The sequence below is a fragment of the Numida meleagris genome, chromosome 2 (genome assembly GCF_002078875.1).
Source record: "Numida meleagris isolate 19003 breed g44 Domestic line chromosome 2, NumMel1.0, whole genome shotgun sequence".
Lineage (NCBI taxonomy): Eukaryota > Metazoa > Chordata > Aves > Galliformes > Numididae > Numida > Numida meleagris.
In genome coordinates, this window is record NC_034410.1 from 139120661 (window position 1) to 139264839 (window position 144179).

Sequence of the window (144179 nt, forward strand, 5' to 3'; positions counted from 1 at the left end):
AGATTCCTGCCAATTTCATTACGGTTCGCTCCTTCCTAAAGAAGCAGCCAAGGAGGTTTGCTCCTGAGATCTGCATCCCTGCTGGCAGTCCCACACCCGCTGAGGCACCAAGCCCCTTCAGCCAGCAGCAAGCCACGTGCTCTTACATTAAACAACAGACATTGCTGTTTTCCCCACTGTTCATTCAGTGAAATATAGCAGAAGCTCTGTTCTAACAGGTTTAACAACATGTTTGCACATTTATTAAGCAAATAACACCTCTTGATGTTATGAGAAGGTTCTGGAATTAGAAACTGCCTTGACAAGAAGCACTTGACCCATGGTGGTTACTGCAGGCTGCACCAGTGCACAAGGACTGTGCACTTCATTTTCAACTGTTTTTATGTTTTAATAGTTTTATTTTTCATAGGCAAAAGAAGTACCAAAGCATTTATTTTCCTTCCCTCTCCTTTTAATTCTTCTTTCTTTGGTGGAATGACAAAAAAGGGGGAATTTTGTCACAGTCTGCCTCTTCTCCCCTGCTTATGTTTTTCCAAAGTGACAAAGGGGGAACTGAAGCCGAATTCACAAAAACCTGCACCTCTTTTTAATCAGTTCTGCTCAAAATAGAGTATAATCAATAAAAGGTACTAAGGAAAACAGCTTTCTCATAAAGATATTCTCATGGTGTGAGCATAGCTGCCGGTTCCATCATTTGCTGTATGTGGAAATTCCAGATAATATTGAGATACTAGTTGAATTATACACCACATATACAATTAAATGCTGCTGTACGAGTAAAATGCTGATATCTGAATTTTTGAGCCAAAAATTACAGGTCTCCAGGCTGGCAACTGTGCTGAAAGGGCCACATTAGGATATATTGGATGTCACAAGGATGTCATCAGGCTTGAGTTGCTCTCACTTTGCCACCAATGTTTTCCTCAGCTTCCTTTCTAAAAACTGGTGAAAAAGATGTCTCCTCAGTATGTTGTCATTGATTTCTGGCAGGAAATTTATAGAGTCATAGAATCACAGAATCCTTAGAGTTGGAAGGGACCCTTAAAGGCCATCTATTGCAATGCCCCTGCAATGAACAGGGAAACTTACAGCTAGTGCAGGTTGCGCAGGGGCAGGTTGCCCAGCCTGACCTTGAATGTCTCCAGGGCTGGGGCATCCATTGCCTCTCTGGGAAACCTGTTCCAGTGCCTCACCACATTCACTGCAAAAGACTTTTTCCTTATATCCATATAAATGACAAACACATCATGTGAACTCATGAATAAACACTATGACAAAGCCTCAGATGATCACAGGGTTGGTTTAGCAATTAGAGAATTCTTAAAAACAGAAATATAAATTTCTCATGATCTGAGCCTTTGGAAGTCATATGAGCAACAATTTTATGCATTTTTTTTTTTTAAGGAATGAAGAGGAGAAATGAAATTAGTGTTAAAAATACTGTAAATCTCTTATTATTACGAGCTGTACATTTAAAAGTATGGATGGGTGCCATTAGACTTGTCATAGAGATGTGAGAGTCAACACTTCTATAAACGGTACAAATTTCACATGCTACAAAGACTGTATATTTGTATACAGCACAGACTGGATATAAGACTATTAACCTAGTGAACTTGAGTACAATCTAGAAAAGGAAAGGCCACAAGAAAAGAAAATATATTTCCAATTCCAATTATAGCTTTTGTTTCAAAATAGTTGATGACCATCATTACTGTCACGGAAGGACTGCAACACTGCCCCTAAGGAGGAACACACTCATGTAGATGTCTCATTTCCCTGCTCAACCCTATTGCTTCACTCTTCTGGAAGGTCACACTCTGGCTCTATGCTCCTAAGAGAGATGCCTTCAGGTCTGCAGGAGGCAGTGGCTGCCCTCATGTCACTCACTTGCCTTCTGTAGGTGTTTGCTGGCTGAAGTGTATATCCTGGCTCATTTGGAAACGCATACCTCTGTTTTATCTGTGCTCTGCTGCATTATCATCAGAAATTTCCAACACTGCGGTGTTCTGTACTCACTGCATGTCTATTTTGGGCTATATAGCACATGCGTGGAAGAAGGCCATACAATTTCATGCATGAATTAAGTCTCCTTCTGGCTGTTTTATACCCCATTCTGCAACCTGCTGTGTTAGCATGTTTGCTGCCGAGCAATACATCAACTCCTTTGGGGGTATATGTCTTCCTTTTCTACCTTTTTTTTGCAGCATACGCTACCCCACTGGCTTCGTGCTTCAGAAGGACATTCCTATATCTCAGGTGCTCAAGAAGTCATGCAGTAGTGTTCATGCAGTGCTTCTCATACAAAGGAGGGATCATACACTTTTCCTCACGTGGCGATCAGATGAGTGAACTGCAGTTTGATCTTTGGTTACTCAGTGACTAAAGGCCAAGGGTTTATAATCTGTTACTAACAGCCTCACACCTTTAAACCACACTTCCTGTTCTCTGGGACCCGGACCACAATGCCACAGCAGTGTCAATAAGGTTTTGGTGGCTTATTGCTTCTGACCCCTCTCCAGTCATCTCCCCTTACAATGGAAGTAGATTCATTTTATATTATACGGATTGGAATTTAGAATAGTTCAGTTGGAAGGGACCTACGAAGGTGATCACTGCCTGACCACGTGAAGTCTAACCAAAAGTAAGTATGTTATTAAGGGCACAATCCAAATGCTTCTTGAACACTGACGGGCTTGAGGCATCCACTACCTCTCCTGGAAGCCTGTTTCAGAGTTTGATCACCCTCACAGTAAATAAGTGTTTCCTAATGAACAGTTTGAAGCCCCCCGATGCAACTTTGTGCAGTTCCCACACATCCTATCATCAGTTACCACTGAGCAGAGACCAGCCTCTCCCTCTCCACTTCTTCTCAGGAACTGAAGAGTTCAGTGGTTATTTAATGAATATTACAAAGTTCAATTTCTTCTTCTGGCCTTGGGCTCCTCACCTAAGTTTCATCTAGGCTTACAAACCTGAGGGCACTTCCAAACATCTGTGTCCAGTTGTGTTTTAGCTTCATCATAACCCAGAGCTAGATCCAATGATGTGCACTAGATGTGCACTAACGCACTCCCCATACATCGCCCCATACCTCCTGCTCAGGGGCACTCTGCCCTGGTCACTCTGTCTCTTATCGTTATGAACTAAGCATCAGGGTTATGTTGATTTTTGGCTTATGTGCTTTATGTTGATTATGTGCTTTATGTTGGTTTGTGCCATCGGTAGGGACTACTTTTCAATTTACACCTTTGAGCCTGAATTTCTCTTGGTGGTGAGCCCGTGGTCTTCCACCAGATTGAAGCCAGAGAGCAGACCAGCACCTTAGTGATGCAGATGATCAGAAACATCAAATGCAAACTTGAGCCCTAAGCCAACACAGAGGCACAAATATGTGTTTGGTTCAATTCTCCATGGACAAATGGGGATTATCATAATTTAGGACCTTACAAGGCATGACTCAGATATGCTACAAGTCACAGGCTGGACAGGTGCTCCAGGAATGGGATTTGTGATGCCTAAGCAGGTATTGTAAGGATGAGATGCTATCTAACACTCCTACCATTATTGCTCTAATGGTCAAATGATTCTTCACTGTGTAGCAAACTAGAGAAAATATATGTAAGGCAGTCTGGATGACATCAGTTTTCCCTCTCTTGCTTCAGCACTTTGTATACATTCAATATGAAAGCTTGGTTTTGTTTCATAAAATGTACAAGAAGTTTTGACAAAAATACATTCTTGTCTGGGGGAGCTCCAAATTAAATGATTTCTAAAATGGGCCTGGAATCAAGACCCAATGCTGTTTGCTGTGTGAAAAAGGAGAAGAATATTAACTTCTGTGGGAGGAGGAGCTGTACCTTAAAAAAAGAAGTTGCTATTGAATGCAAAGCTGGTTTGGAAAGCTCAGATAATTGGAAACACATGTTCCTGGCTGCGGGCATACAGAACATAAACTGCAGAAGAAAAACAATAATAGAGAAGACACAGAGTATTTGAAAATATAGCTAGAGAAGTCAACATTTTACAACTTGTTAACGGCGACTATGCCTGAAATATTGTTTTGCTTTGTTATTAGCCTTAAGACTACAAGAATATCTGTTGACTTTCCGGTGTACACTAACTTTATTATAAAATAGAGATTCCAGGTATGTTGGATGATAGTATTACATAAGGAGAATATTTTAGTGAACTATCTGAGCAAAAATGACTCATAATGATACAGCTGAATATTTTATTTTAAACACAAAATGTGAATTACTTAGCACCTAAAAATAACACGCCCCCCTCTTTTAACTTTCAGTGAACTGTGTTGACGTTGCAGGAGTTACTAACTTTTTCAGTGCAGCAAATCATCCTTTTTCTGTAGCCTGCTAATGCAAATATCTCTTTTCAGGCCAAAGCTTTGCAATCAAAGCACACATAAACCCTCTCACTCCCACACTCCCTTCAGTTTGCAGCTTTTTGTGCTGCCTCACCAAGACGATTCCTTCTTGGGTAGTAAAAGCCACAAGAGGAAGTAAAGGCTGTGAAAATCTGCACTGATGAATGTAGATTGGACCACAGCCATACTGTAAAGGAGAGTAGGCAGGTCAGTTAGAGCTGTGTGAGCAGAGCTGTTACAAACCCATCTCTTCCCCATCCTTGACCACTTAGTTTCTTCCCATCCCTGTTGGTTATATGTTCCTCACTCCTTGTATCATCCCTGATTTTCCCTTGACAGAAGTGAGTTTTGCAGCTCTCAGACAAGTGCCCAGCAAATAGTATGGACCAAAAGTATTTTGGGCAATTTTGGTTGTTATAACCTAGTTTTGGTTACATTTATGCTGATGTTCAAAGATCTGACAAAAGGCACACCTCTGTCTGAAAAGCCATTTTAATGTCAAACTTCAAGTTCTTCTAATGGGTGGAACATGGGGGTGGGGAGAGGGGGTGGAGAGGGAGTTTTCCCTCTAACTTCATCATCTGGAATGACTCAAGCTTTTAAACTTCCATAAAGAAATAACTATTTAAAATAGATCAGCCTGAGACAGACAGCTAATGTAGAAAATGTAACACAAGGAGATGCCATTTAGCAAACTAATTTTCTCTGGATTTTGATATGGTGGAGGCTATTTTAGTAATCAGTACTGCTCCCTGCAAAAATCACTATCCAAAGGCCACTGGAGTCAGCAGGAAACTCTTCCTCAGCTTCTGTGATCTTCAGGTCAGCAAACTGAATCCTCTTAGTTATGTGCTTTTAGTTACATTAATGGGCAAATGACAAATACGGTCGTTGGAGAAAATAGCTTGGTGCATCAAAAGCCAAATCTAGCACTGCATGTCATACATTAGCATAAACTTGAATTTCTCACATTTTATTGCCTCACTTTGCTAACATTACTCAGTTTCTCTTCACTGTGGGCCACCTTAACTGTGTGGTTTAGTGTTTTTTCTTCTGCTAAGCAGCCACATTAATTTTCTCATCTGTGAAAAAAATAAGAAGGCCTTTCAGAGGACAGACAGAAATATATGTTCTATGCTTGGATCTTGAAAATCCTGTGCCATGGCCAGGATTTATTTTATTCCAGTAAGAGCAGAAACTTATTCCCACGCCTACAGGTGTTTTCCAGCTTTTCTGTGATGAACTCCCCATTTCGATAAAGAAATTGCCTCATGGCCACTTATCTTCCGAGTCATCATGTAACATCCCTGTGGCAATTTACACTACACGGAAAACCATACTGAAAAAGTATTTATGCCTCTCTTTAAGCGATCTTTAGAGAAATACGGGTATTGACCTTCTCTTAAAAGTTGACCATGGTTTCTGCTTTCCCTGTTGATCTCATCTCTTCTCCTTCCTTTGGCTCTTTTCCTCCCAGGTGAAGTCAGGACGAAAGCCAGCACGCCACAGAACAGTGAGCTCACCAGTGTGCTGTAGATCACAGCTCAGGAATCTGCATCCCAGTCCTTCTCTGGTGTGAATCTTCCGTGTGACATGCAAAGTGCTAACAGAATCATAGGTTGTATTTAATTACCAAAATAAAAGAAAAGCAAGTGAAAACCTCCAGTGGTTACTTAAGAAAGAGGTTTACAGACAAGCGTCATACCTCTTCCTGATGCATTCTGCTGTATTTTTCCAGGACCATTTGCCTTTTCCTCACAGAAACAACAGGATGGCACTGGGACCTGAACTCTCTGCTCTTTCTGCTGTTCTGGTTGCTGATGCTGCTCTTTCACAGCAGCTGAGTTGGATCCAGATGGAAGTGTGAGTTATCTTTCCTCTGAAGAAGAAACATTAGCAAAACCCCTGACACTTTTATATAATTAAGAAGTTACTTCTGTCATTTCTTGACATGATAGATTGTAGACTATTAACATATCTAATTGCATGTGGAAATACCAAACTGTTTTTTGTTTATATTACAAATTAACATCAACCCCCATTCATTTTAAATAGATGATATCCAACACTTTCATACATTTATGTATGGAATCTGTAAAAAAGGACATTTTTTCTTGGACTTGTAGAGATGGGCATGTTGGAAATTTCAAAACAAAATGATACATAAAGTTGACATTAGCTATGATTGTCCATGAAAATATTTTACTACATGGAAATGTATATAACTTTTGTGAATATTGTTCTTTTCTTACAACAAAGGCAAATCTTTAATGTCTGGGCTATTCTAGAAGGCTTCTTTAGGCCTGTCAGATATCTGGCCCTATGATGCCATGCAGGACAATCTGCGATAAGAAAATAATGTGACAGTGATTAAATGTGGAGCTGTAGTACATGTAGTAACAGCAGGGAATTCCCATTAGCTCTTGTCTATCCCAGCTCCCCAGCTACCTAATGTCAACCTTTGTGGTCAGAATTTTCATATTTATTTATGTTTTCAAGAACTGTTTTTCAATCAGTCCAAATGTACAACTGCATCTTTGGAGTAAAGCAGAAGCTAGAAGTAATCCAGTCAAAGCTTTGTCATTTGAGACATTCTCTCTAATTAAGAGGACTTTCATGAGCTCATAATAATAATTAATAATATGAGGAGAGTTCATCGAAGCATTCCTGATCTAAGAAATGTGACGACAATTTGTAAGAGGGTTACAGAAAACAGGCAAAAGGAAGGAAGCCATGGGTTCCTTAACTTCAGATAACCTATGACTTTAGTGGCTGGTTCCTTATCTGAGCTCTTCCTTCCAAGAAGATCCTGATGCTTAAGTAGGGCTGTGCAACAGGGCATCAGATGAAGGCGTTGTTGACTCCCGAGCACTCCAGGAGGCTGGCCAGCTCCCAAGAATCAGAAGTCTCCCAGTTATTGCGCATGCTGACAACAAAACGCAGCAGAGAAATTTTCCTCTTATATCCACGAGCAGGAGAACACAACACGTGCGTTATCCATGCAAGATGCTGTACCACTTTGAGGGGATTGAATGGAACCATTTATGTAGCAGTTATTCCAACATCAATGAATGCTGGGGTGCAATTTTGCTGGAGGCAAGCGTGCCGAGCAATATCTGATTTTAATGTAAACCAAAGCAGTACTCAGTGCAAGTGAGGTTAGTAGTGTTGTTTCTTCACATCACGCTCATTCTCTGATTAATCCCAGATCATCTGTTGTGTATCCAGAGGCATTTTCCTCATCCATCGGAGCTGCAGTAGCTACTTATTGGTGTTCAGAAAGCCAGATGAAGCCCTGAGAGAACAGGAGCCCACGTGGGAAGTGTGAACCAGAAAGCTGAAATTACAGCAGCTGGATTTTAGCCAGAAACACTAGGGCTAAAAACTGAACTCTGAGAGAGCTGCTGAGACCTTAAGTGGCAGTCATGGGCAGGATGTTTGTTTTCCATCTCCTCCAGGGGACGGCACATCCAACAGCACTTTCCCATCTTTAAGACCAGGCTGAGACTTTTGTTCAGGACTGACTCAGAGGAAAGGGTGCCACTTGATGAATCACTGTGTGACTTCCCTCAGTTTGGGGGTATTCCTTAGAGACCTCAAAGCTCGATCCAGAGCCATCCTGCCTGACGAATGGGAAGGACTCTGATGAACACATGGAGAACGTTGCTGCAGGCCCAGCACTCTGAAAGTGTGCGTGCTGCCCACGGCCTGCTCCAGCAAATGAATACACATATGCATAACTCTACACTTCTGAGGCATAATCCCATTAATTTAAATGGGATTACTCCTGGGCTTAAATTCCTGCAGGATCAGCACTGAGATCTGTGGCTGCAGCTGCTGGTTGCACAATCAATGGTGTAACAACAGCTTTGCTCATTCAGGGAAGGAGTGCTGTTGCTGCCCCACTGTTTTGGACTTGGAGGCTCTTGGCTCTCCCATGTGCTTGAAACTCAGGGATTACTGAGAAGGCCCCACTGGCTTCACATTCCCATTGCTCATATGATCAAATGTGAAACCTCAATTCTAAGGTCTCCCGAATATAAGCTTTGCTTAATCTCCCCTTACCTGCAAAGCTAATTCAAGCCTTCTATGGTTCCTGCCTCTCCAGCAACACCAGGCTTCATGGAGGATTTTTTTTTGTCTGCCACTGTTCATGGATCACCTTAACTGCTTTGATCAGTACAGTACAAGGAACCCTTCCCCCTTGCTTATCTTCTCTAAACAAGCATATTTCCTCCTGCTTAACATCTTTCTGCTAATCTTCTCCATCCTGCTGGAGCAGACTACCACTTAAAAGAAATATTGTCTCTGCTCACCCTTGGGTCATTTTGGTCAGTAGACCCCAGCGGCAGCCCAGGATAAATATATTATCTGCAAGAGGAAAGTTAGTTACAGCTGAAGATGAAAAAGTGCTGCCTTGCAGCATGCATTGATCTTCTTTTCTACATAGTTGCTGATTTTTGTCGGAAATCGCCTGGCTGCTTCTTTTTAAAATGAATCAATAAGTGACTGTTTCTTAATAAATAGCTATATAAATTAATTAATAAATAGCTTACACTTAAGGGCTGATGCACGACATGTATATGTATGTCTAACACAGATTTGGGAGAGGCAGTCTCTGAGGGAAAGTTAATTTCTTTTGTTTTACTGTGTGTATTTAAACATTTTGGTTTTAGGGAAAAAAAAAATCTCCCACTGGAGACCTTTTATGCCAAGTTTGAGCCTGAAGCAAATTTTTACGGCTGAGTTGCAGTAACCCCTTGAATATAGGGGCTTATAATGGAAACTCTGACAAACCCTTAGCTAAAGTGCTTCTAACAGATGTTTCTGTAATGAAAGCTGTGCGGAATAGGCAACAGAGAGCAAACTCTACTTTGTATTTTGCAAAGATTACAAGTGATTGTGCACAATTCATGAAGTGATGGTGGCTTTAACCCAAATCACCACACTCACACTGGGCTGCACACTGGGGATGTGCATAAATTAACAATAATCCTGTTTTGGTAAAGCAGCTAGCTGTTGAATGTAACTTCCCGCCTCTCTTGTATAGATTTGAAAATACAGGTCATTTTGCAGTCCTGAAGGGCAATTCAACCATCTGGTAGCGGTAGTGATGATAAATATGATCTTGTTCATAGTGTCCCAGAGATGGATGCCATCATTGTTCAATTAAACAACTGGTCTGAACAGAAACCAAATGCACTCCTCCATAACTGAGAGGAGTCTTTGCTGTTTTCCCATGCTGTGGCATCTTTGGCAGACTCTGACCTCTTTGTCTCCTTCCCTGGAGGGCAGATGAGTGCAACTGGGTGGCTGTGTTGCACAGTGCTGGCTTGTCTGCAGACAGCATGGGCTCGAGAAGGTTGGGATGCTCTGGGGATGGAAATGGGCAGAGAATAAGACAGCTGTGCACTCACAGCACATTGGTAACCCAGAGACCCAGATGTTTTGGCCCATGGTCACTGAAAAGTTGAAGCCTGGCTAAAAGAGAATTAGTAAAAGAAAAAGAGCTCCAGTCTATAGCTTCTTCAGAATGGGAGGTTTTAATTCTAGAAATGTTACCAGAGTGTGTTTTGGTTTTTGTTCCAGTCTTCCTGCCTGTGCTCATTAAGTGGAGATCAGAGTCACTGGACCATCATCAGAGGGTGTGTTTGATGGTGCTGTGGAGACCTTGGCAGTCAGCTGCAATCCACACAGGGCTCATGGAGCCTTCAGAGGCAGGATGGAAATGACATTTATGTATGTCATAAAAGCATAAATTTGTTCCAATGCCTTCCTCTTTATCACAGTGTTTTGCCAGGCTGAATTCCTTTTGAGCAAATAGCAACAATAATGTGTAATTAGTGTTCTCCTGGTTAATGCTCTATTAATGTGCAGTACTCAGAAAAATGCAGTCCTTGGGACTGTATTTGTAGAATCATCATAGAATCATAGAATGGTTTAGACTGGAGGGGACCTTAATGATCATCTCGTTTCAATCCCCTGCCACAGGCAAGGTTGCCCCCCACCAGCTCAGGCTGCCCAGGGCCCCATCCAACCTGGCATTGAATGCCTCCAGGCATGGGCCATTCTCAACTTCTCTGGGCAACTTGTTCCAGTGCCTCACCACCCTCTGAGTAAAAAATTTCTTCCAAACATCTAGCCTAAATCTCCCCCCTTTTCGTTTAGAGCCATTCCCCCTTGTCCTTCTATCCATCATAGCCTTGCAGGTAGTTTAGAGTAACTGTGTTCCCTGTGTGAAAACTCCACTCTCATCCACATAGAATCATAGAATCATAGAATTAGCTAGGTTGGAAAAGACCTACAAGATCATCCAGTCCAACCATCCACCTACCACCAATAACCCCACTAAACCATGTCTCTCAACACTATATCTAAATGTTTCTTAAAGACCTCCAGGGATGGTGACTCAACCACCTCCCTGGGCAGCCCATTCCAGCGCCTGACCACTCTTTCACAAAAGTAGTGTTTCCTAATGTCCAGCCTAAATCTCCCCTGGCGCAACTTGAAGCCATTCCCCAACGTCCTGTCACTAGTTACAAGAGAGAAGAGGCCGACCCCCAGCTCACTACAACCTCCCTTCAGGTAGTTATAGAGAGCGATAAGGTCCCCCCTGAGCCTCCTCTTCTCCAGACTATCCCGGCTCCCTCAGCCGCTCCTCATAAGGCCTGTGCTCCAGACCCCTCACCAGCTTTGTTGCTCTCCTCTGAACACGCTCCAGGGCCTCAATGTGTTTCTTGCAGTGAGGGGCCCAAAACTGGACACAGTACTCGAGGTGGGGCCTCACCAGGGCTGAGTACAGAGGGACAATGACTTCCCTACTCCTACTGGCAACACTATTTCTGATACAAGCCAGGATGCCATTGGCCTTCTTGGCTACCTGGGCACACTGCTGGCTCATGCTCAGCCGAGCATCAACTAATACCCCCAGGTCCGTTTCCTCTACACAAACTTCCAGCCACTCTGCCCCAAGCCTGTAGCGTTGCCTGGGGTTGTTGCGGCCAAAGTGCAGGACCCGGCACTTGGTCTTGTTGAACCTCATCCCATTGGCTTCAGCCCAGAGATCCAGCCTGTCCAGATCTCTCTGTAGGGCCTCGCTACCCCCAGGCAGATCAACACTTCCTGCCAGCTTGGTGTCGTCTGCAAACTTACTGAGGGTGCTCTCAATGCCCTCATCCAGGTCATCAATAAAGATATTGAAGAGGACAGGCCCCAGCACCGACCCCTGGGGAACACCACTCGTGACCAGTCGCCAGCTGGATTTAACTCCATTCACCACCACTCTCTGGGCCCAGCCCTCCAGCCAGCTCCTTAACTGGCAGAGTGTACCTGTCCAAGCCACGGGCTGCCAGTTTCTCCAGGAGAATACTGTGGGAGACAGTGTCAAAGGCTTTGCTGAAAACCAGGTAGACCACATCAACAGCCTTTCCCTCATCCACCAGACGGGTCACTCGATCATAGAAGGAGATCAGGTTGGTCAAGCAGGACCTGCCCTTCACAAACCCATGCTGGCCGAGCCTGACCCCCTGGTTGTCCTGCAAATGCCATGTGATCTCCCTCAGCACAATCTGCTCCATAACCTTCCCTGGCACCAAGGTCAGGCTGACAGGCCTGTAGTTCCCCGGATCCTCCTTACGACCCTTCTTGTAGATGGGAGTCACATTGGCAAGTCTCTAGTCTTCTGGGACCTCTCCAGTTGACCAGGAACGCCGACAGATGATGGAAAGCGGCTTGGCTATCTCCTCTGCCAGCTCCCTCAGTACTCTCGGGTGGATCTCATCTGGCCCCATGGACTTGTGGCAGTCCAGGTGGAGTAGTAGGTCTCTGAGTGCTTCCTCCTGAATCATGGGGGATTTGTTTCGCTCCCCATCCAAGATTTCCAGGTCAGAGAGTAGAGTGCTCTGAGGACAACTGGTCTGGCTTTTAAAGGCAGACGTAAAAAAGGCATTGAGAACCTCAGCCTTTTCATTGTCCTCAGTGGCCACATTCCCAGCCGCGTCCAGTAAAGAATGGAGATGTACTCTACTCCAATGAATAGAGGCATAAGTACTGAAAAACTGAAATGAAACTGTAGTTAATACATCCTTCAAGCACTACTGGGAGAAACCAGACCCCTAATTACAGAATCTCAAATTGAAGCTGGCAGGGACCTCTGGGTCCACCTGGTCCCATCTGAATCCCTGCTCAAGTAGGGCCACCTAGAGCAGGACCACATTCAGATGGTTTTTGAAGATCTCTAGATTGACTTTATCAGTTCACTTTTGAGGTCATTGTCATGTTACTTCCAGTGCCATGATAATATGAAAGCATGTGCGTTCAGGACTGCTTCCTGGAGTGGGTTCCTCTTTGTCGTTGAATTTGTTGCTGTTGTGGATTCAGAAGCGTTCAAGCTACCTGCCACAATGAAGCTGTTCTAGCCTTTCAGGATGGCTCAGGGCATTAGCATGTTGTTGTCTAAATTAAGATGTCCATTGAATGTACTATCTTGCCACCTGCTATTAATTTCTCAGTTATCCACTCCTTGGATACAGCTTGGCTGCAGCTCTTTACAGTTTTCCTGACTTTCTTTCTCTGCTTTTTGTTTGTCACGGTCCTGACACAGTTTCAAACAATGACCTTCCCAGATGCCACCTTTGGTACATCAGAGCTGAAAGGGTGTAACAGTTGCCCCAGCTTCCCTCAAGCAGAGCACAGCCTGCCCTGGGACAAGGAGGTCGTCGTCATATACTTGCCTCCTCACCATCAGTTTTGTTGTTCTGAGAAGCTCAATGTTTCTACCAGCTATCCCTTATCTTTCTGTGGTGAAGCTATCAAGAAGCAGCAGATAGCTTTTTTTCTGAGTGGAACCAGTAAATTTGTTGTAACATATTCAAAAGTTGGGAATTTACGTTTATCTTAGCTGAGGGACAAATAATACAATTGTAACTGTAAGCAGAGAGGAAAGGAGACCTGGAGAAGTGCAATACAGGAACAGTCTCATGAGAACACTCTCTCAAGCTTACCTTTCATCAGTCACTCTGGCTTAAAGGGATAAATATTTTATACCTTCCTTTACCTACACCACAGCCACCTCAAGTTGCCTCATGGCAACTTTGGCCCTATACTTTTCTATCCTTAACAGACCCCTAATAATCCTACTCTGGAGAATCTGTTTTGATATTTAAGGGAGTTACACTTGGGGGAAATAAATTGTAATGAAGTATTCACTGTTTGGACTTAGGAACCACTGATTTCTGATTTGCCTGCCAAAACTGACTCCCTACAAAATCCTGGACAAAGCACAAGTGTGCATATTTTAGGTGTCAAAAAATCAATAGCTGTTCTGGACTGAAACTTTCACTAGCTCTGTTTCTGTAACTGAATGTCCAGACAGCCAAATTTCATCTCAAATAAGCATTATGGTCAGTAAAACACATGGACAGTATATAAATGCTATAGATACTGTTTTAATGGAAAACACCGAATAGTGTATTCTGCTTATTCTTTAAGAGGATAATAGTAACATCCATCTTGAATGATCACCACGAGGTCAAATATGACCCATGGCAGTGAATGACTTCCACTACATAAATAAATATATTTATTTCATCCAGTGCAATGCTCTCTCTCATAGTCTGTATTTTTGGCATCTATTCCACTGTCTGGCTTCTTGGCAGGAGGCTGTGCAGGTTGTCAGAGGAGATGGAGCAAACTGATACATCCCTTTGCTGCCCATTTGAAATGCTGGCTATCTTCCAGACATTAATCTGTTCCTCTCACTTAGACTCATGTATGAACAATAAATTAGCTAAGAGTGAGCAGTGACGTACTCTGAAACTTTATATGTGTACATATTTAAGAGCATCCATTAAAAGACATTAGAATTCAGGATATATTACTGCATTCAGTCTAAACAAAGGGATACTAAGGTGCAGAGTGGTAGAGAATCATACCCTTTTAGTGCTCAGCCTTTTAGATCATGAAACGTAATGATAGATTTTAATTAGCAACCTCATCTTGGTTTGTGATATCTTTATCTCCAACAATTTATTGTATCAATTCAGTTCATGGTAGAAAAGTGGCTATGAAAGACATGGACCAAGGGTTAATTTCTGCCTGCCTTTAAATCGATGGCAGAACACCCAATGACTTCAAAGAATGAAGACCTCACCTGACTTTTCAGCTGGTGTAAGTTGACATACCTCCATATCCTCCAATAAAATCAACGAAGTCTTGATGATTTATTGCAAGTGAAAATCTGGCCCTTAAGCTATTAAGGCCTATAATTTATAAAGCTATAGTTATGGAACTATAATTCCATCAAGGGTTTCTGGCAATATCATGAACCAGAGTTAAGTGAATTGTGCAAATAAATGTAATGGTCTTGCAGTGCAGTGGAAATACCTCCCTCTTTCTAGTTAAGACTCTTAGCACAAAGATATTAAAATATATTTTATCCACTCACAGCAATAATTGGAAAAAAAGTGTTAGCTGCAGACTTGAGATACCATGGGCACTGAATCAAAACACACATTTTGAAGCAGCCATTCTTAAACTGTGGATGGTCCCCAGCACTGCTGTGAGAACTCCAGGCATAACATCTCCTCTTGAGTCTGATTTGTCTGTTAGTTGTCATTATCTACCAGTTTTGATATAAGGGTTCTAATTTCAAAGCTAAACGCATCCAGATACCACATAGGTGTCTGGACTTCTGTAAGTTTGTGATGTAAAGTAACAACTGTGTGTGCATGAACAGCAGGAGTGCTTGGAGCCCCACAATAAGGAGGGAACAGCATGGGTGTTTTTGAGTTAGGAACACAGACTGTGAATGAAGGAATTGATAGTACGCTCTTCTTTTCTGTCCTCTTTCCCCATCCCAATTGTAAATCTGTATTTGGATAATTAGTCACCCAATTAGACATAGTCATACACAAACAATAAACGTTCTTGCATACTTGAACTAGGCCTGTAAAGCTGTATGTATACCTTCAACTAAAAATCTCACTCTTCTGGTTTCTCTGATGACTTTTAGGTTTCTGAAAATGCAATGAAACCCACAAGTAATTAATCTTCATTAGAAAGACATGTCTGAATCACAACCCTGAATCTGAAAAAGTCTGGGACTTGAAGGAAGAAGGTTCAATTTGGACCACGTGTGATAATTTTGAGGATACACTACTGTTTTGACTAGGAAAGACATACTTTTTCTGACTCAGAAATCAAGGCAAACAAAAGAAGAAATTAAAAAAAAAACCCTCAGAAAAAGAAAAGTTTTGAGTAACACATTGTCCCCTTCACATTCACTCATGTAGCACAGGATTTTTCAAGAAACATGCTCAGCTGTGTACATGAGACATCAGTCCCAGGTCCAGATATTTGTAACATCTAGTGATTGAAAAGTGACTTCAAATATAAATCTGCCTTGTGCCACAGTAAACTTTATTTTCTCTATCTTTGCTCAGTGAGGACCATAAAGAAAATAAATGACAGATTTCCCCTGTGGAAAACTCTGGTTGAATTTAATATTGGTGATACTATGAGGATCTTCAAGGATGAGGGACTGTAAAAAAAGTCAAAACTGCCCTCTGAATTCAGCAGATTTTCTGTGCTATTAAACAGCATTTTATGTGTAATTTCTTGTTAAAATTAAAATGATTAACCTCCCTCCCATTGTTTCATTTCTAATTCTTGTTGAAGTCACTGAAAATGGGGTACATGGTTAAAGTTTATTACCTGCTTAAGCAGTGCTTTGCTGTACCAGGCTTAGGCATGATCCTAAAATTAGAACATTGTTTTTTATTTTCTTCTAGCACAGGTGCTATCACAATATTTCTTCCACGCTGGGATACAGATCATGGTATTCATCCCAGTAGATGTCTCCCAGGATGCAGAAAAAGCCACTGTTGCTTAAGGCTGAAGATGTGCTTTAGAGAGAGAAGAATTGAATCTGGGAATTTGCAATGATACAGCTGAAGAACCAATCCTTGCTAATAATAAAAGAGTTAATCTTAAAAATCTTTTTGGTAGTCTATGCTGAAGGGACCCAAGAATGATAATTAGCTCAAGTTTTTAAATACACCAAACAGTTTTTAATACATGCACATAATTGTGGGGAAATGATTCATAGAGATGCAGGCAGATCTGAAGTGAAAAACATCTCAGAATAACTTGGATGGATGATGGCATACATCAGTTCCTTGTAGGAACAGGAACCTAATAATTGAAACCTCAAATAAGGAAGCCTCTTCTTTATATGGGAATTTTGCCAGAAGGCCAGTGCTTTAGTACGGGCTCGTTGATGAGTTCCTCTTACCACAGTAGACATGACTGCACACTGTACATTACTGTTTACTGTCATACTGTTGGTTTAATTGACTGCAATGTGTCATTTGATTTACTAAGCTACAATGAGGCAAACAGATACTTCACTGAAATATTTTAACATAGCTCTAAATTAGCTCAAGAAGCAAACTCCAGATATAAATTTTCCTAGCATTTGGAATAATTTATTTTCCACCATATGAAGCAATTTGTAAAGTGTGCAGGCTAAGATTGCCCTGGATTCCTGTTCAGCCCACTCTCAGGTCCGGTGTGCGGTGAATGCACAGGCATTTTTCATGTGCAGTGCAAATGGGTAATGTGGGAGGTGAGGGCACAGGGTGGCTTTGGCTCAAGCAAAGATTGCTTTCCCCAGACAAGCAGCCCTACACAATTCTCCAAAACCAGTAGTGTTGCAGAGCTGCTCTTTCAATCACAGAAGTCCTGTAGTCACCTGAATGTACTGAAAACATCTAATCTACATCTTGACTAATAAATTAAATATTGCAAGTGGATTATACCAGGGCTGGCACTTGTCAGCACTGTTATATTGCTAGAAAAGTCCCCAGCAGAGCCCAGGAATTAGCATGGGTCAGCCACCCCTCCCAGTAGGACACCTGGAAGAGGTTACAGTGATTCAGAGGGCCAAATAGAAATCCCAGTCACAAAACACCCTCTCTGTAATCATTTTGATCATTGTCTTTAAAAGAACCTGACACAGGGCCAGGCACAAGAGCAGATAAAGCACATCTTTAATGAGAGTGCTAATGTGAGGCTCCATGCTGGGCTGCAGGCAGCAGCGGGGCCTGAGGCCCAGCACAAAGGCCTCATCGCAGTTCCTGGGGGAAGCCAGGCCTTCTGCTGGTGCAAACCTTGTGGGAGGGCTGGAGGATTACCCAGCCCCACTTGGGCAGGTGCCAGAGGTTGAACAGAACAACCCGAGCAAGCTCACGCTGCATCCCTTGTTTAGTTTTTGTCTCTGCCTTTGGAGGATTAGTGAGGATTTGCCATGCAGAGCTGCACTAGTCTCTCCTGCTTTGTCTGGATGCACACGGTCAGCCCACCCCAGCCAGACCCTCCAGCCTTTCACGTCACCGCCAGCCCCGGCAGAGCAGTATGGATGCTTTCCTACTTTCCTCTTGCTGCAGAAGCCCCTGTGAGGGGATGAGCATGGCCTGGGGGCTGCCCACCTTTGCCCCTTATATATGTGGGGGGTGAACAGCCACCTTGTGTGCCCGTGCTCTGCTCCTGCCCATTCCCAATCGCCTGTTTTCCACCCACTCCAAGGCCATGCTCTAGGTGCTATAGCACTTTTGTTTTTAATTAGGGCTTGATACTAATTGCCTTCAATGAAGTTATTTTCTCACCACAGCTGACCAAAGCCAGAAGACATTAAGTCTATTCCCTAATAAATCATTTCTCCTGCTCCCCAGGGTGGAGACAAAGAGTGAATAGGCAGTAGACACTGCCTTGGCCTAATTGTCTCCTAAAATATGCAGGCAGCTCCCACAGCAGTCATCAGACAGGCACACGTGCAGCTGGGGGGGGGGACCTTGTGTTGGTATTGATGCCCTCATGCTGTGGGACGATTGCCAGCATCCCGCGCCTACTTTAGCTCTGGATGTTGAAGAAGAGGAGGGGGCATCTCCTTAAAAGCAGACAAAAGAAGCCTCCCCTCACCCCCTGCTACAAGACAAAGGCTGGAAATAAATCTTCCCTTCCTACTGACTGGGCAGATTCGGGGAGAGAGATGCAAGCAAGGGAACACTGACACAGTTAAAAAATAAAAAGGATTCTGTGAATCAACACTGGCTTGGCACTGCAGCCTGACAAATCCTACCCTAATCCATGCAAAACCTCCCAAACCAGCCAGTGAAATGCACAGGGAAATTCTGCTGGCCTGAATTTGCCTGCCACCTTTATCATGGATGGCACTACTCCCCCCAGAGCTCCTGATAACCCCCTCCATAGTTCCTGGCCCCAAAAACTGAACTTCATCCTCAAAATTGTGCCTGAACTGAGCCCTCTGCTTCTGTAACACACTGCCTGGCCTCAGGTGATATAATTCATACCAACAGGGAAGACTTGATTCCTGCTTAAATAAGAGACATCATAGAAAAATAGGGCAGAGGGGGACTCAGAGGAGCTGTCTAGCCTCTTTCCATCGCCTCCAGTTAGCATTAGTGAGAACAACCTTCTCCTGGCAGACTTGTGCTCAGGGTCACTCAGGTGTTGCCCCTTGAAGCAGAGACAAGCAAACACCTTTCCTTTTGTCAGCTCATGCAGCTGCCCAGGCTCTCTCTGCTTTCTGGTAAACATATTCTGCATCTCTGAATTACAATGATAATTAATGGAAGCTGAGGGCCAGATCTCCACCTGGGAGGAACTGGCAGGGCTCTGGGCAGGCGTTGGAGATGTATCAGTTCAGACAAGAGCCTGACCATGCTCCTGAAATCAGTGCAAGCTCCTGGAGTCAGCGCGATCCCAGGCTTTGCTCTGGTGTCAGAGGTGCCAAGGAGGAAGACCACAATAGGTGGTCAGCACTACAGCTGATGCAGTGCTCTGCCTTGAATCAGGAGCTGGATTAAGGCAGTGAAATCAAGGAGAGCATTGCTTTTCCCAGACTACCCGATTACAGTGAAAAAAATAGACCTCGTTATTACAGAGACGAAGATTAAACACACACGCACACTCACGAGACACACAAAAGAGAAATATTAAAAGTACCTTCACATTTTCACAACGTTGGTGTTAGATTTCTGATTGTCCTATTTCACAACACTGCAAAGGATCTTATGGGGATTGATGGTTCTGCAGGGCAGAGGCTGTGCCTTTATTTTCTTTGGGAAGTACCTTGAGCGCTGTTGGTTCTTGCTACCAGAGAGAAATAACAAAAATCTGAAGGCATAAGACAAATATACTCCTTCAAGAGTTTCTAATAAAATGATAATGTTGAGCAAGGCTGCCAGTATGTTCTGTGTCCAGATGCACTGCAGCAGAAGGGAAGAATTTAACATGTTTTGAAAATGCCAATTGTCTGTTGCCAAAGATGCTTATGATCCCACTGCCAGCAGGGTAGGCGGCGGGGATTAAGATGTCAGAGGAGACGTCATTCTACCTAGGCAACATTGGTTTCACTGAAGAAGACAATGCAAAGACAGTACTGTTTCCTATAAGGAAGATTCCTTTTTCTCTTGTCTTACATTCTGAGTTCTTCACTGTGGCAAAGCTACTTTTGTAAAAGCCCTTTGTATTCCCTGGGATATATTTAAGGTGATAGTAACCAGGACATAGGATGGAGGTATTTTTCCATCTACAAAAGGGACTTCTGAGGACTTCCATGCCTGTAAGTATCTCCTGGTCCTCCATTGCCACATGGGTGTCTGGGATGGATACTAGAGTTGCCACGTTGCAGGGGGAAAGTAGACCAAGGTCATGTCCAATGTGTGAGTAAGAAAAACATATGGATCTCCAGTGTCCTGGCTCGTGTGCTCAGCATTCACTCAGCCCAAACTGTAAGCAGAGGTTCCACGCAGGCTGGTGAAGCCCCTGTTGTCCTCATCTTCTAGCTGCACTGCTGCATCCTGGGGAAGAGTAATCTCTGTGTTTCGCAGACAGGGTCAAATCCAGCTTGCATGTTTGGCCTTTCTGGAATGTCTCCTGATGATCCTGTTTCCTTCAGACTTTTTCTTTCCCTTATGGCTTTCTCCAGAACATTTGCTATAGGCTGAGCATGAGTTTGGATCCCTAATCTTGTCAGTGCAGATTTCAGAGGCCTTTTTATAACCTCTGCCCAGTTCAGACATTTTAAGCATTTGCTTAAATCCCTGCCCACTGGGCCAGCATTGACCACATGGTTAGCCTGAAATGTGATTAGAAGCCATATTTCAGTGAGAGTTAAGCATATGCTTAAATTCTGCTCTAAATGGATACTTTCTTGAACTGGAGCCTGCATTTTTTTGTATGATCCGTCTTTGCTCCTCCACATACCTTTACTGCAAATTATTCTACAATACACATACGGTTCAGAAAGTATAGCTCTGTGGCTTTTACTCAAAAAGCTCAATTGATACATCACATACTTAACCTCTTGAACAAAGGAGTTAACTTTACAGGATCAATTTACATGCAAGGGCCAAAGCTTTTGGATGGAAACTAGCTGTCATGTGGTGTGCAGTCGAAAGAGCAAACAGCTTATTCATTTTGATAGCACTGGATTCAGAAACAAAACACAGACGGCAGAAAGAGTCTGCCCAGATTTCCAAACATAACGCTTGTGCCTGCAATAAAGCGTATTTATTTAAACCTTCTCTCTGTGCTTGCAGTCAGTTATTAGACTTAACTCCCAATTTCCTCATATTAGATGGTTCAAACTGGCCCTACCGCTCATGCTCTGATGTCCATCGTGTATAGGCAGCTCATACTACAGTGAAAAGGAATAGTATTTCTGTGTGAGCATTGATACCAGTGCTCCAATAGGCATCAAACACTGGACTCATTTGTCAGTGGGACGTTTGTGCAATAATATGTGCCACTCATTGGACCCACAGACTCCCAAGCTTTGAGGATGATTCTCTGAATGGCACTCACACACTCTTCATATAGTTTCTTCACTTTACGTGTTCAATTATCCTTCCTGCATTAATCATTTGCAACTCTAGGCCCTCAGATGTGCTCATTTCACTTTCAATGTAATGAATGCGCAGGCTATTAAGATGATGACTTAAGTCTGTTAGTGCTTGGCCATGCAAACTTAACCCCTGTCGGCAAATACTTGGTCACAGAAATGGCCTCATTAAACTGTTGCTGCTGTCTTCAAGTGCTTGCTCTGTAAAGCTCATGCGGGCTGATCCTGCAGGGACTGATCCAAAACTTACTGAAGGGAGTGGGAGCTCTTCTATCATTTCATTGAGTATGGCATCAGGATTTTAAGGAAAAAAAAAAAAACACATTAAAAGAATGAATTCAACTGCTTTAGACAGAGGTTATTTATAATGTAATATGGCATCATCAGTTGCCTCCAAAATTAATTCAGCAGGACACCTACAATTTTTTGCATGTCCACCTACAGTTGTATCAATTGAATATGGAAAACCAGAAATAAAGTGACATTTGCGGGTTATTTTTTCCTGTTTTCTGAAGATGGATTTAGAGAACATTTCTATCAAATTCCTTTACTGTGTACCCAGTTTTATGTTACTGATTGGTACTGCTCTGTGGCGTTGCATAGGATCAAACTCAGGTATTAAGTCCTGCATTTATGGATGTCCCATTATGTCTGCGTGACTGCAGTGACCAAGGAGTCACAGCTGGGTGAAGCAAACATACGAGCAGCAGAGAGGGAGTGAAAAAAATAGGGAAAACATGTTTTATATCAAAACCAGCCATCTGGGCTCATTGCCTGTCCAGTGGAAATAGGCTGTAAATGGGACAGTACTCAGTCTCTAGACTCTCACTAACCGCGGGGGAATTCTGACCCCACTGGGAATTCCCAATTTAAACTAACAGGCTCAGCACAACTCACAGTGCTGAGATAACTGAGTTTTGGATGTGATTCCTGAGTCAGGCCCTTTACCTACACCTATGGAGCCACTCAGGGCAAGGGCACAAGCTAGACACTCTCCCTGATCAATTATTAATTAGCATGTTCACTTGAAGGGCTTTGATGTGACTCAGCCAGCATTGCCCAAGGTCTAGTGGCACAGTTCTCACAGAGGAGAGCAGGGGCCACCAGGTAACAGGGAGGTGGCCATTCTGGTTATGTGGTGCAGAGCTCAATGGACGTGAGCTACATCACTGTTTGCACTGAAGAACATGTAAATCTTAGAACCATAGAATGGTTTGGGTTGAAAAGATCTTTTTTTTTTGAAAGAATCTTTAAAGATCCTCTAGCCTTACCCCTTTCCATAAGCAGAGACATAATTCACTAGATAAGGTGATCCAAAGTCCCTTCCAACCTGACCTTGAACACTTACAGAAGTGGAGCATCCACGGCTTCTATGGACAGCCTGTTCTATGCCTCACCACCTTCATCGTAAATAATGTCTTCCTTATATCTAAACATACACTTCTGTAGTTTAAAAGAATCACCCCTTGTAGAATATTACAGGCTTTAATAAAAAGTCACTTCTTCACTTCCCATCTTTCCTATCAGCTCCCTTCTATAAAAAGGCTTCTGTACGGTCTCCTAGGAGCCTTCTCTTCTCCTGGATAAAAACCCCCAGCTCTCTCAGCCTTTCTCTGTGTGAGAGGTATTCCAACACTCTGATCATTTCTGTGGCCCTCTGGACCCAAAGTGTCCTGTCTTGTTTTATTTACCAATGCAGATTTTGCCCTTGACCCAGGCATCATTTTTTACATCTAGGTTGTATGACAGCACTGCTTCAAACTGACATGGTAAGTCTAGCTCCTACACTCATGAGCATTAGCAGAAAGGGTGAAGAGACAGACCACAAGGGATGCGTGGGTCCCTTTGTCCATGCCACACTGCTCATTGCTGAGGTCACTGTCTGCCTGCAGAGCCAAAGTACTGGCACTAACAAAGCTCATCACCCCAACAGCCAGTTCAGCTGGTAAGGCAGACCCAGGTCAGGAAATAGGCTTTCTACTTCAGCATTTAAGACATAATGCAATAGGGACAGATTAGTTTTTTTTGGTTCTGCTTTCAACACCAATACTTGCGATCATCACTACTAGATAGAAACCAAATCTAGATGCCTCTTTGCATCTCTTTTCAATGCCAGATGAATGTTTATTCACACCTATAGTTTGTTCCTTTTTGAGGTTTTCTTTCTTGCAGAACAAGAACAAGAAGCTCTGCATGATTTTGGCACAAACCCTACACATCTTGCCCCAGGCCATGTGATGAGTAGGGATGTAAGCATACTCACACAGGTTAGTTCTCAGCACACCTGAGAGTATCCTTGTCACATGCTGCCTGCAGAACTGTTCTCTCTTTCTGGAAAACATGAGGAAGTGGGCATCTAACACTTCACATGTTTGAAAATCCCAAATGCAGTACTCAACACTTCTAGCATCACTTGTAGCAGCATGAGTGTTTGTGAAAGGTCGGATCTTTCAGGACTAGGAAGTGTTCCAGAAGTAGTCAAAAGCAAAATAATAGCTCTAGCTGTGCTGTGTCGAAAGGTGTTGCTAACAGGCAGAGTTCAGACACTGGGCCCTTTGCATGAAGAGCAGCCTTGCTCAGCAAGCTTTGAAATGTTGTAGAAAGTCATGAGGGTTGAACCCGGAAACCACATCTCAAAGCAAGTTTTTCTGGGGCCAAGAATGTATTGGAGAAGTGTTTGGGGTATTGCACAGGTGAGATTTGCTGTAGCAGCTCCATGTGGTTAACATTTGTGCTTGGGGGTGGGAGCTACATGTAACAAGCAGCAAGGGAGGGCTGCTTGTGTGCTTAGCATTCTGTGTGTGACATTATTCCCATACTTTTACTGAAGCACTGCCCCATCTGTCCTCCTCTGGATGGATATAATCTCATGACCTTGTATTACTGAGGGGTGACAGCTTGGGTGCTGGCCCTTCTCCTTGCTCTTTGTCCTCTGCCCCATTCAGCTGGAGATATCTTTATCACCAAGGTCCACTCCATGTAAGTGCACAGAAATAAATACAGCCTGAGCTGGCTGTCCTGCTTTCATATTTGCTTGCATAACTATTTAGAAGTTATCAATATGTTCTGGGCAGATCCACACAGCTTTTGTGATCGAGAAGGAAAAGAAATAGTCTCTGGTCATTAAGTGCTATTTGCACAATCACTATTTGACATAGGCAATCCTGGCAATGAAATATCTGTCTCACTGGCTGCAAAGAGATCACTGAATCAATTATTTGCATTAAGATTTTATTCCTTCCCCTACTAGACATTTGTTCAGCTTGTTTATACTCACACCACATGGCCACAAGCTGTGCAGTTAGTAATAAATGAGGGAATACATTTATCTTTGGAAACTTAGGCCAAGCCAAAAACTTGATCACTTGTTTTTCTAGGAGAATAACACATGTGAGATTTAGTCAGATAAATCCCATTAGCAATAATGGGATTGCCTACGCTAATTGCCCATATAATAAATTCCGGTAACGACAGTTAGGATTTTACAGTATACAGCAGGTTTCTAGAAATGCCAGGAAGTACTGGGGCTTTATATCTCCCTAATGGAGTCTGAGAGGTGGGCTCTGCCTGTTGGACACCAACACCTAAAGCAGCATTTGCTTATCTCCTTCATTATCAGACCATAACCCGGCTGCCACTTCCCTGCCTTAGTGCCAGGCAGTGTCACTCTCAATATTTACAGAGGTATGAAGATTCCTTAAGTAAAGAACAAAAGCACATGTCTTCCAGAAATTCCCACCTGGTCTGCTGAAATTGTGGCCAAACTTAAACCAACCGACTGAGGCTGCCTAGCCATGAGGGGCCACTTTGGCTGACGGAGTTTCTTGCTGGGGCTGATGAAGATTGTTAATTTTTGCAGCACTCCATTTCTGTCTTGCTTTATTGTGTATTTTTGGAGTCAATTCAGGACAGCCAGTACATTTGGGTTTGCTTGCCCTGCCCCAAGGCAGTCTTGCTGGTAGACGAATGGAAGAATCTCGGCAGTTTTGCATGAAACTGCTGACATACATGCTGTGCTTCTGTTGTCCCTCTGCATTTCTCCTGCATTCCCAGCACCAAGCCCTTTTCCCCCTTCCTATCAGGCTCAACTTCCTTATTTACTTCTCTGGCCCCTTCCCATGCAAAAGGATGCATGGAGTAGGTACATGGAAAAAGAGGAGTCCAGTACACGTCAAATGCTGAAGCTTATGTAGGAAAAGCGTTATGCAATTTTCCCTGCCTAAGCTGCTTAAACGTTGTGAGAACAACACATTCCAGTAACTTTTTTGGAAAAAAGCCCTGTGATCAAGAGAGAGCATGATGCTGTTTACACACACAGACCCCGTGTTGTCTCCAAGCTGGTTATTTTGCCGGAGTATGGTTAAACTGAGCCCTCCAGAGCTGATGTGTTGGTAGAGACACACATCTTTCCTCCTTTCCCCCTCTTGTAGCTTAGAGCAGCCAATTTAAAATTTAATTTCCTGAAAGTCACCGTTCTCAGAAGCACTCTGCAGGGTGCCCACTCTACAATGAATCTATTTATATCTCCAGCCTGAGTAAAATGAAGCTACTATTTCAAAATCTATAAGGGTAAGTGGATCCAGTACTCACGTGGACATGCTCCTTTTCTGCTGGGAAGATTTAACACACGGAAACGTTAACAGGATTTACAAAATCCATCTGTTTGCAAAACCAGCATCTCCGCGTGCATTCAGTGCATTCAGATTTGTAAGTCACAGCAGGTGCATAAACTGTGGCTGACTCATGCAGCATGCAGAGAGACTAGTGCTGCTCCCCGTTTCCTCTCACTGACAAAGAGAACGTTTTCACCCCTCGGATCACAGCAAAAAGCTGATTCGAATTTGCCGAGTCAGAAAATTCAGAACTCAAATTGTTTGAATCAGTGGATTCAGTAGGGAAATTTTGAAAGTCGAAGCAGAGCAGTAACATTTCCGCTGGCATTTCAGAGCCCCTTACAGCTAAGGATCTCTAAGCTCCTTATAGATATTGATGAAATAAAGCTGCAGCATTCCCAAGTGCTGGGTAATTTTATTATCCTTTCTGCTAAGAGGAAAATGGAGACATGGAGAAAGTGGCTGGCCTGTGGTTTGTCTGCTCAGCTGCTGGACGAGAAGGCTGCAGGATTTCAGTCCAAACCGCAAGGCAGCATTGTTAGAGGAAAAGCTGTTGTCTCTTTCGGGGAGTGGGGAAAGCGTCTAGAGAGTTCTTCTCCTCCTGGGATAAATGCAACATATTCTGCCATTCTAATGAGAGCACAGGTCTTCTCTCCCCATCCGCTATGGTTCCCAAAGGATCACAACAGTTGGTGCAAGTTTGCTCTGCGCAGTCTCCTCGGAGGGACTGTAACGAGAAGGGACACCTCCCTCAGACCATGCACTTACATAAGGGACAGCTGGCATTTATGTGTACTCAGTTCAGGTGTAGGGTAAAAAGAGCCCTTTCTATCTGTTCAGCACTCCGGAATTGACCGGGGAATTTATCTTTCCAAACTCAAGTATGAAAAGCTCAAGTCTGATGAGGCAGTTTCATTTTGCTGTTTTTCCGTACTGTGTTTTCTTTTCCCTCCATATTTTTCCACTGAGTTTCTTTCAGTGAGTTGCTTTACATGTTGGACTTTGGATGGGTGTCCCATTCCAGGCCCAGCGGAGGAGGGGAAACCCCACTGCTTCAAGCAGTAGAATAAAGAAAAAGTTTAAACTGGCAGAGATATTAGGAAATTATGAAAACAGACAAATCCAGCAATGTATTTCCATTCCCCCTAGATCATTGCTGCCTTTGATTTAAATGGAAATCTAGTGACCTGAATCTCCTCAGAGCAAGGGTCAGTGGTTTCACGGGCAACAGTACTGCAGCATACTCCATCATGTGGGAATCAGTCCCTCCTGTTTGAAATCTGTACCTGAGCTTGTGGGTGGCCTCCCTGCATCACCCGTGGAGAGACAACAATTCCCCAAGCTCTCCTAGATCTGCTGCCTACTTTAGGATGGGTTAGCTACTACCTCCAAGGACGAGTTCCTCTCTTTTTGTTAATACAGGAGACTTACTGATGAGCTAAGAGGCACTTCTCTAGATACTACTTGCCTTCATCACTTTGGATGAATCCCATCCTTCCTTTCCAAATAAATGTCTAGCTAAACAAGGGTCAAAACCTTTATTACAGCCAATAATAGTATGGGTGGGATATGGCTTTTCATAGCTTCATGGCTGCTGCTCATGTGAGTTCTGCAGGCAGGAGATGGGGCTCGGCAGAGGCACTCAGCTTAGTTTAACTCTGCTGCTAGCAGGATTTAAGTTGCAGTGACACAAAGCTCAGAAGCTCATTTACCCTCTCTCTTGGATGCTTTTCGCAGGTCACTGAGATGTTTGCAGTCTGAATGTGGCCTGACAGATACCTTATTAATAGCAGTCTTCTGCATGCTGAGATCCACTACCCTCCTGCATACGCTAACTTACATTGCACCATGCTGGTGTCTGTATTTCCAGTGCTTCTTTACAATAACTTTAGGTGACAATATTGTAATGAAGATTTGTAGAGCTGTCTGTAGCACACAGTTGTTTTTACATCTTCAGTGCTTGTTTATTTTCTTTCTGTTTCTGAGGGTTTCTCGCTGTACTTCCTTTTTCTTTTTTTCTTCTTATTCTGGGAAAGAGATCTGTAAAGAAGGTGAGTCATGAGCCATGCGCACGGAGAATGGTCATGCTCACAGTCTCATTCTGCTTTCCTGTCAGGAGTTTTGAGTCAAGAAAGTGCTTTTGCCTGGAAATGCATCACCAGCATAGCTGGGTCAGCAAGTCTTGAATGGAGAGGCTGCTGAAGTAAGACCAGATCCTTCAGTTGTCAGCTCAAATGGACTGGAAATGACAGACTGCTGAGGCAGTGCCCTTCTACAAAGGGTCTTTGGCCCAACAGACACTCAGTGTTTGCTCCTCAATCTTTTAATTACCATGGACTAGCCCCTGACATCCTCTAGCTCGGGTTCCCTTATCCCTGCCCCATCCCCAGAGGTGTTCAGGGCCAGGTTGGATAGGCCCTGGGCAACCTGATCTAGTAGATGGCAACCCTGCTCACAGCAGTGGGATTGGAACTAGGCAGTCTTTAAGGTCCTTTCAAACCCAAACCATTCTATGATTAAATGATTCCCTGAGTAATTTGCCCTGGTAGCACATCTGACATCCATGCCACAATATGACATGTCCAGACGTCTGGGCTCGTTGTAGTCTAGTGTCATGTGCAGCTCAGAAGAGCAGAAGCAGGTGGTTGTGTTGGGACTATGGAGCAGCACCGGTGCCTTCTACTGTCCCTCTGATCCATGCGTGGAAACTTGGAGGTGAGTGCTTTGTTTGGAACGAGGTTGCTCCACAATTATGTCTCAGTATCTCTCCTGCTCTCAGCACTACCCAGCTTCCTGTTTGAGGTGAAAGGGAGTAGTTCCTGGTTGGGCTGAAGGTGTTGGAGGCCATTCCTCAGGCTGCCCTGTCGCAGTGCAGAATGAACCCAAGGCCCAGAAGGCCTCACAGTGGTCTGCTAGCTGTCACAGGAGAGGCACATGTCTCCAAAGGAGAAAGTAGCCCTTGTTCGGGCTGTGTCCCATCTGATGTGTCTTGACTTGTTTTGAAGAAACTCATTTTCATCTCGCTGTGAGCCTTGCAGTGCTTTGCAAGCTGTGCTTATTTTCTGAAGTAGACAGATGACATATGAAACCAAAATAAAGTAACTGAAAGTCTTCATTTTCTATTGCTGTTTGCTAGATGCAAAATAGCTTTTCCGGGAGGGCACCTCAACATGGTTCTCAGTTGCTGATTTTCCGGGGATGAGGAGGGGAGACATGCAAATGAAAGTTCTGTAGACACTTTCCCCAGCCACCACCACTGTCTGCTGTGCTACCCGTGGAGACCAGCTCTGCCTCTGTGTCCTCTCCCCTCCACACTGCCTGGAAGTACTACAGACTCCTGTGATGCAGAATAACATCTGAGGCCTTGCTCACATCTCAGAGAAACTTGACCTAGTTTCTCTATCAACACGCTTGCATTACCAAGCTTACCTAAGTAGCAGATCAGAGACTGAGCAAGATTTTAAACATTAAGGCTTTTTTTCTTCTGCTCAGAATTAAAATCAAAGAAGCATGTGGCTGACAAACAAAGCCTTATTTCTGTTTGATTTATTCTAAGCTGCCCTAGATATTTTGCACTTCTGTTGAGTGCAGTATTTTTACTGCAGGCTCATGGTAACATTGCAGAAATCCGGGAGAGACTGAGATTTCTGGATGTGCAGTAACTATGAGAAGAAATTAAACAGCGAGGAATATGCCCATGATAATAATAAAATTATTGTGAGGTTCCGTTATGTTGGACTATGCAGAAAGAATTAATGGAATTGACATTTATGTTAGATGCAACTTAATTTTTGATTGTGATGAGGTTACAGGAGGAGAAAATATCTAATCTCAATATAGGATGCCATCCAATTAAAGAGGTTCACATGTGGAGTAGTTTCACTTTCAGCTGCTTGGGCCAAGAACTTACTTTCTTCCAAAATGCCATGCTTAATGGCATTAATAAAACAGTGCATTTTCTGATAATGTCCCAAGGGAGGGAACTGCAGGGCAGTGGGAATAGCAGACCCTGTCTTTATGGAATATTTTGCCCCAAATGTGGCCTTGGACTCTATTTCAAGCAATGAAATTAAATAGTGGCCCATAAAAAGGGGAGTCAAAGAGGAAATCTCCACCTAACAGCTTTATTCTCCTGGAAAAAAAATCTGGTCTTCAAAGGGTAAAGGCTATTTTCCTCAAGGAATTGGTTTTATTACACCAACATAAGGGTAACTTTGATAGCATAGCTATCAGAATGAGAGGATTTGACAAGCAAAGCAGTCCTGAGGTAGATGTAACTCAAGCCTCTTCTCTTACATCAAGACACACTGCAGTGGCCTGGCGAAGATGTTGAATGCGACTGCAATGAACACACAGAGTGTTGCTTAATTTTGGAGATCTTCTCCTCATGTGCAGCCTGGTTTATTTTGGAGTTTGCTGCTGCCAGGAAGTGCTGCAGCAGGGCCATAAGGTTTCTAAGGCAGATGTGGGATGTCTTCATCTAGCATTTTGCTTATCTCATCCACCACCTGGTGTCAGACATGACTTCTGAAGGCTATTGTCTGCAGTATGGTAATATAGAACAGTGTCAGCAGTTATTTTATATGGTGGAGGTTATTTTGCCAGATAAACATTATGACTGAGTTAAGGCACGATGGGTTGTTTTTCTCCATGTTTTTGTGACAAGTCTGCCCAAGGCTATCTGGCCACGCTTCACAGCACTGCAGAAAGAACTTCTCTTTTGCTCACAAATTCATCCAAATGTCCAAGTTCTTCTTGTGTTGTCCTAAGCTAAAATCATTCCCTTTTGTCTTTAAAAGACAAAAAAAAAAAGAAAAAAAAAAGGGCAAGAAGAATTGCCAGTCCCACACATGCATGTGCTCATACTAGGACAGAGAAAGCGCTATTTAATACTCACATGCATTATATTTAACAGCTGCACATTTTTGAAAAACAGGAGTCAGACCAAAATATAGCTCATTGTTTCTAATAAAAAGAATATCAGTCTTGCCAGATGTGCTGTATGTTTTTCTAAATGAACTAGAACAGTGTCCACAGCTGGGTATGATATGGGCTTATGCAATAACATCACTTGTTTTTGCATGCCTGTAAATGGCAAGGCACAGACTGGTGTTTAATAGAAGACAAAAATGATTTTCCTCATGAGAACAGAATGAACCTGATGGAAATAGAGCAAAAGCTATTTGCAGTACTGTTGACTCTACCATGCAGTAGTTAGCCCTTGGATCAAGATACGTTTCTCCAAGCAAAGAAAAACAAGGCTGAAGTATCTTTTAGGATGGCTATTGTCATGTCACACTGCTCAAATGGCACTGAAATACAGAGAACAAACAGAAAATGTAAGATGGAGTTGTGTTTCTGAAGAGGTTTGTTGTTCTGTTCTGTTGCAGTTATGAACACCAAAAACTTTAAGATGCATAGAGTACACTGAAAACAAGGATAGCACATAGGCTTAGAAAAGTATGTGAAGCTGAACAGGCCAGATCTTTCGTCATACCATGAGATGAGCTAGGGAACACCGATGATGTAGGACCAGATCTCCACCAGGTGTAAGCTGTGACACTTGCACTGACCATGCCTTGATCTTCGAGCATTGTAGCTTTTCTAATGCTTTTTGTGCTTGAGCTGTAAGAGACTACAAAGCCTGCCTTAACAATTTTGATGTCACAGAATGGCTGAGTTTGGAAGGCACCTCCGGGTCCATCTGGCCAACCGCTGCTCAAGAAGGGACACCCAAAGCAAGGAGCACAGGACCACATCCAGGCGGCTTTTGGAGTTCTCCAAGTAGGAGACCCCACAGCCTATCTGAGCATCCAGTGCCAGTGCTCAGTACAAAGTGCTTCCTGATGGTCAGACAGAACTTTCTGTGTTCCAGCTTGTTCCCAGTGCCTCTTGTTCTGGAAATGAGAAGGGCCTGGCTCTGTCTTCATTTCAGCCTCCCTCCAGATATTTTTATATATTGATGAGCTCCCACGGAGCCTTTCCCTCTCTAGGCTTAAAAAGTCCCAACTCTCTCAACTTTTTCTCATGATGTCTCTGAGACATGCTTGAGCTCAGTTTGAATCTCACAGTAAGCTGTTGTCCCAACATGAAGAGTAGATGTGTTACTCCTTCCTTGTAACTATTCATGCTCCTGTTTGACATCTTCATTCACTGACAATCTCTGACATCAGGAATTTGCTGGGACTGAAAATAGGAATACTCTAATAGCACATTACCTCTGAAAAGCTAACCAGACTCAATTTCTTTCCTGTCTGAAGTTAGGATTTTCTTAAATGAAGAGGTAAGGAAAAATGTTAGGGTCAAGCAGACAGTTTTTCCTCATTGAGCAGTGTAGCCCCTTGTTGAGCTGCAGAGTAGATGGGTCCTGGAAAAGGGAATGCATTCAGGAGGAGTTCAGGTACTACTGTGCTGTAAACAAACCTCCCTTTTAAACAGCATGTTTCAGTGCTGGCTCTGGATAAACATCATCTTGTTTTAATCAGTGACTTGCATGGCAGCAGCAGCACCCACCGCAATCACTCCAGGTCTTGATCATGACATCATATAAAAATAAATATTTCCTCCCCTTGCTGGTGCAGTGGCTCTAAGTAACTTCACAACTTGAAGATGGATGTATTTAATTCACATATAGCTGTATTTATGGTGTCAATATGCTAATGTAGTTACTATCATCTTTTTTTAAAGCTATTTGCCATAAGGGTAGGCCAGGCAGGCCTGGTCACAGTGATTTCAAAGACAGAGGAGACAAGAACCCTGCTCAGGCAGGAGCTAATTGCTTTCAGGTGGCCTCACTACAGCCTGTCAGGGAGCTCCAGGTCCTAGATCCTTTTCTCACACTGCCTGATTTCTAGGATCAGTGTTTGCATGCTGTGTATGCCTGTGAATGCAGTTTGGTGGATGAAAAAGATAAGCGTGCTGCTTATCAAAGATATGATTGTTCAAAAAAATGGAGTTTTGGAGAGTCATTAGCCCCATCTGGGTAAAAACCAGGTTCAATATTTGGCACGGGTGAGGGTCAGGTGAGTCTTCAGACTGGGAGTTCAGACTCTGCCAAAGAGAAGTGATTTCTCATCAAGGATTTAAATGCCTCTATGTTATCTGAGCTCCTTCGTGTCATCAGAGACATAATTAGCAGCAATCACAGCTAACTCCTCTGTTCTGGTCTCTCGGGGAATTTGGGTGTGTGCTTTTCCTTGCTGTTATATCACAGAGTCATTCCCCACCAGGGCAACTTCAAAGAAGTTTACCAGGAATCACAGCACAGATTTGGAGACCTCAGGGGCCCCCACCCCCAGGGCTTTGCTTTGAATGCTCACATGTACCAGCACAAGGGAAATGCTGCTGCCACAACTGCACGCTGCCAGGGCAGAAGTGAGCTGGACTTTCTCAGGGGAGGAAGAAAATTGGGTTATACAAGAGTTGTCTGTTCTCACTGATGCTGAAGACCATGGAGGTTTCTATTTTCATGTTTTTTCCTGTGCCTCTTCATCATGCTCTGATAGACCAACCTTCAGGTTTGCTGTACCAGGACTACCTTGAGAGATGTTTGAGTCACAGGATGGATGACTCTGCCCTTCACCCACCTTCATGTTTATTGTGCAAGCTGATAAATCAGTATAAGAACATTTTAAATTTGTGTTTGTGTCCTGGAGGCAGGTTTTGAAATGAGTTGCATACACAACTTTCTCTCTAGTAACTTATATATTGTCCAATGCAGAGCAGAATTTAGCCTTAGGTTGTGTATGTTCCTGTTTTATGGCAATGAAAGACAGCAATGAGAAAAGCTACTAATATCTCTTTAGAGCAAATGTTTCATAATTGTAGGCCATGGCAAAATAAAAGTCTCTAAAACAATCAGACTGCATAATCTGAACTGCTCAGAAGTCAGTAGTTGCCAAACATGGAGAGTGAATATCTCCTGCACAATTAGTAGGTTAGTGTGATGGAATGCCCCATCCCTGGAGATGTTCAAGGCCAGGCTAGATGAAACCCTGGGCAGCCTGATCGAGTGCTCGATCTGGTGGCTGGCAGCCCTGCCCATGGCAGGAAGTTGTAGCTAGATGATCTTTGAGGTCCCTTCCAACCCAAGCCATTCCATGATTCTATGATAATCACAAAAGAGGAGACATATTAATTTAGTTTTGCTGCAGATACTGCTCCATAAAGCTTTTCCTACTCTTTTTTTTCTCTAGACAGTTGTCTATTATCTGAGTATTAGCCTAACTTTTCTTATGCATGCCCCCATTCAGTGTGTAATACATTTCTAATACTGTTTTTGGTGTCTATAATTGTTGCTTATTATTTTTTTGTGCAGAAGACCATCCCCTTTTGAACAGTCTTGGTGTGGATCTGTACATATCAAGGATATTTTCTATCTTCTTTAAATATTACTCTTGACAAATATTTAGTCCATAGAAACTCTGTGGGAGAAATAAGTCTATCAAGCTTATGTGCTGAACTTGAAAAGAGAAAATGTGTGGTAATAAAATATGAGAAATAGCCCATGTTGCAGATCAATGTATAGGAATATCCCTGTTGTTCAGGTAAAACAAATGCACGTCGCTTGAACAAGCTACGCATTAAGGTTGATACGTTAAGCATCTTTACAGTGAGTGTATAATTTCTAAAAACTGTAAGGAAGCAAAGTATGAAAAAAAAATTGATGGAAAATGTACAGTGAACAAAATAGAAATCTGCAAGGAAACACAAGCTGAATTATGAAAAAATGTATTGCTTGAGAGGTAATATGTGATAGTGTTGTTAAAGACCAAGCCATAGAATCATAGAAACCTTAGAGTTGGAAGAGACCTTTAAAGGTCAACTAGCCCAACACCCCTGCAATGAACAGGGACATGCACAGCCAGATTAGGTTGCCCAGAACCTTATCCAGCCTCACCTTGAATGTCTCCAGGGATGGAGTTTCCATCACATATCCGGGCAACTTGTTCCAGTGCCTCACCACCCTCACTGTAAAAGACTTTTCCCATATATCCAACATAAATCTACCCTTTTTAAGCTTTAAACTATTTCCCCTTGTTCTATCACCACAGACCCTGCTAAAGAGTCTGCACCTTCTTTCCTATAGTCCCCTTTGGATACTGAAAGGCTGCTATCAGGTCATATTGGAGGCTTCTCTTTTCCAGGCTGAACAGCCCCAGCTCTCTCAGCCTGTCCTCATAGGAGAGGTGTTCCATCCCTTGGATTATTCTTGTGGCCCTTCTCTGGACGTGCTCCAACAGGTCCATGTCTCTCCTGTACTGAGGACTCCACATCTGGACACAGTACTTCAGGTGAGGCCTCACCAGCGCAGAGCAGAGGGGCAGGATCACCTCCCTTACCCTGCTGGCCACGCTTCTTTTGATGCAGCCAAGGATACAGTTGGATTTCTGGGCTGTGAGGGCACATTGCTGGCTCATGTCCAGGTTGCCATCCACCAGTATCCTCAATTCCTTTTTGGCAGGGACAGAGTTAAATGTGTGCAGCTATGCTGTGTTATTATTCTAGTCATAAGCTAGTAATTTTTAATTATTTAGCTTATTAGTTCATTATTTTAAAATGAGTTGGGTAGTTTTATGAAGTCTTGATTTTACACTGTGTACTCTCAGGGCTTTTTTTTCTCTTAGGTACCTTTATGTATTTTTGTAATGAAAAAGTAAATATGGTGTTACAGATGAGGAAAGATGTCTTGGATCCATAAATGACAACTCTCTGAAACTAAGAAAGTCAATAAAATGTTGGGCATCATCAGGAAGGATATTGCAAGCATGGCAAAGAGTCATTTTGCTATTACATTTTTGGTGCTCCTACTCCTGAGTCTTGATTGTGATCATAGTTTCTACATTAAAGGCATCAAAGAGTTAGGGGAACTACTAAGGAAGGCAACCAGTATAACCTGGAGAGGGTGTATTAGGAGGAGGCACTGGGACTTTTCTGTCTAAAGAGAATGCTGAGGGGGAATCGGGTCAGGATTTACAAATGCAGGGAGGTGGTTAGCAGTGTGACTGCAGAACTGATAATGACTACATCCAACAATACTGGAACTAGTGGGCACTCACTGAAATCAGTGTAGGATCATTTAAAAACATATAGAAGAAAAATTGGTTTACATAGAGCGTAGTGAACTTCTGGTGTTGCTGCTATGGAAGACAGTGAAGCAGTCCATGAACAGCTACCAGAGGGGAAGGCACAGATATATGTTTAAACATCTTTATTCCAGTGAGTGTAGAGGCTGGGAAGGTATTAGGGGAAAAATCTACAGACATTATCTGGCTTGTGTGTTCTCCCTAAATAGCATCTCTTACCATCAGTGGTGGAGGAGATGGATTGCAGGTCTGACACATCAGGGTATTTCTAAAGAGCTGATGCTCTTATGCAGAGACAGCTGATTCATTTTGACTTTTGATGATTTTAAATAGAAGCTGAGTAGAGAAGAAAATCGGGCATCTTAAAACAGCATGTTACCTTTTAATAGACATTCTATGTAGTGTACATTTTGTTTTTATTTATTATAGAACTGTAGAGTAACTGGGGTTGGCAGAGACCTCTAGAGGTCTCTCAAAGCAGGGCCAGCTTCAGCGTTGCATCAATGCATCTCCTGTCCGTTTGCTGCACACCTCAAAGAAGTCTGGCTCCATCTTCTCTGTAATGCTCCTCTTAGGAATATAATCATTCAGCAAGCAGTACAAAAGTGATGTAATTTTATTTCCACGTGTATTTCAGCAACAGGCTGTGGCCCTTCATTAATACAAGCTTCCTGTGCATGGACATATACGAGTTCTCCCTTCCTATCTTACTTCTCCATAGGATTTTCCCAGCGGAAGTGTTGAGTGGATAACTCATTTCCCTGGAAAATGCACACTCATTATACAGGAAATTCCTACAGAAACATAAAGAGGAACCTCAGGTCTCAGAACTATTTCCTCTTTTCTCCCAGACTTCTGCTATAAAGGTGGTGAGAAAACAAAGAGTGATTCTGATCTGTTCCAGACCCAGCTCCTCTGTATCTTGGAAATGATGATGAATGTGCACAGTGTGGTTCATAGGATGTGCAGGAGGGAAAACTGCCAAGGAGATTCTTTTAAATAATGCTCTGACAAGGGATAAGTGGAGTAGCACCTTCCGAGGCCTTACCAAGGTATCAGTGCAAACAGGAGCTCAGAGTGGCTGGAGAAAGGGGAACAAGCAAGTAGACCACAGATCTCATCCCTCGAACATAGGACGTGATGAGGGCTGGATTTTGAGTAAAACAGGCAAGAAGAGAAAAGACTTTTTATGTCCTCTCACTGTACAAACACACATATACACTTCTGCAGAAAAAGACCGTATTGTCCAAGGACTGTGGGGAAAAGTGAAAATTACTCTTTTTTGTGGATCTCATTAGACACTGCTGGGCAGTGAGAAGCAAATACCCTAAAATTCTGCTTTCTGTGCTTTCAGGCACTAGGGATATTCTGTAGGAAGCCAGAGCCATGACAGAATCCATATGTTCATCACTGGATGTAGGACACCCTTCACATTTTAGTACTGCTAGACCCATTGGCTGTATAAAACACACACAGATCATTACATAGGGTCCAATTACACAGGAAATTGGAGATGAAAGAACAAAAGCACTGTGGGTAGCTAACCCAGGCAACCACAGTAGAGAGGCAGGATTTGGTGTATTTGGCTTTGTCCCTGGATAAATGGTATTCAGTCTGTTGGTGTGCACAGTGGCCGTACAACCACATGGTTGCCCTTACCAAGCATCCAGATCTCCAGCTCTGTGGAGAAGCGCCACTTGCTGGAGCAGAGGGCAGGATGTTATTGTCAGAATTTCAAGAAACATGGAGTCATTGCAGAAGTGCTGATATTCCTCTCAAGGCAGTTGCTCACAATCATTGCAGAGTGGTGCTACTGGAAGTGATAACACTTAGCACTGACTCAGCACTTCATGCAAATATTGGATAATTTATCTGTGAAATAGCAGGAGATGCTCTTTGCGACTTGCAAACTAGCTTGCAACTAGCCTAACGGACTAGAGTGAAGACTGCTATTTAAAACCACGCTAACTTCCAAATTGTCCCTTGGCAACTAAAGAAAAACCTCCAGAAGTTGCCATGTCCTCGTTCTTTTAGTAGCTCTCTTAATATTCAAATGAAGAGAATCTTTTCCAGAGCTGCTCCTCAGCCTGCTCAGCTTGCAAAAGCTTTGTGGACTTCAAAGGAGCTGCAGTAGTTTATTGTGGCTCTCACTCCAGATATTTTGTAAGAGCAAATACATATTCTAGCTGGAAAACACTTATCTGATAAAGATTATAAGATACTCCAGCTAGTGGAACACTCTAGATTATCTGTTTTTGTAGATTTACCTTCCCTGCTTTGTCCTTTCAGAGTTTAAAACTTGGAAACAAATTTTCTTTTGCTACTGAGTTCATTTTCCAGTTACGAGCACTGACTGCTTTTTTCCCTCCCCCAGCGAAGCTGCATAGAGGATCTGTGGGAGGAAGGAAGTATAGTTTTGTGGTTACAGCTTCTTTTTGGCAGCTGGGATGCCAGGGCTCTGCTGCCGCTCCTGATCCTGGTTTTAATGTGATGTGGAATACATGGTGCAGCTTGCTTTCCAAAGTGCTCTAGGTGTGTCGTGCCACTCCATCTTGCAACTGCATCCACTGACAGGTAAAAAAAAAAAAGATCATCTGATTACCTCCCCAAATGAGCACATCCATGCTGTGAAGGCAAAACATGCAGGGAGGGTAATTATTTGCCCTCATATGGAAATTTGGAGTCTCGTTCTGATAAGTGTGCATCCTCAAGAACTTGAGATTTCATTTCCAGGTGTACAGTCCAGACTGCTTTAGGTCCAGAACCTCTGCATCTGTGGATATGGGTGACTGTTATTGTGCATTTAGAGCAGCTACCCTAAGGAGGAGTGTAGCTGTGGCAGCTCTTGTTTTAGATACTCAGGCTCTTCGCACCATTTGGGTAGGTATGGAAAGCAGGGTCCTTGCGCAGAGCACTCTCAGAAGCCAGCCAGGCTAAGCCTCACCTCTCACTGGTGAGGATAAATCACTTCAGGCATGGGAGTCTCATTCCTGAGCTTCCCTGGGGGAAGTCAGCACTGAGTTACAGCACAGTCTTAGATGAAAGAGGAGGTACTCTGGTCCAGTGGCATGTGAGTGATAATTCACATCATTGTGTCAATTTGTGTCATTTTTTTACAGATGGAAATGAATTCATACAAGAGAGGGTGAAGATGTGCCATCCTGGAAGACTTTGCTGTGATTCTCTTCTGGTTAGCAAGAGACAGAATCTCAAAATCACACCCTTAAACTGGTAATAAGGAAATGGATCATTAGGGAGATTTCTGCTACCTGCCATAGTGACAACTTTTCAAGCTGCTAGAGATTAGTAGGAGGAAAGTTTCTCTTAGGGTTTTGTTTCCTAATATCATACTCTAAAGTTTACTTGCTTTTCAAGCTGTTCGCTAAATATACATTTTCCTCCTGTTTGTCCTCATTACACGTTTGTGGACTTAGAAAGCTCCCCAAACCCTTTTTACGTTCTTTCTTAGGGAGAATATTTAGAGCTTTCAGTAATCTTAAATTAGCCATTTTTGGTCCTTTTTTGTTGCTGTCATTTTCTGAATTTCTCTCTGATTTGTCAGCACTTCCTTTCTCCATTACTTCTTCAATGATATCTAGCTTATACAACAGCCAGAAGACTAATTCAGGAGTTATTGCTCTCTCCCTCTATCACCAAACCCCGAAGTAGAGACACTTTCCCAAAGGATCTCTAATTAAAAAAGCAGAGTAGCAAAGTGCAAAGTGCTACACAGACATTTATAAATGACCCAGAGATTGTAATGACAGCTATTGGTGTGCCTGAGATAAGGTTGCTTAGCTTCATACAAAGAGTGAGCTCTGAAGGTGATAGAGAGAAATGGAGATTATTGATAGTGAAAGAAGGAGAGAAGAGATGGAGATTGGTTGGGTTCATGGTGAGGATGCCAATCTGAATTGACATTTGGGCAATCATAGTGAAGCACAAACAAACCATGTTTTTGGTGGAATGAGTGTAAATGCTACTTAAAAGCAGACCCCAGGATGCTGGTGAGAGACTGGGATGGGCTCAGCTCAGTGAGGTGAGGAGGTGTGGAGACAAGAGAGGCACAAGCATGTTTGCTTGGCTCCTCCTGCTTTCAGTTTGCCTTTTTCTGTAGTGTGTCCAGGATCACAGAAACCCTCTGTCACATGCGGTTCCTCTCCATGTGCTCCCTGCAGGGACAGAGCTGTGTTCCTGGGAGTGGGGTTTGTTTTCGTAGGCTTCCTAATGTCCTTAAACTGGCTGTTTCTTAAACTTCTCCTTTTCTGTTGTTCACTGTTTCTTTAAGAAGAAAGCTATCTCTGTGGTTGCCATGGAAAGCCCTGCATATCTCATGAGACTGAATTGCAGAGTATATAGCACAGCCGCAGAAAAGATCTGGAAATACGCTCGCCAGAGAGCTGCAGTCCTTAGGAGCTTGGCAGCCTTGTAAACAGAGATGTCCCATCTGGGAAAGGGGATTTCTTTTCCTCAGGCAGACGATGTGGGCATGGGGTTGGGATGGTGCCTGGAAATTCTTTGCCTTCACTTAGAGGCAGGGGAGCACTGTGGAGCAGCTTGGGAATGTGGGCACGGCATGGTGCCATTGCTGCTGCGGGCAGTGACCAAGGCCTGGCTTGAAGGTAGGGGGTCTCAGGATTGGAAAATCAAAGCAACCAGGAAATGAAGCAGATCCCAACATGGCTGTAGCTCGGTTTGGATTTGGGTTGTAGGAGGTGGGGCCCATGCTAGGTACTGTCTTGCTCAGTGAACCTGCACATTGCCAGAGACCTGGCTGAAGGTCTGGCCAGGCCAAAGGCCATTCTTGCCATGGAGTCAGACTGGAAATCACCTCCCACTAAACAATCTGCTCCAGAGAATTTGTATTAGCTCTCATGGTTCCTCCTGCCTGCTCAGTGCTTCAGGATGGGGCTCAGCACAGGGAACCTCATCTCGGTGCAGCTCCGTGGGGCCTGGTAGGGCTGGAGTGGGGGTGAGTGGCTGCCTTTGCATCCTGATCCCCTCCACCGGGTGACAACTCCAAAGCACTGGCAACAAAAGTGCACACAAAAAAACATGTACAAGCCCTGCTGCTCTGACCGCCAGCTGAAGAGCTGATTCCCACACCTTCCTCTAATCTAAAAACCACAGTTTCCCCTCACTCCAGCTGCCAACACCTACAAGTTTCCCCACAACTTCCTTAGCACAATGCCATGTTTCATACAGAACTGAAACTTGGAAGTGAAAATCAATTGGGATGAATATTGAATTAAAGATAGTGCATTGATCAGAACATCCCTTTTCTTGTATTTTTTTTTAAAGCCTATTAAAACTACCTCAGTCAATGGCAATATTAAGGGGTCTGGAACAGAGCTGAGGCCAAGCTCTGCTTTAAGACTCCCAAACTGGCTTCTAACTGTGCCAATTTTTTTTTTAAGTGAACATTACTGGCTTATTTTTCCTACCCAGGAGTTAAAGAAAAAATTCAGGGGTAACAAAAAAAAAAAAAAGAGAAGAAGAAAGGCTAAACATTCATCTCTAAGCTATCTCCTTCTGAGACTGGATTCACTAGTGTTTTGGTGTATGTACTCTGCACGGCAAAGAAAATTTAAATTTAATGCACATATTTACACAAGAGAAGTCTGGAGACATCACATAACCCTCCCTAGTTTGTGAAGCTCTTAGAAAATTCCATACAGACAGAGCAGTTGTACAGCCTTCTCTCCTTGCTGTTGTACGGCTGCCTGCAACCATGCTGTGTCACAAATTTTCAAACACTCTCAATCTAAGACCCTTTTTTTTAAAAACAAAAAACAAAATCAAAGCAACAACAACAACAAAAAGCTGTTTTTTCTGAAGGTCTACCAAAAATGGCATTTTCTAAAAATGTTGACTAAATTAGTTCAGCCATGCTGAACTATCTTAGCCGACGTAACCTGGGTGCCCTTCACACAGATGTTATGCCCCTGGAAGCTGTTTGAGATGCCTCTTGTGCCCACTGAAGCATGAACCAGGGCCAAATGAGAGGTCTGAAAAAGAGCAGTTTGCTCAGAAAAAAAATATGACTTCCTACTTCTGCAGCACAGAATGCTTTGCACGCACCAGAAACTCCATCTGCAAAGGAGCAACACACAAACCACCTCTGTAGGGGTGTTAGGAAGTCACTGAAATTACATGGAAATGATGGCAATGTCCCCATTTACTGTTACTACTCCTTTTCTTAAGCCAGCTGCTGAACTCTGCTAGATCCTTTACGCGAACACAAATGTCGCATTGTGGCTTAGCATCTCCTCAGCCCACATCAGTTCCTGCCCCAGCTTTCTCCTGCAGTAGAGCAAGAGGCTGTAGCAAATGCTTTGGTGAAAAACAAACTTCTCATTCCTGAGCTGAGCTGACCAGGCCTTTGTTCTGGCTCTTCTGTCATCTACATCTAGGCCACACGTGCTGGTTTTGGCCCTGAACTCCCTGCAGGTCCTCAGATCTCCAACGTGCCTTACAGACCCCCCGCCTTTGACTCATAATGTCTCCTTGGGAATGGCTGGCCTAGATTCTGAACATGAAAGCACTATTTCATTTACTGCTTGAATGACTCAGTTTCTTCTCTAGACTGAACATTCTACCATTTCTAGAGCCCTAACTTCTTAAGGGCTTTCTCCCACCTTTGGATGTGGATGTTTTCAGCCAGATCTCAGCAGACATGAAAAATTTCTCTGAAAGAGTGGTTGGGCACAGAAATGAGCTGCCCAGGGAGGTGATGGAGTCACCGTCCCTGGAGGTGTCCAAGAACTGTGTAGATGTCGTACCTAGGGACATGGTTTAGTGGGCAATATTGGTGGTAGGTAGTCGGTTGGACTAGATGATGCTGGAGATCTTTTCCAACTTAATGATTCTATGATTCTATGACCTCTCTCCACTGTAATTCCAGGTCATTCTAGGACCAAACCAGTCTGTCAGGCTGCCTCCCACAAGTGCATTTCTATTAAGCTAGCCATAAAGCAGAGTTTTTGTAGGCCTGGGAAGAAGGACAACAAAACTCTTAACATGTTTAGCCTACTTTAACCAGACCCAGCTGTTATGCAACATCTCACCAAAGCGCCCCAGGCCCAGTGTCAAGAGCTGGAAGGTGGGCAGTTGGGCAGAGGGAGCTGGATACTGTGTCCCCTCCAAGGATCATTTACCACTCTCAGCTTTTGGAAAATGAGAACAGAATGAATTTACGATTTACTTTCATTTTCTAATGAGTTTTACTAAGGAAATGCTTTGGATTGACCTTGATAATATGACAGCATTATGAATGAGGCCTGAAAACTGTCTCCAGAAGTGCTTTAAATTTAAGAGGAAACAGAAACCATGCAAATATTTTGAAAACAATATCATTGCATGGTTTGAAAGCTCTTTGAGTGGAAAATCTTTTGTGTTTGAGGCCTTGGCTTTGTCACCACAAAACCATACATAGCAGCTGTAGGTAATGCTACATACAGTGTGAGGCACGGGTTCACCCTTTCAGGTACAGCCTCAGTCTGCAAGCCTTTCCAAATTGAGAATTTTCCTTCCTTCACATTTCAGTCAATCCCCTTCCTGTCTCTACCTGCTGGGCTTGAGGTTACTCAAGGTCATCATATTTACATCAGAAATTTTTCCTGATAGAAGCCTCTGGGTGGCAAGTATTTTTGACCACATTTAAAGCCTTATTCCTGACTTGTGATCATGGTTCAGCTGCTCTCTTCCTTTAGCAGCACTGATAACACCTTGGTAACACCTGCAGAAATTAAAGTCTGACAGCAGCCTTACCAGAAGCACACTGCTTGGTGGAATTCAGCAAAAAAGCTTCATACGTTGTATGCAAAAAAAAAAAGCCATTACTTTTGGCATGAATTTTCACACCAGAAGCCAGTTGCCACTCAAATGCAAATGCAGAAATTGCCAGAACAAACCTAATTGCAGTACTTAGGAGGTGTTTTATATTTTTCTTCCGAACTGGGTCCAGGTGTGTTGAATTGTTTGAGGGAAATTCATGGTATTGGGAAACAGAGAAAGGCTAACTATTTGACTAATAATGCCAGTAACACATTCTGCTGATCATCAATCTCCAGCTTGATGTTTTGCTGTGTTGTTTATACTTTCAGTAGCATTAAACTAAATGAACCACATTGCACATCACAGCTACTTCTGAGATGCTCCCTTCTGCAGTTCCTGGATATGTCACGTACATAAACTAACTGATTATTGTTTAGTAAGGCAGCACCAGTAGGTTAAAAAAAAAAAAGTAAAAGAAAATAAGGTCAGGATTAAACAAAATGTTTCTAAATGCTTAGAATAAATATTTTGATCAACCTAAAGATTTTTAGGATTTTTAATCTAAAAATCATATTTATTATTTTGTCTATTCATTTTGGTCTTTCTATATAATCATTTATAGATAGTTTTCTGAGTTCCTAAACATATTTTAGTAAAAGTAAAGTTTTCTTTTATCACTTATAGCAGTTATTACAAATGGGATAACTGAGTGATGAAGTATCCTGCAAGTGAGAAACCATCCTCCAAAGTTCCCCTCCCATTGCAGTTTCTTCATTGGTAACATGGAAATAACCACAGAATTTTTCATTTGCCAAATACTTCGTAATTTGCCAGCATACACACTGCACACACACGCAGCTCTACTGAAGAACTGGAAAATGCAATTGTTACCAGCAATGCTGGAAGAATAGAGGAAAAGCAGATGGTGTGGGATGGGGAAAAAGCAACAGATAAGAGAAAGGTGGAGGGTAGCTATTTGATGCATTTAGACTGGTATCTCTTGCAGGGGCTGTGCACACACGTGCACTTTTCACAAAACTGAATCAACCAAACCAAACTCATTGAGTCCAACAGCCCGTTCAAGTTTCATTTGCTACCAAAAATGCATTTGTGTGTCTTCCTCGGATGAACTGTTTAGATAGCAAAATCCATTAAAGGACAGTTCCCAACTATTGTGTGATTTTTATCTTTATTTACCTGTGAAATGCTCTACTGGCAGGTGGCAGTCAAGGGAAGTTATCTGCTTGATCTCAGAAGTAACCCTGCACCCTGACAGGCAAAAGAAAAAGAAATAAAAAACCTCTGACATTGAGCCACTGAATATAGAAGCCTGGAAGGAGGAAAATATTGTTATAGACACCAAAGAGCTCCTGCTTCCTCAGACATTAGTTATGGTCTTGGTCATATATTGTTGGCAGGCAGTTTGATCGCAAATAAAAACGTTGGACCTCAGCAGAACAGTGGGTATTTGCCCATTGAGTTTCAGATTATCTTGTTTCCCAAAATTGTTATGTTACCATATGGAACAAAAAGGAAGAAAATTGCAGGGAGAAATGGTTAAAAAGCTTGTTTGAGCAAAGTGGTATCTTCAGCTCTTCTGCTCCTGCTCTGTCCATTAAGCTGCCGGCTGTGTTTCTCTCCTCACCTGGCTGCTCGAGCACGCTAATAGGATGATGCAGAAGTGGCTTTCACTCAGAGCTGCGCCAGTGAGGTGGCACAGTGCCAGCCAACTCAACCCTGGCTTTCATCTGGGAGCTGTCTGGGGAAAATGTGAACAGCAGCCTCGCACCTCACTGCAATGTAGTCCTCAGTCAAAGTAAGCTAAAATTTTGGTGAAGATAATTATTTGCTATTTTGGCATTGGTTCACTTTATCTTTCTAAAGTATTCTCTGTAAAAAATATCAACTCTTTCAAAACCAGAGGCAGAGTTAGGAAAGCACAAAGACCACAGCCCCAGTACTGTTAAGAATCTGCATTAATGTATGACTCAGCAGCACTGATTTTGATTGAGACCAATCACAGAAAAAAATAAACAAACACCATGAGAAAGATTTTCCATTGAATTAACTGAGAACCCACCATGAAGTTCATACTGGCTTTGTGTTTTCATGTTGGGATAAAGCTTGGCTTTGGGATGGCAGAGATCTGTCATCAAGTTAAACAGATGATTACTTGTTCGGGCCTAAAGCTTGTCAGGATGAAGTTAACCCGACCACAGGTTTTTCTGAAGAAATTTTAGACTGTACAGGGATTTTCTGTCAAATGAGTATTTTGCATTACACAGCTGCAGTGGTCTTTATTTTGTGCCAGAATTGTTTTATTGTCAAACCTTGCTTACATTAATTTATGTGCTCTTTGTATTTTTTCTGTGCAATTCACAGAGATTCTGGTTTTCTCTGAAAGCTGAATCAAACTTCTGGTCCAAGTGAACAACATTCCACTTTGCTTGCTCTTATGGTAGTAGCTCTACTTGGTTTGGAAAATGGCTTTGCAAACTCATTAGTTCAGGAGTAGTTGGGTGGTGGAGAATGGCTTGAAAGCAGCCCTGAGGAGAAGGATTTGGGAGTGTCAGCTGATGAAAGACTCAACCTGAGCCGGCAATGTGCACTTGCAGCCCAGAAGGCCAACTGTATCCTGGGTTGCATCAAGAGAAGCGTGACCAGCAGGTCGAGGGAGGTGATTCTGCCCCTCTACTCTGCTCTCATGAGACCCCAGCTGGAGTACTGCATCCAGTTCTGGGGTCCCCAACACAAGAAGGACATGGAGCTGTTGGAGCAGGTCCACAGGAGGGCTACGAAGATGATCAGAGGGCTGGAGCACCTCTCCTATGGGGACAGGCTGAGAGAGCTGGGGCTCTACAGCTTGGAGGAGGCTCTGGGAGACCTTATAGCAGCCTTCTAGTACCTGAAGGGAGCCTACAGGAAACCTGGGGAGAGACTTTTTATAAAGGCATGTAGTGACAGGACAAGGTGAAATGGCTTTAAAATGGAAGAGGGTCAATTTAGACTAGATATTAGGAAGAAATTATTTACTGTGAGGGTGGTGAGACACTGGAACAGACTGCCCAGAGGGGTTGTGAATGCCCCTCCCTGGAAGCATTCAAGGCCAGGCTGGATGGGGCTTTGAGCAACCTGGTCTAGAGGAAGGTGTCCCTGCCTATAGCAGGGGGATTGGAACTAGGTGATCTTAAAGGTCCCTTCCAACCCAAACCATTCTATGATTCTATGATTTGTAGAAGCTGTTTTAGCAACATTAAAGCCTATGATAATCATAGAATCCTAGAATCTTTTGAATCAGAAAGGACCTTCAAAGGTCATCTAATCCAGCTCCCTTACAGTGAACAGGGACACCTACAGGTAGATCAGGTGCTTCCATCACCTCTCTGGGCAACATGTTTCAGTGCCATAATCCTTCCTGTGAAGAAATGGAAGTTTTCAATTGCAAGACTTTCTCTGCTATGTTTCTCTATCATTAAGTCACTTAAAAAGACAAGCAAAATATTGCTTCTAATTTTTCTTAAATACAGTTGGTTCGTTTATCACAACATTTTGCCTTTTCCTCTTGTTTGGTTTTGTTCCATGTCTGTCTTAATTGCGTGGGTTTCTGCATTTCTATGGATTGTCCTTTGACTAGTGCTGTAACAAAAACTCCAGCTCAATCCCTCTTCAAGTATAGCTTCAGATATTTATAATATAAAACAAAGCTTATGTTGTGTGTGCTAGCTACTGCTGCAATTTCTACCCAGTGCTCAAAGTGTTGAGTAGAATCAAAGAATGAAGAAATTCATATTTTTTACTAGATATGCTGTGCTATTCTGTAAACCTCATGCAATGATTTTTATTTATTTATTCTTAAAATTGTATCCCCCAGCATTTATTTTCCTTTTTCACAAGAAAACTCTTTAGGAGAAGGTGAGCAGAAATCCAGCTTGCTCTTCTGTTTCCCCTCAAAGGCCTAACATACCGTGGTATTTCAACAGACGATACCACAGTAACATTTAGCAGGATGTTAAGATCTGGACAAATTAAGAGACCATGTTGTTCTCAATCTGAATCAGTCTTTTTGGTTCCTCACTTCCAAGCAATAGTGAAGGAGCATCACCAAGGATTATTATTAAGCTACAGAGGCTAAGGATGCGCTTCCACCAACGTACAAGTTCAGACAACAGTCCAGACGGAGGTGTTTCCTTAGAGGAAACACGAAGATCCAGGCCATATCTCCAGAAGCCTGCTTTGCTGTCTCCTCACTGGCTGCAGAGGCAACAGCCTGGCCTTGATGCATTATAAAGGAAAGATAGCACATAAAGTAGAAGAAGCTACAGTACTCATGGGAACACAGTGAGATCTTATTGAAGGTGTAAGGAAACCACCATGATGGAGAAATGCACACTTTTGAGACTGGCAGATATTCCTCAGGACACATCTACATGTTGCTTTATTCATTATCTGACAAGTCCTTGAGGCTACTGAATTTCCTCTGCTGCTTACTTGGGGTAGCACAGACTGAGTCAGAATGTTTTGCATTTTTTATCTGTCATGCAGCTTGCCGAAGTATTTGAGAAAATTTTTAAAGAAGAGTTAATGTTCACAGCACTGCTCAGGGGTAGCATCCAGGATGAGAAGACAAGCATGCTGGATAGGAACTGACTTTTCAAAAATAGACTACTATAATTTCATGGCTGGGTAATTTGGATGCCTAGATCCAGAGAAAATCTCAACCTGGATTGCCAGTACGATCATGAAGGATTATTTTCTTCATGGAGAAAAGCACAACTGAGTGGAAGTGGGATCTTACTGACAGGTTCACTCTGGTGACTCCCCACCTGGTGAGTAAAAGCTGTAGCTTTTCCTGCAGAAAGATCTCATTCTTTTCATTGACTCTCAGCAAACTGGTGTGTAATTTAGTTGCTTGAAAACACCTTGTTGAGACCTAGCACCTTCTGGACAGAGGGATCAATGCCTCATGCAGGGCACTGAAAGGGAGAGAAAAATGTTTGTCACTTAGTGTCTCACTTTTTTTTTACCTCTGGGCAATACGTAAAATGTTATTTTAAAAGGAAATGCCAGGAGTGGGGTGATGAAATAACTGCAGATGAGAGAAACAAAAAGTGCTAGGCTCTGGAGTGATCATCTGTAATCTTCCTCCCCACTGCCTTCCACTTACCTCTGTGGCTGCAGGAAACGGGATGCAAAACGTCAAGGGAAGTTAAGAGGCTGAAAGGGCTAAAAACTGGAACATCTCTGGAAATTTCAACAATGTTAAATAAGGCTGAAAACAAGATGTTGACAGAAAATAAATATTCATTTGTCATTCTCCCTAGAAACATTTCTAAAGAGCAGATTTCCCCTTCAGAGGAGAGCAGGAAGCCAAATGTAATTCCCTGTGGAAATCAAAATGAAAAATCCTTCAGATAAGCCTGGAGAACACTGGAGCCAAGTTTTGTAATGTGAAAATCTGGGTTCATAGGTCTATCCTATGGCTGGTTTCTGTAGTGTCATTTGGTTGGACTGTAGGATAAAATCCCAGACCTGCAGAGGTTGGTGGCAAAGCTTCTATTACAGCTGTGCTAAGGACTCCATTCTCATGACAACCCACACAAAACACTGATCCTGTGTAAGCTGTTTCAGAGCACTGTTTGGGGTCCATGGGTGCAGGTGGAGATGTATGGGACTTAGGGGCTCCTGGGGTGGCTGTGGGATTGTGCTTTGTGTGACAGACCAAGTACAGCTGATGTGTGATGGTGTGGGCATGGGAGAAAGGAGTGCTGGAGGAATGGTGGGAATGCAGTCAGTCTTAGAATCATAGAATCATAGAATCATAGAATTAGCTAGGTTGGAAAAGACCTACAAGATCACCTAGTCCAACCATCCACCTACCACCAATAACCCCAGTAAACCATGTCTCTCAACACTATATCTAAACGTTTCTTGAACACCTCCAGGGACGGTGACTCAACCACCTCCCTGGGCAGCCCATTCCAGTGCCTGACCACTCTTTCACAAAAGTAGTGTTTCCTAATGTCCAGCCTAAATCTCCCCTGGCGCAACTTGAAGCCATTCCCCCTCGTCCTGTCACTAGTTACAAGAGAGAAGAGGCTGACCCCCAGCTCACTACAACCTCCCTTCAGGTAGTTATAGAGAGCGATAAGGTCCCCCCTGAGCCTCCTCTTCTCCAGACTGAACAATCCCAGCTCCCTCAGCCACTCCTCATAAGGCCTGTGCTCCAGACCCCTCACCAGCTTCGTCGCCCTCCTCTGAACATGCTCCAGGGCCTCAATGTCTTTCTTGCAGTGAGGGGCCCAAAACTGGACACAGTACTCGAGGTGGGGCCTCACCAGGGCTGAGTACAGCACTGACTTCCCTACTCCTACTGGCAACACTATTTCTGATACAAGCCAGGATGCCATTGGCCTTCTTGGCTACCTGGGCACACTGCCGGCTCATGCTCAGCCGAGCATCAACTAATACCCCCAGGTCTGTTTCCTCCACACAAACTTCCAGCCACTCTGCCCCAAGCCTGTAGTGTTGCCTGGGGTTGTTGTGGCCAAAGTGCAGGACCCGGCACTTGGTCTTGTTGAACCTCATCCCATTGGCTTCAGCCCAGAGATCCAGCCTGTCCAGATCTCTCTGTAGGGCCTCTCTACCCCCAGGCAGATCGACACTTCCTGCCAGCTTGGTGTCGTCTGCAAACTTACTGAGGGTGCTCTCAATGCCCTCATCCAGGTCATCAATAAAGATATTGAAGAGGACAGGCCCCAGCACCAACCCCTGGGGAACACCACTCGTGACCGGTCGCCAGCTGGATTTAACTCCATTCGCCACCACTCTCTGGGCCCGGCCCTCCAGTCTCTCTGGAGAGTCTCAGTCTTGCCATCACAGAGACAGTTGCTCATTGTAAGTGGGCCCTGGTGGGTTTGATTTCTTGAAAGCAACTTGAAAGCAAGTTGTAACCTCAGGATCAGAAATGATGAAGCCTAAATTCCTCTTCTGCCTTGAGGCTTACTGATATTTATTTCTTGATGTTGGTTCAAGCATTAATGAGACATCCCTTCTGTATCCAGCAAAAGCTGAGCTTGCTCTGCAGCATTCTCCTTAGCTGAGTCTCTCACCTCTAATATGGATAACACTCTGGGATGTTTTGCCCCCTTCTAGATTTGGCTGAAATTGCCCTGTCCCTGCCCAGGGACCTCACTGTGGCCTTCAAGAGTTCAAAAGGAGCTTAAAAACAGGAGGGAGAACAACTTCTTGTATGGTCTGATAGTGACAGAAAAAAGGGGAATGGTTTTAAACTGAAAGAGGGGAGATTTATTTTAGATATCAGGAGGAATTTTTTTACTCATAGGATGGTGGGGTGCTGGCACAGGCTGCCCAGAGAAGCTGTGGATGTCCCATCCCTGGGGCCAGGTTGGATGGGGCTCTGGGCAGCCTGATCTGGTGGGTGGCAATCCTTCCCATGGCAGAAGGGTTGGAATTGGATGGTCTGTAAGGTCCTTTCCTACCCAGTCCTATCTGTGATTCTATATGGACACAGACAGTCCAAGAAAAGATGTGTCTGCAGAAAATCCAGTGATAGTCACTAAGCAGAGCTGGCTGTTACCATGCCAAAGCCCACCAGCTCAGACAATTACTCGGGAAAATGCAAGAGAGATAGGTGCTAACTGGAGAACTGATGGATAAACCAGACTGAATACATGGACAAAGGTAGAGAGGATGCAGTAGCAAGGCAGTTCAGGCTGAGGATGGAGTTCTTGGCTGTGGTCCTTTTTCTCACTAATTCTATGCTCTACCTCATCCATCAGGCTGTGACCTCCATGACTCATCCCACTTCTCCTTCAGGTCCAGTAGACCCCAAAACGGACAAACTGAGAAACTGTTTGCGTATCACCAGTGTAAAAGAAGTATATAATCCCACACAGGAGTGAAAAGGGGATGTGCCAGGAGGAAGGGCAGGGTTCTGAAGCTTGAATTTAATGTGTAGAGACAGGAAGACAGAGTCGTGACACTCAGTGAGGGCTTGTGCAGCACATTGGCTTGTTATTTGCTTCTCTGACAGCATGTGAAAAATGGCACAAAAATGACACCACTTGGGGTAGTGCCCTGGTCTGTACTTTGCACTCAGAAAACCTCTTCTTTTTGAGGTTGGGAGAGGGTTGGGAGACCCTGAGAGAGGCTCTTTTTTTCCACATCTGCAGTCCTCGCTGCTTTCTGGAGCAGTGGTGACCAAGTATTCATTTGGATCAGTGGTTTGAAGAGTACAGACCTTGCAATGTGGAGAATAACCTGCCAGAAAAATGACAAAGCTATGGACAACGCAGTGTCTGGGGCAAACTTTTATCCACTGAACTAAGAGAACACATGCAAGACAACCAAAATAACATCCTTTGGCAGGGTGTGACCCAGAAAGACTGAAAATAAAGAGAGAGAGAGACAGAATGAAGACAGAAAATAATAGAGGCATTTTTGAAGACAATCATTAATAGTGACTTTTGATAGTTTTGAGCTGCAGACAAGCTTGTGCCTACATGGCTGGGAGCAGAAACTGCTTTGGGAAGCACACGCAGTCTGGTAGCAGCATCAGAGCCATTTTCCAGTTCATGGTTCTCCTGTTTCCCTGCTGAACACAAGTTCCCCGCAGTGCTCAGTGGCCCCGGGTCATCACTCTGGGAAGTAGGATGGCCAGAAAGAGGAAAGGTTTTTTTTTCTGCCTGGGACAACCAGCATCAGTTTCAGTTCACAGGCTGGTGCTTCTCACTGGGTATCTCACTGAACACCCCAGTCCTGCAATCTGCAAGCAAGCTTCTGGCTATGGAATGAATTTCCTCCCTCGCTCAAGGTTATTCCTCAGCCCTGACTTGCTTCACCATTCACTTACATGGCCAAGTCGGCTGCTGGCTCCTTAATGATCTACATGCAGTCATCCTCCATGAGAAAGAATGGCAGGATCTGGCCCTGTGGGAAAAATAAAACGGCTCCATTTTCTTACCCTTATATCAGCTGTGCTCTTGGTAGCTTCAAAGTCATCTCTCCCGGCCATCATTGCAGTGAATTAACATGTCATGTAGTACTTACTGTTGTGCCTTGGGAGACTGAATTCATAATTGATCGCCATGGAAAGCAAAGCAGAATGGTCTCCTCTTGCATATGCAGGGGCATCAGTTTCATCAGTCAAAGGCCAGGTTCCTCTCATCCTCCAAACAAATGATATTTTTGAGGATAAGAACTCACAGATGTAACCACAAGGGCTAGAAGGAAGGAGTATTTCTTTAACCCCATGGCAGCACAGGCGTGAGGCCAGCTGCTGTTAGCCACCTACATGGAGCAGAGGAGGCAGCACACTAACCACATTGCTATCAGCACCGTCTGCTGATAGGGCAGCAAAAATCAAATCCACACTTCTCTAAGATCCTAAGAGCTGTTTTCATAAGGTTTGTGCCATTTTTTTCATGAGACAACAGTTTGTAAGCCACATCTCTATTTCGGACAGAAGCCAGCCAGTCTCTGCACCACAAGATAAAGCTGTACCTCTGCTCTGTCTGCTGGACACAAGCCTTGTAGTGCTCCAAAGCCAAGCACCACATCTGGCTGCCTCCTCTCTCACGCCACCGTATCTGAAATGAAAGTGCTGCTTTTTTCTTGAAAATAATGTTCTTACCTCAGAAATGTATGTAGGAAGTGCCAGCAGTGGAATAGATCTTGACAAACTAAATTGTTTTCCAAATCACTTTATTGGACAACTTTAATAAGAAATAGCTGTTCCATTGGTAACAGCGATGACCTTTAGCATGAGCACAAGATGGCTGGTGGATGTGTGGTGCAGAGACTCTGGCCACCTGCCCCGCCAGCAGCAAACAAACTGCTGGGCACATCCACACTCTGTCAAAACCAGAAAATTCCTGCGTTAGTCACAGCAGGAAGACAAACAGCAACAACATCAGAGCACGCTGTTGTATCCAAGTGGTTGGTGACTATCACAGGCTTGACAGCCTCCCCGAGCAGAAAGCTGCAGACAGCAACAGTGCAAGCCCAAGACAAGGAGAGCAGATGTTCCTGGCTCCTCCTCAGTCCTTGTTCCCATATGTTCATGAAGTAGATTTTGTAAAGTAGACTAACAGCATATTCTGCTTTACAGAAAATCAGAGTGGAGCAGAGTTCACCGTTTGGGTTAGACATGGCTCTAAGGGTGCACAAGTGAACCACTGACATTTAAAATAATAATAAACTGTAGCTTTAAGCTTCCTTGGGTGAGCATGAGATCCAAGTGGAAAATCACATGTTTGGCTGGTCTGCTTTTACTGAACTGTATTTTTATGTAATCTACTTTTACTTGAATTGTCTGTGCACTTGATGTTATTATGGATCACACCCTGGGGTCATTTGATCAAGAAGTTTCTCAACAAGAACTACTTGATCCTGACTGTCTTTTTCTTTGTGCCCAGCACTTCCATGGCTCTCTGTGGTATTTTTGCAGGATCAAATAGTCTCATTTTGCCTCTTTAACATCAAATAGTGCATGGAGCTGTGATTTTTGAAAAAGCACACAGAGAACCAGTATTTGAACAAGGATGTGCATATTTCTCTCAAGATTAACAGCTTGCAAGACTGAGTTTTGATTTTCTAGGGATTTCGGAACAACAGGAAATATTCCTAGGCAACTTGAAGTCTCTTGTTAAGAAAGCATATTTATTAATTTCTTCGATGCTCAGGAAGTTGCTTCCTCTTATCCATGCTGCTTGAAGTTTCTAGCTTCCTGGTGAACTGTTGTACTGCTCTACAGCTTGGCCCTTCTTCAGAGATTCCCAGGTCCATCTCTGCAGAGAGAGCTGGAGAAGGAGAAATCTCAGCCATGGGGAAAAGGCAGAGAGAAGATCCATCAGCTGCTTCTGGCTTCACACAAAAGTCTTCCACAGCTTGAAGACCTGTTCTCATGACAGACACGCCTGAATGTGATGCTGAAAACCTACAGTGTAGTCTTGCAAATCATGTACTTGAAAGGGTTTCTTCCTTCTAGTACTCTGACTCCATCACTTTAATAAGATTTATATTCCTGTATCAAATATATAATTAGCAGTCGAAAGATAATTTAATAAAATCAATACGCTCTAATGTAGTTCAGGCAATATACAGCCTTTTAGCTGTGTATGGATTTTCTGTCTTATGAATGTTTTATCCCTTGTATTTTCCTTTTGCATAGTTTAATTAAAAAATTAGGAACTTTAAACATTAAAATTTCCTATAGAAGGAAAATCTGTTATTGGTGATAAAAATGGGCTTGTAGTCTTCCAGTATCCGTTTTCTCGTAACACAAGTGGGGAAAAAAAAGCTGTTTTAGTATAAGCAAAAGAAATCATTCATTTAGAAGAGTTGTATCCAAAAAAAAAAAAAAAAGAGAGAGAGAGAGAGAAAAAAAATTCAGAAGGAAAATATGCTGAGAGTGAATGATTTTAGTTGAACAAGTTTTATATATAAATAATATATTTTCACAAACAGGTAAGTATTACATTTTAAATTAAATATTTCAGAGTGACTGAGATGAAGTGACACACTGGATCAAAATCATTTTTTTCCTGTATTTTAGTGACAAGTCCTACCATCCCCCTCCCTTGTTTTTATTGCAATTCAAGATGGGAAGCTTGATTCTGATTGTCACGAAATGAGCAATCCGCTTCTGTGCCCATTTTTTTTCTTTTTCTTACAGTAGAGTCATAGAAATTTGTGTTTACAGTAGACATTTTATCTCACTTAACACATACTAACATATAATTTCATTACAGAAACACATCAGTGTTATTTTAAATGGTGAATAAGCATTCTTAATATTACCCAAATCACAGCATTAAGGTAATGTTGGAGAAACAGAGAAACTTCCTCTCTTAAACTTGCTAAAATCAATAGCAAAGCCTTGGCCATGTTGACCTAGAAGTTAAGAAGATACAACAAAAAGGGTCCATTATGCTTTGAATAAATAAGATTCGGAGTTTTTTTTCCAATTCTAAAGCCAGTTCATATCTGGAACACCTATTCATGCACTGGTGTCTGATTTGTTCAACACCAATGTAAGTGTGGTGAAAATTAAATATTTTAACCTGCTAACCAGGGAACACTGTTGTCCTAATGATTTGTGTTGCAAGACATGAAGTTGGATGTGCATCCATGGGCCAAGCATAGCTCAGGTGAAGGTGAGAGACATACCTTATTCTGATCCAGAGCAGACAGGACAGGGGCCCAAATCTTATGTAGGAACTGACCAGTTCTGGGATGTGTCTGAAGCTGCTGCACACCTAATGTGTTCTTAGGGGCATGGGTTAGTGGGCACTACTAGTGGTAGGTGAATGGTAGGGCCTGAGGATCTTAGACATCTTTTCCAACCTCTATGATTCTATTATTCTAATGGGTGAGGAAACTGAGGTTGGCTTGGGCTCAGCACTTCTTCTTGTTTGTAGGCTCAGGAAGTCATACTGCAGTTTTTCCTCTGGAAAACAAGGCAGTTGCTGGGCATCATCTTGGGAGTGGCAGAAGAATCACCCAAGAACAGAAGACCAAGTTTGTTGGAGGCTTGCTATGATCTCTGAAATATTTGCCTTAAATAGTGGTATTTGAAGAGTGTAAAACATGCTTTCTCTTTCACCCTGGGCATGTGGGGAAGAAACCAGGTCTTCTTGTGCTGACATCCTTCCCTTACTCTTCTCTTAGGTGCTGGAACTTCATCCCTCTCTCCTGTGAGAGACTTTCTAAATCCTACCCTGAACCCATGGATCTGGTGGTTGCTATTTTAAACCTGACCATGGGCCTCATGACATGCTGAAGGGAAAAAAATCCATTTCTGAAAATGAATCTTGTTATTTTCCTAAACTCAGAGGAAATCTGCGGCACAGCTGGTGGTCCTGGAGGAGACTGAAGGAATACTGCTTAATGAGAACCTGGTGGGTTAATTAGTCTGTTGTGTGATGTGGTTAGTCAATAGGAAAGAAACATTTGGAAATTTTAAACAGCATAATCATGATTGACCTTAAGGTAGCGGGCAGCCTAATAAGCAGTTAAATGTGCCTGAGCAATAGGGGATGTTTGAGCAAGAGAGGATTGTGCTGATGTGCCTTGGCACAGTTTGAAGCAGAGAAGCTACAAAAATGAATGCATTACCAGAGGTTTTATCAGCAGAAGAGAGACAGCAGCATTTCCAGCTCAGTACACAGCGTCGCCTTTGTGCACTGACCAACAGAATTTGTGGTTTCATACAGAGATGCAGCACACATTGCAAGAGCTGAGAGGGAATATAGAAAAGAAGAGGAAAACAGGCATATGATCTTCAGGGACTCAGAAGTCCTGAGGTGGTTTCCCTTCCTCCTTTTGTCTCAACGCCCCAGTCATGTGCACCTAGATTGCCTCCTCCAGTGACCCCTCCAACGTGTGCTTTTGCAACCCACACTTCTCCCTTTCGGTACAGGGTTTGACCTCCTGTGTGCGACTGACCCCATGCAGCTCAGTGCAGTCCTCTTTGGAACTCTTCTCACATCTCTCATTTCCTCTGGCTCAGCTGATTGCTGAGCATCTTGCAGCATTTTCTTGGCCTTGGCTATGCGAAGGCTCCAGCTCTCTGCATTACTCTGCTGTTGCTACTGGTTTCATTTCATCTGCTGTTCTGAGTCTGTTGCTATTTCATATAAGCCTGCCAGATCTGCCTGCACGATTGTTCTTTTGTCCAGATGGATGTTTAGCTCAGGCCATTTAGTGCTGATATGGTTTTCCTATTGCTTTCTGTGTACTCAGGAGAAGTAGTTTTGTATTAAAATTCTTCTGGAGTGCTGAGTCACTTGAATTCTGCTACTGTGTCATGTGCTCAACTGTCTGAATACTGGACCTGCTTATGTCATATCTTGCAAAATGTGTTTTCTGTTTCCCCATCGGAGTTTAGACTGAACGGTTTCCAAATTATCCACCTACTAGAAACTGGGAAAATTCTCTCTTGTGATGTAATTCCCATCTTAAAAGTCATTGTTGATCTTTTCCAGGAATCTGCTTGGGATTTTAAAGCTAGGATATTTTTTTGCATGCTTTACTCTTTCTGTATACTGTTGGCACAAGGAGGATTACTCTGTGTGATTAGGATATAATTCCAAATTGCCAATTGTTTGTGCTGTTATCTCATCACATTATATTACTGTGTATAGCAAACTCTTGGTTGCGCTCTGAGGGATGTGTTAATGCTGCTGGTTGAGTTTCCCCTAGTGAGGGACTCAGTGTTCACCAGACCCTCCCTGGGGCTAACCGAGGTGCTCAAGCCCAAAGAAATTCATTATGCACAGCCCTTCCCCAAAAGACTCGTCCTGGTGCAATATTCAGCAAAGAGAACAAATCAAGCTCTGGCTTCACTCATCAGTAATCAGCAGTGACATTTCTTTTGCATTGCTGTTCAGTGTATGTGGGTCGATGCAGCTCCCCAAGTATCAGTAAGGCTTTCAGTGCTATCAGACTGGTGAGTCAGTCTGTGAAAGTTTCAAAAGATGTAATGATCCATCTTCTTTGCAGCCTTGTAACTTCCTTCCTCAGTGACTGCCCTCTGCATTTCTCAAGTCTCATTGGCTGCAGATATCCTATTTATAGCCTAACTTCCTTGTCTTGTGTCTTTGTCCTTCAGAGTGCTTGACCTGCAGTGACTGCTGTCTCTCCCTGAGGATATTTTCTGGCTCTGCTGTACCAGATCAGGGTTTCTCATCCTGCCTCCTGCTGTGTCTTATGCTTGCTGCTATACAGCCCAGGCAGTGCACCCTGTCAGAGTTCTGTGCTGAGGGTTTGTATTCATCTGATGGCTTTAGAATGGCTTTTTGTATGTCACCAACACGCAGCCACATTTCTGGATGTTTAGTATTTGTAGGACAAGCACTGCAGCTGACTTCACTATTTGCATGGAAATGAATCAGATGTTGATCCTGCAGCCTTGTGGTGGGTGTAGTGGTTGTGTGGCTGGCAGCATTCTTCTCCAGGCAATGTGAGGTCACATAAGGCAACCAAATTGACTCTGGTCTCTGCTGTGTGTCTTAAGTAGCTTTTACTTTAATCTGTCTTTCCTGAGTTCGTGTCTGCTGCTGTCTGATCCCCTCCCTTGGATAGATTAGCAGCCTTTCCAGTCTCTCACAATTTTCCAAAATTTGCACCAGATTTTGGCTTATTTCTCCAAGCTTTTGTTTCCTTAATTAAAGATAAACTAAAGAGTAAAACACTTAATTGTGTACTATGTATAGGTGTCTGTGTGTGCAGACGATGTCTAAGATTTCGTCATGATCAGTGAAGATCCAGTCCATATAACCAATGGAACTGAAAGGACTCGGTGACCATCTCTGAGTACCTGTTCTGACGCTGAATGACTGGATGGCAACCTCCACTGCAATATCCATTGCAGTGTAGTGTACTGTCACTGTAGTGACAAAGGAGGGAATGTCGTTGCTTAAAACTAGTCTAGTGCTGTCTGAGACCCCCTAGGAAATCTAAAACATCTTCAGTGGATTGGCCAGCATGACAGAGAGCAGCAAATGGAGACCAGACCAAATACTCCACAGAACCTGGAATGTCACGGTACATGTAATTCTCCATCTGCAGGACTTTAGGCATCGAGCACACAAGCAGACACCTAAATTTATCTATCTTGCTGTCAAAAGGTGTCTTTAGCTGTCTTAAATACCCTTGAATGCCCTGCTTGGCCTCCACTTGTGGATCCTAGGCATCTCAAAGGGTACTCAGTTTTGGCAGCTGCCTCTATCTCATCGTTTGCCAAGTGCCAGAGAGTTATTTTGGCTGATAAATCTGCGACGTATCTCCTCAAACAGTGATATTTGTTTCTGTGGTATGTTGTTTTTTCCTTCTCCCCACTGAGATATTAAAGGAGTTTTCTATGATTTTCTCACTGGTATTCAACAGTCAGCTCTGCATACAGTCATTACCAGCCTTCACTCTTCTCATGCTTGTGCTTCTACATTGTGCCCTAGCATTTTCTTCCTAGAGGTCACATCTGCTCCAGTATTTCTCTGTTTGTTTTGTTTCCATTCTATGGCCAAAAAGACCTCACCTTTTTGCACAGTGTTGCAACTAATAACATTTATGCTCCCATACTTTCAAACACCTATTAGTAGCAGAGCTGTAAGAGTGCAATTCATATTCTGCCGCACGTACTTAGAGATGGTTAGTGATACCTCCCCCAGATTCCTTCTTCTTGCAGTCTGTACTTCATCATTCAAGATTTGAGTACCTTTATGAAGAAGTAAAGTAGAAACATTTTCATGATGTTAAAGGAGAGAGAATCCTGGCAAATGCCCCAATAGTCAAATTCATAAACACTGCTTATCACTGTTGTAATTGTGACTCTAGATTTCATGAAAATGAATACTTCATAATCACAAAACATAGAAAACATAAGAATAAATATATAAGGCTGAATAATTTAGTGTTTTTTATTTTATTTTCAGTAGCCTCAGATGTAACCCTTAATTTCTAAAGCCACTAGATTTAGTCTCTGACATACATTTTGTGTCAAGAACTGCATTAAGACACATAAAAGACAAGGGTTTAGATAGCTCTCTCCAGTTTTTATCTGGTGAATAAAGTCTCTCACCAAAGCCCGGATCTCCAATAGGTGTAAAGTGACTCACAAAAAAAAGGGTCTGAAAGGATTCAGGTAAAGGCAACAGCTCCTCCCAGCCCACTCGTGTATGTTAATTTAAGAAAAGCAAACATTTGCAAGAGAAAGCCATTCAGCTAGAAATGTTGAGAACATGTGTTTTCCTTGTTGTAACACAGCCAAAAGAGACAAACTTCCATTTACACAGTATCACGTTTTGCCAAATTAACAATAAAAGTACTATTAATATTTAATATTTATAAGATACCGTCATCCAGAGGCCAGCCAGGTCTGATCCCTACTGTGTAAGATGTACAGACACTGAAAATGATTTTGATTCTTTTTGTTTATGCTGAGGAGCCATTGTAAAATGCTGTGATCCCATAATGGCTGCCAAGATGTGGGCCCCAGCTCCTCAAGGCTTGGATGCATTTTTAGGGCAATTTGCTTTTATGACTATGAGTTCTTCCTTTGTAACTTTTCGACTTAGTAACAAAAGCTAGGTTTATAGGGGTGAATCAGAAAATTATGGGGTTTGTTTCAAGTACCAGTATTTCAGGTGTTACTACTGGGTAGGGGAAGAGAAAGTTTCTTATGGCTGGGAAAGAGTTGCAGAAGAAAAGATGTATGTATTTTTATGCTTTTACTTGGAAAACTTTAGTACTTTAGTTGGTTTGTTTTTTTTTAATTTGTTTTGTTTTGTTTTTTCTTTTTTTTTTTTTTCTGGGGGGGAGCGGGGCGAGGGGGATAATAGTGGTATCTAAATAGACACGTTTGAGCCTCCAGAGGAGCTGGAACAATTTTTGGTTTATCAAAACCACATAAATTTGATCAAAGGATTTGATAATCACCTAAAATGAAGCTCCCTGAGTATAATTTTAATCCCCTGAATGACCTATCTCCCTCACTTCAGGCATTACAGGGAAGGCTCTGTTTGCCAGTGTATGAACTGTGTCCTTCAGCACAACCACCAGATAAGTATTGATCAGAGTATTACCTCTGCTACCACAGCCACCACCAATTTGCCATCAGACACCTCCCAGATCAGCTTAAATTTTAATGGTTTATCTTTCCACATAAGTATATTTGGTCTGAGGTTCACTCATATACTCACTGACCAGAAAGGTCACACTCAGGCCAGTTGGGTTTGTTGAGTCACCAACTCCACATAGCTGGATAATCCTGAGAGAATATCTCAACCGTTTCTTCAGTGTGATGAGGCATCTCCAGCATCAGTGCATTTCGGCAGAGGGCGTTGCATGAGTGAATTCATCCAGTCCTCCCCAGTGAGAAATATCACATGTGTATCTGTCCCAGCCTGGAGCCTGTAATAATGTAGCTGCCATCTCAAACGCATTCAGGACTCACAGCTCACAGCTAGCATGGGCAGCTACTCCCAGGGGGTTTAGTGAAACTCAAGGCCATGGCTTTGGACAGTCTTTGGTTATATTCAGCTTGGAGAGACAGGAGATTGGATATTCCTATGAAGGACACAGTTTTCTGAGATGAAAATGAACAGTACAGATACAACTGCTTGGAAGTAAAGAATAAAAAAGCTTATTTCATGATGTGTCTGCAACAACTTCAGCTTTTTAGCTTCAAGAAGGAATATGCTTTTGACCCTCCTTATTGTTCCCATTCTCCATACTTTGCTAGGCATCATGGAGCCCTCTCAGAGTGCAACAGATAGATCCCTTACATTGAAAGTAAGGCAAAAGATATGCTCCAGGCCAGCACCTAATATGCTCCGATAATTAAAAACCATCTTGTTCTGAAGATCAAGTTAGAGTTGTTATAAAAACCACACAAAGAATGCAGGATGGCTATTAGGTCCTTAGCACAAACGATTTTCTTCCAATTACGATCTGCAATAGGATAATCTGGTGCTCTTGTTGCACCACCTCACTTGCAAATGTAGACATAGCCAGAAGCTGTGTGTGTCTCTAAGAAGCACACACAAATGTGCAAGCTCATTGCCTCTACATGACAGTTTGTCTTCCAGAACGTCAATGATTTCTCCAGTATTTATGAACCTGGGGATTGTTCTTTGGTGAGTAAATTGCAGTAAGAAGATGTATGTGAAATTTCTATCATTGAGGATCCTTCAAAAAGCTCTCTGAAAACTAGGTGAATATATCTGGAAAATGTTTCTTGGAGCTATATGCATTCTCTGGCACAAGTTAGTAGTAACTTTCAACTTAAAGGCTGTAGGGCTGTAGCATAGAAATCAGGTGATTTTTATTTTTTAATTTTTTCATGAGTGTGAGTTCCAAAATTTTGTTTACTTACAGTAAGATGTGCTTGGATACATATTAAAATAGTGCACCTATTTCCTTTCCTGGAACTCATCCATCTACTTCTCCACCAAATGCAAGATGTCCACTTCCAAATGGACCATTCCTTCCATTCCTGTTCACTAATCAGATCTGCAGCACGCACTAGATAAGGGGTGAGAAACTGACCAAGTTCTAGGCGGTGTAGAATAAAGCAGAATCTTAATTTATGAGTTGCACCAAAATCTGTAAGGAACACAAAAATGACATAAAAAGTGCTCAGAACTGAGTAAATTTTGGTTAAATATTCTGCTCTAAAGTGACATTTCAGAGGACTTAGAGCTGTTTCAATAGCCAGAATTCATTTGTCATTTTTGAAGGAAAAAGGGAGAAAAGAGAATGAGATACTAAATGATAGATTACTTGATTTAAGAGCCACCTGTCCCCTTTCTATCAGTAGTTCATTGGGCGAGGGAATTCATTTAAAATGTAGGAAATAAGGCTTCAGTTTCCTCATCTGCCTGAGGAGATCTGAGCCTAATTTCCCAGGAAGGGCAGACTGTCAGGTATCTCCCAGTGCAGGAGGGAGGCAGAAGAAAGGTTGTTTTATCAATACCTCCAATAGAGTATGTTCTGCTTTGTTTACAATATTGAAATATTCATGAGAGCGATGTCCTGCCTCTCAGCTGCAGAGCCTAAACACCATGATATAGAGTTATTCCCTCTGACTTAATGAATATTTCAATATTTTATATAGAGTGGAACAGCATCAACAGGAAAAGAAAAAAAGAAAACAAAGTATTTCTCAGCAGAAAATTCCCCTGTGCAATAGCTTTAACTTCCTTCTCCAGGTTCAGATCTCTGTGTAAAAAGTAGGAACTGAACCTAAGGCTTCTACCTCCTGACTGCACTCTGTAACCACTGAGTAAAGATGTGGCTGTGGTTGTAGCATTTTTAAAAATATTATTTCCTTTTTTTTTTTTTTCCCTTTAAAAGTGACCAAAAGAGAAATGCATTGTTATGGTTTTTTATTTTTATTTTTATTTTCATTTATTCAAGAAAATCCGTAAGCACTTCATATTAGTTCATTAAGCTTCGGTAGATTTTGTTCCCAAACATGAGAAGCCAGTAATTTGCATGCCGTATGATTTAGAATTGGTACAGAAACGTCAGGGAAGGAATGGCAAATTTGCAGCTGTTTAATGTGAAGATCAAAAAGCACTGGCTTGAAATATGATATTAGCAATTTTGGAATTACCTTCTGATTGTCTCTTGATGATATAAGATCAAATATAGTCCATTTGTGAATGAAAAGCTTTTTTTTCCTCTTTCTGGTAGCTACAGTTCATGGACACAGGGAGCAGACTTTTCAAATATGGACGATTTCTGAACACATTCTTCTCAGAGTATTGCTGCTGTTTTAGCAATGGCTTGTTGAATTTACTTCAAATCTTAGTAGAAAGATCTCTCTCCTGTCCGTGTACAAATGTACCTGAAATTTCAGGCTGCCATGGGTTGTCCTGCCTCTACTGTTTGATCAAAGTCAGCATAAGAGGTTCATAATCTGGTTTATTATGAGCCATATCTTACAGCTTTTATTGCAGTCCCCTTGTTTTTCTACTGTTCTACCTTTTTTTGCTGAGAATGAGTTGTAATTCATGCCAAAAATTGCCCTGCCAGCACTGAGGCTCCTGCTTTATTGCTTTATTAGGTCTTGAGCTACATGATTAGCCTGAGGGATAGATCCACAAATAACAGCTGCTCAGCTGGGGTGTTTCCTTAATCCATGCCTCTCCCTTTCAGAATCAAAGGCATAGAGAGGTAGGAGAAAATTATCTCTGCCCTACAGAGTATTACAGAGCGAGTGGGAAGATGAGCAAATGGGCAGGTCTCTACTGGAAACCTTGCAGAGGCAAAGATGAGACAACTGCACTTCAGTGATGCAACTATTCTCTGTTGACACATTTAATCAAATTAATTTTTTCATCTTCATGCAGCAAACTAAGTTCTAAACTGTCTGGGGCATTGGAACAAGAGAACCCAGAAAGATAGTTATTACCAAGCTGCTGTGTGAGCAGCATGGAAGTGCTGAAGTGTTTTTAGTGCTAATTACTGTGCATAATAAAACATATTTATCCTCTTGTTTAGGATATCCTGTGGATGTGCTGCATTCATCCATTCCCAACTCTCCAATACTTTCCTTCAGATATATATATATTAATATAGGAAATTATAAATGAATGCTAAATATGGAATTTCATTGTGATCTTATTTGCTTTGAGGTAAACACCAATGAGATAACTGACCAAAACCTGAATTGATTAAATCATTCTGGAGTCATTAGTTGCAATAGAATTCTACTTTATATTAACTGAAAACCTGGTTAACTGAAATTAAAATGATACAAATTAAAACAAATGAGAAGAGAATTTGAGTCATTTGTTTATTATTTTAATAGCTGCTGTGATTTTCCGTTAGACTCTCATATGAAATAATTCACTGAATATCGTACAACCAACTAAGTAGAATCTGATGGAAAAAGAAGTCTGGTTCTTAGCTGTAACAAAACAAAGTCCTTTAATACTCAGACCGCTCATCTCATTGCTGTCTGAAAGCTTTAAGATGTGTTTAGGATAAATTTTGAGACAATAGCAACTATTGTTCTTGTTGCAGAAAGATTTTCTGTCAATTTATCTGTCTGACGTTTTGAAATCAGACCCATAGGGTAAGCAGGGCTGTAATAAATGCTGAAATACAGGATCAAAGGGAAGAAAAACGTGTCTCTTAATTCTTGGGCTATTGGACTCATGTGGATACATACCCGGCATGCACACAAGTGTGTTTGTGCATAATTTGAGCTCAAGAGAAGCTTGAGGGAGCTGATGGAAGATGAATGGCTCCTAAGAACAACACGCCCAGTATTTCTTTGTAATTTTAAAGCATCTCTCTCCTCTGAAGAAATTATTACAGTTATTGGTCCTTCATTACTCTAGGGATTTTTTTTGCAAGGATTCAGAATAAAACATGCCACTGCCAATGACATAAATAGTGTTTTATTTCTGCTAGCCATGCAGAACACCACTTCAGGGAGAAGGAAGCAAGATTCTGCTCTTCCTCTTGCCTTGTGGAAAGAATATCTGACTAGTTTCCCATTAAGACTTCACTCTGTACAGCTCTAAAAGTGGTTGAACTGCAGAGGTTCATTTCAAAGAATGGTTTGAAGTTTTGTACGGGTCTACATTAGGCCATACCTTCTATGAGCTAGAAGAGGGCTGGGGAGGAACCAGCGTGGATATGAAAGTCTGAGGTAAGCTTGTAGCATTCATGAAAAATGACAGAAGTTCACATACCTGAAGAAGGCTGTGTGCCCACCATGTTGTCTCCTTTTTATTCTTTAGTCTAATTGATCTAATTGATTTGATAAAGTATATAGCTTCTGCCTGTGAAACTTTTGGTATCACTTGTCTAGAGCCACCTTCATGTTAGATAAAGAGGTTAAGACTTTCTTCCCCAGAAAGTACTCCAGTTTAACCACTGATTGCTATTTTTAACCTTTTATCTATATTTTCTGCAGCTATGCATTGGTTGTCAGTGATTTTTTAATTTTTTTAATTTTTATTTTTTTCTGTGGCCCTGTCTCAGGAGCAAATACAGTGTTTGTCTATTTGTCTTCTGGTGCCCCATTAGTTTGGCTGTCACAGCTTGATGCCTGACTGTGTGTGCAGCAGTTTATGTGCTAATTGCTTCTCCTCTGCATAAAAGGAGAGCTTTAGGTAATGAAGTGCTGCCTCAGAGATGGAAACATTAAGAAGAGCTGAGGTTATGCTATTTTAAGCATTCATAGCTTTGAATTCGAGCACTGAAATAGAAGAGTCTGGCTGTGATGCCCTGAGCCCAGTGTCGACAGCAGGAATTTCGCCATTGTTGTTAACAAGGTTCAAGGCTACTTTGAGAGCTCCAAACAGTCCTTGCTGAATTTCAGATATTTACTCTGTGAGTGTTATTTAAAGATAGATCTGTTTCTATAAGTACTATTTCTTATAGCGAGCACTAACAGAGAGACAGCAGTCATGGAGCTTACAGCGTGCATCACCCTTCTGCCCTGTAGCACCTCCGTGGAGAGCCGTGGGGCTGTATGGGCATATGGTAAGAGATTACCTTCTTCAGTGAGACTGATTCACACCTAACCCTTCAGTGAAATAACACCACAGAGCAGGCTTCTTTAAGCCTTGCACATACATATATATAATTTACAGCTTACAATTATAGCAGAGCATATGGCAATGCAGATGAGCAGTCGAGGCCTGGACCCTTGGGATGAGTGTAGCTGCAGTCCTACCTGAGCGAAACCAATTGACTCGTGCCAGGGATTTCTTTGGTCCCAGGAGTCATCTGCTTCCCTGCTGGGGGGCAGCTGTGTTGGCTGTGTTGAGGTGGCTGCTCAGCAAAGCTGAGCACAACTCTGAGTGCAGACACAGCCAAAAGCATGCTTAGAAATGCAGGGAGCAGCACCAGCATTATCTGCTTTTAAGTGGTGACAGTGGTGCCTAGATACAATTGATCCCAGACTATGTATCTGTTTTTTGCAGTTTTTTTGCAGATTCCTGGCATGAGAGAGAGAAGGAAAACAAGCCTGTTGTCAGGATAGTCACGTTTCCTTGTACTTCTAATCAGCAATTAAGAATATAAAGAGGCAGAAAGACACATCTGCTTGCTCTGTTACTCAATGTGGTACCATCCTGTTTGGTCAAGGAGTAATGTGATAGATCTATGCTACTGATGGGGTACATTCGCACAGGTAATTTACACCTCATAAGTGTATTTGCTCTGATGCTTACCTATCAAAGAAGAATCTGCTTTTGAAAAGGTATGTAGCTTAAACCTGCTATCAGATGTAAAAACCTTGCATGAGTTGTCCAAGTGCCTTTCTTGCTTCTAAGAACTGTCTGTTGACTCAGTTTCTAAGGACACCTTCTAAGTCTGCCGTGGTTTTGATCCTCCAGTTCAGTTTCTTTGTTATCTGTTCAGTCCTGACACAGACATCACTCTCCTGCCAGTATTTAATTCCTGTGCAGTCTGTGGACCATGTTCTCCCACCGCAGAATGTGTTGGGGTGACACCAGCTGTGCCAACCTACCAGCTCTCTTTTCCATCTATTTGCACCCCTGGTCTGAAGGTCTGATTTTCCCCTACCACATGTAAGAGTTAGGAATCACAGAGTCATAGAATTAGAAGTTGGAAGGGACCCGTAAGGATCACTGAGTCCAACTTCTGTCTCCACAAGGACCCTCAGGTCCTTATCCAACACTGTTCTTGGTCTTACTACTGCTTTACTCAGCACAAGTTGCTGGTGAGGTGCACATTAGGGAGGCTGAATTTGAGAAGGGCCATTGTAACCTGGAATTTGTCCTGTTCTTATGTAAATAGCAACTGCTAAATGGTGCTAAGGGACAGAGAGCGGCATTTTCAAAGCAGAAGGTTGGTGCAACTGGAAATCCTATGGAAAAATGGGATTTGTATGGTGGAAGTATCTAACTCCTTTCATAATAAACGGACTTATGAATGACAGATGTGGACAAATAATGAATGCTTCCAATCCAACCAACGATTGAGTGAGCACAAGAAAATAAGGTCACACCTCTGGCTGAATTTTAAACACCATTTAAAACTCAGAGTTCAGTGGTGGAGAAGACCTACTTGATCATTCAGTTCTGCTTGCACTCCTGTTAGACACTTATAATTCTGCAGGCACAACTAAAAGCTGAGATGGGCTTAGAAAAAAAGATGTGAGAATAACTAAAAAGATTTCATGCTTTATCCAAAGTGTTCTATAAAGCTGTTTCACTATGAACGCTTGAACACAAACAGTAAGTGTTAATTGAATTGAATTGAGTGTGAATGCACACATCAGGCTTGTCAGCAGTAATTAGGCCAAAGAGACAACAGTGGGGAATATTAAGTCCAAAGAAAAACTTAATTCATGAGGCACTCAGGGTTGGAATAGTTCTCCGAAGTGTGTAATGTGCTTGGGATTTGAACACATATGGTAAAGTCTTAATACAGAAATTAGAAAAGGAAGTAACCTTTTCTTGCTAGATAATCTACTCAGTCTTCTTGTCAATGTAGAAATACTTCTCTGAGGTGTTCCCTTCAGGGTTAACTTTCTAGAGTTTTATTAGTTCTAATTGTGAGATTTTGTCCTTTCTGTGCAGTGAATAATTAACTCAAGGAACTCCTTGCTGCAGGCTAGCCTTGGAGTAAATCATTTGGTAGCTTCTGTAAAAAGGCTCTGATGCATTTGTTAATAGCATCTGCACCTGCACTATTGGCATATGAAACTGAGACTATCAATCTGCAGTGTCTGGTCTTAAGACAATTTTCTTAATGGTATGCTGGATCTGGATTATAAGGCATTTGTATCAGCATCTGAAGGACCTCTCTGCTCACTTAGAGACAGGAAATCAGGTTTTCTAACCAAGCTAATGTATGAGGCTTTCTAAGGCATCCATCAGCGGTGCAGCTAAACTGTGTCAGTGCAGCAATAAATATGAGTGCAATCATGTTAAGGGATGCACAGTGTGATTAAACTGGCTGCACAATCAGCACAAAGGATGGCCTCAGACCAATCTTGCAGTTGATGGGCCACATCTGCCATGTGCTATGGAAGGAAATTATAGACAGGGATGCTGACACTGGCTGCAAGTGAACTCCTCCCGGCTGCTTGTTGGAGCATCTTGTTGTAGCTAGAGCAAGATGAAGGGCTGCTGTACTGAAACATGGAACTGGATCATTTGTGCTATGAAACTGCTGGCTCTGCTGCTGGCACCCTCATAGCTTAGTTCAAACTGAATCTCTAGTAAGCCTTTCCAGGGCATGTTCATGGAGACAGCATGAGACAGGAGTCATTCTTCATGGGCACTTTGAATGCAGCCACCCTACTCTGCAGTGCAGACATGTTGCTCTCCAAAAGCTACTGAGATGTAGCCCTGGGCACATGTAGCATGCTTATCCAGGTGTGATTTGGGGTGTCCTGTGCCCATTCCTGCAACTTGGGACCAGTGGTCTTGGGTCCAGCCCTTGCACTGCTCCCAATGGGCTCGGGACACCCAGTGGCAGAGCTCATGAAAGGCAGTCTGTGAGGGTTCATAGAAGGATTCTGGATGTGACTGCTGTCAGGACAATTTTGCAGCCCTTGGATTTAGGGTCCTAGGGGGCTGGCTCTTGCCTCGTTGTCTTTTCACAGAGCTTTTCACACTTACTTGCCTGCCTCAGCAATCTTCTTTACCCTTTGTTGTCTCTAAGTTTGTGCCCACACAGCACCCTCTGCCAAAATATTCCTTGTTTTCTGTTTTCTATGCCCTAACCTGAACTGCACCCTCTCCAAAAAGGCTTGAATCCCAATTCCCATACAGAGGAGGATAACTTAATGATAAACCATGTAAAAAAATCATTAAAAATATATGTGGTCTGAATTTTTTTGTGTGTGCATATATGTGTTTATGTACCTAACTTTTTATATATACATTTATTATATCTGCATGTATAGAGAGCAAGGTAAGTATAAACAGAAGGACAAGGCTAATAAAATATTTTAGATGCTTCCGTGGTCAGCCTCTGACAAATTTTATTGTTATCCTAGTGATGCCTCTGTGACAAAGGGAAAGGAAACAGGCAGGAAAACAAGTTGGTGGAGGAACGAGGACCAGATCCAGTTTGCCAGAAGCCAGCTCAGGGCCTTTTGACCAGAGCACGATGTGTGGGCTATTCTTGACCCACATACTGCTGGGTGCTGTAACCACATGAACAATAATAATAATTAAAAAGGGACACATCTATAAGGTGACCTTTTACAATTCATTTCAGATCACTATATCTGAGGTTTCTATTTAATAAAACCCCCTCAGACCTAATGTCATGTAGACTGATGTGTGGGACCAGGAAAAATAGTTATCACTAAAGTGATACTGGGTTAGTAACCCAGACCACCTACACATTATTGAATTGAAAAATGTCCAAGTTCAGTTTTCAAAATGCTTCTCTAAGTGAAGCCTGCATGCCATATGTCTGCAAATGTTGCCTTCTACAGTACGTACAAGGAAATCCAACAGTCTTGGAAAGCTCATATTTCATTTGATGCTGCTGCTGTGTTTATAAGAAACAGAAGAAAAATAATGATCTGATGGCAGAATATGATTTATAGCTTTATGCGTAGGAGTGGGATGAAAACTCTGCCTCCTGGCAGACAGCCCCTTGTCCTGCATCTTTTCAGTTGATTTCAACTCAGTGACAAACTTCTAAAAGGAGCAGAGTTAAAGCTGACTGAGTTTTCAATTAAGGAAGGGCTGGGAAGCAGCCAGATATCTAAAAATGATTTTTGACTGAAGAATCTAGGAGCAGGCTGAAGCATTTCCCTTAGCCTTTTCCACTGCATTTTACTTTACTTCAGCTATACGTTGGTCTTGGTTTAGGATGTATTTGCTGACTTTCTGAAGAGCTGACAGAGATGCAAAGTCTAACCAATATACTAGAGTGGATATTTCACATATGAAAGTGTCACAAAACTTAAAAGAGAGGCAAATACAGGGAATTTGAGTGACAAATAGTGGCAGTACAAGTTCCTAGCACTCACTAGGAGGCCTAGTCTTGAAGCTCCGTCCAGGACTGAGGCCAGTTTACACCAGCTGTATATTACAGAAAATGAAACTGTATGAAAGACAGGATAAGCATCTTCACTACAAGAGATCAAAATCAGATGGGTTTAATTTTCAGTTTCCTAATGGGGAAGATATGAAGGACATCACTTAGCTAAAAGCCCAAGCCTTGCTGACAACACGGTGAAGCTAGTTAAGTGGTTTCAGTTAGAGTGAGAAGTCATTTGCAAGCTCAAGTTTTTAACTTTGAATAAAGTGTAAGATCCAGCACTTTTGATGTTTGGAGGATTCAAATATCTGATGTTCAGAACCGACTGCCCTCAGATCATATTAGTGGTAGCTTAGATGCTTATCTGTTTTTGAATATTGACTGAAGTGATATATAAACATAGGACTTCAGTTTTGGAACGTCTTAAAGAATTTTTAATCTTTATGTAAATGTGGTTTGGCAAAAAATTTTCATAAAATTAAACCCAATGATAACTTTGGATTTTATTTTTTTCATACTTTCCAGCACTGAAGGTGGCTTTGGTAAGTTGATATGGTTTGGCTCTACTCCGACTTCTGACACAGAGGAGAGGGTACTTAATAAAAAATCAGGAACTATTTTCAGATAATATAAAAAAAATTAGCCACACAACTGCCTGTGTAGCAGAGTGCACTGAAAGGTCTTCTACAGAAACTGTGCCAAGTTTGGAGAAGACATAATTTTGTGACTTGGAATCCCAGTTAATGCAATTCCATTTACCTTCTTCTTCACATTCAGGCTCTAAAAGTGGCTCCCACTTGACCATACTCATGAGCAATTATCAGCAAATGAAAAGGATAGATTCTGAGTGTCAGCTGAACTGATCCATCTGTAGGAGATGATGGCATAGTTTCATTCCATCTCAGGATATTCTATGGTTCTATGATTTTACTACTGGTGTTCAAGGGACCTGAAGTCCAAATTCAGCTGTGTATAGTGTGCGAAGTATGAGGCCCTGCACTAAGCTCACACAATACAATAAATATTTAAATATCAGCAGTGACTGAAGGAATCTCAATTCTCAACTCAATTGGATCCTGTTTCATGCTGTCTCTAGCTCTTGGATACGGAGGTGTTCAGATATGACATATGAGTCTTCAGGCAGCCAGAAAAGTTGTCCTATAGACAAACCTCATTCCTGGGCTTGAAGTTTAGAGCAGAGGCTTTGCTTGCTGCTGAATAGGTTTTCTCTTCCTGTTTGTAATTCAAAGACAGAGAAAATCCACAGTGATTCTGTCGATTCTGCTCAGTGACCTGTGGTAACTGGTCTCTAGTAAACAACTACTTAAATCACAGGTGCTGTCAAGATTGACCAACTGACTGTAGATGCAAATAGCTTGAAGACAGATTTGCTACTTTCCAGTACTGTGGTGGTTTCTGCAGGTCAGTGAGGGTGTGTCAGGATGGACAGCATGGGCCAGCCACAGGCTCACTGAGAAGCTGTTTTTACCAGAACAAAACCCTTGCAAAAAGCTGACAGGTATAGAACATCAGAAGGCATTTACCACAAGAGTTGTAAATCTTATTCCCTGTCATCCAAAATCCTCCTACACAGAGATTCCCAAACATGCCAACAAGCAAATCAGGGGCAAAATAAAAGTAACAAGTGAATGTTTAACATTTAATCTATTTTTGATTTGTTGAGAAATGAAAACCATTGTGAACATGTTGCAGCAGACTGTCTGTGAATTTAGTTCTTTGTGTATTTTGTATTTTGTTTCCAAATAAACAGTGTGTCCTTTAATTAACCAGGGTGAGAAACAGAGTCCTGAGGTCAGAGAACTGATAAAATTTGCACAGCTCTGGACTCTTAAATAAGACACAGCTGCTCCTTCTGCCAAAAGCCAACAGGTGATAGTAGTCAAGCCACTTCACATCTCCTCTCTGTCTATGGCACATTTTCCTCTTTAGCATACATACATTTAAGCCATCAGAGGAGTCCTGAGCTGCAAGCACAGCTTTGTATTTATACAGTCACAACAAAAAATAGTGGTTCATTTTGTAACCCCTACTCTGAAGTTACATGCATCCTGGAACAGGCTGCCCAGAAAGGTATCACTATCCCTGGAGGTGTTCAAGAAGCATGTAGATGTGGTACTAAGGAACATTTTTTAGTGGGCAGTATTGATGGTAGGTTGGACTAGATGATCTTGAAGGTCTTTTCCACCCTTAATGATTCTATGAGTCTATGATTCTAGGATTTAATAGAGATCCTTAGTAAGCACAGGACTGTAATAATTATTACCTACTGGACCCTGGCTTGCACACTTTTTGGGGGAAGGGTATTCAGTAATTGCAAAAGGTAAAATGGTGGCCTAAAACAAACTTCGAAGACACTGCTACCAGTAAAATGACAGGATCTGATTATGAGACTCAGTGGCTCAAATGACAGCTATTTTAAATAACTCTGAGAAATGACCAAGAGTGGCCTGAAAATGGAAGAAAAGGGAAATTAAAAAATTTAAAAAAAAATTTAAAAAAAAAAAAAAAAAAGATCTCAAGGTATTTTCTTGCCACTGTCAAAAGTTTTCTCATCCTTTTGGTATAACACAAGACCTATCTGCCCCTGGAGGACTCCAGCATCATCCACTAGCACTGCTGTGTTTCTATAACAAGCTCTCCACCTCCCTCACTTCTCCCTCTCCCAGACTCTCTTTTTCTTCCCAGAGTTTTATAACTCAGCTGTAAGAAATTGCTTCTGGCTGAAAGCTGGCAGCAGAAATCTGATTTCAGGCCAGGAATGATTCCCCCTCCCCTCCTGATTTTCAAAACCTTTTCTTTTGGTCAGATTTAAGCCACAAAAGTGCAGGGTGGAGGGGGAGGGCACAGAAGCTGGCTGGGTCTGGCTGTTTTCACAATGCTTCAGTGGCTCTTTATTTTTCCAGCTGAAATAAAGATGATTTCTGCATAATGTGGCAGGGATATTTTTGTGTATATGTTTGTGTTTATGTGGCAAATGGCTGAGTCATTTCTGTTCAAAAATTATTTTGCTGTGTGAGCTTCTTTCTTTTTTTCTGTCTCGTCTTCATTTTTCTTTGTGCTAACGTTTAAAAGAAAGGTCCAAAATAACACGATCCTTTCTGGGTCAGCAAAAAACTCCTTCACAGATGCTTGTGTGTGCTTCCAGAGTGCTTCTGTAATGTCAGAGCTGAACAGCAAAATGGAAATGACGATACTGGTAGTGTTACAACAGTGGTGGCATTGTAAACAACAAGCATTGTACAACAAGAAGAGCTGCAGAGTCTCAGGCTGATATTCTCCATGAGGTTGCTCAGTGGCTGTTGGTACATTTGAGCCAATTGGCAGCTGCATAGTGAGCACCATGACATAGCCCAAGACCCACTGATTCTGCGCCTTTTGTGCTGATGTTATAGCCAACCCAGCAATATTACAGGAATGCCGCAGATGGTGATCACAAAAGGAGATATAATGCCCAAGGATGACTGCAAAGCCTCTTCCCAAATACCTGTATGTGTGTGCATTAGGGTCCTGCGCTGATCCTCTGCCAAGATCCCAGCAGATGTTTCATCTGCTCAGGGCAAACTGTGACCCCACTATGAAGGCATGCCATCCAGCCCTGGAGTACCTTGGAATACTACTTTTATAAAGGCACTAGAAGGCACTAGTTGTTCAAAACCTTCTCTTACATGGAGGAGGGGATATGAAGTGGATAGTCTCATTCTTCAGGAGCTTCAATTGGCTTCAAGAATGTATGTCCACCTCTGAACCCTGGATTATAAAGCCATATACCCAGTGAAGGACACCAATTAGTAACCAGCCATGAATAATACAGAAATCTGTGATTTCCTCATGAGGTATCAGATAGCAAGTGAAGAGCCCTGTCTTGCCGGGCCTGAGCTTCCGTGTTCCTCAATCAGAGGAGATTCCTCTGCTCACCTGTTGTCCCTGTAGCTGTACTCTGCCACAGGGAGTGGGACTGCTGGGGACAGAGGGCTTTGTGCTCAGCACCACACCCAGTCCCAGCACTGAAATGATCTTTAGTCCCCACGTTAAAAATAGTATGTGGTCATCGAATTAGAGACTGTATCTTAAACTTATATGCCATGGGGCCAATTATGGTTGCCCTGGTAACCAACTTTAATTCTGGTGTTTACAAACTTCAAGCTTCAGAAAGTTTTTTCTTTGTGTTTAACCTCTTGGTCCTTGTTTGCTTGTATCTATGTATTGCCAGATCCTCTGCCTCTAGTCACACCATCCCCATCCTTCCAAACATCCTTGTGGCTTCTTCAAACTCTTTTCCACTCATTTTAACTCCTACCTTCCTGCTACCTTCTCCTCCCTAATGTTTGGGCCTGAAGAAATGGATGGTTCTCATTTCCAGTATTTGGAACCACAAGTATTTGGGGTGAAACCAAAGAGAACAATTTGGTCAACCCCTGCGTCTGCAGCCCAGAGCCTGGCCAGTGTGGATGGAGCTGTGTCTGAATTCAATAGACTCAGCAAGCCTGAGAGTACTGTGTGCAAAAGATTTTTTCATGGAGAGCAGCAGAAAGAACATTCTCACTATTTTAGTGACCTCTGAGTCAAAGTCTCTGTTTCTTGCTGTGAAGGGTACTTCATTTCTTGTGTTCACCACAGTTTAAGGTTTCAAACACTTGATTTAAAGGCACATTTGTATGAAGCCATGTACACAAATTTCCTTCATATGTTTCTTAATGTGTATCTGAAGGAAACTATTCAATTTTTATTTATTTATTTGTTTGTTTGTTTGTTTATTTATTTATTTATTTATTTAGTATATCACCAAGATATCCTGTGGGCATGAAGAATGAATATACAGGACATTCTAGTTCACATGGCTCCCTTTGCAGAATAAGAGCTGTGTGTTGAGTATGCACTCTCCCGTGATATAGGCTCAGGTAGCCACTTAGTGCTCTCTCTTTCTTGCAGAATCACTTCATTACTGCAGTAAAGGTCTCTGCAGTCCTCACTTTTCCAAGAGACAGCCCCTGAAGACATGAGAAAAGAAAAGAAAAGAAGAGATAAGAAAAAAGAAAAGAAAAGAAAAGAAAAGAAAAGAAAAGAAAAGAAAAGAAAAGAAAAGAAAAGAAAAGAAAAGAAAAGAAAAGAGAAAAGAAAAGGAAAGGGAGATGGTTAGATTCTTCTGAGTTTCCTTCTGGTTTCTGAGGCTTTTAAGTTTGACTAAGATTCATGTTTTCCAAGCCTTGTCCTGCAACAGCAAGGTCTGGAAACTTAATTTTCTTCAAGAGAAGGCTGAGATTCTTGTGCAATGCGTGTTTCCAGGAGCTGAGTCTTTAAGAAAAAAAAATAATGAAATACTGTGCAATGTTATAGAAAACATTGAGGTCAGCAAGACTGCAGAAGATATGGTAGGCAGTGGCTCTGTAAGAGCAGTGATGATGAGAGAAGTATGGAGTGTCAGTCTGAATTTGAGCTCTGTGCTTATATTGAGTTTACACCAGATCAGGTCTGTAAAAACGTGACATTTCCTTTTCTCTGTGTATTTAAAAGTGGATTTTTCTTCTCAATCCCACCTAGAAATCCCAACACTATGGGTTTTTTTTATTATTTAAAGAAGAAAAGTCACTAAAGTAGTGGTGCCCTATGTCACTATCTCAGAACTATTCCTCCTCCAAAATTAATTGACATTGGCATGACATTTATTGGATGTGTTTTTAATATTCCTTCCTCCTTTCTTTTTTTCCAGTAGGAGTGGCCAAATCAGCTATCCTCACTCAGCTCATGTGTCTTTGTGGGTGGAAATTTACAGCTTCTGAAGTCGAGCAGGGATGAGGCAGAGAGAGAAGGAGTCAGGATGCAGCTGGAGAATCACATCTTAGTGGCATCTGCTCTGAGCAGTGATGCACAACCAGAGATGTACGCAGATGTGATCTACACTGCCTTGAACCCTACCCCAATGCAGGACAAATTTCCTGGGGGAGGGAGAACATGAGGAAGAAAAAGCAGTAGTTAAATGGGATTTCATCTTTCTGTCGGCAGTGCTCAGTGCAGTGCTTGGTCAGATGGGAGAGGCAGTAATGCTGCACAGTCCCGCAGTTTGTGGTTGCACTCACCCCTACAGCACAGTATGTCTCCATAAACAACTCTTCCCTGGCCTTGATCAAACACTAATTAGTAAAGAGCACTTTAAACCTGCTCCAATGGGCAATAAAATTCTACTTTATTTTTTAATATATTGGATGAAGCAGATTATTTGTATGTTTCGAATAGTATCATATTAGTGACTGTAGATGCTTTTGAGAAAAATTACATTGCATAAAAGCCCCAGAGAATCTCTTCATGACCATTAGGATTTAAATGTGGAAGACAGAAGAAGAAAAAAGAAAAGGACAACAAATAATGGATCGTTATGACTCATGTTGCATCATTTAGGTTTTTTTTAGATGACGCTATCTGTATAAATAATTATTTTATTATTAAATTTGGGCTGACTTATTATGTAAATTTGAGCTTTGAAATTACAAGGCTGGTAGCAGTGTGTAAGAAGAGAAGTGTGTAAAAGGTGAAAAACATTGATAAAAAGACTCATGAGGGAGAATAGAAGGGTTAAGCTATCTCAGAATTAATTTTTTAGACTTATGTTAAACCTCAAGACAGACAAACACACTGGGGATTTACCTGGAAAAAAAAATCTCATTATCAAAAAGGAAAAAAATCCTGCCTGAAGAAAAGTAGCAAGTGAAAAAAGGAATGTATTTTGGGCTTACATGCATGTATGCAAGAAAATAATCCAACTGAAAGTTAGGAATATTGAAATATGGAAGTATTATTTCAGTCTGGATCTATTTCAATATTTTGTATTACCAGTATTTACCCCCTCTGCTTCATTTCTGATTTTAAAGCAGTCTAGCCTCTTTTGCTGAATCTCATTTTGTGTCCTCTATCATTACTGTCTTTATTACTGCCCTGCATGTATTTCCCAAGCTTTGGCCTCCCCCTTGAATCTCAGATTATTTTTTTTTTGAGAAGAGGGACTGTCTTTCATTATTGACTTTACAGACTTGAGCACAACAGATCTCCAGAGGGTTTAATCCCTGAGAAAAATGCTGCCAAATTCTTTGCTGGTGGCCCAGCTCTAATCTCAGTTTTCAGCTTGGGACTTCATTCCTTGTTACAGTTCCAACTTCTGGAACTATCTGAAGGCTTTCCAGGTGTTTTGTGGCCTCAGTGATGCAGAACTGAGGTCAGGCTACAGAAAAATGGAGATGAGAGAAGGGAAAAAGCTGAAAATGAACTAGAGGCTTGAAAAGCTGTACAAGAAGAGTGGGACAAGAGAAAATGGTAGTGCTTTCTCCTGAGACAAGATCATAAGAATCATGGGATCATACAATGGTCTGAACTGGAACTTAAAGCTTGGCTAATTCCAGTCCCCATAATATGGGCAGAAAAACTTTTCACTTGATCAAGTTGTCCAAATCTGCATCCAACCTGGCCTTGAATATTTCCAGGGTTGGAGAAAAATGTTCCTCTCTTTGCTGCTCCCTGTTTAGTAGAGACTACCACCTTAGCACCTTCCAGATCCTCAGCAGCTGCAGCGAGTAATGATAGTAATAATAGTAGTGGTAGTAGTAGCAGCAGTAATAATAGTAATGATAATAATAAGAATAATTTATGTTCTTTTCCACAGAGGCTATCCATCACCAGGTCAACCTGAATAGAGCCTCCCTGTGTTATGTTCTGGGACCCTTCTGTATAGTGTCTTCATAATAGATTGAAGTGCCCCATCCTATCTATCTGTCTCTGTCAACTGAAGGCTGCATCAGTGCTAATATGAAGGTTAAAAGTAAAGAAAGGAGCATTATCACAATTATCATTCCAGGCACGTGGTGTAATTGTGCTGCTGGCTGCAGGCCATGTGGTTCTTGTGGCAGCAAACAGTGCTTTCCCTCAGCAGTCCCAACAGCACTGTTTTCATATGGGCTAGGAAGGTTAGAAAAATCAATTAGCAATATGGGATGTTAACGAAAGCCAAGTCCAAATGTGACTTCAGAAACACTTTTCTGAAAGATTAATGTATCTTTAAAAAACAAATGGACATTTGTATCATTTTTTCAAAGCTGATTGTGTTTGCTGCTCCTACCAGAAAAAAAACAATGTTCTCACTCTGTACAGCAATACTGTTATTTTGCTCCCATACAGTCATGCCCTGGGAATCCAAGAAGTGACAGAAAATGCTGAACTTATTATTATCCAAGAAAAATCACAAAAGCTAGACTAAGTCCATATGACATGGTGTTTAGGGAATGGACAGACACACCAAGTCAGCTGAAGACAGAGGCAGAAATAATGTGTGGCTGCAGGATTTGATTGCCATATACACCGTGATAAGTATGTCTGACCACACTACCAAGTCCCAGGATGAAGAACTGGGTAAGTGGACTGACAAAGCTCAGGTTTCAGAGTTAGATCCACTGCACAGGCAGTAGAAACAGGGACAGGTACCATGGGAAGAGTATAAGGAAGCTGCTAGGCTGTGTAGGGAAGGGGTCAAGAAAGCCAAGGCCTAGCGTGAACTGAACTTGGCTAGGGATGCCAAAAAGAGCAAAAAGAAGAAGAACTGGCTGCAGGATTGAGTTCAGAGAGTGGTGGTCAATGGCTCAATGTTTAGATGGAGATTGGTGATGAGTGGTGTCCCCCAGGGGTCAGTGCTGGGGATGATACCCTTTAATCAGTGACATTGACAGTGACATCAGTGACATTGACAGTGGGGTTGAGTGCACCCTCAGCAAGATTGCTGATGACACCGAGCTGTGGGGTGTTGTCAGCACACCAGAGGGATGGGATGCCATCCAGAGGGACCTAGACAGGCTTGCGCAGTGGGCTCAGGTGAACCTCATGAGGTTCAACAAATCCAAATGCAAGATCTTGCACCTGGGTCAAGGTAACCCCCATTACCAAAACAAGCTGGGGTATGAAAGGATTGAGCGCAACCCTGCCAAAAAAGACCTGATGGTAATGGTAGATGGGAAGCCAGACATGAGCCGGCAATGTGTTCTTGCAGCCCAGACAGCCAACTGTATCCTGGGCTGCATCAAAAGAAGTGTGGCCAGCAGGGCAAGGGAGGTGATCCTGCCCTTCTACTTTGCGCTGGTGAGGCCTCACCTGAAGTACTGTGTCCAGATGTGGAGTCCACAGTACAGAAGAGACACAGACCTGTTGGAGCATGTCCAGAGAAGGGCCACAAGAATGATCCAAGGGATGGAACACCTCTCCTAAGAGGACAGGCTGAGAGAGCTGGGGCTGTTCAGACTGGAGAAGCGAAGGCTCCAAGGTGACCTGATAGTGGCCTTTCAGTATCTAAAGGGGAGCTACAGGAAAGAAGGGGACAGCCTCTTTAGCAGGGTCTGTTGTGACAGAACAAGGGGAAATGGTTTCAAGCTCAAAGAAGGTAGACTGAGGTTAGATGTCTCTTACAGTGAGGGTGGTGAGGCACTGGAACAGGTTGCCCAGTGATGTGGTTGATGCCCCATCCCTGGACACTTTGAAGGTGAGGCTGGATAAGGCCCTGGGCAACCTGATCTAGCTGTGGATGTCCCTGTTCAGGGCAGTGGAATTGGACTAGGTGGCCTTTAAAGGTCCCTTCCAACTCTTAAGAATTCTGTGATTCTATGACTCTATGAATACCAAATTTCTAAGGTTTATTGCCCATCCATAGTGGTACTTGGGGCAAGTTGCCTTCCTTTTAGCAGCCGCTGATAGCAATAGCTGGCAGGGGCATTGTAAAGTTTAATGGCATGCTTCATTATCCTACTGTTAGAGATGTCAAAGATTGTGATGTATTATTAAATTCATTGTTATCTGACGCAGTCTCTAAAAGGTTTAATTTAAATTGCATCTCCGATTGCTTTATTTCTTTCATTCAGTAATGTACAAAGTAAAATATAATCTTGCTGACCACTTGCTCAATTTTAAAGTCGTATATAATATATTTGTTAGATATTCATACTCTTTTCCTCACTGTGTCCTGTTCTCATTGTAAGAAAAATCATTTAGAACAGTGAGTTACTCAAGATGTCCCCTGGGCTCATTTCTTAATTTTCCTACCTAGCTGTATTATTCAATTAGAATTTTACTCTTTAGTAGGTGTTTTATATTTTAATGTGATGGACACTAACAAAACCACACTGGGCAAAATGACAAAAGATGGACAACTGTCTAAGAAAACAGTGCAGCATTTCCAAGGCTGAGATCACAGTAAGTGCACAAACCACATCCACTCCAAAGACATTACTGCCACTTACAGAGCACGCTGTGTGAAAGAAGACAAGAAAAATTGCTGTCCAGTTGAAGTACTTCTTTTGCCTGATGCTTTGCAAAGACAATAGCAAAAAATCAGGTCAATGGTTTCTGTCATTTATTGAACTAGGTGGGAATATTATTTATAGTGAATCAAAGGAAAAAAACTGAGCAGGTCAACCATGGACTCACGAGAATCCAGCCACAACTTTTCAGATCTCATTGTGCTGAGCAAGGACTGAATATACCCACAGAAGAAGAAGGCTTGTTTTCAAATATAGAAATACGTGCTACAATAGAATTAATTTTCATTTGAAATGAGTAAGCATTATCCCAAGCACCTTCTCTGTTTTGAAATCTGACTTTATCATTTTTTGTCTAGAGTCTGGGATCTGTTATTTAAAAAGCGTGGGATTATGGGAGCTAGGTAGCATCTAACTTCAGGTACATCTCCATTCCTCCTCCACACCATTGAGTAGGAAGGGCATGTTGAAGAGCTTGGCTAAAGCATCCAAAGAGTAATTCTGAAGTCTTGAAGAGTACCCTCGAGTACTGGGCTTTTAAATGTGCTTCAGTGAACATAAATTCACTGAATATTTGGCATGCTCTAGAAGAAACTTGCTTTGGGGACAGTTTCATTGGAAGATCATTAACAGTTACCATGAGGAAGAGGTTGAGTATTGTCTTATCTCTCTTTGGAAAGTTTTTTATTTTTTTTTCCCAGAATGATACTTTCCCATTTTCTTTGTCAGGGAATAATAATTAAAAAAAAACAAACAAACAAAAAAAAAACCAAACAGTTTTACATATCTTTGAACTGCTTGATTACCATTATTTAAATAGACCACTGTCTCAAGACTCTTAAAAAGTGCAAAGCCTCTTTCTGTCTCAAAGGCTGGGAAACAATGATTAGGAACACAGCTCATTTCTGTACTGTAGGTCCAACCCTGATAGTTTGTTATAGATGACATTATCCAGGCTGGGTAGAAAGCAGAAACTGTATGTGACAGCTGATTATCTTAACATCATTTGAAGTTAAACTTTTTCTCCTTACTAATCACACATGTATAAAGGAGAGAGCATCAGGCTAGGGAAACAAATGCAACTAAAACTGAAAAAATGAAATCATTATCCCATTTATACTCAGTATGGTACAGATTGTCACTCGGCTTTGGCATCCCTGGTACAATTATGTTTTAGTCAGTTCAGTAAAACAATCATTCTTTTAACTATAGCAAAGAGCAATTTACTGATTATCTGTTTCCTAAAAGCATTGAATACGGAGTATCCTGTTCCATTTCCTGTCAGATATTCACATGCAATTAGATACAGGCTGTGGGAATGTGATGTGAACTGGGTATTTTGTTCTGAAACATGGCACTGTGCCTGCGCTCTTCCCCATCTCCTTGAGCAAAGTTCAAGTGCCAAAATGAAAGGCATGTTTAATGCCAAAGGCGATTCAAGTTCAGGCCAAAAATAATTCCAGACAACTCAATTCTGAATTCTTTTCTTTCTAAATATTTTTTGGGGAAATGGAAATACTGCCGGTGTTTGAGCCTGGGACACTAATAGCAAAACTTCTTGCAAACTATTCAAATGTCAGCCACTATTGTGTACAAAATCCACCATATCACCGTGGAATTTAGAAACGGAAGACAACAGGGCAGCCAGATCTATTGTACGCTTGCAGAGTTTTCCAGAAACTCAACTTTTCTCTTCAAAATATAAGAATTCTGAGAGAATATTCTCTTCCTATAAATTATTTTTGCCCTGCTTCCAGGGAACAAGTTGCTCACATAGATTGTTTCCACTGATATTTGATTTTTAAGACAACCTAGAGAGATTAAATGTGAAGATAAGAAAGTATGGGTTAAATATTGAGTGTGAAATAAAGTATTTAAAAAATCCAATATTCTATATTTAAAGAATCTTGCTTTTCTTGTGTACTGTTGCAGTGTACCCTTGGACCTTTCCTCCTCTATCTTTCCTTGTTATGTAGCTTGTAAGCCTAGTCATTTCAAATGATTTCTGAGGCAAAGCAGATTTATTGCTCACAATGATATTTTGAACCACAGAGTCCAATGGAAATAAAACATGAAGCCATGGACTGTTTTCCCAGCTTCTTCAATGTGTACTTGGATAAGTCCTTCCATCTGAATAGACTTTGAAGACAGAATAGCTCTGGAGACAAAGAAGTGATACGTGATATAGACTGACCATGGTTCACAGAGGCCCTTGGAATTAGAGTCAGAGTTCTGAATTAGATTAAACAGTACTGTGTTGGAGTCATGAAATGGACTGACAAACCAATCTTTTCCCTAGCTGCCTAAGAAAGTTCTTACTGAAGATTGGGTATCTGAAGTTTTCTGAGCAATTTCTTTGTGCAACGGAATATTCAAGCACAAAAGTGTGGGGGGGGGGGGGGGGGGGGAGAGAAAGAAAAAGACTTTTTTTAGCAGGTTCTTCTTTAGCAAGGAGAGGTGGAACATTCTGCATACCTGAATAGACTTTGACTACTGCTTATTATATCTGAAATGCAAGAACAGAAGGAATCCAAAGACTTTGCACCACCTTGACTGCAGTAAGATGTGAAAATGAAAAGTTACAGAACAGTAATGGCGAATTAACTCCTTCTAAGCATTTTGAAGAAATGCCCTGGCAGGCTTCTTGGGAAAGAGAAAATCAGAAAGCTGTGTGGGCTAACCAAAGCAAAACATTAAATGAACTTAACTAGGCCTGAACAGAAGGTATAGAGTCAGCATGCAAAAATGTTTTTGGATTGACTATACTTAACAGAAGCAGAAAGACAAACAGTGCGATTCTACTTGAAGACAGACTGGTCCTGAAAGCAGCACCAGATGGTATACAGTTGAGCAGGGCTGAAGGACAGTGGGGATTTCTACCTTTGCTGACACCAGAAGCATCAGCTTTGGGACCAAATATCTTGCGGTCAGCTGTTGTAAGGACAGCCATTTCCTAAAAAAGACTAGCTCTGAGATTAATGTCATGGGGCTATAGCAGAGATGCCACTCACACTGACACTCCTGAGATGGTTATATCTGCGCTACCTCCTGCAAGAAGCTGTTGAGCTGTTTAACACCATGCTGAGCCTGAGTGAATATGCAGTATTGGAGCAAGTGGGCTCCCATCAACCCCGGTGAAACCAGCCAATTTGTGTGCTGGAACTGCCTTGTCTCTGGCTGGCTAATGTGCATCTCCCTTCTTCTTAGAGACATACTGTCAAAGGGTCTCAGCAGGGAGAGCTGTGAGAAAGCTTTATAAATAATAACACATGAAAGAAAGATAGAAATCTGCTCACAAAAAAAATGGAATAGTGAGCACAAAAAAAAATCATTAAAAATGTATGACTGGAGTAATAAGACTAGCTTTGTTTTGGCATTGGCAGCCTGCAGAAAGAAAAAGGAGGGAGAGAATCATATTACAGAGATGAAAAGCAAGGGAGGCAGAAAAGAGGATTAAATAGATAGCTATACACTTTAGTTTTAAGGATTATCATTGAGAACCATATGAATCTGAGAACATTAAAGATCAGAAATGGCAAATGGGGCAGTTGGATGATGCAGAATTAATTAAGGAAAAAGATAAAGACACAAACTGTACTTCATAGAGAACAGAAAAAGGAGTGTGAAATCTGCTGACTTTGGAGAAATCAGCAGCTGGATCTCCTTGCTAGCACAGAGCCCAGGGAGAAGAGATGTGAGCAGCTGTTTGGAGGCTCTACCTAGACTGTATCACAGTGTTACTGTCAAAATTCAGAGTTTGCAAACTTATTGCAGTCCTTTGGGAAAATGCGTCCCAATGTTTGAGAACTGAGGCCCCCTTCAGGAAGATGCAGCCACCCACATCCCCATCCTGAAGCCCTTCCAGGTGTTGTGCCAGATGTTTTCCCATTGGCACCTCCCTTGCTAGCCTTTCCTTCCTGCTGCAAGGAGGGCTGGGGAACTAGTGAAGGTATTTCCTGATTGCAGTACTTCCTCTGACTTTTTTAAGACAAAAAATCAACCAATTTTTTATGAAACAGAGAAAAAATAAAAATGTTATCCCTATTTCCTAGATGAGAAGGCCCTTAGGATCCTCTAGCCTGACCTTGGGCATACTACAGGCCATGATACACTATCGCTTCTGCACTAAGCACCTTATGTCTCACAGTGCTAATTGGCATTTCTCATTAGCTGTGCTCCTGGGCTTTCTGTCTCTCTTCTGTTTACTTCTGCCTATCAACAGAGCAGAGCAGGCAGACCAATTTTACATGGCACAAAATCGGCTTTGAAGGAATTGGCCAGTAAACCCAGATTATAGCTACCACTGAGAAGTGCCAACTGGTGGCCCCAGGAGAACTCCTTCAGCACAGTCACAATTAGTTTGCCATGCTCCCTGGTGCTTTGAATGGAGCAGGAGATTAGGACTCAAGGCTCCCTGGTAGGTTTGTCTTGCTTCTGTTTCCTATGCAGAAGAGCTCAGAAGCCAGCAGCCTCCCCCTTCTACCTCCCCAGCACCAAGAGCTGAAGTGACCAGACATTGCTGAGAGAAGTGACCTCTGTTCACTTGAGTAAGCTTGTGATAGATGAACCCACGAGACTAAATGGTCTGGAAAATAGTGTCCGTCCTTCACAATTTTTTGCCTCAGAAAAGCATAGCACAGCAGTGCTCTTTTGCTGTCCTCTCTTTCACATAGCTCCATTCATTTCTGAATTTTGTCAGGATGGTAGATGAATATTTTCTTAATTAAGCCAGAGCCAAAATCCAACTTTGTTCTCATGGACTGAGATAAAACTGAACAATTGAGGTTAATAAAACATTACCTTGGTGTGAACTTCAGAAATGAGCTAGCTTGGTTTCAAAATACCTCAGTAATTCTTTGAATGGATTACAGTGTCTTTTAAGAGAGAAAACAAACTAAAATCTGCCTTGGCTAGGTTTTACTCTGTGTGTCATATTTTACAATCCTATATTGAGCCAAAAACCCCAGGTTCACAGTGGTCAGGTTATAGAAAGTAGCTTAAATGTAGATCTGGGAGCTGAAGTTATCATGTGGCTTTGAGTTGACACTGAACTATCTGAAGACTGGGGAGTCAGAAGTACAGCAGAGACCAAAAACTGCAGCAGCAGTGCCTGTTCTTGGATCTGTCCTAACGATGCTTGTCCTACTGCGGAGAGGCTGAATTTAGTAGTTTTCTGCCCAAGTATTCTCAGTGTAAGCTTTTTAGGTCTGACGTGGCTTGAGTGTGTGGAAGTCACTAAAGAATTTATTGTAAAGATATAAAGTCCTAGAGTCTGCACCTGGAGGAAGAAAATCAGGGACAGGCTGTGACGAGTTTCAGGTTTTTAAATACCTAAGAATTACAATGAAAATTCTAACACAGCCAGTATGCAGCATAAATATCACGTGTCTTAAGAAGAGCAGAGTAATTAAGCTCTTCTGTATTCTTGAAACAGAGAAGTAGCATCCTTAGCCTTTCCTTGCAGAGAGCTCTTATGATGCAATGGCACATACACCCTTGTCTGGTTGAGGGACATTCCCGTTCCTGTTCCGTCAGCTGCTGGCACCACTCCCACAGCTCCCCAGTTCACTCCTCTGGTTCTCCCTGGCCAGCATGAGGCACTACATGCATACAGCATCCAGATAGCAGGTTGGCAATATCTAGGAATAAGTGGAGAAGGGAATAATTTGTTGTAAAATAATACAGGTCTGATGCTCCTGTTGAAATCTGGCCCCTGTTTTGCTGCATATGCTAAGGTACCTTTTCAATTTAGAAAAATTATTGCCCAAATAAGAAGGCAGGTAAGTGGTGGAAGACCAAGGTTCAGTTTTGTGTCACAAGTTTGGAAGGGTCAAACCTACTAGTTATTACAGAGCAGGTTTCTGAGCTGGCTTCAAGGCCTCAGAGCACCATGGTAATGCTTTTCTTACAGTTTTCCTCAGTTATTCCACATAAAGGCCCCAGAGCTTTTACAGTCAAAATCAGTAAGTTTCCTTGTTAAGTTTCAGTTTCACTGAAATGACATTTTCTTCCTACAATAAGGAAAAAGAAATAAAAATCAGAACTCCTAATTCTCCTCTGGCTAAAGCGCATTGTGCACTAGGAGCTTGGTTCAGAACCATTTCCTGAAACCCCTCCATCTCTGCTCTGCTCTCTGCTGCGTGACCGCCTGTGAGAAGCATGCTTGTTCTCCAGGAAGTTTTAGCTAAATCAGAGTAGGCATTTTTGAGCCAGGAATATGAAAAATGAGAGGTTTTTCTTTCAGGTTTTTTTTTCTTTTTGGGGGGGGAAGAGAAGGGAAAAAAGGAAGGAATTAAAATTCTGTGTCTCATTTTAGCCTAAATTGAAAAAAAAAGCCCATGTAATCATCACAGTTATTTAATTCCTGACCCAGGAGGCTGGATGATTTATTTTGTTGCAATCTGCAACAAACATTTGGACCTCTGAGAACTTCTCAAATACCCAGTAGTATTTAAAAATAGCTCAGAAGTTGTGGAGTTTGTAATTGCTTCTGAGATTTTTGGTAGAATTTGAACATTCTGCTAGATAAACTGCTTTTAAGCTCTGATTTCCTCAAAGCCTACTAAAATATAAATTTAGAGGACTGTACTTACAGTCTGGTACTGATGCCACCCATGTAAATTTTATTGTCAAGTTTGAGTACAATGAAATGAATCTGTGATTTGTTCTCATACCTGTGAAATAATTGCCAGACATTTAATTGCACAATCTTTGCAGCAATTAATTATTTCATCAGATTTTGCTATAATCAAGAAGGAAGCCAGGGAAGGAAGACTGTCTTGCCTTTTCTGTTACCCTTGGAAATACTGCAATTAGCAGAGACAGAGAGGCTCATGAGTAAATAAAAGTTAACTGATGGTTTCTCATCTGTAAGTATTTATGATTTAAAGGAAGTAAATGATTTAGACCCAAGTGAAAGTCTGCATCATGACAACCTCTGAAATATCTCCATCCAGTGAACGTCCAGCTCTACTCTGAAGTCCAAAGAGATTAACAACTATTTGAACATTATATTGCTTTTACTCTAAACACTTGGCTATATCTCAATAACTTCATCTAACTTCATCTAAGTAAATATTTTTTTCCTTTACAGTACGACTTTTCAGAGAGAAGTAGATAAAGAGACACTCAGTTTACTGAAGGAAAGCCACACGTGGGGATAATAGCTCCCATGACCTTAAACTGTGATTGTTTCCCTTCCAGTGAGCTGTGGTGGAGAGTTATATTCCCAGGTGGGATCCGGGGGCTCCAGGTCTGTCTGCAGTCTGCTCGGAGAGAGACAGAAAGCCTCTCACTTATATTTTGGGTCCAACCAGGTAACAGAGGCACTCATGGAACAGGCATGACATGGCAGCTGGTGGTGTCCTGACACCACCTTCCTCCTTCAGCATCTTGGCCAGTGAAGGACCTGAGGACATGTTTAACATTTTGCTGTTAGAAGAGGAACTTAGAAATGTTCTTGGATGCTTTGCTAATCAGAATTGGATGTCATCGCATGCTTTGTCAAGTTGGGGCCTAAGATCATTTAGTTGTTGTCAACAGGTCACACTATGTACAAACCCTGTGATGGGGACCTGGTCCTTCAAGACTCTGGTCATCATCATTCCCAAATGACTGAAGGAAAGAATACTCAGATTATTCTAGGACTAGAGTTTTAATTTTTCACTTTGTTTCTTAGATGCAGGCAATTCTGTGTAAATGTAATAAAGCATGGGAATATACCATAATGATTGAAAACACAAATATTTAAGATGCTTATACTTTAGAAGTCATTTGTCACAGTAGGGGAGTTACAGTCAATTTTTAAGTCAGTACAGACTGTCTAGAAACTGACAGCATGTTGAGGATAGATGTTCATCTCACATTGCCCCAAACTAATGCCTTAAAGTGAGCTGTTTGCTAGATGAATCTTTTTTATCATCTGTTTGTTTTGACAACATTACTCCTTTCATCTATAAAGCTCCGTCTGCCTGTCCTTTGTTAAATGTACTAGTGGAGAAAATCGATAATCTATTACTCTCCTGATGACTTCTTTGTTACATTAAAAGGAAATGCATACTTACGTGGGTATATATTTAAGGTGGTGTGCACGTTTGAGATTTCAAAACTACCAAGAGCCAATTCAGTGTTGCTTGCACCAAATATGCAACCTTTAATTCACCCACTATATGGTCAATGTAGCAGTGGAACCTTGAAAGTGCGAAATGATAGTGGTGGTAACCAGTGTCTTAATTTGCTTGTGGTGTTCCAAAAGGAGTAATCACTGTGTATTTTTAACAAATGCAGAGGGAGACCTTGCAACATGGGAAAAATCAGAAGGATGAGCCCTCTCTGGGCTCTCAGCTTGGTGCCCACAGCTTGGTGATAGCTAGGCCTTGAGCTGAGAGATGAAGCAGTGGAGTCCCTACAGAGGCCCCAAGTGAATGGGAGCATCCTTGTGCTCTCTATGGCTGTGTCACTTCACATTACTTCCTCTCCTGGTGAGTGGTGACAGATGTATTTCCTGTTTGCATTTACTCTGACCATTTCTCCCAGCAGTTCTTTTCTGTGTATTTAGTTCCATCTGTGTACTGGATTTCAGGAAGCACTTCTGTACTTCTGCAGATGGCAGAGCACTGGCACAGGTTACCCTGAGAGGTTGTGGGGAATCCTCCTGGAGATCTCCAAAAGCCGCCTGAACATGGTCCTGTGCACCCATCTGTGGGTTTCTCTGCTTCAGCAGGGATTGGACCCAGAGGTCCCTGACAACCTCAGCCATTCTGTGCATGCCCAGTTCTGCACAGCTTCTACATTCAGGGCTGTAGTGGGTATTTTCAGTATCCATTAGCAAAGAAAGCATGCATTTTTTTCCATAAAGGCTTTCCTTCCAGTTATTTTCTGTCCTTTCCCTTACTCTTATCAATGCACTTTTTCCCCACAGCTTCCATTCTGATTAAGCAAACCCCAAAGCGCTGCCCCCATCTCAGCTCTATGGAAATGGATGCCTACTGTGCAGCTGCTGATTGGCTTCTTTCTTACATGGTCTCATGACTGGGGGAATGTAAAATGATGCAACTGGAAATTAGATAGGGGAAACAGTTATTGCAGTCTTCAAACTTCTTCCCCTTCAACTCAACCTGCTCTTTCTGAGTCAGCAACAGAGTGATCCTCTCATTCCCAGGGGTGTGTATATATGCATTTATATAAATATATATATATATGCAGACATAGTTTTTCTTGCTCCATTCAGTTCACTGGGCAGCAGGATAAAGAAAATTTTCAGATGTTGTAAATTCTTTTCCTGTGTATTCTTTCCTACATAAGCCAGATACAAAAACAGAGTCTGTGAGGATCATGTTAGAAAAAAAGTCCTGCTTATGCTGCTGTTTGTTACTGTTCCTTGGAGAACCCTGACAGATCATCCACTTGCAAACAATGTTTACTTCAGGGAGAAAAAAATAAAAATTCTCACTGATTATTATCCATAATTAGGTTACTTGACTAACTCTGGGTATGATGAAACATTTCTTGTATTTTTATTTTTTTTTTTAATTTGCTGTTTTTGTCTGCTTAGATGACATTAAGGACATAAAAATGTGGAAATTTACCAGCAAAAAAGTAAGAAGTTCACTCAGCTGGAGACATCAGACATACACCAAAACCAGCAGCTGATATCCCATGCCTCTCACTGAATTCAAATAAATAAGACTTCAACTAATTAATTTAAGGATGTGGATTCATATACTCCCAATGGATGCCTTCCAATGTGTTTCATGTCCTTAACTCTAATTGAGGCCAATACTTACATTTACTGCTGTTTTTGAGATGATCCTCACTATGCCATTCAGATTAGACTCACCTCTGTATTTCATAGAATCATAGAATGGTTTGGGTTGGAAGGGACCTTTAAGATCATCTAGTTCCAACCCCCATACTATAGGCAGGGACACTTCCCTCTAGACCAGGCTGCTCAAAGCCCCATCCAACCTGGCCTTGAATGCTTCCAGGGAGAGGGCATCCACAACCTTGCTGGTATTTGATCTGATTTGATTGACTGAAGAGTTTGTTTTGTTTAAGTGCAGCAGCAATGACATATTGCTTCTCAGTACCTTTTTCTCAACTTGCAGTCTCCAGGCTATCTACAAGGTTGTTGTGTTGGTAGAAGGTAAACCAGACACAGATATGAACATAGACAGAATCACAGAATCACAGAATCTCAGAATGGCTGAGGTTGGCAAGGACATCTGTGTCCATCTGGTCTGACCCTTGCTCAAGCAGGGACACCCAGAGCAGTGTGCCTAGGCCCAAGTCCAGGTAGATTCTCCAAGAAGGAGACTTCACAAACTCTGGTCAATCTGTGCCAGTGCTCAGCTACCTGCTCACTAAGGACACAGGCAATGTCACACAGACACAATTAATGAGACTTGAGGGGACAGACTAAGGCTAAGTCGGGAATAGCTATTCCTTCCAGTGACTATATTTTTAATGAATAAATAATATTTGACCAGAAAAGGAGAAAAGCTTGGCTGAGTCTCAAGTCTTGTTGTTTGGACAATGGTTCAAATTCCTACACCAATAATTACTCAAAGAAAGTGGAAGAACTTTTATAGGAGACACTGAAACACAATCATCTCAGGGCAGAAAATATGCTACTAAACTTCTCAGCCAGGTCCAAGGCTGTGGTCTGGATATGGGTTTGGGTCCTGACCTCAGCAGGTACCCTAACCATAGCATATTGGCTTTTCTGTAAGAAGGATAAACATCTTTTTTTCTCTTTGGCATTTTAACCAGAAATTCTATCTTACCACGGAAGCTTTTCATGTGAAAATTTCATCAAAATTGGCATATTCCCAAGAAAATCTCCATTTCAACAAACTGGCATTTTCCAATGATAAACTGTTTCTGGAAAATATCCAAATAACACTACTACTTGACACCTGTTTCAGTTGCTAAATATTGAATCAAGTAGTTCACATTACCATGGGACACCATAGCATTCTTTGTTGTAAGATATCTGGAAAAAAAGACTGCTATATCAGTGGGGAATTTTTGCTGGGAGTCTCTCTTTTGTACTGCCAATGAGCTCTGAGAGCAGGGTGAAGGCTTAGGAGTCCATTAAATATGAGAGGTTCCCCCTGAATGAAAGACCTCAGTCTTTGATCACTCAAGGCAAAGCATTGGCAACAAAGCCTTCCCAAAGGTGTATCTGTCCTTTTCTGCTCTTACTCCCACATAACCTTTCAGACCTTCACCCACCCCTGTGACAAATTCTACTTCAGAATTTGAACTTGTTTGTGATGATCTGTACTAAGGAATTTGAACTATTTTTAGAAAAAATATTCCAACATATTTCTATGAAACTTTGATCAATCTCAGCTTCACAGAAAGTTCTATCTACACGGATGTAAAAGTTAAGCAATGGATTAGGAACAACTACAGATCTGAAAAGGAGCAAAGTATCCCCATAGGGGGTATCCCAATTGGAGGTGATTGCCAGGATGGAAGAAGGTCAAAGACAGAGTTGCTCCTACCTGGAGTAGGTACTGATGTGAAATCCTGTTTCAGCCTCTGCTTGAAGACTTGATTCAAAACCCAACACTATCCACAGGAATCTGTTTTACTGACCTCAGGAGTTCTCTAAAGTTACTTTGTTTTCTAATCCATCATTACAAGATAAAACCAAGTTATGCTTGCTTTCTGTAGGACAGAAATAGCAAATCTCTGAGGATGTTTTCCTGTTTGCCTCAGAGATCACTAAGATTTCTTAATCAGATGTAAACTTTGACATTCAGATTCATTACTTCTAATTTATGTCTCCAGTGTCTTTAGATAACTAATGATTAAGTGTGATTCATCTCAACTACCTTAGATGCCTGCTTTGGGATGAGATGAAAGGCACCCTAGACATCACTGATTCTGTTGATCACCTCTCCTATGACCATTACACATGAATTCTCTTCCAAGTGTTGGAAGCAGGAAACAACATCTCTTCATGGTCCTGTTAACACTTGTGCCTTGGAGCTCTTAACAACTTCATGACTCAGACAGCATCGCTTCAAGGAGCTGAGGATAGTCTGAAATGCTTATTTTCTGTTTATGCACACATATACACATCGAGCTACTTGAAATATATACATGCAGAAAGTCAGTTTTCTAACTCTCCATTACAAAGGCTGGGCTTCTTGACATTGGTATCCTTTTGAGTCACTTATGTGAATGCTTACTGCTGTTGTATGTTCCACATCTTGTTGGCACAGCTGTGAATGGCCACATTTAGCATAGCGTGGCAGAGAACCGAGTCATCAGGAGTTTTATTCTCTTTTATTGAAGACTTTTTCTCCCCTCAGCACATAGCTACAGCAAGGGCTTTCCAGCAGTCAATCAAAATGTTTACTCAAACCAATAAAGATCTGAGGAGAGAAACATTCTCACTGACATGAAAACATGTGACTAACTCAGGGCAGGTCTGACAAACACATCAAGAAATCATGAGATACATAACTGCAGGAGAACTTGTTTTCTCCTCTCTCCCATTTCAGCAGCTACAAATTAAATGTAAATGGTTATGTTTTTTTCTTTAAAAATCCCATGTGACATGTATTGACTGTATGGCAGTTGGAAGCTAACATTTTCTGTTTGTTCTGTACAGCATATGGAAGATAAGCACTGGCATGGCAGGACCTGGTGCTGTGGAAAGACCCCCTGCTATTTCCAGCTGGTACCCTGGATCAATGTAAATTCATTGACCTCTTTGCCATGCCTGTTAATGTGACTTCTTATGATGAGGGTTCCTATTCACTGAAAATGGGACTCTGCACTTCAAAGTGGCAAATTCTGTAGTTTTAGGATGTCCCACTGAGCAAGAAATAAATGAATGATTCTTCCATAGTTTGTTCTCTTTCTCCCTGCTGGTGAGATAATTACAGTTTTAAATTACTGTTATTACCTTAATGACCTGTTGCTTAGTGAGGAGAATAAGATGAGGAGCTTTACATTGGTACTGGCAAACAGCAAGTGTTCAGTCCACATTAGGTACTGGAGGCTGCAGAGACGTGGTTTGGTCAGTGAGAAAGTCCTTATGCTGGTGGACCTTCACACTTTCTTATTCTCTCAGAATTCTTCAGTGGCAAGTCAAAATTCAGAAGTCTAGACCTTTTATATAATATAAGCCTTTTCTGCTCCACAAGGTTGAAAGCTGAGCAACTCAACTCCTATGTAGGAATGTTACTACAGAAGCCAACATGATTCTGAGATGCTGGTAGAAAGGCTTTACAAAGCCTTGTCAGTATGTGTAAATTTGGGTCAATAGTCAACAGTGAGCCAATAAGGTAAGCCCAGAATAGTGTATCTGCGGAGATCTGTGAGGTAAAAAAAGGTCTTTGTGCCCTCCCCCCTGTTTGGAGGAAAAGTCATGGGAGCGTAGAGTGTATCATAAAAGGTCAGTGGCAAAATTGGGGTTCATGTACAAAAAATTTGAACGTGGCACCTTTCTTAAACCACAGAGAGGTTAGCATTAAGGTTAGTCCTTGGTTTGTGACAGATTTATTTTCCAGCTGTGGCTCATATTCCCAAATGCAATGAACGGTCCCATGGAAATTACCATTTCTTTCTACTGACTATGGAGAGAGGCTGAACAGCTCTACCACAGCCTCTAAACTGCAAGACCAGGTAAGATAGTATTTAATATAACGAGTACTCTAACAGAAGAAGTAGCTTATGGAGAGGGGAACAGGATGTATGTTAACACTTAGTGCCAACTCCAGGCAAAGACCATGCTGCCCCTTTTCAAAGTACACATCACTTTTCACTGTAAGTGCTGATATATAAAAAATGCACTACCCTTGCAGCTCAAATCTCATGACAGCTCCCTGCAATGGTATGTGGATAACAATGCAAGTGCAGGAAAGGCTGGACTCTCTGAGACACCCATAGGCAAGTGCAAAGCTTCTTTCTGCCCGTGATTTTCTGTGGAGAGTCCAAACCAGGATAATGACTGGCTTATTTTCATTTAAGAACCTGTAGCGGTTGAGTCATTGCTAACTGTACTAAGTCTCAACCTGAAGGATGTTTTAAGAAGTATATTGTTATCACTAATTGCTGAAATATCTCAGTCTCAGCAATCTATATATACATACATATATAAAAATATATATATTTCCCTGAGGAGAGACCAAGAGTTAAGCACATGTGGATATTTCTTTGTCACACTGCTTTATTTGTTACTTTATTTTTCTTGTTCTTTCCAAGGTCCTTTGGGAAGGACTGAATGCATTTCCTTGGATATCAAGGCAGAAGCTTGAAAGTATGAGGATAAAATGAAAAACTCTTCATTCAGAGAGTTAGTTCACAGCAAGAATGAGTGGACTACATCCTAAATATATAAATATCAATGAGACCTCTCTAAAATGCCCTGATATGCAGTTGTATGTCATCTATCAAAGGTGTTAAAGAGACAGCTAAAGTGAGAAGAAAAACCCTTAAGTTGAACAAAGTAAAAGTCACAGATCAAACCTTATTAACGCCTGTCACTTACAACACCCACACTGGAGGAAGAAATTAGCACCTCCTGACACAAATCCCACGTGTAAAAAAAGAAATGCACAAGTAATGCACACAAAAAGGTACAAAAAGTGATGAATATTAAAGCAATCACTCAAAAGGAGGATTCATCTCCTGCTCCTAACTACGCATGAAGAAAAAATGAAGTGCCTACAGAGAAATTTTATAGGCAGAAAAGCAGCTGGGTACACTAGGGACCACAGTTAAAGTGTGGAAGCTGTGAAGAACAGATGAAGAAGAACTCAGTTTGATCAAATGTGGATGAATAAATATCAGTGAACTGAGATATAATGAGTACTTAGATGAGTAATGGGGCTAAACACTGATTTAAAATCAGACGCCTGTTTAGAAGGAAACCGGTTCTTTTAAAGTACCAACAAAAAGCAAGGCTGAAGCCAGAACAGTGACATATACCTCTGTGAGAGAAAGCCCCTGCAGTACTCTGGTCAGCTAGAGGTAATGGAGGTAAATAATTTTGACGTCATGAGTTTAAGAGATGTGTGTGTCTGATTTTCTCTCTCCTTCAATACAGGTCAAAAGGACCAGAGTTTGCAATCATGTTGATGGAAATGAAAAGATCAGAGGAGAGCTAGGGAAAAGGAGAATTGTTTGTGTCTAATTTACTGTGAGGTGAGGGAAAACATAGTGATGAGCCATGCAGCTTCATTTCACCACTTTGTCACAGTACTGCAGTGCTAGCATTAATGATGCCTGGTCATCCGTTAACTGTTGGTAGCTCTAAATATAATGCTGCCTCTTGCTAGCAGCAATGATTAAGTCTCTGAAATCCTCCTCCTGTCAGTAGTCCCTGTAAGGATTTTTCTAAGAGCACCCCACCTCTTCTCATCACCCTGTTTTCATGGGCTTTAGCAACCCCAGTGCAAGCACCAATCAATAATATTTAGTTGAGCATGGGTACCTGACATCTGCTGGGGATGATCTTTCCTAGCTTGGTGTGGCTCTGCCTGCTGACAGCCCCTCATCCAGGGCTCCTGGCCACATGTGCCAAGGACAAACGTGTACTTGTGTGCATGTACATATATATGAAGTGAGAGTTGTGACCACACTTCTTGCTGAGGGAATTACAGATGCTACAGCCTACTCACTCTCTCTCTCTTCCCCTCTCCTACTCCTACCCCTTCAGGAGCTAGAAATACACCAGAGACTGCAATAACCTACGCCAGCTGGGACTGGTGCCAAAGAGGCTGTTGGCTGAGAGTAGCTGGAGTCTGCTTCAGCATGGTCTTTCATACCCTTTGCACGACCCTCTGAAGCCCTGGGGGATTAGTGCCCCTCTGAGCCCCATTATACCATCTGTCAAAGAGCTCCCCACACGAGGGAAAGTCTCAGCTGGCCTTGGGAGCTGGAGGCTGGGCAGCACAAAGAGCTCTGTTGACTCCCCAGTGGAGGCTTTTAATTTTCAGGCTTGCTGCCTGCATATCTACAGCGCAAAATGTTGAAAGTGACTACTTCCTGGGATTAGGAATTGAAACAAATAAGTAAACAGAGAAGCAATATTAGCTTGTTCCTGCCCTACTATTAAAAACATTTTTATGACCTGAAAATTATACACCAACTGATTTTGGCAGTGCTCTCTCAACTAATCTGCTCCACACATACATGCATCTGTCTTCTTACTTACAGCATTAGCTGTCACCGTGGGATTCTGTCTTTATTTTCTTCAACAGATTTTTAGTGGGTTCTTCAGCCCCTAAAAATAAATATGCTCTCCTGGGGGACGTGTTTGCCTTCTCAGCTCCCATGTACAGGTTGCTGGATGATGCTTGCTGGCGGTGTGGAGATTTATCTCCCAGAGCTCTGTGCAGACCTGCCATGTGGCAGAAAAGGAGTGAGAGCCAAAGATGAATTATAGAAGTTGCTGTGTATTTGCAACAAGGGGAACACTGTCTTTTCTGGAAATATGAGGACTGATCTTACTTATCCTTTTGCATTTGACACTGAAATGGTCATGTGTTGCTGGTTACAGGGTTTTCTACACTGGGACCCCCCCGACAGCAGGGGTCTTAGGACCAGGTAAACTGAAAAACATGGAGAAAACAAATGGACCTAAGTCACTTTGTGCGTACCTGTCTCAGGCTCATTCCTTTTTGCAGTCATCTTCATATCCCTCTGACTTTGGGCTTGCATAACTCAGAGCACTTAGACACAGGTTACTAGCCCTTCAGCACAAATTGGGCCAAACTTATGCATTTCGGGGATTTATTTTTTTTTTATTTACTAAACATAGAACGTTGACCTTCATGAAGAGCTCTGAATCACTGAATCAGAAAAAAATCTAGGCTGGAAGAGGCTTCTGGAAATCGTTTAGTCCAATCTTTTCTTGAAAGCAGGGCCTTAGATTGGGTTATTTATGGTCTTTCCAAGTGAGGTCTTCAAGATTTCCAGTAAGGAGGATTCCACTGTTTCTTTAGGAAATTTATTTCAATGTTTAATTGTTCTCATTTTTTATATCCAGGTGAAATGTCTCTCAGAGCTTCTTGTGCCCTGCGCCTCTTGTTCTGTCACTGTGCATCTTTGCGAAGAAAGCACCTTGATCTTTACAACTGCCTTTAGATATTGGAAGACTGGGGTGAGATTCCCCTAAGCCTTCCCTTCTTGAGGCTGATCAAGACCATTTCCTTCAGCCTTTCTTCATATGTCAGGTTCTCTAGCCTTCTCATCATCTTGGAAACCTGGGTTCTATCCAGTTTTAAATGGTTCCACTGGCCATTTAATAGCATTGGTCTTCATTTATGTAGTCATCTAAGCACTTAATTGCCATGTTGGGTCAGGCACATTACACTGCCATGCATTAATAAGCTGTGGAAAACACCTATCTCCTCCTTTGCAGAGTCTGAGGCACCTTTGCAACAGTATTGTAATAGGTTTCTTTAGCTGTAGGGCCTGTTCTAAGCCTGCGGAGGATCAGTCTTGTACTCAGGTCTCCGAGGGTGCTGGACTGGTACACAGTCTTCTGTGTTAAGCATGCTTACAGACTCACATGCACAACTGAAGTCTCTTGGAAAGCTGGTTTAACTGATCTGTTTGGAATGCTTAGGCCATATGGTCCTGATTATTTATATAGATAAGTGTGTGTATTTTTCTCTGCCTAAAAATAACCAGACTCAGGGAAGGAAGATGCTTTTGTGTAAATTATTTTAAACAGGAAAGCTGTTAATCCCTTGAGAAAACCCTCGCTAGTGTTGCACGCAGTGCCAGGAAGCCCCTGAGACGTGAGGCGTGGGGCCTGGCTGCTTAGCCACGCTTCTATCATGTCCTTTCACAGCCTTCGTCTGACCACCCCAGCTGCTCCCTCTTGAGCTGGTGCACATTCCTGCAGAACAGCTGATGAAACACAGCTGCAGGGCAACTAAAACTCATGGCCTTCCATGTTGTGGCTTTTTTCTTCCCTCTGTACTCTCAGTTCTCAACAACTACCCTTAAACTCTCACTGACTGTGGCTCTAATGGAGTTGGAAGGCTGAACACTAACGTATGTAACTGCTCACAGTATAAGTTGTGTTGGTGGAGATTTATCCAAACTGCCCAGTAGCCTCGTGCAAAATGAGCAATTGGGTTATATATGGTGAAGGAACTCAGTCCTAAGTTGAGTTGGTCTACCTAAAGTCTAAACTGGGGTCCCTGAATAGGCTTGAAGAATATGCACCAGGCTTCTCTTCTGATCCTTCTCCTTTGTATGCTTTGAGGCTGCTGTGTTAAGCGGGGCACAGTGGTGCCCATGAATTCTTGCAGCCACCGTATTCTAGCTGTCCCATTCTTGGCTGGTTATGCTGCATTTGGGCATAAGCAAGGAAGGCAACCGTGCCATGACTACCTTTTATCTGAGGCTGTTTGTTGTTCTTGGCAGTGAGCTGTCCTAGAAACTGTCCTCCAACCACACCTTTGCCAATGGATGTCATGAGGTTGAAAGCACGAATGCTTGACAAGGTCTCAGATGTGTGAACGTGATGGAAAATTGTGCATACTGTTCACTTTAAGAAAAATAAACAAACAAACTTTTAATCTCTCCTCAGTAACAGCATCCTTCTTTGTGACATTCTTCACAGAGTCGCATTGCTTTTTTGCTGATGTTGAGCAAGAATGCAATTCACAAGATTTATATAGAACTCTCAATAACAAGGACTACATGGCACAATTTGTGACCTTCCTTTATCCCCTTCCATCCCCAATCTCATCCTGTAAAAAAAAGCATTTCTTGAGGGTGAAATTGTGATGGGACCGGCTATTTCTGTCTCTCTGACATTTCTCATTACAGTCTCCCTCATTGCCCTAAACGGTTTGTTTCTGACAACATTACACAAACTCTTCCACTACAGTGGAGGAGAGCTGACATTTAGCTGAGCTTTGCACTGATTATTTGGGTGTAGCAATGCAGTGGATTGTTATTATTAATATTATTATAATTTTCTGGAGTGGCTGTGGGAATATGAAAAATCATCATTCTGAGCCACAGCTTCTCTCCTGTGGTGAATCTTGGCCTGGCACACTGCTGACTCATTCTGTCTCCCCCAGTTTCATGGAAGATCTAAAACCATGTCTCATCCAGGGCTGACACTGTTTCAGTCTGGAAATGCCTCCCCTCTTCATCTTCCTGATATTTCTGTGAAGCAAGGAAATAGAATTATGCCCATGTTGTAGATGAGGTCCTAAACCATAAGCAGACCATATAATTTGCCTTTGGTTCTGCATTGGAAGTCTGTGGGAGGTCAAGAACTTAGCTCAAATTTCCCCCTTGGAATGAAGCAGCTTTACCGCTGGATGACCTCTTCATCTCTACAGCTACCTCCTTCAAGCCTACAGGGACCTCATCCTTTGCTTCTGTTTCTCAATCAGTATTTTCACTGCAAAGCTCAACCTCAGAGGTTTGCTCTGGGCTGCATTACAGAGCACTGAACTGGCACTTGGTTAAAGAGATGACTGCCAAGCAAGCAGGATCTGAATCTGCTCAGCAGCCTGGTAAATGCCAGCCAATTCCCCTGAAACACACCATCTTCTTCCCCTCTTCAGGAGCAGGGAGAGGGAATTAGATGTCCCAAATTGCCTTCAGGTGGCCAGAAGTATGGAATTTTATTTTTGATCAGTGACCAAGTCACAAGAAACAAAATCCACTTGTGTATCCCATCAGAGCTCTGTAAGTTCAGGTCCAGCAGACAAACTGTCCTGCTGTACCACTGTCATATGTACATGCATTACAAATAGTATTACACCAGAAGTTTTGAGATAATCTCAGACTGTCGTTTGATCTACGTTAGAAGATACCAAGAAGTTATGAGTCAAGATCTTCTACTCAAAGAAACCAGACTGACATGGGAAATTGTCCCACTTCTCATTTTCTCTTCCTGTAGAAGGTTCTGTGATTAACTACTGATTGAGTAAAGGTAGTCAGAAAAACAGATTTCTCCCCTGCTGAACAGCTAGACTGTTTTCATGCTAGCTGGCAGAACTGATGTTATAGTTTCAAAACCTCCAAGGATATAAATTAATTATTAGTAACAATGACTTCTAGAGATCCAACACTCGGCCCTGACCCATTTCTCCAACACGAGGACTCTCACTGGAAGATCTCCCAGGTGAGCTTAAAAAAGCCCCAGACAAACCAATCCTTCAGAACAATGTGCTGCAGAGATATATTCAGTGTCACAAGGGGCAAGTGTTACTTCTGTGGTGGTCTGAGAGCCATTTTGGAGCAGAGTGAGGGCCACAAAATCAGTTAAAGACATTCCTTTGAGTTATCTCCTAGTTACGTTCTTCTGCCATAAGCAACAGCTAATTGTCAGAAATCATCCTTTTTTGTAGTTGCAGTTGATTTCAAGGACTAAGAAAAGTAAGGAATTTTCCTTCAGGCGAAGAAAGGTAGCTGTAGATTTACACATGTTTTCTGTGGAAGAACACTAAGTCCGCATGGCTGAATTTGGAAGCATTCTCTATTGTTTTTGGATGTTAAAATAATGAAGTTAAGCTTTCTGTTTCACAAAAAAAATAAAGTCTAATGGAAGGATATCAGTTCACAGATCCAATTTTGGATTTTCTTCTATGTTTTTAGTATTTAAAGAACTTTAAAAGGTAGGTTATCTCCAGCCCAGACAAGATGAAAAAGTCAAAGAAATAATATTCTGCTTCCAACTAGCTAGCAGAAAATTGATCTGCCTTGTTTCAGGTTTGTTCCCAAAACATTCCCCAACTTACTGTGGGTTGCTTTTTACTTTCATGTATTTGGAGACAATTTTCTTTCTTGATTTTCTTTCTTTGTAGAAATGCTAAAGCCTATCAGTAAGTTAAAAAGTAATATGCTGCTGTTTCCAAGCAAGCCTGAGTGACTTTGCTTAAAAACTTCTGTTTAAGGGTTAGTCAACTGCAGAGTTTGTAGGCTGGGATGCAAATAAGCACAGAAAGTCAGATTACAGCTGAATTCAAGTTCTGTAAAATGGAGATTCGAACCAATAGAAGTGTTTCTGTACGTAAGCATTCCAAGGAAAACAGTTTTGATTGGAATTATTCCCTTGCTGGGTTTATAAGCCAACTACTGCATCATTTTGCTGAAAAGAAGAGCCAGATTTGTTAGTTTCCAGTAAGTTTCACAGCCTATTTTCATTTTTTTTTATGTGGAGTGAAATACAGAAAGTAAGTATGGAATGACAAAAATTGAAATGCAAATTAGGTTTTTAAAATTTGCTGTGAGTGACAAAGAAATGTAAATGCACTGAAAAATATGATCTCAGACTGGAACGTTCTTTCTGCTTAACTTCAAACCAGAGAAGAATTTCTGTACTTTCAGATTGTATCTTAAGGCTGATGTTGGCAATGCTCCCCCAGGTGCATAATACAGAGGAGTGTTAATTATTTAACGACGAGTAGAAGCAGTCTGTGGGAATAGTCAGAGTGGGAAATAAACAAAACAAGTGGAAAGAAACAGAGAAACCCAATGTACATAATGAAACATGTAGAGCTCTGTCCTGAAAACAAAACTTCAGGGTTACCATAGCAACAGAAGGCAGGATCACGGCATGGACAGCAGCTCCCTCCTCCATAATGACAACCACTTCCAAGAGGAAGCGAGCTTCTGTGATGAGCTTGGCAGAGGTATTTTGGGGATCCTTTGCCTAGAAGACTGTAATCTGTTCCCTCAGATTCAGATGCCTTCCAGGAGATGCTTGAATATCTCTTCTGGCTCTCACTTGTGTTCTTTGGCAGAGCTTGGACCCTTTCCAGGCAGTGACTGCTTCCTGGAAGAGTACCGTCTATGCCAATCCTGAGGAATGATTTTTCATACCTACTCCAGGCTTAAAGCCAAAATAGGCCATCACAGCATGTAGTTTCTACACTCTGACCACAAATCATACCAGTGCCCTCTCAGACCTCAAGCTCTAGCTTAGACGAATCAGAGAGAACTGGAGAAGATGCGCTTCCAGCAATGCTGCCAGATTGCATCGTGGAAAGAATTGTTTGAGGAGTTGCACCAGGATGTTATTTGTGTATCTACATGAACCTTGATAAAGCCAACTCATTAAATAACATTATAATCTGTTGTAACTCACCGTGATAATGAAGCAATTTTCATTTAAACAATCCTTCAGATTAGTGCTGCTCCTAGTGAAATTACCAGAGGCTGGGTTTTTGTCTTCAGTGGAAGCAAGCTGAGATCTTTGTTGCTTCTCAGACTTTTTATCATACATGCTGGAGCTTTGGAGAATTAAATAATTCATACACCAAATTGAAATAATAAATAATCAGATGGATTATTATAGCTTCTTATAAAGTTCCCCTCATATCCAAGTCTTGGGGTTCAATGCCATAGCATAATAAAGCCAGTGAAACTGTAATTAAACTCTGCTTCCTCAGCCCCTTGAAATTCAGATGGGAAAAATGCAGGAAGGGGAAATGATTCGAATGGTGATGGGAGGGAATGGTAATAACACAGATTCAAAGAGAGGTCATTCTGAAACGCACCTTGGGGAGAGCAGGTGTGGCAATAAATTAACTGCATATACTTCTTCAGTGCTGGGCAAAAGAGACACAGAGGAATTCCAAGGAAGAGTAAATTGCACATGGTAGAGCTTGCCAAGCAATAAACTGCTGATTTAGGGTCCATTCTTGGAGGGGCTCTATGCTCAAAATGTCTGCAGACAACTGAACAAACACGGCCAGACTTGTTCTTGTTCTGCCACCCCTTGCCTATCCTAGTGTCTTTCTGGCATGGTGTACCGATCCATTCTGATTAATGAAAGAGAAGATGCATGTAATGAGTTCTGGATTCATTTCTCCTTCCATATGTACACTGAAATAATTTCACTTTTGTTTAACATAATTAGTAGCTTATGGGTGGGGATTTGACCTCCCATTCCAGAAAATAGCTCTTGGGGAATTGCAGGAGCCTGCCCTCTCCAGATAATTCAGACAGGAAAACATTTTATCCCCTTTCCTCCCTAATTATGGAGGGTAACTCAGGGGACCAAGGTTCTGAGGTACAGTGAAACTCATTCTGCCCTCCTGTGTGTCCTCATCCTGACAGATGGAGAGCACAGAAAACTGATGCTGCAAATATTTAGAAAGTCCTAAGAATGCAGTAGTCTGGTCTGATACATTCACCCCAAACTCAGATAGACAATAATGCACACAAATAGGCTCATTACTGCTCGTTTCATCCACTCCAATGTATTATAAACTAGTATTGAAAATCAGTGTGTGAATTGCATGATTTTGAAAATTATTGTGGAGAAACTCCCAAACAATCAGGAGAAACCTTATCCAGCATCAGTATCAGCTGAACAGAAAGTTTTCTATCCACAGCTTCAAGATTTTGGAAGAAAAGATTTTACTTGCAGAATTTGCTGCAGTTGAATCTGTTTATCACCTCAGACTGTGAAGTTTTGTTGACATTTGTAGGCTCTGAAATTACATGACCTAGATACTGCATCTCCTTTTTCTCATTTCAGAATTCCAGGTTTGAGAAGTATCTCTCTGTGACATTTTAACAATCTGCAATTTACAGAAGAGAACAGGAGACTCAATAGGCACCTTTTGACATTACATTCTTTTCAGCAGGAAGTTTTACTGCACACTCCCCCTTTTGAATCTGCATCCACATGCTGAAAATGTAAGAAATTTTGTTTATGTAGGGATAGTAGGATTGAATCTTTAATGGAAAACGCAGTGCTTTACATCTTCTCTACATTGTTTATGTAGATATCAGAACATACTTTAATATAGGAGTATCTTCTTGGTAACATTTACAAAACACATCTCAGCTGAACTGAGGGAAAAAGTGGGTAATTTAGCTGTCTGTATTTCTGGAAGTCATGATATTTATAGTGAAACAAACTCAGCTCTTGAATACCTAACCTTCTCCATGAGCTACATTTTTCCTTCAGTCTGAAACATCAGTACTTTGCTTCAGTTCTCCTAGAGAGAAATAAATTAACATTTTTTGTCCAGTCTCATTGAAGCATGCAGGCTATGGAAGAAATAAGACCTCTTTAGTTAATAGATTTTATACAGGAGTTAGTGGGAGAAAGATTGATAGCCTCGTTGTCTAGGTACAATTTTAATTCACCAGGAAGGGTTGGTAGAGAAATTAAAGATCAAGATATGCCTTGGATATCTTCTTGAAGAGGAAAGGCCTTCACCTAGAAGGTACTGAAGAGTTATAACGAATAGCTGGTAAAGCTGACTTCCTTGACATGCAGATCCAAGCAATGTCATAGCAAATCGTATCAGAAAAATAGAAGTCATATCAGAAGGACAGGGAGTAAGAAGGAAAAGGAGCAGCTTAGAAAAATGAAAAATGAAATTATGTCTCTATTTGGTTAGATAACAATGAACAGTACATGAGAACAGGAAGACAGGTACAAGAAAAAATGGGAAAGAAAATGAATAACTTCTGTCTGAACTTAAACCAGGCAACCCAAAATATAGATAAGACTTACCAAAAAAGGAGTAAAGTCTTATACAATCGCGCAGGTCTCTTGCAATGAAAAAGTATAACAATCCAGATTCTTTCCAAGAGAAAGAATAGAAGTTTTTATTATCTATCAATGAGATCTTAAGGTAGTGAGTGGCAGTGCCCCAACCGTAATATGTACTGGAACCAGTGACAGCATAGGAAGCCTGATTTCACAGACCCTAGGAGACATTTCAAGTGGGAGGAGAGAGGTCTCTCAATAGCCAAAAAACAAAGTTTTAGGGTAGACAGATGAGCAATATAGGAGGATCCGTTCAGTTCTCTAACTCTAGGAAGGAGTAGGAAAGAAGGAAAAAAGAGATGTAAAAGAGGAGATACTTTATGTCACAGCTCATTTTACCATTATAGGGCCATATGTGAATCCAACCTGTATGGAAATGTGCCCATGAATCATAAAAATTTACTGAGCATGGCGAACAAGAAACAATGAGTTCTAACAACTGTGAATAAAATCTACAAAATTTAAACGATAAGTGGTTGATAGAGAAAGATAAAGAATCAGTAGAATAGGAGCAATTAACAGTCCTACAGACAACAAGAACAAATCTTTTAGGGAAAGTAAAAAGATAAGTTCAGGTATAAGTCATTTACTGAGTACAGATGGTAAAATTAAAAATAGTAAGGTAAAACTATTCAGTAGATATTTCTGTTCTGTATTTGAAGAACAAAAAAAACAAAGAAGAAATCCCACTCCAAGACATGCTGTAGATGGAAAATAATTTTTACTCTCCATAGCAAAAGAAGTTATGAAGCAGCATTTAATACCAAACTTCTTCAAATAAACAAGTCAAGAACATAGTTTACATTTAAGAGTTTAGAAGCGCTGAGGAGAGAACTACTCTGAACCTCTGTAGGTAGTTAAGAACTCATCCTTGTAAATAAGGCAGTGCCAAATCATCAGAGATTCCTATCCTATAGCTGGAAGTAAAGGGGTAAGTCAGAGAAGATCAGCCACCCTGACATCCCTTGTGGAACAGACACTGGGGCACTGAATTTAGGACTCCATCAATGAAGAGTTAGAGCTTAAGAAGTTAACTGACACCAGGGAAAATGGTTTTAATGGAAGTTACATCTTGTTAAACAGGTCTATTATCTCTTTTTGATAAGATTATAGATTTGGATGATTAAGACAACTGTATGGAGGTGGTACCTTCAGATTCCTCCATGGCATTTCACTTAATAGTGCCTGACACTCGATTAAAATCTCACATTAAAAGGAATCAACAATGCACAAAACAGATGGATGAAGATCTGACTCACTGGCAGACCTCGAAATAGAGTTGTTAATGTAGCTGTTCTTGACTGAGGGCTTGTCCAGATATCAGCTCTTTGATACCATACAATATTTTCATTACTGATGTAGTGGATGGTAATAAAAACTTCATGGCTGATGACACTGTGAGGGCTCCACTCTTCCCCTTGTGGAGGGGGGCGGGGGGATAGAGGAGGGGCTGGGGGCTCCCTTGCTCTCCCTGTGCCTCCTTTTGTGCTCTTTTTCCACAGTTTTTTCTGCTTTTATTTATTTATTTATTTATTTGCCTCTGAGGAGGGTCCCTCAGTGTGAGCCTCTGCTCCAAATTCCATCAGCTTGAGGGGCTGGGAGTGATGGCAGCCAACCCCCATACGTACAAAGCTGTTGCCAGGGAGCACAGCTCCCAGGAATGCGGCGAACAGGACAGGCAGCCAGGACGTGGCGTGTCAGTAAGAGCACGATGCGACAGTTTGCGTGGCAGTTCGTGCAGGCAGGGCGAGTGGTGAGGTGTTAGGCAGGCTGCTCCTCTCATCTGGGAACGTGAGGGTGCAGCACACTATGAAAACTTACATGATGATCCTCTGCTGCAACAGCTGGACTGAGGCAGCAACTCAGATGGAGGGGCCAGAACCTTTCTGGGCTGACGTGCACTCAGTTGGACCTCCTGAGGAGAGAAAGAGCTACCCAGGCCTCTGGTTGCAGGGAGCTCCAGAATCTGGAAGTCACTCATGGGTAAGTGGGAGGTGTTGATCTTTTAGAGCAGCTGACCAGGCTGCTAGAGGAAGTCACTAGGCTGAGGTGTACCCAGAAGTTGGAGAGCGACTGATGCCTGGTATCATGCAGTGACATGGGCAGACTGACCGCCCTATCTTAAGCTCCAGCAAGGGGAAGAAGATAAGAAGGCTTCCAGCTTGACAGAGAGCAAACACGTGCAGGATGAGGGAGGCTGGAACCACGTCTCTGCTTCTCAGGGCAGAAAGAGAAGCCCCCCCCTTGTCACTGAAGTCCACCTAGCCAAAAGATACAAAGCTCTGTGGATAGAAAGTACAGATAATGGTTCAGAACTGGAAAGAAGCAACCCCGTTAAGAAAGTCCAACTGAGAAACAGAGTTACAACTGGTGCCACTGATAAAAGGCAAAGGGTCTTAGTAATTGGAGACTCTGTGCTGAGGAGCACTGAGGCACCCATCTTCTGCCAGGATAGCCTCTTTAAAGAGGTTTGCTGCTGGTCAGAGGTCCACATTCATATTATCAGGAAGAGAATATCAGGTATGATAAAGACTACTGTCCACTCCTGGTCTTTCAAGTGGGTTTGCACAAGGCTGCAACTAGGAAATTAAAAAGTAACAAAAAAGACTTTACATCACTTGGGAATATGCTGAATGGATCAGGAGTGCAGATAGTCTTTTCCTCAGTCCTCCTGAACGGAGACTGGGATACTGGAGAAGGAGGAAACAGACTAATTGAATGTCTGCATGGATGGTGTCACACCCAGGGCTTTGCCTTCCATGATCTAGCACACACCTTCAATAAACTGGGAAGCAAAGAGCTGCCCCTGAGAAACAGTCATGAACAGGTTGAGAGTCTGTGAGTTAAAATTAGGGACCAGACCAGTAAAGGTCATGTGGTGGTTGGGGTCTACTCCAGGCCACCTGATCAAGGGGAACCTGTTGACAAGGCCATCTTACTTCAGCTGCAAGAGAGGTCGCACTCACAGGCTCTCATCCTGATAGGGAGCTTCAACCACCCAGATATCAGCGAGCTGCACGTAGTCCAGGAGATTCCTGGAGTCCATTGATGACAATGTTCTGGTTCAGGTATTGGACAGACTCACTAGAGGTGAAGCATTACTAGTTCTGGTGCTCACCAATGAGAAGGAGATCATTAAAGAGGTTAATATCAGAGGCAGCCTGGGCTGCAGCAACCATGCCATGGTCCTACTTGTGTCTATGGAGGCTGTTAAGAACAGATGTCAAATACATCAACAGTTTAGGCAAAGCTAATCCCTCCCTGCAGAAATATGGGCTGAGAGGTTTCTCAGGATCACTTTCACCCTTGTCCTCTATGATACTGTGACATGCAGCTTATAAATTAGAAAGAGGAGATGTTTCCTAGTTGAGGTTAATTAAACATTGGAGCAGCTACCAGCAAAGGTGGTGAACTCAGCCTCCTTTGAAGTCTTTATGAGATTAGTTATCTCTGCTTAACACACACTTAATCCAGCTTTTTGGGAAGGCTGCAATGGCCTGTGCCACTCCATAGGATTCTGCTGGCCTCTGCCCTCTAGCCTTGCACTGCCTTAAACCTGACAGCTAATCTACAGAATGAAAGTATTTCTGTTAACTTTAATCTTTGTTAACCGTAATCTTTGAATTTTCCTCCCTGATCAATTTTTTTCAGGGAGTACCTGGGCATTTCACTGCCTTCTTTGAATTTAGTGTTCATAACTCTAAGGTTAAGGTTAAATCTCTCCATGATGCTTCTTAAATATACAGCAACCACTTCACAAAGTTATCTTTGACACTATGGGCTGGAGGGATTTTCACATCATTCAAAAAACCTGATGGGATTGTATACTGTCCATCTGTATCTTCAGGTTGAGGTTTGGGGCACATCTCAAGTACTCCCCTCTGTCACCCTTGGTACACAACCTCATCCCCATGTCACCTCTGTCTTGGGGCTTCTTGTAAGGCAGCATTTCAGTTTTCTTCCAGCGTGTTTCTGTCCGGGAAAATCTAGTTATCACTACATGATTTAAAGTATTTTGGGCCTCCTGGCAAGAAAAGAATATAATATTAGAATTGAGTCTTCTGTTTTTATCTGAAGGGAGACCAGACCAGGTGCAGACACACGCAGCTCCTCTGTGACCCTACAATGGGCCCCCACAGAGAACCACTCCCAGGGGTTCTGTTTTCCCATTCCTCATACCCATTCCTGCAGTAAGGGCTTCTCTCTGTGATATTAAGAAAAGTCAGCTATCCTTGATAACATTCCAAGAAAATGAGTGTCCTGAAAGGAAATTAATATGCTTTTTCTTTTGAGCAGTCACATAATTACTACAATGCAATCTTGTTTCGATGATGCAGCTTGCTACATTGTTCAATTTTTATGAAGCAAAATGGAAGTAAAATGCATGCTTTTGTTACCTTGCAGGGCCCAACAATCAGAAGTGTGCTTGCAGTCTTGTTCCAAGAAATAATTAACTGCTTTTGGTTTGTTTGGGAATAACTCAATCACAAATCAGTGTTATCTTTGCTCCGAAGAAATTTCTCTTCCTCTTGTGTTTTTTTTTTTTTTTCAAGTGAGATCTCAAACTGTGTCATCCTGTGATAATTCATCTATATAGCAAGGCTGGACTGTAGCACTAAGAGAAGCGTATCATAGAATCATAGAATGGCCTGGGTTGAAAAGGACCTTAAAGATCATTGAGTTTCAAGCCCCCTGCTGTGGGCAGTGTTGCCAACCACTAGACCAGGCTGCATGTGTCATAGAAATGCATGACACATTTAGATAATGTTACAAATCGTGTTGCATAGAATAAATAAAAGCAAAGTGAAACAAAACAAAGCAAAAACCAACAAAATTTGCCCTCTCTGCAAAGACTGTTTTGAACAGTTTCAAAATATGAAATCCTGAAACTGAAATACTCTGTGGGTACCACTATTGAGTTATGGAAACCAGCAGGCTAAGAGGGACCATTCCATTTTTAATACAGTTCCACTTAGTTCTGGCTCATCGAGAAAAAAGCAGAATTACTGCATTATTGTCAATTGTTTGCCTTACTTTTTTTCTGTCCTTGTGTCAGATTTTATCCCTTTGGCAAACAGCAGATACAGCACAGGGCTGATGAGTTAGTCAGGGTTATTTAAAAAGAATAGATGCTGTCAAAGCAGTGTGCATGCTCATTTTGTTTTCAGAATGCATTACTAGCTCTCTAAAAGCAATTTCTGATTTATTACTACAGGAGTAATTATTAGAACTATTGAGAGTTATGGTATCTGATCTCCTGCTGATAATATTTCTATTGCAACCACCTTAAAGAAAACTTAGTTATCAACTATGTCTACTGTATACTACAAAACCTCAGCCTCAGTGATTTCAGTGGGAACAGGGCAGCATCAGTTGATTCCTATTGATTTCAGCAGGATTCTAGAAGCTGCCTAAACAGGAATTAGAAAGCTAAATACTTTGTTAGAACAGGGGCTTAGGGACTAATAAGATGGATTTCTGCTGTAAGCTGGGAGTTCATCGGCAGGAAAAAACAGAGGAGAAGAGACACTCATGCAACAGACAGATAAAAGCTGAGCATGAGCCAAAATGATTCAGCTGTGAGGAAGGCAAAGGCAGTCCTGGAGTGTCTCAGGGAAAGTATTTCCAGCAGGAAAGTGTTAAGTGTGTCTGCATGCTGCACAGTTCTCATCGCCTGTTTGAAAAGAATGATGAGTTCATACTGCAGCAGTGACAGAGAGAGGTCACAGTGGTGACCAGGAGAGGGAGAGTTCACTGTTTGGAAAGAGGCTGAGCTTGGGCTTGTCTGGTCTGGCAAAAGAGGGGTGAGAAAGGATGTGGCTGTCAGCTATAAATACAGCAGCGAGTGAACAACAGAGCAAGATCAGAATGAATTCATTTGAGGGATACAACTGGAAGAACAATTAGGCATAAACTCTTGTGGATAAATCTGGGCTCGAACATAAAATAATATTTCTAACTGACACAGCAGTGAGAGTTTGGGAGACCCTCCAGTAGTGGCAATGAGGACAAACCCCCCTCTGTTTTTATAACATGAAATGGGATCAGCTTATGGAATGAACTCCGTGACTTGTGGCAGCTGGGGATGACACTTGGAGGTCCTACCTGTCCCTTATTCATGTGAGACAGTTAGGATTATTTAAACACAGGATTGCTCAAACACAGGATTGTTCTTCACTTCATGTCAATCAGGCAAGGATTTCCAGTGGGATGTGACAAGAGCCTGAGTCACAACAAAGCCTGCCACCATATCCAGTGTGCCCAGCAGTGAGATCTCCCATTTTTTTCTGGGGTACAGAGTCATCCATAAGCAGGAAAGCTCAGAACTGTAAATAGAGGTCAGTGCCATTTTTGAAAGTCTCAGCAAAGATGCTGTTTCAAGAAGTAGGACAAATGAACAACAAAAAATGATGAAGCCAGTTGTTTTGCAAGAGCTGGGTGAAAAAAAAGCCCTCTATCCCTTTGAGGATTATTTATACACATGTCCTTTTGGGACTATTTATCTTTTACAAACCTGGTGGCTTTTTTTTTTTGTTTGTTTTTTTCTTTTCTCACTATTTATTACTGCTTGTTCCCAAAGTGAGAAATACTGAATGTGGAGCCCAATGTAATATAAAACTTTATGCACATTTGGAACAGTCTCATGACTGGTACTCTGACCTGCTGGGTTTGGTTCTGCCATTTTAGGAACACGTTCCTGAGTGGTCTGACCAACCCGGCTGCCAGGCTATCTCACTCACCTTCGTGTACCTGGAGGGAGGCTGTTTATGTCTTACCAAGTAGCATATAGCTAGTGAAACCTCATTATTTCCACCTGACACCACAGTGCTCGGACTTTTGCAATTTAGGTCCCTGTTAAGTGAGGGCTTAGGCAGATTTGCTAATGACCAGGAGAGATGAACATAACACCAGAGTAGCACTGAAGGAACATCATTTTCCATTTCAAAGTTTCACCCTGCAGAGCACAGCTCTGCTATGATCTCTGATTTTAAGGAAAGGAGTCTGAGGCACAGTGGTAGGTTATAAGAGCCGTCTTTAATTAAAATTGCCTGTGTGGAGATTTTGTGGAGCTTGGTGGGTTGAACACATCTACTTACTGCAGTTCAGTCCTTCTTATGATCCCATGCTTCAGTTCTACTTTAAAAAGCTGAAATTGCTTTTAGGAATAACAGTCAGATAAATTCTTTAGCATTAATTGCAGGAAAGACATTTATAGAACACGTTTATAGTTGATCATACAGTCAGGCAAGCATCCACTAGGGTTAATGTCCCTGGCCACCTGAATAATATTTAGAATAACACAATAATCCCCTTTTGTTCTAGTATTATTTCTTAATTCACACTCAGGAAGTCCTTAGGCATCTGGGACAGTAGTGCTGGGTTCTGTACACATGCAATACAAGAGGCAGGATCCTGGTTCAGAGGCTCTCCCAATTATAGCAGTAAAATTGTGAAAATGGGCCAGAGACACTGAATGCTGGAATTAGCCTATTGTAGGAATCTTGCTTGTAAGCACTGCAAGCACAGAATCATAGAATCATTAAAGTTGGATAAGACTACTAAGATCATCTAGTCCAACCATCAACCCATTACCATCATGCCAACTAAACAAGGTAAACCATGTTGCTGGCATTCCCTGCTGTCTGTGCAGATCCTTGGAAATGAGTCCTGGCTCGGCTCATTTGTCACCCCCATCTCAGATATCAGAGTAGCTACAGTAGCTGAAATTAGGCATCCATTGCACCTGTATGCGACTCTGAATGGGGCTGCAGCAGGAGAGATTGAAAATGGGATTAATTTCACCTTGCTTTAGACACCTACACCATAGAGTGCTACCAGCCAGAGAGGCAAGGTGACTGTTCACATGACCTGGAGCAGCTAAATACAGCTGTTAATTGGGCTAAAGCTTCTCTCTTTGCTAACAAATCTAGAAAACATGACTCGGAGAAACAGGCTAGAAATATGGACCAAAAAAATAAACACATCAGAAAAAAAAAATGCTAGTTGCCCTCATCAAATGCACATAATTTGAAAATAATTTGAACACAGGTTTTTATGATGGTGGACATATAATGTGTCATTTTAATAATATCAGCAAATAAAACAAAGCTGAACTGCAGTTAAAGACTGAAGAGATAATTGAAACTCTTTGTAGCTCTTAGAGACTTTGCTGTAACTGCACTGGACATATAGCTTTGAGTTCTAGCTACTGGAAATTAGAAGGCTTCAGCAGACCAATAGAAATGATTAGGGGCCTGAAATTAATGACTGAGGAAGAAACGATGAGGTAGATTAAAGCACATCCTTGAAAAAGATGAAATGATGAACTAATTGCTCCACAAAGGGCTCCTCATGTGGTCTTACACACCACCCTTATCTTCAAAGGACAGCATAGGTGAATGCCAGTTCAGATACGTTAGTAATGTAAAAATCCATTTTAATCCAGAAACACAAGCTTTATTCATTTATGATGCCTTCTGACCTTGAAATGCTGCTTTTATAACCACCAACCCGAGCTAGAAAAGCTCATGGAACTTTCTTTGGACTCTTCTTTTCCAGCTACTCAGTGCATTTCTCTTAGGACAGAAGCTCAGATCACATTGGTGAAACACAATGCTTTTAAAATCTTTATGCAGTACTGGCACAAATGGTTATTCTCACTTCAAGAGCCCTTGGGCAAACTTCCTGTATATGTCAATAGAAATGAAGTGAATAGATTCAAGTGAAATTTTTTTTCCGACCAATGGAACTTTTTTTCACAGCTCCAAATTTGTCAGTGCTCTATTTTGAAGTTTAATTGCTACCTAAAACATTTGTCTGCCAATAAAAGTCAAAGATTTAATCTGTAAATATTTCATCAATGCCAGTGGCAAGAGCCTCTATAAATACACAGTAGAGGACAAAAGGCTCGGGCTGAACTTCAGACTGATGTCTGAAAATGCCTGCCATTCAGCAAATTAATTCCCTGATTGATGGTATTGTCCTGACCAATCGGCAGTGAATGAAACTGCGGGAAGTGCAGGGAACGTGGCATTGTCATCATGCACACTTGCATGAGAAATGCACTAGTAAACAAGCTCTTTTTCTGGAGAATGAGTAGAGCGGGGCCAAGAACTTGAAACTAATTCTGAACTCTTTGAAGCAGGAATCATTATTCATAAGAGCTAGCTGTTATAAATAAACCAAACCACATCAAAGCTGCTGTGGTTATGTAAGAATCCTAGCACACCCTTGGCTTTCCAGAGCACATAGGATCAGGACTGAGCAGAGCCCAGTGAACTCAGGATGCTCTTCATGTTGGATGATCTTAGTGGGCTTTTCCAATCTGAAAGATTCTATGATTCCATGTTGCTTAATGATGATGCAGCAAAATGGAGATAGGATCCAGTTCAATCCAATTCAAACTCTTTTGCATGTACTTGTGTCACTATGAAGTTACAGGATAGAAGGAAAAGTCATTTTGCAGAGTAAGCATATGGTTAGGCGCTCTCTGAAATAGACACGCTTTCCTGGAACAACACTGAATCAGAACGAGAAAATACTAAGACTGAAAAAAACCCACTGTGATAAAATAGTCCCATCTTCTCCCTACCAGCTGCCAGAATATGCTACCCATGGGATCCTGCATCACACATATATGTCTGTGAAGAGCTGGAACGTAATTTAATTCTTGATTTAAAGATGTGCTGTGGTGGAGCTCTGGCTCTGAGTTAGCGATGCCAGTGATTACTTATGCTGTCAGAGAATTTAGAAGTGCCTTGGTTCAGCTGTTGTTCATCACTCTGATTATTAGAAAAGAAAGTGTAGCAAATCCTAGTAGTGTCTTTTAGGGACAGGTAAGTAGGCTAAGAGGAATTCTTTGAACACAGAGCACAATAACCTATCCCTCCCTCCCATTTCCTCTCTGATCTCATTTTTAAAAATCATTAACTCTTCAGACATGAATCTGTTCCTCTTGTTTTAGATCTAAATCATCCTGCATACTCGGGCAGTTATATTAATAAAAGTTGATACCGAAGTCCAAGGCTCAGTGCTATGGCTCTAAATCAGGACAGAGCCCTTGGAGATCAATGATACGAAAGAACATTAATTAATGGAGTAGTGGAAGTTTGCGGAGCTCCCAGTAACAGCTTTACTCTGAAGTGTTCCACATTGTACTTGTTCCGTATGTCTGCTGCATGGAATAAACAGGCTGCCAGGCTTCTCCTGGGTAGTTAAAATTCAATATTGTTCTATAAATTTGAAATGTGAAGTCAGATCAAAGAATCTAAAGCTACCAAGGAGCGCACTGCAAGCACTGCATGCTAAGTGCCTGCTAGTTCTCCCAGTCTGACAGACAGATAGCTTCCACCGGTGCACACACAACTAAAAAAGACAGGGAAGCACTAAGAGGCAGGTGTAGGGACAATTCTCTACTGAATCATCCATGCATTCTCCAGTGGTGACAAATACGTAGATAGTATCAGATCAGCTCTCTTCTGCTGTTTTTAGCACTAGGCATACTGAGAGCAGTCAAAAAACCAGCACATCACTGTAGTTCAGCATCTTTAGCATGACACCTGCCCTGCAGTTCTGTAGCACTGAATAACAATGAATTCCTGCAGAGGACAAATAACAAAGAGTCCTTTTGTTAATGTTACTCCCGAGCTGGCTGTTCTGCACTGCATGTACTCAATGGACATGCTCCTATTCCTTCTCTGGAGATATCAGCAGAGAACCTGTCTCATTTTTCTCTTTGGAAGAGGATGCAGTGAAATCCTGGCGCCTGAAAAGCTGGTGGGGACTTTGCTAGGACGCTGCGTGAGGCAGTGGGTCTGGGCAAAACAGTGACCTAATTCTATCAGCCACGTCTTCGTAGGTGCACTTCAGAAAGAGACTGGCTTGAGTGTGTGTACCAGGTATCAAGGGGTCAATGCCGACATCAAGTGAGTTTAAAAAGTGACCTTTACTACTGCACCAACAAAAAATGGTTTGAGTGACTCATGTGGTGCTTTGGGAAACCACTGCAACTATTTTTTAAGATGACTGAGTGAGGTAACCTTTCCTTACGTGTCTCCAGAATTTGGAATAATTTAAAAACATCAGTACAGTTTTCCTGGATTAGCTTTATTTTTATCTTTACACACAGAAGTCTTTAAATTGTATGTGATAAAATATGTCAGTTACTGAGATGTTATTTTATGTGACACTTTGTTCCATCTCTTCTTTTCCTTTCCTGCCCTGTCCTTTCTTTTTACAACAATTGCTCACTGGATTTCTCCTTTGATTCTTTCCCTGCTCCTCTTTAAATTATCCTCAAAGTATCGGCTTAAAACCACAGGTCCAAGTTCTAATCCAACATTTAAAATCACCACATTGACAAGAAATTTTTTGCTGAACATATTAGAAATATAAAGTAGGAAAGGAGAATACACAGCTTCCCATTATTTAATGGGAAGAATATAAAAAGGAGCCATTGCAGAGAAGTCTAAAAATAATTGTCATCTCTGCCTAACTTTCTCCCCAAAAAAGATTTCTTATGTCTAGATAAGTGAGAAAATTAATTTTAACAAAAAGATGGAAATGCAAATTAGATCAGGGAGTGTATAAAAAGCCAATGGTTACTTATATAAAATAGATGTGTTCAGCTCAGCAGGACAGGATAGAATTCAGAGGATTTCAGGAACCAGCCAAGGCTGCTCTGAATTGCTGGTGATTATCTCGAAGGCCTCAGCAAGGGCGCTGTGGTCCCAGAGGATGGGGGGAAAAATGCATATCACATCAGGGATTTCTAGTTCAGCTGATTTAACTTTGGTACCCAGGCAGGAACAAGAAAATACTAAAAATTAGTAAATAATCAATTTTTTGCAGGTTTTTTGAATAGTAAAAAGATGTTAAAAAAAGCAGTGAGTATATGTGTGTCAAGAACAAATTGGGCCAAACTACAAATTTTGTAGGAATTGGGCCATTCCTACAAAAAGGAATGTAAAGACATTCCTTTTTTTTCTTTTTTTAATTGGATTGGAGAACCATGTAGAAGCAGGAGATCCAATCTGTTTAGTAAATTATGGATCCAGTTTTAATTAAGGTATTGATGTTTTCCCAGTTGACAGTCTCACAGAAACTAGGAGAATACTGTTTAGATCCCTGACAGTCCACATTCACCAGCAGAGTAGGGCAGTATAAATCACGGGCTCCGTTAGTCTGTTCTTCATTTCCAATTTCTCACTTTCTATGCAAAGAGTCTTAGCTTAATGACAGGTATAAGTGACGAAAGCAGATGTGAACACTGACAGAGGAACCATAGAGGAAGAGAGAATTTTCAGAGTGAAAGAGTGGTTCAGTCTGAGCTCTTGTGCTAATCATTATTTCATAGGTTATTTTGATGATTGAGAGACAACACAATCAGATGAAGTAAACTCTGGAGGGAATGAGATCAGCCTTGAAAAGGTCCTTGTCTGAAAACAGATGATAATCAATGAAAATCAGGAGCCAAATGCTGTACTTTTGGAAGAAAAATCGGCAAATACAAAATGGCTAATGCCCGTATTCCTGAAACAACTATCAAAAAGAATATGGATAGCATAGTGGAATACAGATTAAGTCTGAGTTGAAATTGGATGTCATTGCAAAGTTGGCAAATGTCCTTCTTAGTGATACCGAGCAAGGTTTTGGCTAACTCAGGTGCTCAGTATTTCCTTATAGACAGTGTTCTCCCAGGTACTCACCTTTATCCAGTACCCACACCTAACACTGGAGTTCTTGATCCTTTGAATATCTTGGTTCTCTGGACCTCATTTTGATGAAAGGACAAAATAAGCTTGGAAAGACTTATTGAATATATGTCTATGCTAACTGGAAAAGCAAACAGAGCAGTCATCTGTTGATCTGAGTATTCCAAGCTGAAGAGGAGTAGTGCTAAGGTTCTTCTGAAGGCTGAATACCCTTTTGAAAACCATCATTCCATCCTCACTGATAACATCTATGGTCTTGGGATGAGAGGGTCATAACCAGGGATATAGAGTCATAAGGTCATAGAATCATAGAATCATAGAATGGCCTGGGTTGAAAAGGACCTCAAAGATCATCAAGTTTCAACCCCCCTGCTGAGTGCAGGGTCACCAACCACTAGACCAGACTGCCCAGAGCCACGTCCAGCCTGGCCTTGAATGCCTCTTAAGTCACCTGTCATGTGGCAGTCTAGAATTAAATGTGGATACAATGAAATGTAGCTCTTGTTTCACATTTCAATTTGTTGTGAAATAGACCACATCTGGATTTTTATAATGACTTTCCAGTCTAGTGCAATGTCAGTGAATATCCTTCATAACTGAGCTCTACTGACCTAAACATGTTAAAATGCTTTGTCTATTTCATTAACTTGAAAAGTATTATTGCAGTTTTACTGGCTCTTTCCTTGAAAGACTTATGTTTCAGGGCCATTGTTAAGAGCAAATTTTAATCCACTGCATTCCATGCCTGCATATTTTTTTCTTTCTCTAATGAATATTGATAGTGGAAAAGAATGCAAGGATTGACCTAGAAATAAATTTATGCAAAACCAGCTTGTACACTCTTCCTTTAAACCCAAGGGGACAATAGTCAAAGCCACATCACTTCAGTTTTCACTATACAGGTTAATTAATTTGTGTTCACAAAGAGTCCTAAAAATTTGTCTGGTAGTGCCTATAAAAGCATTAATATTGCAAATAAATTTTTTTTCCCAGACTGTTTCATAGAATCATAGACATCAGTTTCAATAGACATCAGTAACAGGAGGGAAACTCACTGAAACTAGCTAGCTTGCTGGCATTCTGGGACAGGTGGTTAATACTGGAGATAATTGGGCAGGGGAATTAGAGGAAGTTTTGCTAAACACTTTCATTCTTTGGTCATTATTGACATGACTGATACAACCATCAGAAAGGTCTGAGAAGCAACAGCCTATATAGCTCATGTATGCCAATGTCTCACACGGAAAGTGCCTGGTGTAGAGCTATTGATCTTCACCTATCTTTTTGGGGTGTTGTGGAGTAACTTATGAAGTCCTTGTCATCTTCATCTTTTCCTATCCACAAGCACTTCAAAAAGGACCACACAATGTTTTCATTGGTTCCAGGAGACTGAAGTTTAAATGTATTCCTAGGTTATTCTTGTTGGGAGAAGGAACATTCCACCCTGATGCTTCTATTCCTCAGCATTCTTTAGTGAGCCTTAGTGGGAGAGGCTGCTGGAGGAGCTGGAATGTTGCTAGTGACTGTCTTTACTTAGGGAGATGCTTGTTCCTTTCTCCAACCCATAGCCAGTTTTCAGGGATGGTATATTTTAAGCAGTAGTATCCAGATCTTGCAGTGGTTAGCTTCAAAGACCACCCGTGCTGTGGAACAGTGGTGGAAAACGGCATCTCCTTGGCCTCTCAGTAATGCAAGGCTGATACAAGCAGCTTTGTCAAAATGAAAAAAAACCAAGCTTCAGTACATAACAAAGCTGAAGAAAAGCATCATTGCTTTGCACACAGACTTACCTCATTTATCAGTCCTCACAAGTCTCTTGAGCATCAGATCTTTTGTGTTGGGTCGTGAGACTTGGCCAATAATCTAGGTTACGTGATGCTAGGCCTGGGCTGCCTTCTAGTGGTGTATGCTCGTCCAGCCTCTATGGTTTTCTTCAGACATGGACTTTGACCCTTCTCACTGTGAAATCTCTGCTGTTATATTGTCTATTTTTTTATTTACACTGTCTGACAAGCAACACAGTACTTCCATGCAGCTGGTCAGAAACCACCCACGAAGCCACAAGACTGAAAGCTAGTGTACAAAGGTTATCAGCTCTGACCTCTCTTACTCATTGACCATTTCATTGTGTTGTGTCGCAGACTAGCTAATCAACTTCATCGTTTGTTCCCACACAGTGCAAATTATACTTCTGGTATGTGCCCAGATATACAAAAGTTTTTACCATTGTTTCAAAAAGCACATAATAAGGTCAGTTAAGTTCCAGGTATTAAGTTTCTGCTAGGCTCTAAATTGTGGATTAAGTCCTGTCTATGCTGGACTTCTCAAAATTTAACATCAAACCAGGATCTATGTAATCAAATAGACAGAAGCCAGTCATGGGCCATGTGTATATGAGGCTCTGCAGATCTGTTGTAAATGTGCACGTGTTTGCAGTAGCAGCGTTATTACACCTGCAAAAACCATTGCTTGCTCTAAGTGACCTGATGAAACTCATTTCCTTGTCTGAACTTACCAGCTACTCTGACAGAAGTCTTGACTTCTTCCCACAGACAGCTTCCCCCAATGTACTCACATAAACAACTACTTTCCTAGTTAAAAACCTAAGTGCTGCATTGCTACAGAGCCTTACAGGTATTTCTTGCTAATATTTTCCTTGGGTGTAAGTGTGGTCTTCCATGTGTAATATCTCCAGGAAGCTCTGTCATGTGTAATGTGGAACATAAGAAAGATCATTCTGTTTATCACCAAGATACAGACATTAAAAAAGTATTAAAATATTAGCTCTAAACTGGTCCGATCATTATTTTATCGCTGTAAACCATCAGTGGGGGGCAAGGGACTGCAAGAAAGGAAACTGCTAGGAGAAATGATAGAATGACTTGGTATTTCTTTATATTAAGAAAAATGGATTAACACTTGTCAGTGTGCCATTTATTAAGCACTAACTTATTTTTGTTTTGCTGTTTATTTCAAATGCTGAAAAACTTCCAGATTGGCAGCAATGAATGGAAGTTTTCTGGCCCGCAGAGCAACTGAGTTCAAGAACAACAAATGTGACCAGGCCCAGTAAAACGTATTCCCTGCTTCATTGTATGCAGCTTCTCTTGTGTGCTTATTTAACTTCCCTCTAGTCATACAAGACAGAAACAATGAGATGTGAGGCTGTCTAGTAGCCTCCTTGCAAAAATATTACATTTTGACCTATTTCAGCTATAGTGTCTTCAAAACAGATCTTTGGTTTAACACGATCTTTGCTTTTAAGGTAGGTCAAGGTTATAACAATGCTCAGAACCTGTACAGTGAATTATCTCCAAGCTTGAAAAGCACTTTGAAAAGAAAACTTCTTAACGTTAGTAAATTTTCAGATGCAGACAATAAAGCAGAAGTGAAATAAATTTCTTGGTAAGAAAGTCAGTGGCAGAGCCAGGAATAAAACTTATTAGCCTTGTAACTTGAGAGATCTTAACCAACATTAAACTATAAAACTTCTGAAGAGGGAATTTAACTTCAGTAGAGCTCTTGTGTTCTCCAGTAGCTGAAGAGCAAGACAGTCATACAGAAGCATTTTCTTGCAATTTGCAGTAGTGAGCAGCTGGTTAAATAGTATCTCTGGTGCCTGTTTATGTTGAGTCATAGCAGGTTTATTAAAGCCTACCCATTCCCGAATCTCTGTAAACATGTAAATAAATACAATAAATACATAGGTGTATTGGAATAGCTTGGCCATGATCTGATGGGCATGGGCTGCTCTCAGGCAGGACAGACAGCTGGAAGGCTCTTGGCTGATGCTATAAATAACAAATGTTATTGCAAGATGTTCTCTGTGTTGTTTATACATTAATGCAATACTTTTAACGGCAACAATCCTAGTCCAAGAAAGTCTTCTGTAGATGTCTGTGTATTATGCAATACCATCCTAAATGTAAGTGAATGTACTGGTATACACTACCTCAGGAAAGCAGCTGAAGTATTATCTTATACCTGCAAAGCTAAGGTGGTGGCCTTCTTTATGGGATCAGTTTCCAGTATAGTCTACAGAGAAATGAGAACTCCAAGTGTTAAATTAAATATTTCCCAGGTGAGGAGTTAGAATTGAGAGTTTTCAGCTCTGGAAATTCTTCCTTTCTCCTGAACAGTATGGAATGGCTGGTCCTTTAGAGACTGAACTCTCTCCCTGATGGTGTAAAGCTACATTCCATTAGCAACCGATGGATAATTGCCTCCTTGGCCCCAGTAACCAGCCAAGAACTTGCTGGAAAACCTGAGTGATTGGCTTAAGGCTACTTCCTGCCAAGTCTGTGGCAAAGGAAGGGAGTGAAGGGAGGGCACGGTTTGGATGTCCTCATGCAAAGCCACTAAGTGTTGGACTCCAGGCTACACAAATATTTGTTAAAGGCCGCAGTAATGACTGCAAATGCCTGGCGCAGGCAGGAAGGCTCTTTTATGTGATAGGGACTGACTGCTGTTAAGAAAGGACCCTACGGGCACTACCTTGCTGCCCCCTTTCCTTGTCTATTTTATCCTTTCTCCCCACTGCTGTGGCTAGCATACAGGCCACAACATCCTAATGGTTGTTGGAGATGGAAAAGCATTCCCTAATCAAAATCTTGCTAACTGATGTTAAACTCAGCCACTGCTACGCTACCTCATATACATCCTCAGGGGAGGGTGGCAACAGAGCATCCCACAGGAATGCACAATATTCAAGGCTGACACTGTGTCATCCAGCTGCTGGTTCAGCCCATATTACACGGGTCAGCACAACACCACAGGCACACGGTGTTTGACCACTTCATATTTAATTACAGTATTAAGCAATGTTTTACAAACCCTACCGAAGTTAGCAAACATGATTCAGTCCTTCCAGTGTATGAAACAGGTTCAGTCAAGGCAAGTTTTTTCTTACAAGGGGCAGAGAAAGGCTTAACTTGGAGGTGGTCACCTGAAAGTTCCTGTTCTCCTCCAGGTGTCCCCCTGGTCTCCAATAGCCAGATTGTTCCAAATTCTTAAACAGAGGTTAATTGGCTCCTCAAATCCTCTGTCTTTAGTCAGTTTAGAGCAACTTGGATATCAAAACCATGTGCTTGAGCACTTTACAGTCTTGATGAGTTCCAGGCTTTAACTTGCTGTATTACAGGGAAAACAACTTAATTGTATATGACGTATGAAAACCTTCTATTTTTTGTACTTTCAGTGTCTAATTTTAGTGAATGCCTTCTTGTTCTTGAATGAGAACTATCTGAACAAGAATCCGCTGGCTGCTTTGGATGGCACATTATTTTTACTTCTCATCAGGAATGACTTTGTTAGAGACACAGGGGGTCTAAAGAGCAACCAGCTCCCTTTTGGCAGCAGCAGCTGGTGCTGCACTTTGTCCAGGGCCTGCAGATACAACTGCAGTGTGGCCAGATGGGTACCTCCCCTGTGCAGCCTGAGGCCTCTTCAGGTTAACAGTCCCTGTCCTTCAGCATCAATTCAGATTAGGTTCTGACATATATCCAAAAGGAGAAACTGATAACAGACAATGCATTTTCGCACATCTCTGCTTGGATACAGTGTAGCAGGAATGACTGTAAGGAAGTCGTGGCCTGATTTGAGCAAGTTGGTGGAGGGAAATAGCTGTTCCTGTCCTGAAAGGAACTCACAGGACAGCTTACAGAATCACAGAATCACAGAATTGTAGGGTTTGATAGGGATGTCTGGAGGTCATCTAGTCCAGCCCCCTATTAAAGCAGGTCCTATAGAATAGGTTGAACAGGAAAGTGTGAGCAAGCGATCTGCTGTGAGAACTCAGTATAAGAAGCAAACCTGACAGAGATTGCCACCAATATGTATTGCATCTGAATCAGAACAGGCAAGAAAGTTTCTCTTCAAGTTTCAGAAAGTATAAACAGTTCATAGAAGATGGATTATTGTGGAGATAGTAAAAGTACAATTTTTATTTTCCCAAATATATTACCAATACAAAGAAAAATCACTGAAAAATCACTGATGCAGGGTGATGGATGCCCAGGTTAGACTGTGAGGTCATCGACCAAGGGGCTGTGACATCAGCGAGAGATGACTGCGACCTCACTGACCCTTACTGTACAAATTCAGGCACAGGCAGAGTCTAACATAAACTCTTGCCTGGACTCCAGTTGAGCATACCTGTGAGACTTGGGCAAGTGAGCAAAGCCTTGTTTGGGTTGTGCTATGGGGCTGCTGGCAGCAGTTCTTGGTGCCCAGCCCACAGCATCATTAGCGTTTCCCTGGCTCTGGCCTGCATCAGGGTGCACCTGCAGCAGCTGAGGTGAGAGGTGTGCCCCTGGGTGGCAGATAGAGAGCAATGGCTGGGAGTGTTTGTTGCTGAGGCATTGCTCTGGCTGCCCCTGGGGAAGCAAGTGATTGTAGCCTCTGTTTTGCAGTTTGTAACGCTTTCTGCCCACCGTAGCACCAGCGAGGGGAGCAGCTTTCTAATCTCAGCACACCCCAGCCCACTGCACAACCCAAGGCCACGGACACGACATCACACTGGACCTGCCCCATCTGTTGGCAAAGTTGCAATGATATCACCAATGTGATATCACACATATTTTTCTTTTCTTGAAGTTACCTCAAGCAGGCACAAAAGAAAAGACTCTCTGTTGTTGGTTTTGTACCTCAGGTCCAATATCCTTAAGCGCCAAAACTAAAAGGAAGGGCTACACCCCAGGTGTCTCCACCAGTTTTTGTGCATTCTGGTGGGCCAAGAAGAAGCCAAGTTGTGCCGTATGTAAGCACCAGATAATGATTACCCAATACTCGATGAGGTCGGACAACAATTACCTCAAGTGTTCTGCAAAAGAGAAATCTTCCCAGATGTCAACTAACCCAATGCTTATCTTTCTAAACTCAAACACACTGCAAGTTTCACTTGCTATATTTCTCTACTAAGAGTTTTCTATAATTCCACAATCAGTTTTTGCCAGATATTTTCTTGATATTTCACCTTATGCCTTCAGAGCTTCATCTCCAAGGGTACATGACAATAAGCCCACAATTACTATCCAGTCTAAAAGTTAGTGGCCATTTCTCCCAATAAGTCAAGTTGCTATTATAGTTACAATTTTGATTAGTAGCCATAGATTTGGGAAAGTTCCATGAGGCAAAGTTAGCTAAGAGTAACAAGGCAGCAAACTTTAATACAGAGAATATCTTTGGCTGTCCTGGGAAGTAAAATGAAGATGAGTAATGCGAAGGATGCCCAGAGCTTATACGGAGTATGAGACTCCTAAACTTAGGAGGAAGTTTTTAATGCAGAGGGTGGTGATGCGCTGGAACATGTTGCCCAGGGAGGTTGTGGATGCCCCATCCCTGGAGGCATTCAAGGCCAGGCTGGATGTGGCTCTCGGCAGCCTGGTCTAGTGGTTGGCAACCCTGCCCACGGCAGGGGGATTGAAACTAGATGATCTTTGAGGTCCTTTTCAACCCAGGCCATTCTATGATTCTCTGATGAAGTTTAAAGACACCAAGGATCTCACATCTCAGATGTTCAAAGTTAGAAAAGTAACAAACAAACCTTATCATTTATAGGAAGCTCTTAAAGAAGTGCTGGGTGCAAGACACTATTTCTTGAAGAACTTGAAGGTCAGATTTATTTGGGAACAAAGTGTTCATATAGTGAGGGACAGGCTAAGTTACAGGCTAATTACTCAACTGAGTAACACTCATCATCACTGCAAGTTGAGGAAATGCTACTTGTTGTGAACAAGCAAGAATCCATCTTCTCAACTTAAACACTTGAGTTCAAGCTTTTCTGTGAAAATGGTCTTGCTTACACTGTGTACTTATATGATATCTGTTACTCTAAGCTCTAGGCAATGATACATCAATGCACTTAAGTGTAAAACTGGAAAGTTTAATGAATAGCTACCTGGTATCTTGCAACTATTTCCCTTGGAAAATGCTTTCCTGATAAATAATGCAATAATAACAGGAAATACAGGGGACAGGAGGTAATTTGCAATATATTCACCACTGCATTTCATGGCACAAAAAAACATACTTCCATAAAGACTTTATTTTTGTATCTAAAGAGTATATACTAGTTGAGTCACTTAGAGACTATACTTTTATCCTTAACATTTAACTAGCAAAAAAAAAAAAACCCTAGAAATTCACTTGACTAAAGTCACCTCTATTTAAATAAAGGCAGGCTTCAAAGTTACTTGTTTAGTGGGCATGGTAGTGATGAGTCAACAGCTGAACTATATGGTCTTAGTGGTCTTTTCCAACCTTAATGATTCTATGATGTCTAGGAAAGTGTTGTGGAAGAAAATCTTTAGTCTGGAGCCTGGTCCTACTTTTGTACTGGTTAGAGGGAGCCTGGAGCTTGAGACAGATGAATCCATGGTAGCTGAATCTCAGTCTTGGCACAAAGATTTCAAGAACCTTAGGTTCTGTCCTCAAACCCACCCTTCATAGAATCGCAGAATCATAGAATGGCCTGGGTTGAAAAGGACCTCAAAGATCATCTAGTCTCAACCTCCCTGCTGAGTGCAGGGTCGCCAACCACTAGACCAGGCTGCCCAGAGCCACGTCCAGTCTGGCCTTGAATGCCTCCAGGGACGGGGCATCCACAACCTCCCTGGGAAACCTGTTCCAGTGCGTCACCACCCACTGTGTGAAAAACTTCCTCCTAATATCTAACCTAAATCTCCCCTGTCTCAGTTTAAAACCATTCCCCCTTGTCCTTTCGCTATCCACCCTCGTGAACAACCATTCCCCCTCCTGTTTACACACTCCCTTCAAGTATTGGAAGGCCACAATGAGGCCTCCCCAGAGCCTTCTCTTCTCCAAACTAAACAAGCCCAGTTCCCTCAACCTTTTCTCATAGGAGAGGTGCTCCAGCCCTCTGATCATCTTGGTGGCCCTCCTCTGAACTCATGACACATACTTTATCAATGTACTGAAACTTGCCTCTCCCACAAGCAGCTACACCTGCTTTCAACTATTTGCATAAGCAGAGTTCAGAGACCATATATTACTTAAGAACCAGCAGCAGCACATTCTGTACTATGGACTCAGACTAGCTTTGTTTCACGGGGGTTATTTTCTCATGGCTATTCTGTTAGCATTCATCAGCTTGGCAAACAGAAGTCTTGTTGAAGGGCACAACAGTGCATATATATTTAGAAGAATACCTGGACAGATGGTTCTGACCCAAAGTGACTAATTGATTCTGGTAGTGGAGTGGGAGACATTTGCATCAGTGGTTACTGAACCTCTGCTGCTTCTGGTGTTGTGCTGACAGGTAATGAATGAAGATGCCTCTGAACAGGGATGTAAACAAAAAAGATGGCAAATTGAATCTTATCTTGGTTAAAAGCCAGGAGGAATAACAAACAGAAAGCAGTGCTACATAAATGCAAAAGGACAAAAGTAAGTAGAAAAATGTTACTGTCAAACTTCCAGGATAGAAATAAAACATGTGATACAATGAACACATACTTTGTCTGTAATATGAGGTTCCACATGCTCTGCAAGCTTTTTAATTAGTAGCTTGCAGAATCATTGTTTGTGAGAAAAATAGCACCAGTCCTTCCTAGCCCACATGGACAGGAAAATTCAAACCACTCTCTGTAAAAGGGAGTGGAGAGATGATAAGTTTGACAAGATTTTGTTAATGTACAGAATCCTGGGTTCCAGAACACAGGAGAAAGGAAACAAGTAATAGCATTTCTACAGAACCACAGAATCACAGAATCAATAGGGCTGGAAAGACCACTAAGATCATCTAGTCCAACCATCAATCCATCACCACTGTGCCCACTAAACCATGTCCCTCAGTGTCACATCTATATGGTTCTTGAACGCCTCCAGGGACAGTAACTCCACCACTTCCCTGGGCAGCCTGTTCCAATCCTGTGATCAAGAGCCATCTCAGCTCTTAACATAAAAGTTAACATAAAAGTTCTTCTTCTTTTTTTTTTTTTTTCTCCAGGATGAGCTCTTGTATTCACTCAAGGTAATTCCTTCAATTTTTGCACTCCTGGATTTCTTCCCTTGCTTCCTTGCTCTTCTCTATCTCTTGTGCAAACAGTCTTGAGACTTGATCAAGCCATTTCATGTGCACGTATTTTTGTTTCATACAGTGATATTTCCTGGGTGGAACTGTGCTTGTTTTATCTTTTTATCTCCATAAGAAACTAAGCAGTTCTTTAAGGTAGCCTGCAAGTGAAAAGAAGTGTTGGTGTAAAGTGCTTTGACGTCAGCAAGAGGCTTTCTTTCAACAGAGCTGCAGGGCTACTGCTTTGCCCTCTTCTTTAAGGCAGTCTTGAGCTCAGAGTGAGTTTTCTGCTAGTGAATCATCTGTGCGCTCCCAAAGGGCAATTTCAACTAAATCAAACGTGATGAACAATTTTTAGGAATGACAGAAACTGTGCTTTTCCTAAGGGCAATGTCCTCATCAGGATGACAGTCACAAGGGGACTGAGTTTTAAAACAGCAATGAGGAGCAAGTGCTTGCCCAAACACTGTTTTCAGGGTCCCCTGCTTCTCAGAGCCGCACATTTTGGGAGTGCAGCTGCGTAACCAAATGCAAATGAGATGTTAATGAAGTGGCAGTAGGTAGGTGAATTTTTCTCCTCTTTTCTTGTAAGTAGCAGAGGGCATCCCCTTGTCCGTGGCAATGCAGTGGCAGCTCCCATTCTTCATTCACCGTCCGATGCCCTGTGAGGCAATGATGGGTATTACGCAGGCTCAGCACCTGTGAAAATACAAACCAATTATTTCTGCAGGCTGGCAATGAGTGTGTATCAAAGAGCTTTCTGACAGTGGCCATGCAGCTGGGAAAGGGCTTGTGTGGCACAATAATTCTGCCAAGCTATCCCAGCCCTGCACAGACATCACTAGGCAGGAATGGCTTTGCGTGTGCTTTAGGAACGCAGCTGGTCGCATTCCCCTTCCCGACAGCGCTCTCAGGGGATGCAGGAGCAGGAGGAAGATGGCAACAAAAAACCGGCGCTGGCGTCAAGGCGCAACCCACACCGAGCTCACGGCGGCAGTGATGCTATCCAGTGTGCCAGGAGAAGCCATGTGATCAGCTAGGAAATGGTCGCAGGACACTTCGCTGCTCAGGGGCGTTTGTTTGGGTGGAGCAGCGTGGTTGTTCCAGGAGAATTGCTTTCTCTCTCTGACTAGCCTTGAAGAAAAATATCTCATACAAGGGTTCGCCTGGTGAGAGCTCACCAACAGCACGGGAACAGCGGCTCTCTGCAGGGCAGACCGCCTCCCCCAGGCTTCCACCTCCTGGCAGCAGACAGGCACAGCCAGCTGCGTTGCAGCCCGGGCTTAACAGAGGAGCAGAGATTTTCCAGCTCTGGCTCCTGCAGCTCTCTTGCGAGCCCTAGTGACAGCAGCACCTGCTTGCAGAAGGGCTGCCTGCAGCACCCGCCTGGTGGAGCAGTGGGCTCTTGCTGGGAAATAAGGGAAAATCCAGAAAAGCGTTTCTGTGCTACGTAAGTTTCTTTTCCCGTTGTCTTCTTCTCACTCTCTTCCCTTGAGATCAAAGCAGCAGTGAACATCTCTGACCTCTGCTAAAGTCTGCAGAGTGCAGAGACTTCACGTTGCCTCACAAAAAGATGGGGTTCAGGACAGAAATACGAAAGCAAAGGCAAAGCTATTTGAAATTAAATACATATATGTGTGCATGTGTATACATGTATATATACATATAGACACATTTCTTCCAGTGACTTCCCAAATCCTAGGACATTTGCACTCAGAAGGTAGCAGTGCCCTTTTACCATGCAGTCAGACACGTGCTTTAACCCCATTGTGAGGTACAAGGACAGGCACCTTACCACTGTCTTGAACAGGGCTGCAGTTCCCAGCCAAGAGTCTTTCTATTAAGCCTCAGAGCAGAAATATTCTCATGGTTTTGTGAGTTTTTTTTTGTACAGAGGCCTTTCCTCCTGGTTGTTGTTTTTTTTTTTTTTAATCACCGCTTCTCATACATCTTCCACTCTAGACCCTTCACTGTCTTTGTAGCCCTCTTTTGAACACTAATACTCTTATGTCCTTTTAGTACCATGGTGCCCCAAACTACACACATTACTCAAGGTGAGGCTGCACCAGCACAGTGTAGAGTGGGACAGTCACTTTCATTGCACAACTGGGACTACCGTGCTTGATGACCACCAGCCCAGAACATAAAAAGCATTTCAAAATTCAGTGAATGCCAATTTTATCATCCCTGGAACAGAACAGAATTACTCTTCAATCTGAAAACTGGAAGTAGTGACCAGTAGATACTGCTGAGGTCTCCTTGTGCATGTCCATGCTGAATGTTCCTCTGTCCTAATCAGGTGAGCTGAAAAGCCAGGTTGTGTACCTCTTCAAATCCAGCAACAGTGAGGTGAATTACTGGGAGCTGGTAGATTATTGCTTCTGGAGTTTCTGAGCAATGGCGCTTAACTCAGGCTTTACTCTCCCATCTAATGAAGCTAGAATGAAAATGTTGGGGGAAGAACAGAAACCAGGCTCAGGCAAGGTTCTGAAAGCATGTGTATATATGCATGTTTGTGTATGTATATGTATACATGTGCATATACAGCTAATTTTTATATTCATCTTCGGGAGTTATTTTAAATCTAACTTATTTTCTTTGTTGACATGAAATGCATGCATTTAAATTCTTTTCTCATGTATTACTGGCTACTATATTTATATATTTATATTTATATTATTTATATTTATATTTATACCACAGGAAGTGAAATCAGCATTTGGCAAAAAGATATACTCTGAATATAACAACACGCATCTCTCAGTCTTTTTTAAATAAATAGCCAACTTCAGTCTAGCTAGTGCTAGGTCTGAAAATGTGTCTTTTTGTCATGAGCAGCTTCCAGAACTGATAAGACTGCAAGTTCAGACTTTCTATCTTGTTGTTTGCCAGCTCCTTGCATGCTTTTCTTATTGACATTGTCTGGACTAGCTATAGGAACAGAGCAACAAATCTGTTCGTCCTGGTTTTCTAATTGCTGCAATCTGGCAAGAGTACTGGATTTATCCTCAAGAGTGAAATTTAGGTAGTTTTGAGACAAAACAGTTGAACACAGGCCTCATTCTTCTTTTAGTACAAGCAGAAAGGAGTCTCCCACTGATACATAAACAAGGAAAGCTGGATCTGTGTATGGCTCTGGATATACCTCACCCTGGGTTTAGGCACAACTGCCCAAGTAGACAAATCACAATTCCTGGAAAATCCACCCTTACTCTAAGCAGAATGTAAAAGGGAAAACAGAGAAACAAAATATCAACTTTACCGTGCAAAAAGATAATCTCCATAATTGGTGTGACTATGTTGAAGTATAGTCAGAGATTATCCAGCTCCTGGTACAAATAATTCATCTGGGATGACAAAAATGTTGAGTAGAGGAGAGGGGAGGGGGAGGAAGGGGAGAGAAGAAGAGTTCAATTGGAAATGCGTGGTATTGGTTCCCAAATACTCCTGTGAAATGATCACCCTCTCCCTGTAGAGGGGCAGCCTCCTTCAGCCTTGTCCCAGTCTCCCAACTAAACATCACTTCAAGTTCTCAACTGTATCTCCTCCAGCTAACAGTTTAAAGGGAAGGCAAAACCAAATTTAAAATAGTTCATGTTGATTCTTAGTGAGGGACGTTACTCCTGCCTTGTGCACAGGGGTGATACTGAGCTCACAGGACTGAATCAGGTGTCTGGTCAGCACTTGAAGAAAAAGCTGCACAGCTGATGGCACAATCAGTGTGACCATAGAGAAAAAGGTAGTAGAAGGTGTCTCTGCCCATTGCAGGGGAGTTGGAACTAGATGATCTTTAAGGTTCTTATCAACACAAGCCATTATACAATTCTATGATTCTGTGATTTGCAGATCTATTCTTAAGAAAACACTTATATTCACTGTGTTTAAAATATTTCCATGATATGATACATAACAGAACAGAAAAAGCTCATCTGATATCCAGCCACACTTTGAGGTCTACTAAAGGCTTTGACATGATTGTACAAATTGTATTTAGCATCTAATATACTACTTTTTGCTTTTCATACACTCATTAATCCTCCTGACTCATCAGAGAGTGTTTTACAGGTGAGAAAACTCATGAAGAGAAGCTGTTAAGAGGCCAGATTTAAGGATATAAAGTGACTTTTGCTATAGCAAAGTCTGAAATTATAACATCATTAAAAACTGTATATACAAATATTCGTATGTACATAGAGATGAGAGATTCTGATGAGGAGGAAATAATGCTTCACAACTTGCAATACTCCTACTTACATGCACTGGGCATCAACCTGGTTGCTGATTTGAAGGTGAGAGTTACAGTTCATATCCTTTCTTTGCTGCCAGGAAAACCTAGGAACTGCTCTGAAATAACAATAAAATGACCATTAAGAGATAGCCTGAAGAGCTGCTCACATAGTCAGCCTGTAGATTTAAAACTGTTTTTGGCTCTGTTCCTCTTGTGGGATTCATGCTTCCTAAAATTAAATCTAGCACAGACACTTAGGTGTATTAAGTCACAGTTTATTATAAAACTCCCATTATCTTTTGCAAAATATGAAATATTGTCTAAACTACTCTAGTTATCATCCCCTTTTTTGTCTATTTATTACCATAAGGTTTCATGTGGTTTTGATAAGCTGTCACCAACTTCCAAGGTGATTTTGCTAAGTAGGTGTGGGCCTGGCCAAGCGTTTCTAGATCTTGTACTTCACCAAGTGATTTGGGTGGGTTGTTAGAATGCTAACACACAGCTTTTGTGCTTTTTTTCCCTACAAATATGAGCTATTTCTGAGTTCTTACCTTCCCTCCTAAGCCAGGTTTTCTCGAGCAGCCAGATGGCTGTTAGAAAATAGGAAGGCCTGTAGGTGGTCTTTATGATTAATATTTTAGTAGATTGGTACTGCTGCTTATTTGATGGCCTAATAGAGATTACATCAGGCTACAGAAAACATGCAATTAAGTCATAAAAAGTAATTGTAAATTTAACTGTGTGTTTTTAAAATTATTTTCATTTTGATGCAGTGCTTACAGCAAGAACAAGGGATTTTATTATGTGTAGCTTTTTGAAGCTGATTAGTGATGTCCTTTTATAACTTCAGTTAAACAGATTGAACCACATTGGTCTTCTGAAGTCATATTTATAAATTAATCACTAGTAAGCAAGCTGCTAACAAATTGGATGTGTGAGCAGTACTGTATTAATACATTTACAGGATGAGAGAGTTCTTATTTACAGGTAAGTATTCACAACATTGGTATATGAACTTTAAAAACCATTTAATAGTCCTCCCCTGCATGGGTACTCACTCTTTGGAGCACCTAACAGCTGCCCAAATTAAACCCGTGTCCAGATGGTCAGTCCCATAAGTGGGCAGCATAGAGAAATACTAATGTGTTACAAGGAGTGAAGTAATGCAGAATGAAATAGATGGTGTAAATCTTTAAACCTTACTGGAAGATTCAAGATGAAAGCAAAGTAAGAAACTAAACCAAATTTCATTTTGGAGCTTTTAATAAATCTTGTTCTGCCGGATTACAAAACATGAAGCCTCCACTCCTATGGTACTTATATGGGTTCTTTTTGTAAAACTAAGAATTTTGGAAAGAGTGATGTATGTAGGTATGATTAATGCTAATAGATATAGCATTTTTTAATTAAAAAATCTGTCTCTAATTTAAGACAATGCATGTTCCCAATGTATTTTTATAGTATTTTCAAAGATGACTTCATAAAATAAAATGTACAAATAATATTTGTTCTAAAATAAGACCCAGAAGTAGCAAAGCATAGAAAGAGAGAGAGAACACACACAAACCCTATTGTTGCCATCTTAACCATTCACTAACTACGCAACTATCGTCAGCGAACACCTTTGTTCCTGAGACTTATTTAGAACTGATTGTTAGAGAGGTCTTTCTGAGACATTGCCTCCTAAATACAGTTTCATACATGCATTGTTTTTAGACTACTAATGAGATTAGATTGCAGTGAAGTTTGATGTTAACTGTTAATAAATTGCTATAGTAGCTGTGGATTATAGTTTAACACGAGTCTCAGACGTGAGCAATTTTAAGTAGAATAGTCTCACCGAAGCCAGTGAAAGGACCTGTTCGCTAAAACAGGCACGTTTGTAACAAGTATATCTACACTGAGGTGTGACATCCTTTTTATTCAGTGGATTAACCATGTTTCTGGCTCATTCTATAGCACAGATATTCATTATAGCTGCCTGCTCAGAGAAAGCAAGTTTGATATCTTGCTGAAGATACAGATGCCATCCATGAGCAGGCTGAAGATACCAGCTTTGATTGTTCTTCAGTGGTCTTCTCAGTCTTCTGAAGATGGTCTATCCAATGGCCATTTGAAAGACCTCCAGGTTTTCAGTCTAGGAACACATAGGCATGTTAGAAATGAGGTTAGAGATGCTTCTTCATGTGGAGTATAAAGATTTCATGAGAACAAGGATAGGTTGGGATGGGAAGGCAAATGCCATCTGTCTAGCCTGAAAGCTTGGAAGACTGGATATTATAAAAATGACTCACCAGGCAAAATTTTGGCATGGGATTCCTGTTATTTTCAGATATACAGACACCTCTTTCCTGCTGTGAAAGAATAAGTGGTGTGGAGTTAAAATACTGCTCTCCTGGGTCCCTCTACTGTATAGTGCAAATCCAGGACAAGACTGCTTATGGAATGCATGGCTGGAAAAGCCCCTGAAAAGTTTAGGTCTTCAAAAATCAGTGTGCGCCGCAAGTCAGCAAGCATACATTTAGATTCATTCTCTGTAATGCATGCAGATTATATCCAGCCACACCTATACTGATGAATGCAGAACAAAACAGGTGGTCCACAACCCTTTCTGAGGCAGACATATGGAAGCAAAACACTCCTTGAATTTTACTGCACAGGGCACAACTCTAAGAATGCTTAAGAATCCAATAAATCAGAGCCCTAAGTTGATTAGTGCGTGAACTAGAAGCATCAATTAAATATGACACCCTGGATCTCATTCTAAAACCCACTTTTTCTTCTTTAGAAATGATTGTTTCAGTTCAAATTTGCAAACTGTCGACTTTGCTGGAGGAATCCCTTTCTTGGATATTCTTTAGCATATTATTTTCTGTGACATGTGTTGCACTGCAATAGTAAAAGCATTATCCTGAGAACAGTGTTCTGTGGACACTCTCCTGTAAAGTGAATTTTCATCATCTTCAGTTCCACTGTCTCTTAGCAACCAGAAGGATAATGTGCAAAATTCTAAATATTATCATGTCAAGGAGATCAAAACACAAAATGCACACTGAAACTGTTGGGGAAACTACCTCATCTCTTTTTTTTTTTTTTTTTTTTTTTTGCCCTTGCTTCAGATTTCTAAGTGGTATATGCAGAGGAAATTTCTGAACCTAGACAATTCACACTGTAGTCTGAGTATGTAGAAGATCCCCACATGGATAGTGATGTTATGTACGTTTTCAGTCAATGATTGTCTAGGATGGAGGAAGATCTGCTGAAGACAGGACTAAGGCTTAATATAATACCACTAGTACTGTTCCTGATGTGATCAGGGGCTTGTTCATAGAGATCAGTGAATTGCTTAGTGGAATCATAGAGTCCCCAGATGTCTGAGGACCTTTAGAGGCCATCTGGTTTGCACTCCTTCTAAATTAGGGCTAGATAGAGAAGGTTGTCCAGAACCATGTCCAGGTCATTTTTGAATATCTCTAAGCTGGGAGACCCAACCTCTCTGGGCAACCTATGTCAGTGCTCTGTCACCCATAGTGTTATAGAGAGCAAGACTAAGACTAAGTGCTTTAGAGAAGCAGGATATTATCGTGAATGGATACTGAGGACAAAAATTTGGAAGGATTGGTTCCCACTGTCCTAAAGCGTTGTTAGCACCATGTGATTTAGCATCCTGGATCACCCAGGCCACACAATGATTCTGTTTCACATCCATGACTGAGTTAATAATATATTTTTTAGAGATGCAGAGTGGCACAGAATATGCTTTTAAAGGCAGATGGTTATTCAATCACGTTGTAAAGAAAGGTTTTTCATGCTGAATTATCCATTAAAACAATTTTATTTCCAGTCCGATTTTCCTTAGCATTAGAAGAGATTGTATCCTGTCTTTTTCTATTATATTAAATAATCTTTATAGTGGTTGTCTTCCCCTTGTGGGGCATTTATACTCTGTCATCAAATCATTCTCTCACTTTCCTTTTTGTCAAATTACTCTACCGATCCTTTTTATTCTCCAGCCCTTCCTTAGACTGGTCTCAAAATTTGTTTCTTAGAAAATAGCTAAAACAATAAAATTTCCACAAACTTTACATATGGCAGAATCCATCATTCTCCAAGTTAAAATCTCATCTGTGGGCTCAGTATCCCAGCAATGAACTCCTCATGCAAAGGTAATACTTTTTGGTATCACCAAACAGGTAATGTTTTCCTTTCCTCATTAGCATTTCCTTTCTACAGCTGTGTGTGAGGCTTGTTCTCTTTAGTAATTTATTACAAAGCGTCAGCATTCAGCTGATTACCCTTGGAGAAATCTGAGCTGCCTTTTTTCAAACATAGTTCTTCATTATGAAAGTCACTGTGAAGAATCTTTACATAGTGTCAACGGTTTACGGGCGTTCGGCCCGGTTCTGTGACAAAGGGGACGGGGGATCCACGGGTCCATGCCCCGGGAAAAGGGAAAAGGGAAAAAGGGTAAGGAGATGGCCCTGAGAGCAAAGAACAGCGGCAACAATCTGAGGAGAAACAAACTAATTTACTAAATAAAATATTGGAATGCAATATAACACACTATAATACAATATAATTACAATTTAAGCTGATAAATCCAATACAGAGAGAGAGAATGTCCCAAAATCAAGGTAGGCCTTACTCTACTACCGACAATAAGACGGCTGGAGAGCGAGGTGCTGCCAAGACGAGAGACGGGCGGAAAAATGGACGAGGTCTCGTGATCTGCAAGTTTTTATACTGCGAGCTTTTATCTTTTCCCTCTGGCTGGAAATGGTAACAGAGGAGCAAAGTACCGTGGGGACTGTAGTAGTCCTCTTCTGAGAACCAGGTATATCCACTACATGATGTTATGATGTGGAATACCAATAACCGAAAATCACAAAACCATGACAACATAGTCTGTGTTAAATGACATATTGCATGAGTCTATCTTCCATATGTTATAGATCACACTGCGTAATTCACTTCTCCCATAGATAAACTCATCAGTTTTTTTGGTCTTTCTCTATCTTTACTTGTGCTATTTTATCTTTTATTTCTGGTTAATAACTAGCTACCATAGAATGTAAGATTGGAATGGACTTCAGTAGGTCATCTAATCCATCCTTCTGAACTCAAGTATTTGATATACACGAAAAGTCCCAAACAGGTGAGATTCAGTGGCCATCTGAATGAGGACATTCCAGTTTCACAGCTAACAGGGCACAAAGGCAGGGGAAGGTATGATCAATATTTCCATCTGTCTATCTTGAATTCTTGATGTGAGTGATCAGGTACCTACTTACTGCATCAACTGGAGATGGTCTTCAGTGCCAGTCTCGAGCAAAGTCCCAGGTCATGCTCTTGAGGTGGGAGGCTTTTGGTGGCCTACCAAAAGTGCATTTGTCCTTTGACGCTCTACAGGGATGGCTCATAGAACTTAATAGGTAACTCCTCCATTTATGCGGGAAATACTTTGGGGAAACTAGTAAACAGCATTCATTTACCTTAGCTCTTGTTTGTAGCAAAGTGAATGGTAAAGTGAGTCTGTGCAACTTACAGAACAATGTCAAATCACTTGTAAGATGATGTTACAGAAGAAAACAGGCTTCCAGTACATTTTCTGATCACTTGCCATAAAAGACCTGTCTGATCACTTACTGTCTACTTATTTTCCTATTTTCTACTATCTAACTTTGAGGGATTTTTACACCCCTACCTAGAAAAGAAGATGATGCTTACAAATTTTGTGGATGCTCAGAGAAAGTACTGATGGTTTATCCCAAGATGACAGTCACAAAGTGTTCACCTGGATTCTTCCTGGGATACAGTTGGTATAAAATGAGCACAAGGCATTAAGCAGTATCTGAAAACTCCCAGATGCACGTCCCTTTGGTTTCTTCCACTCTCCTCACCTTTTTGTTTTTGTGCATTCAGAAACACCATGCTCAATGTGTCTCCTTTTTAACCCCATTATCTGTTATTTTTGTTTTGGAGTTTTCTTAGAACACCCTGTCTCCCTTTCATTTTGTGATTCTATTAGTCTCCATTTCTCTCCACTGTTCTTTCCATTTGTTTTTTTCTCCTTATTCCTTTAGTTGTCCTTACAAAATCAGCTGAATGAAGTGCTCCTCCCAGCAGTTCAGTCCAGGAAGGACTGTTGCAGTGTGTGTTTTGTAGAGGGCCATTCTGCTTCCCAGTCCATGTTCTGCAGGATGATGCCTTGACCATGTTCCTCAGAGGACAAAATCACTTCCTAGAGATCAGTGTTTCTGGCAAGGAGGATAAAAACATGAACAAGCAGAAAGAGCTGCAGAAGGAAATCACTGATAAAAAAAAATAGCATCACAACATTATTAGGTAGCAATTGACCAATTTTAACTCTTTTGTCATGTCTATCTTCTTAAGGTGTGCTGAGTCTGATGAGCTTAAATTCTTTATGTGAAGTTCTATGCCTTTCACAGCTCCTAGGAGCTTCATAGCTCTGTTGGCTCATAGACTCTGTGATTAGTCCACAGATTATGCATATGTATATTAGTGCGTAAGAGCCAACATCAATAATTCTCACTCACATAAAAACTCCTCCTGCAGATTGCCTTAACTGACTCTTACAGTGAAACAAGAGGAGAAAGCTCTGTAGCTGCAGTCTGTTCCAAAAAGCATGACAAGGACACAGTGAAAAAAGTAACACAGCAGCAGATACCAATAATATTCCAGGTAAAAGGCTGTAGCAAGTGGCAAGGGATCCATTTGTAAGGAAGATCCTTACTCCTGTTGTTTATATGACAGCTACACTTACCCTAGCTTGATCCAAATTCCCATCAACAAGTAATTCCTACACCTGGTAGGAGGCAGACCCTTCCTCCTGAGATGTTAATTTGATGCCTCTGTCCTCCCTGGCAGCCTGTCATCCTGTAGCACTTGTGATACTGAAAGCCAGGGTGGGAATTCTAATGTTACCTGTACATGCATTTATGAACTATGAAAGAAATTAAAATCAGCATTTTTGTGCCATTGGCTTGGTGCCCTCATTTATAGCAGTGCTGGTGAAAGGAGACAACAAGAAAGCTCATAAGCTGTTTCCATTCCCATTCAATAGTGCCTGAATAACAAAGAAAGAGTGACTGCTGTTCTCACGTTAAGCATTTTGTTCAATATTTAAACATCAAGGCCTAAATTTTTAACATGGTGCTGAAAGTTTTGTCTGTGTGCCTTCCCTGAAAGGTAATAGGATCTGTGGAAATAAATCCCACAACATCATATTCAATATTTATCCCTAAAGGCTTCTGCTGCTGCTGAAGAGATCTGAGCATTTACTAATGCTTTCAGAGGCATTCCAGTATCACCTAACTTATTATGCCATTTGCAATGAGCGAAATAACTTTCTACCTTGCAGTGTATATGGGGAAAAAAATCAACAAAACAGTTGTGTCTGACTGTGGGCAAGTTCATAAGATTTAAAAGAAAATCAGAGATTTTTGCTGATCTCTGTGGCCAAAATGTCTTAACACACCACATGGTTTATTTTTCCTTCCACACTTACTGAACTGTGCAATTCACAACAATTGAAGAATGAAAATGCCACTGATGCCCTGCTTCCTGGGAAAAAGATGCCTGATGCTCTTCCTGGTTGTTCTCCAGCCTGTAATCCAATGTTGGGGATGTTCAGAATGTAGAGGAGCACAAAGCAAGATAAAGGCTCCTCCCAGTGGATTTAGGGTGTATGTTGGAGCTGGGGTGGGGAAGTTTGATGCTGTGACTGTGTGAACTCTGCGGGCTCTCCCTCTTAACTACCTTTAGCTTACAGATCAAGTGTGTGAGAAGCATAGCTGTAGAACTACATGCTTCCCATCCCATGCACTTCTTTCCTAAAAATCTGAGTTGATAAGCTACTTGCCAAAAGGAATACTTACCTGGGCACAGGTATAAGCTCACTGTATGAACTGTTCATAGGACTGATCTTGAAGCTGCATTCAGGAATGCAAATATAATCTCTTTGCCTTATATTGTGAAATATCCTGTGTGAGCACTTGCTTAGATTTTCTCTCCTTGGATGCAATTCATCAGTGTTACCTTGATTCAAATAATTCTTGGCCTACGCTGTTGAAACCAGTTCCAGAAATAATGAGATGGCATTTATTGGTTCTTGAAGAAACTATTGTCTGGCTGCAGTTGATTAATAATGTGTATCAATTATAACTGTGTAGGGACTATTATCTAGTAACTAGCTGAGCCAGTGATCTATCAATTAAGAGCTTTCAGTAATTACAAATTTATGTAATCAGATTAGGGTTATCTGTGGTTTGTTAAGTGATGATTAATGGAAACTCAGGGACTGAGTTTATGATTGTGATGGCTCTTCAATGCTCAACAGAAAAGCAATAAGCAATACGGTGCATGAGAAACTGAAAGAGAGCATTTAGTGAGGTTACTTACCAAATAAGCTTTACCTGCATATTTTGGGGATATAGATATACCTTTCTATCATTGCAGTTATAATTTTTAAGATGTATTGGGAAATGTACTTAAGATTTCTATCTGTCTCTTAAAAGTTACTCCTTTTAAATGCAAGTAGAAGTCTTTCATAAATGTATTAGTAAGTTCTCCTTTTGAAGAGTCCAACCCAAAAAGTCACTGAAAGACTACAACTGGGTGTTTTCCTATGGAAGAAAGTCTTGCAAATATAGAGTTTGGGGCCCTGACTCCCAGAATATATGAGTCCAAGGTGAGAAGGAGAGGGATGATCTTGGACTTGATCCTTGTCAGTTCTTTCCAACTCAATATATTCTATGATTCTATGATTACACGTGTAGGTTTCAGTTGAATACTTCCTTTCTCTCCCTAAATTACTTTCCCCACAGATTGCTTATACCACTGAGCCGCGTCAGCCATTTCTTTGTCTTTAGGTGGAGCCAAGAGTCCACTAAGACATTACAAATTTTGTAGTCCGACTCTGTTATCTATAGAATATGATTAAATAATAATATCATTATATTCAGTGCCGGTGCTTATAGAAATGAAGCAAGAGGATTATGAGCTGTAGTCAGTGACTATGATAGAGACTTGATATGGGATATATCAGATTAATGAATAAAAAGCAGTGGGAATCAGATTATATCTCTGCATCTGCAGTTTTCCAATCACTGCTTGTAATCACAACACACTTTACTTAATTTCGCATATGACCTTCCTTACAAACTCCCCTTAGAAACTGGCAGTATGAATAGTATAGAGGCCTACATGTTCTCCTGTGTTAGAGCTTTACTGAGTATTTGCAGATATAATTGTGATCTGTAAAGGTGCCACTTTATTTTGGGATAGCACAATGAACAATATCCCTGCAAAGCCTTTTGAGAAGCTGCATGAATGTAACGAATGATGTGTTGCTGTGAAAGAGAGGAGATAGCTGAAGCTGTAATCCCTTCATGTTTGATGTTGCCAGGCTTTCACTGTTCTGCAGTTACCTCCCTGCGATGACCCAAGGCTGAGGAATTACAGTGGCAGCAAAGGAAAAAGCAAACCACTCACAAAGTTTCTGTGAAAAAATACATGCAGAAAATTGGAGAGTAAAATCCCCTACTAAGCCCATTACAGAAATATTTATCTGAATTTTAATTGCTATTGTTGGATCATGGCTTTTGGATCAGCCATTTGAAGGTCATCCTCCTCAAAAATGCTCTGAAGAAGTCAAGTTACCCTACAATTCCTCCTTCAGTCTTGCTTTGCTTTGTACAAGAAATAAGTTATCACATTCCTTTCTGGCACTGAGCATATTATAGGGGTTGAAAATCACTATTGAATGGAAAAATATGATCTTTTTTTGATTCCGTAAGTCACAAAAATGACCACACAAAATGATGTTCCTTCTGATCTCCTTAGATCAAACACAGAAACAGTCACCCTTGAGAACAATGTAATAATTTCCTCCACAGGTTGAAAAAATGTTGTCTCTTCAAGGAAATGCTATAAATTAAAGCCACCAGAAACTGGAAAGATAGCAAGTTAGATGAATGGTTACATTTTAATTTATAAGGATGTGAGCTCTGCAAACCAGATGTGATACCCATATAGGACAGGTAAGCCATTAAACACAAGAGAGAAAGTAGCCCTGACATATGTCGAAGATCTGTTGTCCAAAAGTAGAACATCGATTAGATCTGGCACCAAGGATTAGGAAATTCTCTAGTTGCAATATCTTCTGATAAGGTTGCTATTCGGACATGTCAAAAATGATATTAGAGAGGCAATTCATCCCTCAAGGAATTAAGAAAACTGTAAATTTTAAAGCTATTTTAGTCATAGCTTTGATGAAAACTTGTTCCTGGGGCTCTGTAGCCATCTTATAGGATTCACTGTCCATTTTAAACTCACTTCATTTATTTTGATTTATTTTGTAAGGGTCAGTAAAAATAAATCATGATTACTTTGATCTACAGCAATAAAAGCTGTAGACCCAGATTCACCATTGAAATTGGCATCCAATTTTAACATTTGATCACTGTAGGTTTCTACAATGATTCCAGTGACCCATTGGTATTGTCACTAAGTGTAAATATTTTAAGATACCTGTCTGTTTCTCTAGAAAAAAACACTATATTAGCGGAGAAAAATTGAGATGGAAGGATGTTGGTACTAAAATAAGAGCAAATGTATCCAGACTTCCTGACAGGCAGTGCAGAAGAAGCCTGTATAAAATGTAGACAAAGTGCTGGATATAATGGCAGAAGCAAACTGTTGCTCTAGCAATGTGTTAAACTTAGACCATCTCACAGGAAAGACTTTTTTTTTTCCCCAGACAACTCTCAAAAATTCCAAGGAAGGAGAGCCCATGGTCTTCAGCAGATACCTTCTTCCTATACTTCGCTGGCTATGTTATTGGAAGAGTTTCCCTCAGGTTTAACTGAGGTTTCGCATGATGGAAAGTTAACTCAACTTTTCATCTGGCAACTTGTGGAAAATTGAATTAGGAGCACTTTTAGCAAGCAGCAGAACACAATTCTTCCTAGGACCAACTGCTGTATATTAAAATTCTCATATATTCTTATTCCTTCACCCTCCTTTTTTTCTCCATTTCTTTTTCATCAATATCGGTCTTATA